Source organism: Cryptomeria japonica, chromosome 2, assembly GCF_030272615.1.
Source record: "Cryptomeria japonica chromosome 2, Sugi_1.0, whole genome shotgun sequence".
NCBI lineage: Eukaryota > Viridiplantae > Streptophyta > Pinopsida > Cupressales > Cupressaceae > Cryptomeria > Cryptomeria japonica.
In genome coordinates, this window is record NC_081406.1 from 36,749,499 (window position 1) to 36,893,677 (window position 144,179).

Genomic DNA, 144,179 nt, shown 5'->3' on the forward strand with positions numbered 1-144,179 from the left:
TCCATCAAAGTATAGGGTCCATTGTTTGGTAGAGATAGTAAGAACGTCTCTATCTAGAAATTCGATCTCCATAGGTTGTTTTCTAGGTAGAGGTGCTTCAGCCAGTTGATCTGCAATTGCTTGTCCTTTGATAGCTCATCGTTCTGGTAGTGGATATCAAACTCACTGAGAATCATGACCCATTTAGCTAATCTGCCTGTAAGAGCTACCTTGCTGAGTAAATATTTGAGAGGATCAATTTTTGCAACTAGCTTAATTGTGTGAGCTAGCATGTAGTGCCAGAACTTTTGAGAGGCAAATACCACTATTAGACATGCCTTCTCAATGAATGTATAGTTGAGTTCATATCCATTCAATGTCCTACTGATGTAGTATATAGCTCATTCCTTGGTCTATTGATCTTCTTGTGCTAACAATGCCCCTAGTGATATATATGTTGTTGAAATATAGAGAATGAGTGGCTTCCCTGCTATTGGTGGTACTAGAACTGGTGGGTTCATTAAATGCTGCTTGATTTGATAAAATGATTCTACACATTTGGCTTCCCATCTGAATGGTACATTTTTATGTAGCAAATGATTGAATGAGAGACTTTTATCTGCTAACTGAGTGATGAATTGCCTGATTGATTGGAGCTGTCCTTGTAGAGACTTGAGTTGACTGATGTTCTTTGGTGGTTGCATCTCCATAATGGCTCATACCTTTGTTGGATCCACTTCAATACCCTTAGCTAAAACTATGTAGCCTAGTAATTTGCCTAACGTAACCCCGAAGACACACTTCTTAGGGTTGAGCTTGACTTGGAATTTCTCCAGTCTGTCAAAAATCTTTTCTAAGATGTTTAAATGATCTGCTCTGGTGAATGATTTAGCTAGTAAATCATCCACATAGTCTTCCATAAAGGTGTGCATAATGTCATGAAAGATTGTTGTCATAGCTTGTTGATAAGTTGCTCCTGCATTCTTTAAGAAAAAAGGTATGACATTCCAACAGTATGTTCCCCAGGGACAGGTAAATGGTGTTCTATCTTGATCCTTTGAGGCTATCTTGATTTGATTATAGCCTGAAAAACCATCCATTAGTGATAGCATTGCATGGCCTGCTGTGAGGTCTACAATTATGTTGATACTAGGTAAAAGAAAGTTATCCTTGGGACAAGCTTTGTTGATATCTCTAAAATCAGTGCATATTGTGATACTGCCATCTAGTTCGATATTGGTACAATGTTGGAAATCCATTCAGCATAGTCGATAGGTCGAATGAACCCGACATCTAATAGTTTCTTCAATTCAGCTTTAACCATGAGTGCCATATGTGGATTCATTTTTTGTAGTTTTTGTTTACTGGCTTAGCTCCTAGAGTGATGGATAGGTGATGCATGATCAATTGTGGATCAATCCCAGGCATATCTACATATGTCCAAGCGAAGTTGATTTTCTTTTCTTTAAAAAACCTGATAAACTTTGATTTTTCTTCCTTTGTCAAAGATTCTGCAAGGTGTATATTTTTGGCTGCTTCTGTAGTACCAATGTTGATTGATTGAGTGAGCTCAATCAATATGGGTGATTGCTTGTGATAATGCTCTAGAAGAGTGTCAAGTCTCCCATCCTTAGGTGCCTTAAAAAGGTTTTCACCCTCAGATGCATCCTTTATTTTTACTTTTTTGTGATCTATTGCTGCCATTGACTAGTTTTCAGCAGTAGATCCTTTATTTCATTCATTTTTGCGACTGAGAGACTTGGCACTCCCCTGATTGCAGATGTCATTACTTTGTTCATTGGCAGATTCTGTCTCCGGCTTAATGGTACATAAGTAATGGATAATAGATTCGTCATTTGGGAAAATTGGTATATCATGAGTTTCAGGTTCGTCCCAATCTATGAGGTCAGGAAAGACAAGTGGTAAGGAGTCATTTGGTGGATCAAGTTCTGCCGCTGTAAGTGTCAGGACAGAGGTATCATCGTGTTTGGCCAAGGTGTTAAAGAAGTTAAGGCTTTCATCAAGGTCTTCGATGGTATCATTTTCTGTATAGACTTGCTCATAATGTCGCTGCTCGTTTTCTTTGGCGTCGTAGATATTTTGTGGACCAAATTCAAGTGGTCTAGATTTTGTGCCATGTTCTTCTTGAGAGATGGGTGTATTTCTGTCATTTGCACAAATATCTTCAGTAACATTAGAAGAGCTGCCCCATTCATATTCATTGGAATCAGTCTTAGAGGTATTATCCCAGATTCTAGCAGTGTTGTGAACTGGTATGTTATAGGGTGAGAACAAGTCTTTGATAATTGAGACAAGTTTGATAGTTTTCTCTGATTCTGTGTCAGATCCTGCTTCCACTCTTTGCATTTGTTCATATATTGTCTCTCCTTGGGGAGGAATGATGTTATCAGGAGGTGATTCTTCTTTGTTGGATATTGGTTCTTGAATATGATGTACTTCTGTAGTAGATGTTTCTTTCTTTTTCTTGATAGGTTACCTTTGATATTGCTTTTGCTCTTGATTTTCATGTTCCTTATGTATTGTCTCAGCTGACTCAAATAGTGCCTCCTTCTAGGAGTCTTCTTTGTATTTCTTCTTTTCTTTCCACTGAGGTTTTTGATATTTGCATGGTGCCCTCTTTGGTAGTAGAGTGAGTTCAAAGCCCAATCTCTTTTTGTCTTTATTGAATTGTGAAGGAGGGTCCAATGGTTCTGTGACACCTTCCTAACATTTACCAATAGGTCCTTTGCCATTGTATCCCATTTGTAGCATGATTAAGTAGCCTTTTCCATATAGGTGTGTGGATATAGCTACCTCCATAGTAGTTGCTTTGTCTTCTTCTTCATCTTTGTTCAACCAACTAAGGATGTCCTTTTCCTCCGATTCATGTGCTAGAGTGCCTAGTTGAATAAATTTGCCATCAAACTTGGTGATGGGCTGGGTTGCTTGACGTGTTGATGATGTAGGTAATCCATGAGATTTAGGTGATGTTGGTAAGTTGGTCAAACACATGGGTTCCAAAGAGTACTCTCCCATGCCTTGCTCTTTGATTTTCATTTTTTTCTTGAAATCCATAGACAGTGATGTAGACTTTTCTTGTTGAGAATCTGGTGTTGAGTAACTTCGTTTTTCTCTATTATGTGGAACCAAGTTGTCTTGGGCTGCCCCCATAGCATTACAATGTTGAAAAGGATTATGATCTGCTGATATGGAAATCTCCTGTCCATTGTAGGAGAACTTAACACACTGATGATAAGTAGAAGGTACTGCTTGCATTTCATGTATCCAAGGTCGATCCAATAAGATATTGTATGTGAGGTCTATGTCCAAGACTTGGCACATTGTGTCCTTTTGTATTGGTCCCACTTGTATTGGCAACATTACTATCCCTTTAGATGATCTTTCTTCATAATCATATGCTTTGATAGTGATCTTTGCGTGGATAAATAGATTACTCAGAGAAGCCTAATGCATGGATAAGTTTTAAGGTACCAATATTGAGTCCAGTTCCCCCATCTATTAATACTCTTTTGACTCGATGCTTGTAGACTAAGACTTCAATGTGGAGTGGAGTATTGTGTGGATGGCTCAATGAGATATTATCATGCTTATAAAAAGTGAGGTTATGAGGCCTTGTCATATGAGCTACCATGGCTTGGAATTTGTCAGCATCCATATCTTGAGGTACATTTGTTTTTACCAACGCTTGTTCCAATATGTCTTTGTGTTTTGGGAAAAGTTTCAGCAACTCTAGTATAGATATTTGAGTAGGAGTTTTGCGTAGTTGACTGACTAGATCATATTGAATTTTGGGTATGGTGTTTGTTGCTGACATAAGCCCTTTCAAGACATATTTTTGAGCTCTAGTTTTTACGTTGATATATTCATGTTCACGCCTATCTCTAATTGTGATGACGTTTACTTGATTGTCTTCAACTAATATATGATTTATGGTGTTATTGTATATGTGATTGATACGAGCTCAACATGTATCATTCGAGGTTGAAGCTCCATCCTTGTTGTAGTTTGGGAGAGGATTTTTAAAGGCTCCATGGTCACCATTTGTCTTGAGACCATCGTCTGTTAAATCACCTCTATCAATCATGTCTTGAACAATGTTTTTCAGTCTCATGCAATCATTGGTTTGATGACCTTTGTTATGATGAAAATCACAAAAGTGTGAGCCATTCCACTAGCGTGGTTTGATTTGGGGTTCAAAGTTGTTGATTGCTGGTAAGGAGATAATTTTGTTTGCTAGGAGTTCTCTGAATGCCGACTCTAATGATTGCCCCAGTGGTGTGTAAATGCATTTTGGAAAGTTGTTTGCATTACCTCATGATTTTGGATTAGGTCCTCGATTGGTGTTATTGTTTTGGGTATTGTTGGTGTTGTTTGTGTTGAGTTGATCTTGATTGGTATTTGGTGCATAAGTGTTAGTGCCTTGGTTAGCACCTTTGGGATTCTTTGTAGCTTGAGGATTACCTGATAATGTGAGCATGGGCTGCTTTGATTTTGGATCATTTGATTCATTGCCTCCTTCATTTCCATTGTTTTTGTTTCTAGTCCAGAATCTAGATTTGTCTAAGTTGTTGTTGTTTTGGTTGTTGTAATTGGATGAACTTGTTCCTTCTTTAGATAATTTTAACGTTCCTTTCTTGAAACATGCCTCTTCTACTTGGATGCCATTCTCAATCAACTTGGAAAAAGATGGTATGCATTGGAGTTTGAGTCTGTAACTCATCTCACTGTTCAAGTTCTTGATGAAAATTTCCATCTTTTCCTTTTCGGGCACATCTCGAGGATATCTAGAAACCATACGGTGCCAACATTGAAGGAATACCATGAATGTTTCATTGTTTTTATGCTTGGTATTACAAACATCTAGCATAGTGATAACATGTTGAATCTTATACGAATATTGAGTTATGAATTTGTTGACTAGTTCATTGAAAGATCTGACGGGAGGTGTGATTTTGGATAACCATTTCATTGTTTTCCCTCCCAAGCTTCTTGGGAACAACCTCATCAAATAGGTGTCATCATGGGCAAATTCAAGACTCACTGTACAAAATTCTCAAACATGATCACGAGGATCACTTTTCCCATCATATTTGTCAAATTTGGGAACGTCTGAGTTTGGAGGAAAAGCTACCATGTTTAACAGTCTGTCAAAAGGATAAGGACAAATTTCAGTTAAGGAGTACCATACTATTGTCCCTTATTGCATGTCTTGCATTTGTCTTTGTAACATTTGCATTTGTTGAGTGAGAGCAATCAAAGGTGCGTCATTTTGCTGAGGGAAGAGTTCTTCCCTTGCATTAGTTCTAGGTTGAAATGGTGTGTGGAATGGTATGTTTTTCTTTGGGATGTTTTGCTCAGGGATATTTTTCTTAGGGATATTTTGCTCAGGGATATCTTGCTTGGGGTCACGTGTTTCTTCCTCTCTTTATTGTTCTTGATATTCATAATGTCGAGATCATTTTCTAAAAATGTCCATGTCCAAATCTTCAGGAAGTTTAACTCCTTTGCTTGTAAGCATGAGTAGATATTTTTCTTTGTCATTTTCCATGAGCCTTTCCACAAGCCTTTGAAATGAAGCACTTTCTTGACACTCTTGAAGGATTTCCTCAATAATTTTAGTGTCCTCTAGATGCGGACCCTCGAAAGGATTTGATAATCTCCAATTCATGCTGGATTCTGGTTGCATGTCACTTTTTTTGTTTCGTTCAGAGCGAGTTACAATGGGCATCTAGTAGAAGCTTTCTATGACAAAAGGAATGAACTCTTCTTCAATGTTTTTCTTAGGGGTTGGTGGTTCAAATTGGGGTATGTTATAAGTGATGCACTCTTTAGGAAAGAAGGCCGGATTGATCTTCCCTCCTTGATTTATGCATTGACTGAATGCTGATTTTTGACAAAATGCCCTACTCCTCAAGGGTTCCTTGTCCAATTCATTTTTTTTGTTTTGAAGATATAAGCATATATGATGAAGGAATGTGTGTTGAGATTTGAAGAGTTGGTGATTGATGTATAAAAAATTATTTTGTTTGACAAGTTTCGAAGAACTCGGTTGTTGTTTCTTCAACTTAGTGTTATGATAAATATTCTTTCGTCTTAGAATATGAGGATTAGTCATGCACAAGCGATCAATGGTTTCCATTGATTTGTTTTGGATTTAGTTTAGCTTGTTTTGGAAACTCAAGTTTTACTTTATCAAAATGAAGGTTTAGATGCCCCCTCATGACAATGTGTGTCAAATGATATGGAATACGAGCTTTCCTGATATGGAAACTCGATTTGACAACTTGGAGTTTTAAAACAAGTGTGTTTTGGGATAAAAATCCGCTTGATTGAAGGACTTGTTTGATACTTGTGATGATGTTTCCTAATTTTGATAGGAGAGATATGTTTATCCTACAACTAGTTTCAAATTTTGGACAATTTTGTTGGATAGAAATTTTGCTTTAGAAATAGCTTTTGATACTCTGTTTTTGGTTTTCTACTCAATGAAGTTCAGGCTGATGAAAGAAAGCTTACGAAATTGTTTTCAAAATTTTCAAAATTGACCTCTATTTTTCCCCTTGTTTTTTTGGTTTTGGCTATGCGCTAAAATAGAGACGTAATGCGCTATAAAAATTTTGCAGTGCGCTAGCGAAAAGACTCCACGTGCTATGCTGCCCCCTGATACGCGCTAACTGGTTTATTTTGATTTTTCCTTGGTTCAAAAGGTTATGTGCCAATATGGGCCACCTATGCACTAACTGTTAAACCCTACGTGCTAAGGTTTGGTTTCCACGTGCTAAGCTGATGCTTCAATGTGCTAAACTATTTTCAAAATGCGCTACTTGAAATTGCTAGTTTTGGTTTCTGATGAAGCGCTAATGGTTACACCTTATGCGCTAATTTGAAGGTTTAATGCGCTAAAAGATGGTTTCCACATGCTAAGAAGTTCCTCTTACGCACTAAACTGCCTTGATAGTTTTGACTTGGTCGTTTTCTACAATTTTTGGAATTTTGCTTTGAGTTTTTAGTGCTGATAGATGATTTTCTGAAGTAAAAAATGAAAGCACGGCATAAAAGAGACAACTATTTTTCTTAATCTAAATAATAAGTGTATGTTCTGCGAGGATGTGTTCAAATCCCCAATGTTTTGACAGGTTTAGATACAACATGCACTTCAGTCAGACTCTTTATTCAAGGGTCATAGGAAATATCATAGCCCACTAGTCTCGATACTTCATTAGCTCAAACAACCATGTCACCCCCTAGGGGGCGCCCATTTTTTTTCCTTTTGCCAGAAATTAACTCAAAGTGAATTGCTTCACAATTGATTAGTTATCTTGGGAGATATATGGTGAGTGATCTTGGGGGTGGATTCTTCCCCACCCTTGCACTATGATATTGCAAATGTCTGGATACTGACTCGGCTCAAAGTTTCTATGCTAAGGTTCATAATCAGGCTTCTCGTTCGGCTGTCAATGATAAACTCCTTCAGGAGGCTTCCCAACCTTTAGAACAAAGGCTTTATGTATCTCAAGGATACTGGGGGAAGGCTAATCGCTGTGCGCAACCGTTGAAAAGGACTTTCATCACTTTTCACTTTTGATTATAGTGGGTTGGAACACTTGGCTTCAAAGCCATTTCCCACTTAGGTCATTCCCTTCACACTAGCCAAAAATGGCTTTAAGAGTTTTTCAACCCCTCAGGAAGGCATGTCTGTTAAGGATTTATTGCTTGAAGTAAAGAAAGCTTTAAGAGTGGTTTGGCTTTTTGATCACCCAATTAAGGGGAGAGCATATACCTTCCACTTTTGAGACAAAGCACACAAGTTCTTTTTAGCCTTTTAAAGCAATAATTTTCTAACTCTATATGGAGATGTTGCTCCAAGAAAACATGGTGTTCCTTTTAAACTTTCATAGCAATGATTTTCTAATCTATTTAAAAGGGAACTTGGTCAACAAAATAAATGTGATGCTTTGTCAACAAAAGAAATCGATTTAAAAGGGGAAGATCTTCCCTCTTTAGTTGCAAATGACCTTTGGACTTTGTGTGATTCTTTACCTTGAAAAAATTTAAAATGGATCCTTTTATGCACCCAAGGATGGTGAAGTTCTTTTTAAGCCATTTGTTTGCAAAACTTGAAAAATTGATTTGTTCTTTTTAAGATCCAATTTAAAAAATTCTCTCCTAGAAAAGCAAGAAAAAATTGTTTTGTTTTGTGGTTCTTTTTAAAGCCCAAACCAAGTGAGTTCAATTTTATCTAACAAAAAATCAAAAAGCTTTATATTTTGACTAACTTAACTAAGTTAGTAAAAATTTAAACTATTTGATCCTGGAAATAAAATTAAGCTCCCTTCTGCAAGAAACTTGTTAAAAACCCTACAAGATACCAAGTAAAATTGTTAGAAAAAAATCTATGGGTTTGGTGGACTTCAACAAGTCTAATTTCACATTCGGTTACAATTTTTAATTTTGCCTCTGTCTGTGATGTGCTGCAGAACAGACTGTACGCGCTACGAGATAGTCAAGATGTGCTATCGGATAGACCTGATGCACTGAACTATTTTCTAAATGCGCTATTCTGTTATTCTCTCATGCCAAGACCTACAAGAAAATGTTAGTGAGGATGATGCACTAAGGTATGGTCTGCACGTGCTGGGGAATGAGTCCCGCATGCCAAACAGTGAGCCAGATGCGCTGAAAGATCAACCAGATGCACTAAGGGATGTTCCCTATGCATTGATTCTTGTTTTCTGTGTACTTGCAAAAGTGTTTATTTTTAAAAGCTGATTTGATTAATGGGGTAGGGCCCCATGGTGGGCACCATAAATGTGTGCATGAAAAGTGGGTCAATGAAACGTAAAAAGCAAAAATGCAGTCTCACAGAGGCTTGTTCACACACCCACAGGACTTCTTGGTGTAAGTTATAGAGTCATCAAGAATGACTCAACTTACCAAGGTTGGTTCCATGGTTCTCTATCTCACAAGGTCCCTTAAGCCAATGTGTTTGCTCTTAGATCACTAAGAAAAGTGGCTTAGGGATGACGAATGCAAGAATGAGGGATGCTTATGATTGATTTAATTATGAAAGGCATCCTATCTATGCATGATTCTACAAATGCAAAAAACTAGATTATAAGATGACAAGATGAGTAACAATACTATGCTAACATGATACTAGTTAATGATTTAAACTAATGATAAAGGAAATAGTCTAAAGTGCTTATTAGATTAATTCCTATTACAAAAAGAAGCTAGATGTATTGATAAATTTGAGCATAAATGAGATACTAAAAGCTTGTATCAGTCCTAAAATGGAGGAATGGGAGCTCTATTTATAGTGAAAATAGGGCAATGGATGGTCAAGATTGAAGGAGTTAATCAAGGGTCGGGATTGAAAGTTATCAATCCATTATACAATTTTCTCCAATGAAATGGTGACAATTGTCAACATAAGACTTGTTGAGAGGAGATGAAAGAAGCATTAAATGTTTGAGAAGACATGAAGGTTACCTTAGGAGGTAAGGGTTAAGGTTAGGTTAGGGTTATCCAATGGATAAAGCTTTTATCCAAGGGGTAAACTCTTGTGCAAAGGTTAAAGAGATAACCATGGTCAAAGCAATGAATGCTTGATGAGACCCCTGGGTTAGATGGAGGTTGAGTTAGTCAAAAAGTCTCTAACCATGCCACTAAGGGTTAGTTAACCATTAATGGTTTGAAGACTTTGGGGAAAAATTTGTAAGATTCCTTCCAAATTTGGGGGTATTCAATAAGTTAGCTTGTTGAATGGATAAAGGCTTTAATGCCTTTTGAAGACTTTACTCCAAATTTGAGAAGTGACCTCCTCAAATTTAGGGAAAAGGGATAATGAATGGGTTTGGGTTAATTGATTAGGATTAGATGGATTCTAGAAGAAATTAGGAATAGGGTTTAGGATGCAAGTGGGAGATGTAGGAAAATGCAAGTGGGTGAGGGAAAATAGAATTAAAATAAATTGCTTTATTTCAATTTAGTTGCAATTTGGGAAATTGAATAAATTAGATTTATTCAATTTGGGATAAACTATTAATTAAATGTAAATTTAATTAAAAGTAAGAAGAAGGGATTTAATTAAATAAAATGATTTATTTAATTAAATGATGCAAAGGGCTTTAGTGAATTTAACTAAATAAATTGAATAATTTATTTAATTAAATAGAAGAATGTGGGCGATTTAGTTAAATTAAATTTAACTAAATAGAGGAATGGGAATAAAATGAACATTAAATATTAATTTAGGAATACAATCATTTTTATACATCTACAAGTCCAAATCAAAATCAAAAGCTATTGGACTCTGCAAAAATCAAAGTCAAGGATAAAAATACTATGAATAAAAAAGAACAAGAGTTGATCTCCCCTAATATCAAAATAACTGGGGGCAAAAGTTCTATAATTTTTAATTAAAAAGAATACTTGTTGATCCTAAGTCTCCATCATGTCATGATACTTTCACTTCTTTTTGCAATCATAAGCCTTCATCACTTATCCACTTGTTCCGCACATCATCCCCTTTTGGCGATACATCATGGACCTTTAATGGAGCTTCCTTGAGGGACTTTGTTGTCAGAGATGCCCAAACTCCTTTAGGTGACACGCATATGGGTAAACGTAGTCCACACATTAGTAATTCTATCTTAGTTCCTTTATCAAGGAAGATAGTCACTCGAGCTACATATAATTTAGTGAAGGAACAATACAGTTACAATCATAAGATAAAGCCTCACACATTTGAGGTGGGTGACTTAGTTCTCAAAGAAAATCCTAAAAATCAGCTTTCCACCCCAAATGGAGAACCTTTGGAAGATCTTATCAATAGCATGGACCTTCATAGGTTTTACACATAGCTCTTCGGAATATCCTTATTCAAAAATACAAAAAAAAAATCATAAAATATCAAAAATATAAAAAAAAAATCATAAGATATAAAAAAATCACTACTTGGTAAAAACCTGGCAAACAGGTGCCTTGTGACACAAAAAAAATTGAAAAATAAAAAAAGTAAAGAGAAATAAATTCGTCCAATGATTGAAACCACTTCGGTGGCACCCTGGACAAGTACCATGGTGAAAACTGAGTTATCAGCGCCATGTGTAGAGACATTTCTCCTCCCTCCTTCAAGATTCAATCTCATCCTTTCACTTTTGCACACACTCACAACCTATCCATCTGTAATAAACTTACCCACTCCCATCATGGCTTGTTATTGATCTACCTAAGATTGGTTAGCCATTCATAAGAGTCCTTCTGTTTCACCCCTTTCCATCCATAATAAATCAACTCCTATCTGTGGATAAGGAAAATCCTAAGTCTAATGATGGGTGTGGAACTAAGAACATCACACGTTCTGACGAGTACAATTTCTTCTAGTTTTCTTCAGTCTATCCATGCACAATCCACAATAAAGAAACACTTGCATCACAGATCCATAATAAAGTTTCATCTTCTCTACAATAAAGTATCAGTTTCCTAGATTCAATCAATTTCAGATGAGATGTAAACATCAATAATGGGGTTCAACAAATCAACTCTTTCAATAGACTCAGACAACATTATGGTTTAGTGGTATATATCATTTTTTCTGAAAGTAAACATTGTGACCATAATCAAATAGACTTATACAAGTGACAAGAGACACTAAACTTGAGGAATATAGTGGATGTTGGTGTCGAGTCTTGGTTTTCTTTTGATTTTATCTTTTGGTGACATGTCTTTTAATTTTTTCGTGATGTCTCTAACTAGAGATTATATCTCAAGGATGTCTTTGACTAGAAAAGAAAGGATGGGATATGTTCACCTTTTGTTTTGTTGTCTGTGGATTGTCTCTTAGTAATGCTATGCCTTGTCCAAGGATATGAGGACACTATGAGTCTATTGTGAACTGGGACATTCCTTGTTTGCAACTATCTAATCTCCATGCAAATGGGTACAATGACTTTCTGAGTCAAACCTATACCTTGATTGTCATAGCCTATTTTCCATAATAAAGCTCAATGATGATAAAGCACAAGAAGCTCTTTCACTTCCACATCTGCAATTTTCCATCCCCCTTTCTTGATTGACCTCCATCGTCCTTCCTTGAGTCCATGTAGCCCGCTATCACATGACTAAGTATAATAACACACCAAAAATATCTGCATTTCATGTAGTTTGCACTTGCATCATTACATGATAGCATTTCTCATTTCATACATACATATAGATATCACAATCGTGTCACATCTTTCATATATCATTGGCTATTATCTACATCTGCATATAAACCCAGAAAAAAGAATAAAAATATATTGCATTTCATCATGTACATATTTGCATTCATAACATAAGATCAACATCATAATTATCATAATATCATCATAAGAATCATAAAATCATCATAAAGCATATAGAAGCATCACATAGGAATGCATGCATATAGCTACTGCAAGAATGAGTCCTCACACACACACACACACAGATATATATATATATATATTAAAAATAATAAAGTGTCATGATACAATTATGTCAAAATCATATGGCTACAAAATCACCCAAAGGTGTCTACATCATCATACAAAAAATGATACAACCTGTATTATCTCGTCTGTCCCCTCTCACATACCCCATGGGACCATCTTTTCACCAAAGTAGTTAACAATATTGTGTTTTCCAAAATATCAAGCATATACATAATGTATCTCAATCCCATCACCTTTATTGTGGTAAGATCCTTAGCAATCAAATCTGTTCATATCTGTTGTGTCACAAGGAATCGCTCTCTAGACTCAATCTAGGGTAAGTACTCCTGCATCCAATCAAATCAATCATGTCAATCCTAGTGGTACTCATGTTCATCACATAGTATTTGTGGTCTTATTATATCCTATCCTAGTGGTACCTATCTCCATCACATGGTGCTTCTCATTAGGCTCTATCCTAGTACTTATGTTTATCACATGGCACTGCATCCTAGTGTATATGTTTATCACATTACACTATATCCTATCTTGCTAGAGCACTCGCCAGATTTTATCAATTTGATGACTTATCCTACACTCAACTTAGCAAACCTACCTATTATAGGGCACCTATTGAGTGAATCCTCTCAACAACATATCTAATTGGCAACGTATGTTTATCACAAAATTGTCAATTCTAGCCTTGTTTCCAGTTTGTCTTCCCTAGGATACCTGTTTGAGTGAATCCTCTCAACAACTTATCCAATTGATAGAGTATGTTCATCACAGAACTATCAAATTTGGCCTCTTAAGACACAATTGTTGATTCCTCATGAGTCAGTCTTTTTCCCGCATGACCTTGTCACCCTATCTTGTCAGTCCTTTCTAGCCTTTCTTTCTCATTGAGAGATTGTTTGCAAACCTTTCAAACAAAATTCATCCAATCTCTCAAGGGGGCATATCATTCCCGTCATGAGACAACTTTGTATCAGCTTATCTTATCTTCTTTGAAACAACGCGACAAGCTGCATTGTCTCAAAGAGGGGCAAAATGTAGACACCTAAAATTGTCCTGTCTAATTAAATAAACATTTTTATTTATTTAATTATTTTATTCCAAGTCTTCTATTAATTAAATAAATCTTTATTTATTTAATTAATTCATTTATCCTCTTCTAAGCCTTTCCTCATTTAAATAAATACTTTTATTTATTTAAATTGTCCTTCCCCTAAATTAAATAAATAATTTATTTATTTAATTGATCCCATTTCATCTATTAATTAAATGAATCTTTATTTATTTAATTAATTCATTAGCCTTTTATACCCATGACACATGTCATTCATCTCTTGATTCCTACAATACCTACCCCCTTTATCATTTTATTATTTCCTCTACCTACCCTTCAATCCTAGATGACCATTTATCTTTATACCTCTTAATATTATCCCTTCATTTTCTAAAGTGTCTCCTATATAAGAGGATACTCTTCTTCATTATCAACCCTAATCTAACCAATCTCATGCAATCAAGCCTTTTTTTGATCAAGCTATCAACCACATTTCTGTTCTTTGTTGAGCTCTTATGCACACATAAAATCTGAGAGCAAATATATCAAGAAAGATCAATGGAGATAGGAAGAATGGAAATTCAATCCCTAGTGGACATGTGATCGTATAATCTTTTTGATTTTGTTGACTTGCATTGTCTTAGGTAATATTCATATGTTATGGTGGATCTTTGTTGTTGTTAGGCTAGGGTTTTGTGGTTGAATTCATTTAGTCTTTCAATATTGTTGTTTCCATTATCCACTTTTCACCATACACAATCTATTTTTGTAATCTTTCTATGTTTTATTGTTTCTTTTGTTGTGTTACTCTTGCTACATAAGCCGGTCTATTTTGAGGATTCACCACTTATGGTTGCATTAAAGACACTGAGTCTCTTGACAACTTTTTGTATCTTGCCTTGAAATAGTGTGTTTCAGTCTTGCAATTCATTTGTATCTTGCCCTAATGTTGCATGTACATTAGTTCTGCATGTCCTCTCAGTAGCAGAGGGTTTTGAAGGCAACATTATAACTGATTATATTTATATTGTGAGTTTGATTCCCACCATGGTTTTTCCTTGATTGGGATTTTCATGTAAATCTAGTGTGCATGTGTTTATTGTGATTCATGCTTTGATGATTCATTTCTGTTGATATTATATACTTGTGGTTTAAAGTTTGAATATCAGTACTTATGTATTTTAAAGGTCTAGACTGATTCACCCCCACTCTCTCAGTCTTGTGCTCTACTGAACAACCACTACATCCTTTACACTCTTCTCAAACATACTTATTCCTTCCTATAGCCAAGTGTGTGCATCTGCATACTTATTAAGTAACTCCTATAATCTCTTGTCTTCTATCTTCTTTTCAACATCTTTAAAAATTGTTGCTTCCAAGTTAGAATCATGATCTTTTAATCTATTATGTAGCACTTATAGTTGCTTTGCATCACTCAGAGTCTCATCCAGCACAACTTCTATAATTTTTTTATGGATAAACTCCATTGTATCATTGATCGACTCTATACTCTACATTTTTTGTTTGAAGAACTTTTTGCAGACAAAGTGGTGAAGTATATCACCCAAGTGTAACATGTGTAGGGAGAACAATAGGTTAAGGTACATATGACATTGTGCCATAGGTACCTAAAGTACCTCAGTGGTGATTACTAGTTCAAATTATAATTTTAACTTCAACAACTCTAATGTAGAGCATCAAAATATTCTCCACTAGACATTACTTCTTTCTTCCTCCATCTTCTCCTCTTATTATTCTTCTCAAGACTCTTATTTTCTTGTGTTTTCTCTAGAATATTTTCTACAATTATTTCAATATTCTTACTAGTCTCCATTTGATCATCTGAACTAATTCCCATATCTCCATTGCCACTTAATTGTTCATTAGTTTTCTTTGTTGTATCAACTTCATTGCTATCAACACCAAGTGTACTCCCCTCTAGAGACCAGTTTTTGTGTTTGTCTTCTCCACAAGAGAAGACAAAGTCTTATTTATGTCTTTTGTAGCCACAACTACTATATCCTCAGTCTACTTGAAAATCCTGTAATAGTCATCTATATCTTCTCTCATTATGATATACACTCTTTCTTTTGTTCTAAACTTTGTATTAAGAGCCTACACAATCTTGGTTTTATCTTCTTTCGATAAAGGGCTATACACCATATCTAGAGATCATGTCCTCATGTTGGATTATTTCATTAGTGAATCCTTCCTTATTCTTGTTAAGGCTTCTAAAAACTCCATGAGTAACTTATCTAAATGAATACTTCAAGTTCTTGGTCTTCCCCAAGTTACTAGCAATTGTAGTCTCAAAAGATCACATAAATCAAGCTTCTCACTTTGAATCACCATTTGATAGGAAGCGTATATTGTGGTGGCGATGTTGGGACCCACTTGGTTTTGAATGTATATCTTATATACCACTCCCTTGGTCACATGCCAGACACCCAGATCAATGATGTCCTCCATAGTCATAGCCTTCTTATTAGACACCAAACTGATCAGTTGAACGATCATTCATCACCATCTTCAACACAAGGATAATGCAAGAGGATCACAATATAGTTAAAAGACTTATGGTATCCTTTGAAATATTGTGCAGCCAGTCCAAATGAATCACATCATCATGAATGCAACTCAAGATAATTCTTATCCATGCATGCTCGTAACTGAAATTGGGGATTTCCTTCCATATGTTCTGACCCATCTCCAAAATATGCTTATACTACTATTTGAATGTCATCAAGCTATCTTCTACAAGTTTCTCACACAAATCATTAAATTTTACATGACTAACCTTTGTTAAGAAAGCATGGATGTAATCCCTAACATCCTCTATATATACTACATCAAAAAACACCTTCAACAAAGTACCTTATATTTTTTTGTTTCCACAAATGGATAGGGTTTGAATTGTAGTCACGGTTTCAAAGACATGTTGACAAAAATTGGTGTAGCCATATTGATCAAATAAGCTAAAGTAAAAACAACAAACTCTGCAAAATACTTCTATCACATAGTCACTAGGGTTTGCACTAAAAATTTGTTTTGCACACAATAGCTCTCAAATTTGCAAGATCACAAGTGATAAAAATAAATTCAAAAATCCAATTTATCTGTTATTTTCATCTACTTAGGGTTTTTTTCCTTAAAATGCATTTTACTGTCATACCAAAAATTTGATACTCTATTTTGCCAAAAATCACAAACACCCCCATGGATTACCGCAACCATCCAGAAAGCTCTGGAAATACCTTCACAATGTCTTCCATGTTGAAAAAAATCTAACATCCAAATTTCAAGGGGGTTCATAAGATCTTCAACCAATTCTCCCCCTCAAATAATGCACTTAACCTAGTTTCCAAAGGAAGCATCTACACCATCAATGAGTATAGACCCACCCAGAAACTTTCCTTGTACGATCTCATCAAATTTCTTCACTCATGTCCTCTTCATATTCTCCTTTATATCATTGATATCAATCTTCTTTTCCAAAGAAAAGGTGTTCTCATTCTTTTCTCTATAGAACCTAGCAATGTGTCCTGAATTTTTGCAATTGTAACAAGTAGGACCTTGTTGTTGACCATTTCCATTCCTTTTGACATTAGATATGCACTCAAAAACCTTTTGCCTATATCTTTTGCATGCATAAAAATATCAATTGAAAGACTTAACATGTTTTCTATAGTTTGTTTTCACATGTTCGTTCCATACCATCCTACTTTTGCACTTATTTTCCTTATGTCCAAATTTATTGCAAAGTGTATAATTGACTATTAAATGGTTGAGATCTTATCTGACTTCTACATTCACTAGCTATATAACCAAACTTATTGCATAAAAAATAGTTACAATTAAAGGATGATGAATACCTGGTTTGATTAGGAGGGGGCTTCCTAAAATTCTTCTTGTTCCAGAGGAATTAAACCTCTTTGATCTTCATTAGTCTTCTTCAATTGATCCTTGACCTTTTAATTAACTTTTCCATCTTTTCTGAGAGTCTTATAATATTGACCTTTTCTAAAACCAAGACTTCCTTTGTCCTTAGATGGTTTCTAAGTACTTAACTTCTCATTAAGCATATCAATGTCACTTTGAGCTTTAAGTTCTTATCAATTTGTTATTTTTGTTCTTTTAATTATTTCCTCAACATAACCACATCTTCTTCAAGATTAATGGACTCTTTTGATTTTTTCGTATAGCTTTGTTTCAAAATCATCAATGGTTTTTCTTCCTTTGTCAACTTTCCTTTTCATATGGAAAACATGTTCTTTTAACTTGTTGATTTTTTTCTAATAATCATCCAGATCAGATAGAGATAGCCTTAATTCTCCTTTAAGATCTACAATTACATCAATATCCTAATCATGTGATTGCATAGCATCCAAATATTCATATTCAAACATTGTGTTCAAATCTTAGATCTACCTCATTTGTTACACTATTTCTTCAGGAACCTCGTTTGATACTGATTTTTGAACTTTCAGATGTTAAGAGGGGGGGAGTAAATCAACATATATTAGAATTAGCACACTTTAATAATTCATTTACCATTAATTCTAATTACCACATGTGTAGAAGAAAATGAATTGGAAAAATAAAAGAGTAATCAAACATGAACACCAAGATTTAACGTGGAAAATCCAATGAGGGAAAACCCACGATGAGAACTATCCCACTATATGAAAACATGTTACAAAGTTTTAGGCTCAATTCCAAGGAAGTTCATTTCTCTTGAGTTGGACTTTCAATACTAAGGCACACAAACTCAGGGCATGATATAAGGGACTTGAAAACACTAAATGTCACTTCTTTAGGACAAGAAACAATAGATCTGATTACAAAGAGCAATAATTTTAGAACTATGTAGAAGTGCATCCTTTGAAATTTTGGTTACAATTACTATTGTTACACATCTGAAACTAACTTCATCACTACTTAACTGCACTTGTGAACCTTTTCACTTACAAGGTACACTATACACAACTTTGAAATTCACTCATACAACACATATAATCCTCTAAATAGATTTCATCTTTATATACCATTCACAACCAAAGAAACATCAATTAAGTTGGCCTAATTGGATGTAATGTGTAAGATATAAACTGTCAACCCCAAAAAAATATCCAAAGCAATGCAAAAAAATAGTGAAATGTGTGAAGTATCACACCATGTCAATACAACTTTCTATCCATCCTAGATCAATGCCTACAACTCTGCACACTATCACGCATAGAAAAATTGCACAGTTTGGCTCCAAAAGATAGAACTGTTAAAGAAAAAATCTTACAGATGCACAAAATAGTATCACCTAACACTAACATAGCTAAATCATTGAGTCACATTTCCAAAACAACTAAAGGTGGAGGAATGTAACACATTCTTGAAAACTGTCACATTGTCATTGTACAAGCTAATACTCAGGCGATCACAAATTCAATTGTAGATCAAAGGAGAATATAGAAACTAGTATATATCATGTATTTCATTGACCAACATCTTACTACAACTGCAAGAAATGATGAAGCAATGCGCCACAATGTGAACCATAAAACTATAGGTCTATTTTGACAAATTGTTCATTGAGACAATCACATTTAGCCAACTTCAACTATAGACCATAAAATAAACTTCCAAAGTTCCAAAAAAGTCACAAGACAACTAGATATACCATCTAAAGAAATCATAATTAATCTCGACACATCTACATGAAATCATAACCAATCTTTCGATACTTCATTACTCCAAAATATAATTGATCAACCTCCTGGACCAGGTTATAATCAATGACAACAAGTTTGACATCAATTACAACACAAACTAATATTTGCAACAATTGTTTTTTAACTCTCTTGGACTTACATCTCTTAAATATATTCCATATGCATAGGTAGTAATAGATAACTTTATGATTTACTCATTTATGTTGTTCCTATTAGTTCTAGAAACACATTACATAACTATTCCCCCACCTTTATTCTATTCTAGAAAATGGTAGTTCCATAAAATCTCATTTATACATTATTCAATGGGTTTGTATTTCTTTCCCTCTTTTATATTCCAACCATTTAAATTAGTTTGATATGATTCTACATCACATTATTTTGTTTCTTGTATGATATTTTCCTCTCACTAATATTGATTTATTTATCATAGTCTTGTAGGTGTTTAACTAGTTATGATTGAAAGGCACTCATTATACTGAGAGGGGGGTGAATCGATATATGAAAATTGTTAGGATTAGGTGCCATCAACCTTGTAAATCCTTGAAAAAATTGTTTTCCCAATGCCATTTGTAAGTTACCCATAAGAGGTTAAACCATTTAACCAATATTGGTGAAAGAGAACATGTAAAGACAATTTTACTTTTATTGTTTATCATCTACAAAAAAGAAAAAATAGATAGATGTACATTTTACAATCTCTTATTTTGAGGTTATTGGAAACTTTTCAAGAGTTGTTCGAGAATATATGATACTTATGAGAACCATTATTGATTCTGTGATAAGCATTTATGACAGAAAATCCTATATTGGTCTAGGGCTACCCAATTAGCTAGATGACTTATGACAACTGTAAGAAGCATCTATAAGAGTCTATTCTTAGAGATAGGTGTTTTTTGGTGATACAATAGTGGTATTCATCTTGCGGATTTCTAGAAATTGGGGGCTTGAGCTAGAGTTATTCATTTAGTCTTATTTAATTTGTAGGGTAGTGAAGTGCTACTAGATTTTATAGAGCTTTATAGATAAGTGTATTGTTGTTGTATTATTCAGTGGAGTAGTAATATACTTACCTCTCTTTTTGTAGTGGATGTTTTCTTGAAAGGAGTTCTCCATGTAAATCTAGTGTTTCATTTGCAATGGTTTTCTTGTTTTTATTTTGATTTTGCAATCACATTATTGGAGGGTTAAATTTAAGTTTTAAATTTGAAATAATATTTAGTGTAAGTTCATATTGCAATCTTTATTCGCCTTGTTTTAGAACATGATTTGGTATGATAGATAACTATTCTATTCAAGGAGGGATGCCTTTATCTATAAGTGTTGAATTTTTTTTGCTGCAATAGATGATTTTATTTGTGTAGGTTTTTTGCATATTTGAGAAAGGTTGTATACCATGGCCTCCACCTCTCATCAAGATATTGAGAAGTTCAATGAAACTAGTTACGAGATGTAGAATTTGAAAGTTTAAAATCTCCTTGAAGAGAGGGATCAGTGGTTGCTAGTTTCAAAAGATAAGAAACTAGAGGATTCTACATTGTTAGAGGATGAGTGGAAAAAGTTATTCAAGAAGACATGAGGAATCATTCAGTTATGTCTCGTTGACTCAGTCCTCCTGAATGTCTCTACAAAAGGCACCACATACAAACTATGGAGGAAAATAGCTGAAATTTGTCAAACCAGGAGTTTGTCTTACAAGGTATATCTAAAAAGACATTTGTATTCTTTGAAAATGAGGGATGGTGATTTTATTATTTAAAATGTGAATACTTATAATTTTATTGCATCCATAGATGTTAGTATTGAAGATGAAGATAAATGCATTTTACTACTTACTTTGCACCTAATTCTTGCCTAAAGAATCTAATTGTTACCATAAGTATCAGTGGTACAAACCTAAAGATGGACATCATTCCTATAGTTATTTTAGATGAGATGAGGAGAAAGGCCATGAATGTTGGCTCCCAAGATGCATTGCAAATTTGAGGAAGACCCAAGAAAAAAGGTCCTAGAGGGGATAAAAAGAAGGATAGGTTAAAAAGTCATTCTAAGACCCATAGAAAGAGTAGATTTAAGTGTTGGAATTGTGGAAAAAGAGGACATGTGAAGGAGTGTAGAAATAAGAAGAAGAGAATTTGATGCTCACATAGATAGTTCCTCCAATGATGGTGATTTCAATGATTTTTTATTTCTAACTAGATACTAGTGATGATGCTTAGCTTGTTGATTTTGGTGCTTCCTACCACATGGCTCCTCACAAGGAGTGTTTTTCTGAATATAAAGTATATAATGGAGGAGAATTTTTTCTTGATGATAACACCTCAATGAAGATAGTTGGAAAATTTAAGGTAAGGGATGATTTTTTCCATTTAGGTATGTGCACCAAGATGTAGTACCATAAAGGGGTCTTAAGATGTCACTTTGTTTTTGAAATCAACAAAGTCTGAACTTCGATGATGAATTGAACATAGTTACACTCCAAATTTGAAGATGCACTAAGAACAAGAGTCGAAGTGCTCCAAGCCTACTTTCTAAAATATTAATTTAAAAAAAAATGGTGGAGATTAAGGGTTTGAAAAAGGGGGGCCACAGAAAGTGGTCTTGTTTTTATGCAAAAATAATAACAGTGTCTATTGTGTCCCTCATAAAATGTTAATTTTTTATATAGAATTTTAAAAATCACTTTAATTAGAAATTAGCTAACACCTTTTATTTTATCCCAAATTTTTAATGACTATATAATTTTTACTAATTTTTGAAGTCGAAACATCTTGGAAAACACAAATTTGAGCATGCTCCCCCCTAAAATCATTGAAAACTATTAAAAAATTAAAACTTCCTTTTTGAATCTATGTAGAATGGAGTGTAGTTTCTAAATTTTTTTTTTTTCAAAATTCAATTAACATGTAAAAAATTATACCCAAAATAGCACATGTTGTTTTTGATAAAAAATAAACACACTAACAAAAGAAATTAAAGATGAAAGTCTTAACAAAATCAAAATGTGAAACAAATTATATGGTTGGATAGCTAAGAGAGAGATTAATGATATTATGGTGTTTTTTTGTATTGAATTTTAACACATACAAACTTGATGGATAGAACAACCCAAAATATGTAAAAAATTTCAATTTTTTAATAAAAACACACCTTAGGCCCGAAATGCTCATCCAAACCTTTGGGTTGGGTTCCGAAGGAAAATCCAACCCATAAGTTTGGTGTTTCCCAATGAACACAATTTGGCATGCACCAAATATGGTGCTTTCCCTTTTTGATGCTCATGTTGGTATTTTGGTATGGTTTTGTCATTGATGTCAACACCTACTAAAACACTAGCACTTTGGAGATCTAGCAGATCTAGCAGCATTCACCAACAAGCAAGTAACTATTGCACAGTTACTGGTATTTGATACACCAACAAGATATAATGATCACCGACACTTGGAATGACATGGAAAACACTTGGTAATGTCAAAGACATCGTCTGGACATCTTGTCCTCAAGTTTTGTTCATTGGTATATTCATAGTTGCATATTTGTTGTTACCGGCAAATAGGTCTAGGGTTACACCGACAGGTTTATCTTTTTTAAATCAACATGACATGCTATGGAGATGATTAATTATTGTTGTAAATGCATTAAGCTAACATGTTCAATTGGTTATTGCATCGGATATTATATTGTTTGTAAAATGTTTTTTATTGTAATATCTTGTAGAGCCGACCTACTAAAATTGGTCTTAGGTTATGGTATAAATGTAAGGTCTTATTTGTAAGATCAAATATGGAATGTGAAAAAGGATTGTGTGAAGGTATATGCGAGATTAAGTAGAGCTATACATGCAGACATCATCTGAAGATTGAAGGAGGGTTTTTGTGGAAGCATATCAACATTACACCGGTACTGAATCTAGCATATGAAGATGCTATTTTGTGCAGTACATTCTTATTGGATTTAACCATCCAACTCTAGTCATTGTGACTCCCATTTTGTGATTGAACAATGAGCTCTAGGCTCTTGGCCTTCCTGCATGTGCACATCCCTTTTATATACACTTACTATCTACAATAGTATCATCTGATTGTGGGTAAGGTTTCCCACCATGGTTTTTCCCCTTACAGGGTTTCCACGTACAAATATTGGTGTTATGTGTTGTGGATGACTTTGTGTTTATGTTTCATGCACTAATCCTTACCGATATAGCAATTAACTATTATAACTGTCTACCAGCATACTTAATTGGTTTACCAGTATTAAGCATTAAGTTAGTTAAATTATTTTTGGTTTAAATTTATTTGACAACTGATTCACCCCTCCCCTCTCAGTTGTCTCCAGGACCTAACAATTGGTATCAGAGCCTAGTCCTCTTTTGCAGAAGTTTAATAGCTTGAGGAGATACAATGTCGACTAATTATTTCAGGAAGGACAGTCCTAAACTTTATGGAACCAACTATGGCATATGGAAGATCAGAATGGAGACACATCTAAATTGCATTGGAAAAGACATCTGGGAAGTTACAAAGAATGGTTATATTGCTATTGTACCAAGTCAGCCCAATCCAACTAACTTGACAAAAGATGAGGAAAATGATTGCAAAGCAAGAGAAGCACTTTTGAGCGCATTATCAGATCAACAAATCATGGGACTATCAGATAGGTCCACTGCTAAAGCTATTTGGGATCATTTGGAAACACTGAATGAAGGAGATTCCACAGTCAAAATTGCAAAACTTGAAATCTTCTGAGTCAGGTATGAACATCTGAAAATGGAAGAAGATGAAAGGATTTCTGCTTTTATGGAAAGAGTAAATGAAATTGTTTTGGGTATTAAATGTTGTGGAGGAACCTTAAGTGAGGATGAAATTATTTCAAAAGTTTTAAGAGGATTGCCACCGGCATATAAAAGGAAAGTCACTTCTATAAATGAGTTAAGAACAATGCCTAATACATCAGTTACTAGGGATACATTGATTGGGAAACTTTCAGCTTTTGAAATTGAAGAATTTGGTCCTGTTGCTACTATAAAGATAGATTTGGCCTTTAAAGCATCAACATCATCTGCTCCATCATTTGGCAAATCTGATTGGAAAGCCTTTTATGCAAGAGAACTTGAAGAAAGTAGGAAAGAAAATGAAGAACTTGAAGAACTTGAAGCACTATTTGCAAGGAAAATGCCTAAAGGTCAAGTTGGAAGTAAGTATGAAGGTAAAGAACCCTTTAAATGTTTTAACTGCAATAAGATTGGTCATATGGCTTCAAGATGCCCTGATAGACATGCTAGACTAAGAGAAGAAGCTAGAAGAACATACAAGCCTAACCCTGAATATCAGAGATACAAATTTAAGAAGAATAAAGACAAATCTTGTTACATTGCTGATGAAGGTGTGACTAATGATTCTGATGAGGATCCGACAGACAATGGATGGGTTTTTGTTGCTATAACAGAAGATCAACTGGCACCTACTACTCAACTAGTAGTATAGGCCCTGGAAACTAAAGTTGAAGTAAAGGATGAATGGATCATTGATTCAGGATGCTCACATCATATGATAGGAGACAAAGGTAAATTCTTGAACTTTCAAGAATACAATGGAGGCTTAGTGAGATTTGGAGATGACAAAGCTTGTTCAATCAAAGGTAAGGGTTCAATATCTCTTGATGGTAAGCATAACACTGACAATGTCTACTATGTTGAAGGATTAAAGCATAATCTTTTGAGTGTTGGTCAATTAGTTGAGAAAGGATTTTAGTTACAATTTAAAAATGGAAAATGCAAAATCATGAACAAAACTAGTTTGGAAATGGCAACCATTAATCAAACTAGAGGTAATATCTTTCATTTGAATAACAATGAAAAGACATGCTTAATTGCACATATAGATGAAAGTTGGTTATGGCATAAGAGACTCTGTCATGTAAACTTTGATTGCATGGTAAAGATCAGTACTACTAAGGTAGTTAGAGATTTACCTAAAATTGTCAAACCTCAAAATACAGTATGTAAGGAATGTCAATTTGGAAAACAAGTTAGAGCTAGTTTCAAAAGTATTCCAGAAAAATCAAATAATGCTCTTGATTTGATTCACACTAATTTATGTGGTCCTTCTAGAACTAAAAGCTTACAAGGTGATAGATATTTCATGCTAATCATTGATGACTATTCTAGAATGTGTTGGGTTACTTTTCTTAGAGAAAAATTAGAAGAACTTGGAAAGTTCAAACTGTTCAAAGCATTGGTTGAAAATGAAACTAGTAAGAAAATCAAATGTTTAAGATCAGATCAAGGAGGTGAATTTACATCTAAGGAATTTAATACATTCTATGAAGTGAATGGAATCAGAAGACAACTATCAGCACCTCAGACACGACAACAAAATGGAGTTGTTGAAAGGAAAAATAGAACTATCTTGGATGCAGTAAGAAGTATGTTATCAGAAGCAACCCTACCACATGTGTATTGGAGAGAAGTAGTCAGCACAACGGTGTATACATTTAACAAAGTTCACATCAAAGGTGAAACCGGTAAGACCCCTCATGAACTATGGTTTGGTAATACTCCTACTCTTAAGTATTTCAGAATTTTGGAAGTAAATGTTATATCAGAAGAGATGAGTATATTGGCAAATTTGATCCTAGAAGTGATGAAGGAATATTTCTTGGCTATTCATCTAAGAGCAAAGAATATAGATGTTTTAACAAGAGATTGTAGAAAATTGTTGAGAGTACAAATGTAAAGATTGACGAACAATTCAGAGGAACTTCAAGGTATATAGACTCTGAACTGGCAATAGAAATTTTGACAAATGAACCTACTCTAAATCCACTGGTATAGAATGAAGATCTACTTACCTCGGTATCATCTGAGGATTCAACAATAATTGAGGAACAACAACAAACTAAGACACCCCAGTATGTAAGACTAAATCATTCAGAAGATCAGATAATTGGAAACAAGTTTAAAGGAGTTATGACAAGAGGAAGATTGGCAAATGAAGAGGTATGTCTTATTTCTCAAATTGAACCATCATCTATTAATGAGGCATGTGAAGATAAATTTTGGACTAAAGCTATGGAAAGAGAATTAGAACAAATTGAGGAAAACAACACTTGGACATTAGTTCCCCGACCTAAAGATAAAAATGTAATTGGAACCAAATGGGTATTTAGAAACAAACTGAATGAAGATGGTAAGTGTATGTCAAAAATGTGGTATCAACCTGCAAGAGGAGAAAACAATTCAAACACACACATGAAACATTGCATTAGAGATTAGAAATCCAAACAAAGCAAGTTAAAAAGAATCTAAAATCTTTAATATCGTTCCATGCTCCTCTATCTCCAAGGATCTTCAAGATTCAAGGTGGCTCTCAGCTTGGAAGAGCACTTGATTCTTTAAGATGACAACCTTAAGAACGAGATTAAAATGATTCTAAGATCTAAATGGAATGCAACCAAGATCCTAGTGATGATTTAGATATGAAACTAGATGATGATAGGATGCAAGATATTGATATGAAGCTTGAACTAGTATGAAAATGATACTAAGATGAAGCTAACATGATATATCTAAGATTGGAATGCTATCAAAATGATCTAACATGCTATTCTATCAAAGAGAGATAATATGCTTAATATTATGAGACTATAAGTTGGATGCACAAAGACTTGATTTTTTTGAAGAAGGAATGGGCTCTATTTATAGGGAAAACAGGGCAATGGATGGTCAAGATTGGATAATCTTAACAAGGGCCAAGATTGAAAGTTGGGAATCCATGTTTGTAATTGGCACCAATGAAATGGTGACAAGTGTCAACATAGGGTTGGGTTGAGAGAAGGGGTTGGAGGCATCAAATGCCTGAGAAGACCTTATGGTTATCTAGAGATAAGGGTTAAGCTTAAGTTAGGCTTACCCAATGGATTAAGAGTTAATCCAAGGATAAACCTTTGTGCAAATGATTAAGAGATAATCATGGTCAAAGCATTAAAGGCTTGATGAGACCCTTGGGTTGGATGAAGGTTAAGTTAGGCAAAAAGTCTCTAACCATGTAAGAGGGTTGAATTAACCATTAATGGTTTGGGAGACTTTGGAGAATTAAGTGGTTGAAGACTTGAAGCCTTTAATGGTTATCAAAGACTTTAAGGGTTTGAGAAGTGACTTCCCTTTGTTTAGGGATGTGACAAAGTTTAGGAGATGGGTTAGGCTAATTAGAAGCGATTAGAAGAGTCTAGAAGGGATTAGAAATAGGTTTAAGAAGGCAAGTGGGAGATGTAGGAAAATGCAAGTGGGTGAGGGAAAATAGAATTAATTAAAATAAATTGCTTTATTTTAATTTGGTTGCAACTTGCATTTGTAGGATTTTGCAAGTGGGGGGATTTATAAATAAATTTAGATTTATTTAAATGCAAATGAGATTTTAATTAAATGTAGATTTAATTAAAATGGTAAAGGGGATAAATTGATATCTTTAATTAAATGTAAATTTAATTAAAATGGCTAGAGGGAGGGTATTTAGTTAAATGGCTTAGATAGAAAAAGGGTATATTAATTAAATCTTAATTTAATTAATAGGAAGAATTAAGAATAATTAAATGAATAAAATTCACTTAATACATTGTGCAACTTTTAGGTGTCTACATTTTGCCCCTCTTTGAGTTAACGTGTGATCACATGTTGATTCAAAGAAAATCTATTGGATATGATGTCAAAATTTGATCGATATGATGTTGTTGATATGAAAAATCGATATGAAACTGATATGAAATTGATGTTGAGATTTGATATGATAATGCCCCCTCGGGAGATCGTTCGTGCACACAAGGCATGAATGATCTCTCAAAAGAAGAAGAATGTTGTTTGAAAGATAGAAGAGTAGATAGTGATGGCATGCATGGGTTTGATAAGATTGATTAGATTGATTGGATTGAGATTAAGATTGATCAGATTAAGATCAAGTCTGGTTTTAGGTATGACACCTCCTATATAAGACATGGATGATTGAGCATCTAGTTTCAGGAATGATACTGCCTGTATAAGATATGGATGATCGAGCGTCTAGTTTCAGGAATGATACCGCCTGTATAAGATATGGATGATTGAGCATCTGGTTTTAGGAATGATACCGCCTGTATAAGACATGAATGATCAAGTGTCTGGTTTCAGGAATGATATATCCTGTATAAGGCCGATGAAAATGCCTGGTTTCAGGAACGATATATCCTGTATAAGAGATGATCAAAACATCTGGTTTCAGGAATGAGATATCCTGTATAAGAGCTAATCAAAACATCTAGTTTCAGGAATGATATATCCTATATAAGAGCTGATCAAAACATCTGGTTTCAGGAACGATATATCCTGTATAAGAGCTGATCAAAACATCTATTTTCAGGAAAGATACATCCTGTATAAGACATGATAGAAGATAGTTTGGAAGAATGATAGAAGATAGTTTAGAAGAATGATAGAAGATAGGTTGGAAGAATGATGAAGACAGTTTGGAAGAATGATAGAAGATAGTTTGGAAGAATGATGAAGATAGTTTAGAAGAATGATGAAGATAGTTTAGAAGAATGATAGAAGATATGAAAGTGAAGAAAGATTCCATGATGGTGCGATAGATATGCATGTGGGGGATGCAATGATGAATGATGAATGATATGGATTATGTTTCGATCTGAGATTTTATGAGGATGATTTGATGCTTAGATAATAATGCTCTTGATTTTGATTATGTTGTGAATGTATGATTGATGATAAGAAAAATGTGATGATGTATTGCTTTGATTTATGAGATGTGAGATGTATCTTGAAAATGAGATGTATGATAATGATAATGATGTGAAAATAAATGAAAGATTAAAATGATATGCAACTTAATGCAAGATTAAGATGATAATGATGTGCAACTAATGCAAAGCTTAATATGCATTCTCGTTCTCAATGTTGCCATCTATTGTGTTCAAAGTGCCAGTGCTTCCTTTGTTTTCATCATCGAGCCTTGATTTGTTGAAAGTTGATACAAGCATCATGATATAATTGAACCATAATGACCTGAGTATAGCTTACATGGATTTTGATATTGCAAGATGACACAAGCATCGAGGTATAATTGAACCAAGATGACCTGAGTGTTGCTTGCGTAAACAGACAAGAGTTAACCTTTGTCTCATACAAATCCGAAATGTCCTCAGCGATATGCCACCTGATTGCTTCGTAGGACAAATTTGCATGATAAAAGACTTCACTCATAGATAGAAGACAAATAAAACATCACATTCCTTCCTTGCTTCTCTAGTCGTAAGACATCCTTGAGTCACCTAGGAGATATGATAAGCAAAAATTAACAACCATAAGTAAGCATGCATGCTATTTGGAATGTATTCTTGTCAATTAAAACATCTTGCAAATAGATCTTTGTTTAGTTGAAATCAATTCAAGTCTGTGATGTTTAGCCTTCTTGCATTGTCATTTGGCATTTGTTGGTTGTTTTGATCCTTGTTGTCTTGCTACGTTTTTGGTCTGATGTTGAAAATCTTGAAGGCAAAATGCCCCAAGCAAGGTCAAGATTTTGCCCCTTGCTGTTGATACTACTTTGATATGGATATGTACACTGATCACCTAGCCATGGTGGGATATTATTTGGATAATTGTTTCAGATAAACCAAGGACATTGACTATGCTAAGTATTGTAAAGCGGAAAATCGCGAGCGAACCCTAAGTGTTCCCCCCCCACCACTCTGAGGAGAGGGGAAGGAGGTCACTAGGGTTGATGGTTTTCACTTAGGGGAGACTTTACATTCAAAAGAGGGGTTGAAACCCACAAGATCCAATCCCACACAATGCAAGATTGGATTCTAAATGAGTTTCAAGGGTTAAGACAACAAGGCTACCCTCTTTTGTAAAGAATATGGATAGAAGGATTAAGCTAGGAATGCATGAAAAGTGAGAAAGATTCACTTATAAACTGATATAGGGATATAGGATGAAGCTGCGGACCTGGAATTAGCAGTAAAATGTCGAGACGGCACTATCCTGCAAATTTGAGCGAAAATTGACGAGACAATGGCGCCCGGCGTGCACACGGTCCTCCGAAAAATCCACGAAACGAAGGGGGATTTGTTCATCTCTGCACAAGGATTCCAGATCTTCAATTTCAGCCGCGTACCTGCAACCTACACACAGAAAAGAGAAGATGATTGGGGGGTTAGGGATTAGGGGTTTTCCCTTAGGTCAAACCCCAGTTTTGGAATTAACCAAGAAATGAGAAATGCTATAAATGTAAATGATTGTAATGTAAAACAAGTACTAGTACCTTGTTGTAAGAATTTTTATATTCTTACATGCGAAGGTGTAGATGTTGTTGTATGTTGTATGTTGTATGTGATCTCCTCTTCAATGGTTGAATCCTTGTCTTGAATGCAACACCTAGCCTTGAATGGAGACTTAGAATGATCAATTGCTTGAAGGAGTGCTTGAATGCTTGAATGCTTCAATGTTTGAGTATCGCTTCCACCTTTTTTTTCCATCTTACCAAAATGGGAGAGGAAATGTAGTTTATATACTTGTCAATTAGGGTTGATAGACTGATTTTTCCGACCTTAGGCCGACCTAGGAAGGTTATTTTCCAAATTGCAAACATAAAGACCTGAAGCCCCAAAAGAGACTAGGCCCAAAATAGGGCAAGGGACCAGGGCGCTGGGCGCCATGGTCCCACCTCCAGGGACAGTGGGGTGCAAGGAGGATTAGGCCAGGGTGCTGGAAAATGCAGTTTTTGATGTCATGAACAAGTTTCGGGGTCTCCATTCAGGTTCCGTGTTGCGTCGCCATCGTGAAGACCCAAATGCAGTCAAAATTGCAAGTGTCACAATTTTAGGATGCTACATTTAGCCCCCACTTTAGCGGGAGTATAAGCGTACGCTCATACTTCCGGTAAAGTACAAGGAAGCAACATTGAAAGACTTTCACCATGTCAAGGAGGAAAGATACACCAAACCCCCAGTGGACTAAGGATCTTACGACTTTGATTGACAAAGTAAAAGGGAAGATCACAAGGGAGAACCATGACTGTCAGTAGTAAGGTTCCCTCACTATGAGTCATGCAAGAGAAATACCGAAAATTTTCAAGGAAAAGCTAAGTTCGCCAAGAAATTTTCAAGTATCCTGAAGGGATAGATGGGGTGTATGCCCCCCTACATTAAAGAGATCGCACAAGCCTCAACAGGGGTGATTGCTTTAAGGTAGTGATACACATAAGAAATCAGAAGGGAAAGGAGCACATTATCACAAAGATTTAGCCCCCAAGTGTGAGATAAACCCAAGGATAATAGACACAAAACACAAAGCATGAGGTGACTTCGCTTTCCTTGGGGTCAGTATGCTGTATGATAATTCATGTATATCATATGTATGTATGCATAATTGTTCTTCATTCCCCAATCAAGGAAGGTCACCTAGAAGAAGGGAACACATGTGTCTTTTGAGTCAACATGAGAGAGACCAAAAGAGATCTCAATGCTTTGCATCGTCCTCAAGTAGACAACACTAAGGACAACAAATAGATGAATGAGAATAACACATAGAAGAAGTAACAAAAGAAAGAGAGGAGGAGAGAATCTGCTATGCTAATGAAACTAGTCTAGCATGTCATCTACCCCCCGATCTTGCTGATCAATGTTTCAGGAAGGTAGGGAACACGCTAGAGGAGGAACATCCAACACAGCAGATGGAGCTATCACAAGGTCCAAACAAGGGCTATGTTCATGTTCCAAGCCACGTTGTTCTTGTCTAGGAGCTAGGATAAGTGCTTTAGAAAATTCGTTAGATAAATGGTTATCAATATAAACATATTCATATTCACTATCAGAAGCAAGAGAAGTAACATTTTCATCTATATCATCATCAAGATTTATAACAATAGGATGTTTAACTCGCACAGGATCAAGACCATCATGCATCTTATGTTTAGGAGATTTTGGAGAAAATGGAATAATGCCTATTGAAGTTGTTTTTGGGGATTGCAAAGTTTGAGAAGCAGCTGCCTGAGCTCTAAGACGACGCTTTCATTGACGTTCACGTGCAAAATGATTTCATCTAGTCTTAGTAGGAAGTGGAGAAGATTGAGGAGGAGGAATGTTCTCATCCTTATCCCTTGGGTGTTTAGGTTGTGGTCTCTTAGGCTGGATAATAGGAGAAGAGGAAGGTCTCTTTTCTCTATAAAAGGAAGGAGGAGGAACTGCTCCATATAAAGGAGGAATATTTGGTTTAGGAAGGAGACCAAGTCCATCATGACGAGGAGGTATAGGCCTACTTTTAGAAATTTTATTAGACATAGATATAGTCACATCCATAGGAATGGGTTGGGAATCTTCTTGAGGAAAGACATTAGTGTTATCTTTCAAAGGGAGAACTTCCTTCTCAAGAATGATAGGACTATCAAGTTTGGGTGTTCTAGGTTCATTTAGAGATAGGATCATATCTGTTTTCCACTTTTGATAAGATTTGAAAAGATGATCACTTCGCGGTGGAAGAGATTGGAATTGTTTAGGCCAAAAATAATCAATAGGAACACTAGAAGTTCTTTCAGCTGGTTTAAAGAGACTATGATTGATAGTAACAACTTCACCATTATGGGTAAATTTCAAACACTTATGAATAGGAGAAGCAATAGCTTTCATGGAAGATAGCCAAGGATAGCCAAGCTTCACACGAAATTGTTCGGATGAAGGAATAATAGCAAAGTTCACATCAAGGGATTTGTTATGGACCTCAATAGGTAATGTAATAGAACCAATTGCAGTAGAAGAAAATGCATCAAATAATTTCACAACCACATCTATTTTGTCATAGATCACTTGATTCAATTGCAAAGTAAAAAGAAATTCTTCAGTAATAACATTAACCATGCACGAAGGATCAATAAGCACTCCATGGCAAGGTGTATTCTTGACTTTTGCAACTATGTATAAAGGACCATCAGGTGCCCTAATAGTTTCACTAGAATCAAATGTGATGGAAGGTTCTTTAGGGTTTTCTTGCTGCTCTACAAAGTTAATCACATTCAGAGTCATAGACACAAGACCATCAGATGAGAAAGAGGAATCATTAGTCTCAATCACATTAGAGGTATGAGAAGGTAATGGATCAGTAAAAATCTTAAGGTTTTGGTTAGGAGGAGCTACAGATGTATTGCCTTTATCATTCACTCCAGAAACAGAGATAGTATTATTATCAATCAAATCTTGAATTTTACCCTTTAAAGCAAAACATTTTTCAGTATCATGCCCAGGTTGACAATGAAATTGACAAAAATATTTGTTATCAAAATAGGGTGAATTAATCTTTGCAGGATCTATTTGCCTTATAGGAGGAAGAGTAAGCACATTTTGTTCCAATAACTTATTCATAATACTATGCAATGATTCATTCAAAGGAGTAAACTTTCTTTCTTTCTTGAAAAATTTAGAAATAGGAGGCACACCTGATGCTGCATTCACATTATTGTTGATGATGTTTTCATTGAATTTAATAGACTCTCTGTTTGGTTTAAACTTCCCAAATGGTTGTTGACTACTATCACCCTTATCACTCGGAGCCATAGGATTTGCTTGTTCCATTTGACTCACAGTCAGTTGATAATTGTGAAGAGTTGCACACAACTGTTGGAAAGAAGTAAACTCAGAAAATAGAAGTTTTTCTCGAATATCTTTTTGTAAATTAGAAATAAAGATTCTTTGAATATCATTTTCAGGCACTGGAAAAGAAATTTGAGCATACAAATGCTTATATCTACTAATGAAATCAGTTACTTTTTCTTTAACACCTTGTTTACAATGCATTAAATCAATCAAAGTAACTTTAGGACTTATATTGTTTTGAAATTGTTGAATGAAAGCATTTGCAAGTTGTTCGAAAGAAGTAATAGAATAGGAAGGCAACGAGCAATACCATTGTAGGGCTTTATCTCTTAATGTTCTAGTAAATTGTTTTGCAAGCAATCTTTGGTCATAAGCAAAATCGGTACATATTGTTTGAAAAGTCTTAACATGTGTTAGAGGATCACCTTTACCATTATAAAGCTCCAAATGCAGGATTTCAACATGCTTAGGAGGGATAGCTCGAACAATGTCAAGAGAAAGTGGGCTCGCAACATCAAATGTGGGCACACTAAACTTAGATTGATTCATAGAGGCAATTTGTTGCTGTAAAGAAGAGACAGTTTGTGCAAGATTGTTAATGGTCGCTTCAGTTGAAGAGTTCATATTAGACGTGTTAGATTGAGATGGAGGTATTATGTTATTGAAAGAATGTAGAGAGTAAGGTGGCGGAACACTATGATAGTTAGTCATAGGAGATGATTGGAAAAGAGGAGCACTACAAGGAGGAATGGAATGGTTGAATGAATTGCCCCCTTGCATCATGTTCATTTGTGGAGATGTAATAGGAACACTCATTGAAGGAATGAATGAAGAAGTCGGATTAAATGAAGGAATAGGGTTAATTGAAGAAGAAGGATTGCCCCCATGACTGGTGATCATAGGTGGAATGTCTTGTATTGAAGTAGTCATTATTTTTGATGTAAAGGTAGGTATGCTAGCAATAGAAGTTGTCAGAGGAATAGAATGATTGACTTGAGTAGGAGGTTGTGTATAACCTAAAGTTTCGGCACAACTCTTCATAGGCATCACATTCAAATCCACAATGTGTGGAATACCACGCAAAATATCAATTCCATTCTTATCACTTTGAAGCATATGTTTTAGACCCTCAATTAAAGGAAGAGCTTGACTATCGGGGTATTCTTGAGACATCCATTGTCGAAAATCATCAAATTGGTTATCCAATTTCGAGAGTTGTTCTTCAGAAACCTCATGGAGAGCTTCTTCATCATTAAGAGGATTAAAGGAATTACCCATGTCCTCATTAAAAAGGCTATTCAAATTAGGTTCCATCTCCTCAGTAATTAAACCTTGGAAAGACTTAATTCTAAGGCTTCGTCTAACGGGAATAGTGTAAGTAGGGCTTATTGTTGTAAAACTCATGCATTAGAGAGAGAGAAGATTTTGAATTTAGAGGTAGCAAATTTCAATAAAATCAGCCAATCTCCTAGATTTAAGCTGTTAAATGTAATCACGACAATCTCCCAAAATTTCAGAAAAAATGTCAAGGACCGTGGCGCTTGGAGTGCACATGGTCCTCGCAACTTTTTTCAAAATTTGCAGGGATGAAAGTTATGATGACTTTAAAGCTAATTTGAAAAAATTGAGTGATTTTACGATCGGTAGACAGGCCAAATTAAAGTTGCAATCTCAAAATTGAACCCTACCCAGATTGTTGAAAAATGTAAAATTTGAATTTTGAAAAAGAGAGGGAAACTGAAATTTTGAATTTTATGATTTTAGAAGGAATACCAAAAGCAATGCAAGCTTTGAAATTTGAAAATTGACTCAATTTCACGCAAAATTCAATTTTGAAAGTGGAAATCAAAGTTGTTGTAATTAAACACTTAATTGCAAAAAATTTGAATAAAGCACTGAAATTTTGAATGAATGCCAACAAACTTTTCAAATTTAGGATAGTAAGAAGCACAATTTTGACACAAAATTTCAATTTCAACAATTTTTGAATGATTAGAAGCCTTAATCCAAGCAATCACTAGACCAACTTTGACTTTAATTTTGAAAGTGTTAGAATTGATGAAATCAGCCAAAATTCTGGATTTTAGCAGAAAAATACAGTAAGATCTAACTCTCGAAATTTTGAAAAAAATGTCAGGGACGATGGCGCTCGGGGTGCACACGGTCCTCGCAACTTTTTTCCAAATTTTTAGGGATGAAAGATATTATGATTTTGTTGCGGAATCCAAAGTTACAGCTGATTTGGAGATGTTTTGATCAGTGAAATTGTTGGTCAAAGGTTGAATCAAGAGGGTTTTAAAAATTAGGGTTTTGACACTTAACCACTTAATTTTTAGAATTAAAGCACAAATATGAATTGATAATTTGCAATAGAACGGTAGATCTGAAACAAGCATTAACAATTAAATATTTCACAAGCGCAATTACTGAAAATAAAATTTAGGGTTTTTATGCAATTAACCTCTAAACTTTGCAAAAGATCAAACATGGAAATGTAATTAAGGAAGCAAATTTTCAGAGCTAACCATGAATAATCAGAAAGGATGTTCATGTCAGGTTCACCAAAATGTAAAGCGAAAAATCGTGAGCGAACCCTAAGTGTTCCCCCCCCACCACTCCGAGGAGAGGGGAAGGAGGTCACTAGGGTTGACGGTTTTCACTTAGGGGAGACTTTACATTCAAAAGAGGGGTTGAAACCCACAAGATCCAATCCCACACAATGCAAGATTGGATTCTAAATGAGTTTCAAGGGTTAAGACAGCAAGGCTACCCTCTTTTGTAAAGAATATGGATAGAAGGATTAAGCTAGGAATGCATGAAAAGTGAGAAAGATTCACTTATAAACTGAGATAGGGATATAGGATGAAGTTGCGGACCTGGAATTAGCAGTAAAATGTCAAGATGATCCTGTCCTGCAAATTTGAGTGAAATTTGATAGGACGATGGCGCCCGGCGTGCACACAGTCCTCCGAAAAATTCGCAAAACGAAGGGGGATCTGTTCGTCTCTGCACAAGGATTCTAGATCTTCAATTTCAGCCGCGTACCTGCAACCTACACATAGAAAAGCGAAGACGATTGGGGGGTTAGGGATTAGGGGTTTGCCCTTAGGTCAAACCCCAATTTTGGAATTAACCAAGAAATGAGAAATGTTGTAAATGTAAATGATTGTAATGTAAAACAAGTACTAGTACCTTGTTGTAAGAATGTTTGTATTCTTACATGCGAAGGTGTAGATGTTGTTGTATGTTGTATGTTATATGTTGTATGTTGTATGTGATCTCCTCTTCAATGGTTGAATCCTTGTCTTGAATGCAACACCTAGCCTTGAATGGAGACTTAGAATGATCAATTGCTTGAAGGAATGCTTGAATGCTTGAATGCTTGAATGTTTGAGTATCGCTTCTGCCTTTTTTTTCCATCTTACCAAAATGGGAGAGGAAATGTAGTTTATATACTTGTCAATTAGGGTTGATAGACTAATTTTTCTGACCTTAGGCCGACCTAGGAAGGTTATTTTCCAAATTGCAAACATAAAGACCCGAAGCCCCAAAAGAGACCGGGCCCAAAATAGGGCCAGGGACCAGGGCACTGGGCGCCATGGTCCCACCTCCAGGGACAGCGGGGTGCAAGGAGGATTAGGCCAGGGTGCTGGAAAATGCAGTTTTTGATGTCATGAAAAAGTTTCGGGGTCTCCATTCAGGTTCCGTGTTGCGTCGCCATCGTGAAGACCCAAATGCAGTCGAAATTGCAAGTGTCACAATTTTAGGACGCTACAAGTATGTCCAGGATTGATAAGCATTTGTGAATTTTTGGTGATGTCTTAGATGGGTGGATATGATATGTACAATATGATTTGTGAAACATGTATTTCCATCGATTGATAAAGATAAGGCTAACTAGAATAAAATCTAGCAGTCATACTGATTGATGTCATTGTTATAATTTGGTCGATGATTGATAAGAATGTCTGGTTTCAAAGAGTGAGTACCCCGTATAAGACTGATCTGTCTGGTTTCGAGTGTACCTATCCTTGTATAAGACATGTTGATGTTGATGTTGATAGATGGATTGATTATCAAGACTTGATGATTGATAGGGATGTCTGGTTTCAAAGAGTGAGTACCCCGTATAAGACCGATCTGTCTGGTTTTGAGTGTACCTATCCCTGTATAAGACATGTTTGATGCTGATGTTGATTTCAAGTAATGCATTGATTAACAAGACATGTGATAAGTTTGATTGCAGACTTTGAGAGTTTTCTTGTTGTTGATCTAATTTGATGGATGGTCCATGTGTTCATGCTTTGATTTTTTTTTTATTTTGTTGATTTTTAGTTTTTGGATATTTTGATTTTTTTAAGTTTTTGGATATTTTGATTTTTTTTTTTTTTTGATTTTTTGGATATTTTGATTTTTTTTTTTTGAGTTTTTGGATATTTTGATTTTTTTGAATTTTTGGATTAGAAGAAAGATGTATTTGGTTGCCCTAATGTATATCAAGACAAGGAATGGATGAATGGATGACTGAACCATTGAGGTGGAAATAGATTTGTTGTCCATAGTTTGGATCAAGATCAAGGATGAAAAAGGGGATATGGATAGAGATAGGATATAGATAGCACTGGATGATGGAAGCAATGAATAGATAGGATAGATAGATATGAATTAGAGTGAAGCAAGATTGTAGAAAGAATTGGATGATAGAAGAAATGAATAGATAGGATAAGGGGTATGGATTAGAGGACATGGGAGATATGGTAGGAAGAATAGAGTGGATGAACTTTGCCCCCAAGCATAGAGGTTTCCATTGCCAGCCAGGCATCCATAGCCCCGATGGAGTTACTTGCATGTTCCCATAGCCAATCATTTTGATATTGGATTTCATTGCATTTTGCTTTTCTTGATATTCATTTTCTTGCTCATGCTTTTGATATTTCTTTTTTTTTTTTTTCTTGCATTGGCTTGTAAGTGATGAAACTTACATGGGTCTGATAATTACAGTGGCGCTGAAGCAAGATTTTAGATTTTTCACTAGCCATGTCTTCAATTTAAGAGATCACAATGATTTAGAGCAATCAATTAAGTGTATGAGATATAGTAATCAAAAGATGTTGGTACCAAGATATGATAAGTGGTTCTTTTCTGGATTGAGTGTGTATCCCAACCAAAAGAAAATGTTAAAGAGGAACAACCTCAAATTCTGAAGCATTTCATGAATAGATATCTAGGAAAAGGACTGAACATGAGATTCGAGCATGGGCAAGTATGTGACAAAATGACACAAACTCCTAGTTCACAGATGAAGGATTTATGCAAAGGATTGAATGATAGGGATGGAAAGAGGTGTTAGATAATAGATAGAATGTTTGAAGATTTGTGCAAGGATAGATAGAAATGTAGACAAAATGACACAAATTCCTATTTCACAGATGAAGGATTTATGCAAAGGATTGAATGATAGGGATGGAAAGAGGTGTTGGATAATAGATAGAATGTTTGAAGATTTGTGCAAGGATAGATAGAAATGTTTTCAGGATGAGTGTTGGTACTTGAGAAGTGATGAAGAGATGGAGGAAAATTGAATTTTGGGATAGAAGGACCCAAAATAGATAAAGGAAATGATAGAAGAATAGTTTTGGAAAGATGTTTAGATAGAGGGTTGAAAGAATTTCAAAGATGTGCTCCTCATTGATCTTTCTTATGGATCATTTGAGGTGATGGATTAGTGATGGAGGGAAGTAAGGACCCAAGATGGATGAAAGGGATGGAGAGTTTGATTGTGGAATGAAAGGACCTAAGATAGATTTAGAAGAAGAAGAGTTTGACTTTGGAATGAAAGGACCTAAGATAGATTTGGAGGATGAAGAGATTGTCTTTGGAATGAAAAGACCTAAGATAGATTTGGAGGCTGAAGAGATTCCTTGATCTTGATCTTGACTTGGAGTAGGATCATTTGAGTTTGTGCTTTTCTCTTGATTTTGAATTAGAATAGTGGAGGATATGGAAGGAATATCATGATTTTGCTTAAGAGATGGATGTTGAATGGGACTTTGCTCTTGAGATGAAAGAGGGTCATCGTGGATGGAATACCAAAATTTTAGGGGATCATCATAAGATTCTTGATAGGTGGGATCTTGATAAAAAATGGGATTAGATTGGAGAGCCATGATATCTTGATCTTGATTTATGTTAGGACTCATTTCCTTTGACTGGGTTTCTTTTTTTTTTTTGGTTTGATGATGAATGGTCATATAAATGATCAAAGTTGATGTAGAGAAATTTACTCCTTTTGGTAAGGGTCTTAGGACTAGGTTGTCTCTTCTTTAACTTAGTTTTGTGATGAAGACTTGTTCGTCTCAAAATATGAGGGGTAGTCATACACAAATGATCAATGGTTTCCTTTGATGTTTGGATTGAGATACTTCATTTGAAAACTTAAGTCTACTTTTATCAAATGAAGGTTTAGATGCCCCCTCACGACAAAGTGTGTCAAATGATATGGATAAAGTCTCCCGATATAGAAACTTGATTTGACAACTTAAGGTTTAAACTCGGTATGTTGTTTGATAGAATCCTTTAGATGATGGACCTTTTGATCAAGGTGATGATAATACCTAATTTTGATAGGATAAAGTCTTATCCCAAGCTAGTTTTGGATTTGACAACTTTTGTTCTAAGACTGACTTGTTTGATTTGGAAATGATTTCTCTGGTGTTTTGATTTGATTTCTTGTGATCATGTTTGATATTAGACCTGAAAGGATACTCAAGAAGTTTGAAAACTTTTTCTAGAAAGGCTTGTTTTGCTCTCTGGTTTTCTGAGTTTTTACCATGCGCTAAGCCAGAGACTAAATGCACTAAAGAAAATTCTCAACATGATAGAGAAAAGACTCTACACGCTACACTGCCTTGATATATTTTGACTTGGTTGTTTTTCTACTATTTTTGGAATTTTTAACACTTGTGATTTTGATGGATGATTTCTTTTTGGATACTCAAGCTTACTAAGTTGAATAGATAAAATCTTGATTACTTGGTTTGGTATTCCCCTAATCTTGTTGGATGAAAGTCTTTCCTAAAGATAGTTGAAATGTTGATAACCATCTCAAAAGATGTTTTGTTGGATATGGAAATCTTCTCCACTTTATGATTTTTCCTTGCTTGAACTGACTTTTGAGTTTGATTGTTGGATACTTTGCAAGATATTTTAACATTTGTGACAAGAATATATAGCACACATGAAGACAATGATCATCCTAATGCTAAACATTGAGTGTATATTCTTTTGAGGATGTGTTCAAATCCTTGATGTTATCACTAGTTTGATTTACAACAAAAGACACATTAGATAGACTCTTTATTCAAAGGTCATTGACAATATCATAGCCCACTAGTCTCAATACTTCGTTAGCTCAAACAGCCTTGTCACCCCCTAGAGGGCGCCCGTTTTTTTGCCTTTTACTAGAAATTAACTCAAAGTGAATTGCTTCACAATTGAGTAGTTATCTTGGGAGATATATGGTGAGTAATCTTGGGGGTGGATTCTTCCCCACCCTTGCACTATGATATTGCCAATGTTTGGCAACTGACTTAGCTCAAAGTTTCTAATGCTAAGGTTCGTAATCAGGCTTCTTGTTCGGCCGTTAGTGATAAACTCCCTCATGAGGCTTCCCAACCTTTAGAACAAAGTCTTTACGTATCTCAAGGATACTGGGGGAAGGCTAATCGCTGCACGCAACCATTGAAAAGGACTTTCATCACTTTTCACTTTTGATTATAGTGGGTTGGAATACTTGGCGTCAAAGTCGTTCCCCACTTAGGTCATTCCCTTCACACCGGCCAAAGAATGGCTTTAAGAGTTTTTCAACCCCTCAAGAAGGCAGGCCTACTAAAGGATGTAAATGCTTGAAGTACAGAAAGCTTAAGAGTGGTTTGGCTTTTTGGTCACCTAGTTATGGGGAGAGCATATACCTTCCACTCTCGAGACAAGGCAATCAAGTTGTTGTTTTTAGCCTTCAAGACAATGATTTGCTAACTTCTATTTGGAGATGTTGCTCCAACAAGCATGATGTTCTTTTTAACCCTTTATAGCAAAGTGTGTATTTCCAAAACTTTTGAAAAATAAGCCTGGTCAACAAAGTAAATCGTGATTTTGGTCAACAAAATTAAAGTCGATAGGGGAAAGTTTTCCCTCTTTGCTTTGTACAAAATGAAGATGAGGTTTTTTTACTTTGCAAAATGAAGTGAATCCTTTTAAATACCAAAGGATGGTAAGGTTCTTTTTAAAACTTTTGCCAAAGTAAAGATTGTTTGTTCTTTTTACAGCTTCCAAAATGAAGTGTTTTTCCTCTAATCTTGCAAGAAAGCAAATATGAAGTTTGTTGTTCTTTTTACCTTGCAATAAAGAAAAGATGAAGTTTTATTTTAAAAAACCAAAAAGGAAGGCATGAAGTTCATTTTATGCATCCAAATGAAATGATGAGGTTTATTTTAACTTTTGCCAAAAGGAGAGTGAGTTCTTTTTGACCAACTTTTGTTGAAAGAAAGTAAAAAAAAGAAACTTAAAGCCTCTAAACTTGCTCCTTCCCCTGCACAAAAAATATTAGAACCTACACACAGCCAGTGATCAAATGTTAGTGTGGGCTTACACAAGCCTAAATTCTGATCTTGGTTACAAATTTTACAATCCTGATTCTAAAATGCCCTGAAATTTGATTAAGTCTGAAATTTGGAAGATCTTCCAAAAACTAGATTTTGCATTACAACTCCTAGAGGTCTGAAACCCCTCTCAAACATCCTTACAATATATATAGAATATAACTTAAAGTATAAGAAAGAGAAAAGAGAAGAGGACATGTCACTTATACTTAAATGTTATATTCCATATATATTATGTCTCCCACAAGCCTAATTTTTTACTCTGTCATAAATTTTTGGCTCTGCCAACTCTATGCACTAAACTATTTCACAGATGTGCTAAGAAATGATATCTATGCACTATTATGTGCCCCCAATGCGCTAAGTTGTTTTCCTGATGTGCTATTCTATTTTTCTCCCATGTTGAGACCTATAGGAAACTATTAGGAATATGATGCGCTAAGGAAAAGACTTTACGCGCCATAGAATAGACTGCACACGCTAAATAGTGAGCCGGATGTGCTATCCAATAGACCCAATGCGCCGAACTATTTTTCAGATGCGCTACTCTGTTTTTCTCCCACATTGATACCTACAGGAAAAGATTAGTGGAAGTCATGCGCTAAAGAAAGGACTTCACGTGCTAGAGTATAGACCACATGTGCTAAACAGTAAGCGGAATGTGCTAGACTATTAACCGGATGCGCTAGGGAATGTTTCCCACGCGCTGATTCATGTTTCTTGCGGACCTGCAAAAGTGGTTAAATTCAAAAACCGATTTGATATATGGGGTCTAGCCCCATGGTGGGCGCCAGAAATGTATGTCAAAAATGTGGTATCAACCTGCAAGAGGAGAAAATAATTCAAATACACACATGAAACATTGCATTAGAGGTTAGAAATCCAAACAAAGCAAGTTAAAAAGAATCTAAACTCTTTAATATCATTCCATCCTCCTCTATCTCCAAGGATCTTCAAGATTCAAGGTGGCTCTCAGCTTGGAAGAGCACTTGATTCTTTAAGATGACAACCTTAAGAACGAGATTAAAATGATTTTAAGATCTAAATGGAATGCAACCAAGATCCTAGTGATGATTTAGATATGAAACTAGATGATGATAGGATGCAAGATATTGATATGAACCTTGAACTAGTATGAAAATGATACTAAGATGAAGCTAACATGATATATCTAAGATTGGAATGCTATCAAAATGATCTAACATGCTATTCTATCAAAGAGAGATAATATGCTTAATATTATGAGACTATAAGTTGGATGCACAAAGACTTGATTTTTTTGAAGAAGGAATGGGCTCTATTTATAGGGAAAACAGGGCAATGGATGGTCAAGATTGGATAATCTTAACAAGGGCCAAGATTGAAAGTTGGGAATCCATGTTTGTAATTGGCACCAATGAAATGGTGACAAGTGTCAACATAGGGTTGGGTTGAGAGAAGGGGTTGGAGGCATCAAATGCCTGAGAAGACCTTATGGTTATCTAGAGATAAGGGTTAAGCTTAAGTTAGGCTTACCCAATGGATTAAGAGTTAATCCAAGGATAAACCTTTGTGCAAATGATTAAGAGATAATCATGGTCAAAGCATTAAAGGCTTGATGAGACCCTTGGGTTGGATGAAGGTTAAGTTAGGCAAAAAGTCTCTAACCATGTAAGAGGGTTGAATTAACCATTAATGGTTTGGGAGACTTTGGAGAATTAAGTGGTTGAAGACTTGAAGCCTTTAATGGTTATCAAAGACTTTAAGGGTTTGAGAAGTGACTTCCCTTTGTTTAGGGATGTGACAAAGTTTAGGAGATGGGTTAGGCTAATTAGAAGCGATTAGAAGAGTCTAGAAGGGATTAGAAATAGGTTTAAGAAGGCAAGTGGGAGATGTAGGAAAATGCAAGTGGGTGAGGGAAAATAGAATTAATTAAAATAAATTGCTTTATTTTAATTTGGTTGCAACTTGCATTTGTAGGATTTTGCAAGTGGGGGGATTTATAAATAAATTTAGATTTATTTAAATGCAAATGAGATTTTAATTAAATGTAGATTTAATTAAAATGGTAAAGGGGATAAATTGATATCTTTAATTAAATGTAAATTTAATTAAAATGGCTAGAGGGAGGGTATTTAGTTAAATGGCTTAGATAGAAAAAGGGTATATTAATTAAATCTTAATTTAATTAATAGGAAGAATTAAGAACAATTAAATGAATAAAATTCACTTAATTCATTGTGCAACTTTTAGGTGTCTACAGTAAGTTTTTCAGAAATAAAGCAAGACATGTGTGTAATGGATATTATCAGAAAGAAGGAGTTGACTACAATGAAACCTTTGCACCGGTAGCTAGAATTGAGGTAGTCAGATTATTTTTGGCTTTTGCAACACACAAGAACTACAAAGTTTATCAAATGGATATTAAATATGCATTTTTGAATGGAGATCTTGAAGAGGAAGTATACATTGAACAACCTGAAGGATTTTCTTTGACAGATGACAATGATATGGTTTGCAGGTTAAGAAAAGCTCTGTATGGACTAAAATGAGCTCCAAGAGCTTGGTATGCAAGATTGGATAAATATCTTTTAAAGATTGGTTTTACTAAAGGAAATGCAGACAACAATTTATATTATAAAGTAACTAATGATGACATCTTGATTATAGAAGTATTTGTTGATGATATAATCTTTGGAGGAGAAGATGGATTATGTAAGGAATTTTCTATTAAAATGCAGCAAGAATTTGAAATGTCTATGATTGGAGAAATTAAATTCTTCGTAGGATTGTAGATTTCATAGACTGATAAAGGTATATTCTTGAGTCAATCCAAATACTTAAAAGAGTTACTAAAGAAATTTGGAATGGAGAACTCTAAACCGGTAAGCACATCTATGACAACAAATGAGAAATTATCGCAAAGGGATGAATCTACACCCGTTAATCCAACTAGATACAAATCTATGATAGGAGGTTTACTATATTTGACACAAACTAGACCTGATATTATGAATGCAGAATGTATTGTTTCAAGATTTCAATGTAATCCTAGAGAAAATCATGAATCAACAGTAAAAAGGATTTTCTGGTACTTACAAGGCACTATAAATCTTGGATTATGGTATCCTAGAGATGAAAACTTTGAATTATGTGCATACATAGATGCAAATTGAGCAGGAGATGTGGATGATAGAAAAAGAACCACCGACGGAGCATTCTTTCTTAGAAACAGATTAGTTTCTTGGTTGAGTAAGAAATAAAGTTGTACATCTTTATCAACAACAGAATCAGAATATGTTGCAGCAACAACTAACTGTACACAGGTACTATAGCTTAAGCAAATGTTGAAAGACATAAAGGTAAAATGCAAGGAACCTATTACTATCTATTGTGATAACACTGCAACAATTGATATATTTAAGAATCTGGTATTACATTCTAAAACCAAACATGTTTCTATCAAACTAAATTTTCTAAGGGAAAAAGTTGAAGCAAAGGAGATAAAACTAGTTTATGTGAATACTAAAGAGCAAATTGTAGATATTTTCACTAAACCTTTGCCTAAGGAGACTTTTGAATATCTTAGAGATCAGCTTGGAGTCATACCACCACCGGTAGAGACTTAGACAGTTGATGATTGTCATCAACTGATAGAATTAACAGAGAAATCTTTTATTCTGGTCTTTGATGAGGAAGCTACTTCTCAGGGGGAGTAGTTGGTATATTAAATTGATTGGTATTTTGTATATGAACTTGGTTTTATTGTAACTTTGGGATTTGATGTCAAAGGGGGAGAGATATATATGGAAACACACATTATCTTTATTATCTTTTGGGGAGAGATTGGTATGTAAAAACTTTGGAAAACACATGTTGCTCCCAGGGGGAGAGATTGTTGTTTAGAAGAGATTATTACTTTCTAGTTATAATCTTTTTGGAGATTGTTGATTTTTGGTACTTGGCATTTCTGTTTTGGCACTATGATGGTTTTTCCATCTTGTGTTGCCATCAATGCCAAAGGGGGAGATTGTTGGTATTTTGGTATGGTTTTGTCATTGATGTCAACACCTACTAGAACACTAGCACTTTGGAGATCCAACAACATTCACTGACAAGCAAGTAACTATTGCACAGTTACTGGTATCTGATACACCGGCAAGATATAATGATCACCAACACTTGGAATGGCATGGAAAACACTTGGTAATGTCAAAGACATCATCTGGACATCTTGTCCTGGAGTTTTGTTCATTGGTATATTCATAGTTTCATATTTGTTGTTATCGGTAAATAGGTCTAGGGTTACACCGACAGGTTTATCTTTTCCAGATCAACATGGCACGCTATGGAGATGATTAATTATTGTTGTAAATGCATTAAGATGACATGTTCAATCAGTTATTGCATCAGATATTATATTGTTTGTAAAATGTTTTTATTGTAATATCTTGTAGAACCGACCTACTAAAATTGGTCTTAGGTTATGCTATAAATATAAGATCTTATTTGTAAGATCAAATATGGAATGCAAAAAAGGATTGTGTGAAGGTATATGCAAGATTAAGTAGAGCTATACACACAGACAACATCTGAAGATTGAAGGAGGGTTTTTGTGGAAGCATATCAGCATTACATCGGTACTGAATCCAGCATATGAAGATGTTATTTTGTGCAGTACATTCTTATTGGATTTAACCATCCAACTATAGTCAGTGTGACTCCTACTTTGTGATTGAGCAATGATCTCTAGGTTGTTGGCCTTTCTACATGTGCAGACCCCATTTATGTACACTTACTATCTGCAGTAGTATCATCTGATTTTGGGTAAGGTTTCCCACCGTGGTTTTTCCCCTTACAGGGTTTCCATGTACAAATATTGGTGTTATATGTTGTGGATGAATTTGTGTTTATGTTTCACGCACTAATCCTTACTGGTATAGAAATTAACTATTATAACTGTTTACCAACATACTTAACTAGTTTACTAGTACTAAGCATTAAGTTGGTTAAATTTTTTTTGGTTTAAATTTATTTGACAATTGATTCACCCCCCCCCCCCCAACTCTCAGTTGTCTCCGGGACCTAATAGCTCACCAAATGCAAATAATGGACTTTTCACAATTTGGTGCTAGCCAAATATGAAAAGTCAATTATTTGAATTTCGTGAGCACCAAATATGGCACTAGCCAAATTTGGTGCATTGAAACATTGTCTCTCATTCTCAATTTCTTTCCCACTTTAATTGAATGTTTGGAACTTAATTCAAACTCAACATTTCTCTCCCAACCTCTCTACCTCGTGTTTCCTCCTTAGCCCCATCTCTACCCCTACATCCTTCTCACATTGTTTCTCTCAATCACTACCTTTTCCTCTCACCCTCTCTCTCCCCATATGTAGGTATCTCCCTCCCTCTTTACCTCACCACCTATCCCTCCATGTCTCATTAGTTGTCTCTCTCTCCTTCTCTATCTAGCTCATCTCTATCTCTACCTCCTATGTCTCTCACCCCTCACTCCCTAGGCTCTAAGTATCTCACTTCTATATCTCTCTCCCTATTTCTTTCCCTCCCTCTCCACTTCTCTCCCTACTTATTTTCTCTTATTTCTCACTTTGTGAACTCTATCTCCCTCACAAATCTATCCTTACCCTCTCTAGGTGTCTCAATCACTCACTATCAACCTCTTCCCCCCTCCCTTCTTAGCCCTCTATTTCTCTTTGTTCTTTTCTCTCTCATTTTATCTCTCACTCCCCTCTCTCAATTATTGCATCTCCCTCTTTCCCTCTCCATCTCTATAGATCTTCATCCATGGCTTATTACCCACCTCTCTCTATCCATCTCACTTTGAGCTCTTTCCCTAGTTATGTCTCTCACCTCACTCTCCCCCTCTAGGTATCTCATCTCTCTAAATCTATTTATCTAGTTATCTCCTTCTTTGTCCACCTCTATCTATATCCCTTCTTACTCATCTCTCTCCATGAACTATATATCATCTTCTCTCTCTCTCACCACCTTTGTCTACCCTACTTCTTTAGGTCCCTCACTCTTCCTCTCTTATTCTCTCCATCCCCTCTACCCCTCTCTCTTCATTCTTCTATCCATCCTCTTATTTATCCCTCCCCTCTCTAGTTCTCACAGTTTGTTTATTCCACTATCCCTCTCTATCTCCCCCTCCATCTTTAACCTCACATATTCCCCTCTCTCAGCTCTCTTGGTCTCTCTCTCACTTTCATCCCCATTCCCTCCCCTTTCTAGGTCTCTCCCTCCCTTTCTTCCCATCTCTCTCTCTATCTCCTCCACACCCCTTAAACCCCCATCACATCTCTCTCTCCCCTCAAGGTCTCTCACCTCTCTTCCCCTCTATGTCCTCTTTCCCTAGGTCTCTCACTCCCTCCATGTTTACATCTCCATTCATCTCTTCTTACTCCTTTAGATCTCTTTTTATTATTTTGTCTCTTATATTAACCTGCTTTCCCTTGTCTAGTTTTACTCCATCCTTTACAACACCCTCCCTTATCCCTCCCTCCTTACCCACATATCTACCTCTCCCTTAATCCACCCTCTCTCTCTCTCTCTCTTTTATTCTATCCCTCCTCTTCTTTTTCCCTCCTCTCTAGGTCTCTCACCCCCTTTATTCCCCTATCCCTCTCTATCTCACCCTCCATCCAAGTACCTCATCTCTTTCCCTCTTTCACCTTACTCATCCCTCTAGGTCTCTTCCTCACTTTCTTCCTCTCTCCCTCTTTTCTATAGGTCTCTCCTTCCCTTTCTTCCCCTCTCCCTCTCTATCTCCCCCATGCTCCTTAAACCCCCATCTTACCTCTCTCTCCCCTCTAGATCTCTTACATCTCTTCTCCTCTATGTCCTCTCTCCCTAGGTCTCTCACTTCCTCCATGTTTATCTCTCCCTCCATCTCTTATTACTCCTTTATATATCTTTTTGTTCTTTTATATATGTAGCGTCCTAAAATTGCGACACTTGCAATTTCGACTGCATTTCGGTCTTCACGATGGCGACGCAACACGGAACCTGAATGGAGGCCCCGAAACTTGTCCACGACACCAAAAACTGCATTTTTCAAGCACCCTGGCCTGAACCTCCTTTGCACCCTGCTGTCCCGAGAGGTGGGACCAGAGCGCCCAGCGCCGTGGTCCCCCAGGACCATGGCGCCCAGTGCCCTGGTCCCTGGCCCTATTTTGGGCCCGGTCTCCTATGGGACTTCGGGTCTTTTTGTTTGCAAATTTGGAAATTAACATTTCCTGGTCAGCCTAAGGTCGGGAAAAATCAGTCTATCAGCCCTAATTGACAAGTATATAAACTACATTTTCCTCTCCCATTTGGGTAGATGAAAAAAGAAGGAGGACATATGTGAAAAAGGCGTGGAAACAATACTCAAGCATTCAAGTATTCAAGCATTCAAGCATTCAAACATTCCTTCAAGCAATTGATCATTCTAAGTCTCCATTCAAGGCTAAGTGTTGCATTCAAGACAAGGATTCAACCATTGAAGAGGAGATCACATACTACAACATACAACATACAACAAACAACAACATCTATACCTTCGCACATAAGGATACAAACATCCTTACAACAAGGTATTAGTACTTGTTTTACATTACAATCATTTACATTTACAGCAATTTCTCATTTCTTGGTTAATTCCAAAACCGGGGTTTGACCTAAAGGCAAACCCCTAATCCCTAACCCCCCAATCGTCTTCACTTTTCTGTGTGTAGGTTGTAGGTACGCGGCTGAAATTGAAGATCTGGAATCCTTGTGTAGAGACGAACAGATCCCCCTTCGTTTCGCGGATTTTTCGGAGGACCGTGTGCACGCTGGGCGCCATCGTCCCGTCAACTTTTGCTCAAATTTGCAGGACAGTGCCGTATCGACATTTTACTGCTAATTCCAGGTCTGCAGCTTCATCCTATATCCCTATCTCAGTTTATAAGTGAATCTTTCTCACTTTCTATGCATTCCTAGCCTAATCATTCTATCTACATTCTTTACAAAAGAGGGTAGCCTTGCTGTCTTAACCCTTGAAATGCATTTAGCATCCAATCTTGCATTGTGTGGGATTGGATCTTGTGGGTTTCAACCCCTCTTTTGAATGTAAAGTCTCCTTAAGTGGAAACCATCAACCCTAGCAACCTCCCTTCTCTCTCCTCAGAGTTGGAAGAGGGGAGAGCAACTAGGGTTCGATCGATTTTTCCGCTTTACATTTTGGTGAACCTGACATGAACATCCTTTCTAATTTTTGAAACCCTCTTGATTCAACCTTTGTCCGACAATTTCACTGATCAAAACATCTCCAAATCAGCTGTAACTTTGGATTCCGCAATAAAATCACAATATCTTTCATCCCTGAAAATTTGGAAAAAAGTTGCGAGGACCGTGTGCACTCCGAGCGCCATCGTCCCCGACATTTTTTTTGAAATTTCGAGAGCAAGATCTTACTGTATTTTCTTGCTAAAATCCAGAATTTTGGCTGATTTTATCAAATCTAACACTTTCAAAATTACAGTCAAAGTTGGCCTTGTGATTGCTTGGTCTAGGGCTTCTAATCATTCAAAAATTGTTGAAATTGAAATTTTGTGTCAAAATTGTGTTCTTACTGTCCTAAATCTAAAAATTGTGTTAGTATTCATTAAAAATTTCAGTGCTTTATTCAAATTTTTGCAATTTGTGACTTTTGAAATTAAGTGCTTAATTACAACAACTTTGATTTCCGCTTTCAAAATCGAATTTTGCGTGAAATTGAGTCAATTTTTAAATTTCAAAACTTGCATTGCTTTTGGTATTCCCTCTAAAATCATAAAATTCAAAATTTCAGTTTCCCTCTCTTTTTCCAAAATTCAAATTTTGCATTTTTCGACAATCTTGGTAGTGTTCAATTTTGAAATTGCAACTTTAATTTGGCCTATCTACAGATCGTAAAATCACTCAATTTTTTCAGATTAGCTCTAAAATCATCATAACTTTCATCCCTGCAAATTTTGAAAAAAGTTGCTAGGACCGTGTGCACTCCGAGCGCCACGGTCCCTGACATTTTTTCTGAAATTTCGGGAGATTGTCTTGATTGTATTTAACAGCTTAAATCTAGAAGATTGGCTGATTTTACTGAAATTTGCTACCTCTAAATTCAAAATTTTCTCTCCCTCTCTAGTGCATGAGTTTTACAACAATAAGCCCTACTTACACTATTCCCGTTAGACGAAGCCGTAGAATTAAGTCTTTCCGAGGTTGAATTACTGAGGAGATGGAACCTAATTTGAATAGCCTTTTTAACGAGGAAATGGGTAATTCCTCTAATCCTCCTAATGATGAAGAAGCTCTCCCTGAGGTTTCTGTAGAACAACTTGCGAAATTGGATAACCAATTTGATGATTTTTGGCAATGGATGTCTCAAGAGTACCCCGATAGTCAAGCTCTTCCTTTAATTGAGGGTCTAAAACATATGCTTCAAAGTGATAAGAATGGAATTGATATTTTGTGTGGTATTGCACACATTGTGGATTCTAATGTGATGCCTATAAAGAGTTGTGCCGAAACTTTAGGTTATACACAACCTCCCACTCAAGTCAATCATTCTATTCCTTTGACAACTTCTATTGCTAGCATACCTACCTTTACATCAAACATAATGGCTACTTCTATACAAGACATTCCTCCTATGATCACCAGTCATGGGGGCAATCCTTCTTCTTCAATTAACCCTATTCCTTCATTTAATCCGACTTCTTCATTCATTCCTTCAATGAGTGTCCCTATTACATCTCCACAAATGAACATGACGCAAGGGGGCAATTCATTTAACCATTCCATTCCTCCTTGTAGTGTTCCTCCTCTCCAATCATCTCCTATGACTAATTATCATAGTGTCCCACCAACTTACTCTCTACCTTCTTTCAATAACATAACACCTCCATCTCAATCTAACACCTCTAATATGAATTCTTCGACTGAAGCGACCATTAACAATCTTGCACAAACTGTCTCTTCTTTACAGCAACAAATTGCCTCTATGAATCAATCTAAGTTTAGTGTGCCCACATTTGATGTTGCGAGCCCACTTTCTCTTGACATTGTTCGAGCTATCCCTCCTAAACATGTTGAAATCCCACATTTGGGGCTTTATAATGGTAAAGGAGATCCTATAACACATGTTAAGACTTTTCAAACAATATGTACTGATTTTGCTTATGACCAAAGGTTGCTTGCAAAACTGTTTACTAGAATGTTAAGGGACAAAGCCCTACAATGGTATTGCTCATTGCCTTCTTATTCTATTACTTCTTTCGAACAACTTGCAAATGCTTTCATTCAACAATTTCAAAACAATATAAGTCCTAAAGTTACTTTGATTGATTTAATGCATTGTAAACAAGGTGTTAAAGAAAAAGTGACTGATTTCATTGGTAGATATAAGCATTTGTATGCTCAAATTTCTTTTCCAGTACCTGACAATGATATTCAAAGAATCTTTATTTCTAATTTACAAAAAGATATTCGAGGCAAACTTCTGTTTTCTGAGTTTACTTCTTTCCAACAGTTGTGTGCAACTCTTCACAATTATCAACTGACTGTGAGTCAAATGGAACAATCACATCCTATGGCTCCGAGTGATAAGGGTGATAGTAGTCAACAACCATTTGGGAAGTTTAAACCGAACAAAGATTCCATCAAATTCAATGAAAACATCATCAACAACAATGTGAATGCAGCATCAGGTGTGCCTCCTATTTCTAAGTTTTTCAGGAAAGAAAGAAAGTATACTCCTTTGAATGAATCATTGCATAGTATTATGAATAAGTTATTGGAACAAAATGTGCTTACTCTTCCTCCTATAAGGCAAATTGATCCTGCAAAGATTACTTCACCTTATTTTGATAACAAATCTTTTTGTCAATTTCATCGTCAGCCTGGGCATGATACTGAAAAATGTTTTTCTTTAAAGGGTAAAATTCAAGATTTGATTGATAATAATACTATCTCTGTTTCCGGAGTGAATGATAAAGGCAATACATCTGTAGCTCCTCCTAACCAAAATCTTCAGATTTTTACTGATCCATTACCTTCTCATACCTCTAATGCGATTGAGACTAATGATTCCTCTCTCTCATCAGATGGTCTTGTGTCTATGACTCCGAATGTGATTAACTTTGTAGAGCAGCAAGAAAACCCTAGAGAACCTTCCATCACATTTGATTCTAGTGAAACTATCAGGGCACCTCATGGTCCTTTATACATAGTTGCAAAAGTCAAGAATACACCTTGCCGTGGAGTGCTTATTGATCCTTCGTGCATGGTTAATGTTATTACCGAAGAATTTCTTTTTACTTTGCAATTGAATCAAGTGATCTATGACAAAACAGATGTGGTTGTGAAATTATTTGATGCATTTTCTTCTCCTGCAATTGGTTCTATTACATTACCTATTGAAGTTCATAACAAATCCCTTGATGTGAGCTTTGCTATTATTCCTTCGTCCGAACAATTTCGTGTGAAGCTTGGCTATCCTTGGCTATCTTCCATGAAAGCTATTGCTTCTCCTATTCATAAGTGTTTGAAATTTCCCCATAATGGTAAAGTTGTTACTGTCAATCATAGTCTCTTTAAACCAGCTGAAAGAACTTCTAGCGTTCCTATTGATTATTTTTGGCCTAAACAATTCCAATCTCTTCCTCCGCGAAGTGATCATCTTTTCAAATCTTATAAAAAATGGAAAACAGATATGATCCTATCTTTAAGTGAACCTAGAACACCTAAACTTGACATTCCTATCGTTCTTGAGAAGGAAGTTCTTCCTTTGAAAGATAAAACTAATGTCTTTCCTCAAGAAGATTCCCAACCCATCCCTATGGATGTGACTATGTCTATGCCTAATAAACCTTCTAAAAGTAGACCTATACCTCCTCGTCATGATGGACTTGGTCTTCTTCCTAAACCAAAAATTCCTCCTTTATATGGAGCAGTTCCTCCTCCTTCCTTCTATAGAGAGAAGAGACCTTCTTCTTCTCCTATTATCCAGCCTAAGAGACCACAACCTAAACACTCAAGTGATAAGGATGAGAACATTCCTCCTCCTCAATCTTCTCCACTTCCTACTAAGACTAGATGAAATCGTTCTGCACGTGAACGCCGATGAAAGCGTCGTCTTAGGGCTCAAGCAGCTGCTTCTCAAACTTTGCAATCTCCAAAAACACCTTCGACAAGCATTATTCCATTTTCTCGAAAATCTCCTAAACATAAGATGCATGATGGTCTTGATCCTGTGCGAGTTAAAGACCCTATTTTTATAAATCTTGATGATGCTATAGATGAAAATGTTATTCATGATGAACATGTTACTCCTCTTGCTTCTGATAGTGAATATGAACTTGTTGATACTGATAACCATTTATCTAACAAATTTTCTAAAGCACTTATCCTAGCTCCTAGACAAGAACAACGTGGCTTGGAACATGAACATAGCCCTTGTTTGGATCTTGTGATAGCTCCATCTACTGTGTTGAATGTTCCTCCTCTAGCATGTTCCCTGCCTTCCCGAAACATTGATCAGCAAGATCGGGGGGTAGATGACGTGCTAGACTAGTTTCATTAGCATAGAAGATTCTCTCCTCCTCTCTTTTGTTACTTCTTCTATATGTTATTCTCATTCTTCTATTTTTTGTCCTTAGTGTTGTCTACTTGAGGACGATGCAAAGCATTGAGATCTCTTTTGTTCTCTCTCATGTTGACTCAAAAGACACATGTGTTCCCTTCTTCTAGGTGACCTTCCTTGATTGGGGAATGAAGAACAATTATGCATACATACATATGATATACATGAATTATCATATAGCATACTGACCCCGAGGAAAGCGAAGTCACCTTGTGCTTTGTGTTTTGTGTCTATTATCCTTGGGTTTATCTCACACTTGGGGGCTAAATCTTTGTGATAACGTGCTCCTTTCCTTTCTCATTTCTTATGTGTATCACTACGTTAAAACAATCACCCCCGTTGAGGTGTGTGCGATCGCTTTAACGTAGGGGGGCATACACCCCGTCTATCCCTTCAGGATACTTGAAAATTTCTTGGCGAACGTAGCTTTGCCTAGAAAATTTTTGGTATTTCTTTTGCATGACTCATAGTGAGGGAACCTTACTACTGACAATCATGGTTCTCCCTTGTGATCTTCCCTTTTACTTTGTCAATTGAAGTCATAAGATCCTTAGTCCACTGGGGGCTTGGTGTATCTTGCCTCCTTGACATGGTGAAAGTCTTTCAATGTTGTTTCCTTGTACTTTACCGGAAGTATGAGCATACATACTCCCGCTAAAGTGGGGGCTAAATGTAGCGTCCTAAAATTGCGACAGTTGCAATTTCGACTGCATTTCGGTCTTCACGATGGCGACGCAACACGGAACCTGAATGGAGACCCCGAAACTTGTCCACGACACCAAAAACTACATTTTTCAAGCACCCTAGCCTGAACCTCCTTTGCACCCTACTGTCCCGGGAGGTGGGACCAGAGCGCCCAACGCCCTGGTCCTTGGCCCTATTTTGGGCCCCGTCTCCTATGGGACTTCGGGTCTTTTTGTTTGCAAATTTGGAAATTAACATTTCCTGGTCGGCCTAAGGTCGGGAAAAATCAGTCTATCAGCCCTAATTGACAAGTATATAAACTACATTTTCCTCTCCCATTTGGGTAGATGAAAAAAGAAGGAGGACATATGTGAAAAAGGCGTGGAAACGATACTCAAGCATTCAAGTATTCAAGCATTCAAGCATTCAAACATTCCTTCAAGCAATTGATCATTCTAAGTCTCCATTCAAGGCTAAGTGTTGCATTCAAGACAAGGATTCAACCATTGAAGAGGAGATCACATACTACAACATACAACATACAACAAACAACAACATCTATACCTTCGCACATAAGGATACAAACATCCTTACAACAAGGTATTATTACTTGTTTTACATTACAATCATTTACATTTACAATAATTTCTCATTTCTTGGTTAATTCCAAAACCGTGGTTTGACCTAAAGGAAAACCCCTAATCCCTAACCCCCCAATCATCTTTGCTTTTCTGTGTGTAGGTTGCAGGTACGCGGCTGAAATTGAAGATCTGGAATCCTTGTGCAGAGACGAACAGATCCCCCTTCGTTTGGCGGATTTTTCGGAGGACCATGTGCATGCCGGGCGCCATCGTCCCGTCAACTTTTGCTCAAATTTGCAGGACAGCACCGTATCGACATTTTACTGCTAATTCCAGGTCCACAGCTTCATCCTATATCCCTATCTTAGTTTATAAGCGAATCTTTCTCACTTTCTATGCATTCCTAGCCTAATCATTCTATCTACATTCTTTACAAAAGAGGGTAGCCTTTCTGTCTTAACCCTTGAAATGCATTTAGCATCCAATCTTGCATTGTGTGGGATTGGATCTTGTGGGTTTCAACCCCTCTTTTGAATGTAAAGTCTCCTTAAGTGAAAACCATCAACCCTAGCAACCTCCCTTCTCTCTCCTCGGAGTTGGAAGAGGGGAGAGCAACTAGGGTTCAATCGATTTTTCCGCTTTACAATATATATTTTTCTTTTATATCCCATCTTTACCCTCCTTCCCTTCTCTAGTTCTCTTCTTCCCATTCTTTACAACACCTTCTCTCCCCTTCCCTCCTTAACCCCATATATACCTCTCCTTGAATCCCACCCCCCCACCTCTCTCCCTCTCTCTCTCTCTCTCTCTCTCTATTCTTCTTTCTCCCTCCCCTCTCTAGGTGTCTCACCCCCACTATTCCCCTATCCATCTCTATCTCACCCTCCATCCTTACCCTATCTCTTTCCCTCTCTCACCCTGCTCATGTCTCTAGGTATCTCCCTCACTTTCTTTCTCACTTCCTCCCCTCTCTAGGTCTCTCCATCTCTTTCTTTCCCTCTTTATGACACCCTCTCTTTCTCTACCTCTTTCCCCTCTCCCTTTCTATCTCACATCCCTCCTTAAATCTCTCTCTCTCTCTCTCTCTCTCTCTCTCTCTCTCTCTCTCTCTCTCTCTCTCTCCATGTGTACCTTCCCTAAATCCCCTCTATTCATCCGTTCCTCTCTATCTCCTCCTTCATCCTTACCCTCATTTGTTTCCTTCTCCACCTCTCCTTGTTACTTAGTTCTCTCACTCCATCTCTATCTACCTCTCCTTTAATCCTCTCTCTCTTTATCTCTCTATCTCTCTCTCTATCTCTCTCTCTCTCTCTCTCTATTCTTATATCCCTCCTCTTATTTCTCCCTCCCCTTTCTAGGTCTCTCACTCCCTTTATTCATCTAGGTCTCCTTTTGTTCTTTTGTCTCTTTATATGGTTTAGGTCTAGGGTACATTGTTTATATGGTAGAGGGCATAGGGTATATAGTTTAGCTTTATGGTTGAGGAATAAGGTATAGGGTTGAGGGTTTAGCATTTGGGATTATAGGGTCTAGGGTATTGGTATAGGGTTGAGGGCTTAGCATATGGATTTATAGGGTCTAGGGTCTTGGTATAGGGTCGAGGGTTTAACATATGGGGTTATAGGACCTATGGTATTGGTATAGGATGAACACTACCCTTGGAGGGAGGGAGGGTATCAACAAGGAGAGGATTTTAGATACTAGAAATGAGTAAATACCAATGATTCTCGAGTTTGAATAATTGGAGATGCATCTTGGCCATGGTATAAAAAGGTTTATATCCCCCACTGATGTTGATCCTAAGTCAATTGTCATGCTTGAACCATCAAGTAGTCGATTATCCTACGTTTGAGTCTATTATTTTGTTGTGATTGATATTCTATGTTTCCCTCTCTCTTTATTGGCAGTGGTTTAGAAAGGACACACAAACACATATATGTATGTATATATACATACATACATATATATACATATATATACATACATGCATATATATATATACATATATACATATATACACACATATATATACATATATACATATATATACATATATATACACACATATATATGCGCACACACACACACATACATATACATATACATATACATATACATATATACATAGATAAATACACACATACACACACATACATACACATACATATATATACATACATATACATATATATGTATGTATGTATGTATGTACGTGTGTGTGTGCATGTTTACAAAAACACACACACACACACATACATACATACATATATATGTATGTATGTATATATACATTGTTGGTACACAGATTTATCTTTCCTTATTTGTTTAATCTTAAAGCATTGTGGGTCATAAAAAGGTAGACGAAATTTTACCAAATAGTTGGAAAATCATTATATTGATTAACCTCTGAATTAAGGTACAACACCCTCTAGTAAATATTCATTCAACTCCAAATTACATACAATCAATAGAATGCTTTTCAACAGAAAGCACTTAAAGGAAATTGCATACACCAGTCAATACAAAATGAATGCAAGCACTAATCCATATATAAATTTTTATATATAGCCGATAGACTTTATACGAACACTAAAACAAAATGAAAAGCTTATAAAGATGAAATTTGTCAATAGTTTTCTGCATACATAGAAAGTATAACAGCCCCTTTTTCAAAATAGATTTACACAGAAATTAAACTTCAAATATCAAATACATAGATTTGAAACCGAAGATAGCTATTAACAAGATTTTGCATTCATCGATGGTCATCCACTTTCTACATAAACAAAATGTTTTTAGCCAATCTTAAAGATAGTCTTTTCAAAAACTTAGTGAATCTGATCAAAGTCATTACAAAACATATTTATAGGTCCCCAGACCCAATAGTTCCTTTTTACCAAAGTAAAATTAACTTGTAAGAGTTAAAAGAAAACAACCCTAACTGTATAACCGAAACTAAGGAAAATAACTAGACTCACTGGCAAACAACTACCAGTAGTGCTAGTCACGTCATCTGCTCAGTTCCAATGTGATCGCTTGGATTGGTGTCTTGGACGGACACAATCACTGCCTTCACTGCGCTCCACTCTCGATGCACTTTTGAAAACTCCTGGATTACTATTATGTGTGGCAAACTAATATGAATTACTCTCTACTTCCAGAGCTCCTTCTTTCTCCTCACCATATGCACTTTATCTCTATGGGAATCCAGGTGATCGAGACAAATAGTGAGCATCGATTCCACCTTAGAGATCCTCATAAAGTCCTCCACAGACAAGGATTTCTCCATCTTGATTTGTCTGATGTGGCTGCTAAACTAGTTAATCATCTCTGTGGTGTCTTCCAGGGTTTCTCTATCTTCTTTAAGTAATTGGACATCCACGCAATGTAAGTCCTTCTGCATGGTCACCCTTAAGGCTGTTAATTCACCATGTAGATTGGCCGACTCATTATAACCCTATTCAATAATTTGATTGCACCACTCAATACTCTCCTTACAAATAAACATTACATCCTCATTTAATCTCAACACTTGATTCTCAACAAGAAAGTTCATTAGACCATAACACTGAATATCACGCATCTATTTTGAAATCACAACCCACTTAGATTTCTCCTTCTGCCATGAGACCAAGCCGGAGTCCAATGCTTTGGTGACCTCATTGGCTTCTTTGAAAATCTGAACCAAATCCGTTATGTAATTAGTTGTCTGATGCATGATTGAGGTGATCCATTCTGAGAAAACCTCGGCAATCATCCTGTTTCGTCAAACTTCATCGAAGAATTTTTGATTGCTAGGTGATTTTGGACTAAATGGTCCTAAATGTTGGGACAATGGTAATGGGCTATTCTGCAAAGCATGAATATATTGGGCCATTTGTGTTAAACTTTGTTTCAACTCAGCCTTGTCTTTCTTGTCCTTTCAAGTATGGGAGATAATTCATTTAGTTGAAGTTTCCAGATGCTTCACATCTATGGCTCTAGTTTTGACCCCCAAATCAATTCATTCAATAGCGTACTCTACTTCTGAAGCCATGACAACATCTTTGTTAGACTCAGGTCTAGCAATGTCTGCAGTCCAATGCTTCGTGCTCTCATTGAATTCAACCATAGCCTCTACTTTTAACTTTTTGAGCTTTGTGGACCTTCCCAGACATTAACTCACAGCATCCTCCATTGATACTGAAATCGGATCCACATTCCTTTTTCTTGGTGATTGATTCACTTAACCATTTTGGTGCTAGAGTCAGTTCATTTGAAGGCATGGGTGGAAATCCTGCTGAGGATGGTGGTGTGGCATGGTCTACATGAGACTATATTTCAAGTGTCCCTGGGTCCTGGAAAATAGTATCCATGTCAATTGAAACCTTTTCTACTTTGGAAACAGGAAATGTCATCTTGCACAGTGTTTCTTCTACATCCAAATCCAAAATGAGATGAGAAGCCAGTGGCTGGAAACTCTTCTTGGACCTTGACCTGGTCAATGAACCAGCAATAGAAAGCTCAACCCTGATGTCAAGTTTCTCTTCTTTAATCCTTGCCTATCCTTTTCCTGCATCAGAAATGAGAATGTTAGTCAAAACAGAATTTTTACTTGTGATAATCCTCTTTCCACTTTTGCTTCTTGAACTGGTTGCTCGTGTCGGATGAAATCAACAACTCCTAAGCTTATTTTCCATCTTGCACATTACATTGAAGGTGCATGTCTGAATACTATCCCCCATCTTCTTGCTCCAATCCACTTTTGGAAGAGGTTCATCATGAACCCACTTCATAAACTCTGAATCAAGTATGTCTTTATCATCGGTGGTGACACTCGAGGTATCCATGGGCAATTTCATGTCATGAATTTGTTTCAAAGTTAATTTGGACCAACTCCTTCTCTGTACTTCAAATTCATCCTGGCAACTCTCCCAATAATCCTCCAACTGAGGAACATGCTGATCAGGTACCATCTTCTTCACATACTGAGCAAAAAAACCTTTACTATCAAAGCTATCCCTTTTCACAAAGGTCTTCAAATGAAACCGTTTAAATTCCAGTTCAAGATTTAGTGCATCAGAGACTGACCTACATCTATAATGGCCTAAATCAATGGGAAAAATCCCACTTGTGTTGGAGTCCTCACCATAATCTTTTGCCAAATAAGCAAGCTGTCTAGAAACTTTGATCAAAATGCAGGAGTCTGAAATGTACCTGGGTAGTCTAAAGGGTTCACCTTTAAATCCTCCAACCCTTAGGTAACTAAAGTGGCTAAACTATATAAAGAAACTACCATATATGTTAACAAGCTCAACTGCTTCCATAGACATTCTTCTATGCAAATTACCCTGTAATTCAAAGGTCAACCTTCCAACGAAAACATCAGTCCAATGAAAATAATCATCAACATGCCCTTTCAAAGTTGGACTAGGATGATACTCATAAATTCTCATGCCTTGAACCCATTTTACATGAGACAACCCAGACCATTCTCTCACCTAGGCAAGTATATATAACAGATAGGATGACATATAAAAATTAGGCATTCCCAGATAATTACTCAAACCTTCATGTAACCTTTCTGCAATGACAGTTCCCTAGTCAATGAACCGACTTTTATCCAGAGTGACCTGGATGAAGAAATACATCTAGTCCTCCCAGTAAAAAGAGTGGGAATTACACTTTAGCCTGCTCAACAGTATTACCAAGTCTCGGATTGCAGGAACCAAATGTTCATGGTTTAGAGGTCTTGGCAGCCTCAAGCCCCATTTTTGGAATTTTAGGAGGCAGTTCCATGTGATAATAGATCTATAATACTGCTTTTTCTCAGAGAAAACTCCATAGGATTTACCAATGGTCCAATCTTCATAGGGTTCCCGATGTGGAATTCCCATGGCTGCCATTACCGTATGTCTATCAATGGACAACAAGACTTCACCATCATTTTTCCTTATGCATCTATTACCCTTGTCATAATGATTCATATATTCTAAGAATAACTAAGGCCAAGGAGCAATTGTGGGAAAGGCAGCTGCTTCTAATAATCCGCTCTGTGCTACATCTCTCATCATGGGGTCTGCGGCTGAAGTCCTTACTCTTTCTAGAAAAATATCTAAATCCAACTGAACTAATGCTACATCACTTAACTCTGGTAAAGAGCTTACAAGGGAAGATGAGCTCATCAATTTGGGCAAAATAGTTCTTATGTTTAGTTCGTGGTTTTCCCCAATTAATTTCAGGCAAAGAAGGAAAGTGGAAAGAGAAACAAGTAGCTAACAAAGTACCCAGATCTTTTAAAACAAACTGCAATAATTTAGAAAGTTATCGAATATACCTTCCTCTGTACTCTGTAAACCCCTATCACAACTTATTTCTCCTACTTTGAGAACTCCTTCTCAAAATCTTCTCAAGAAAATAATAATCCCAACGAGACAACTACTCAGTTTTCAAGCTGAGAAAATCTTACCCATCATTACTAAAAGCTGCCTTCATTACTCCTTGTTCGTGTGACCTTATGTTGGAATGATTGCATTGAAGTATGCCTTAAATGTAAAGTCACTTCACTTCTAACATAGTGGATCCTCACACATACTCGCCATAAATGGCAGATTTCAAATCATTGAAGAAAAAATATTCCTCCCCTCGACGACCATTTATCATTTTCTAAAAGTCCGTGTCATCACCATGTGGCAAGTCACATGTCTTTCAAGAAACCTATACATAAAACTCTAACCCATGCGAAACCATCGTAACACAACAAAAACATGACAAATCTTGAACTTTGAACCTTGAACCAAAAAGGTTCACGGTTCAGAGAATGCAAAATGCCGACAAGGACTAGCAAGACTGAAAAATCACATGGGAGGAAAAACATTCAAAACAACGACCGTTGAACTTTGAACCTTGAACCAAAAAGGTTCAAGTTCAACGCAATGAAACTTAACAATGACCGAATTACATGGGCAAAATTTTAAACAAATTTCTTGACCTATGAATTAGATAAGAATTACTTCAAACAAGGATGCATATGGAATGGAAATTTTATATGGGCCCAACAGTGGCTTTGCATGGGGACTGGGACTTGTAAAGTACCTAGAAATGAATCACAAGATCTTTGGTTTCGCAGCATAACTGACCAAGGTTCAACTCACAACAAAAATGGACATGCCTAGACTAGCACAACACCAAAAGAAAGTATGTACAAACTGGTAGGGGATGCCTGTTTACAATTGATATAATTTTAAGTCCTGCCCATTATAGGATAGGGGAAGTTCAAAACCATCCTGGTAAGCAAGTTTAAGAGAATTGGGCCCCTTTACTTCGTGAATCACATAAGGCCTCTTCCACAACGATTCAAATTTGTCATGAGCACCTTTTGGTTCCCTCCTTTTATCCCATAACAACACCAGGTCCCCTTTCATGAATTTTGTGGCCCTTGCTCTTTGATCAAAAATATTTTTAACCCTCATTTGATGTTCTATAATCTTGTCAACCAGCTTCTCTCTTTCTTCTTCGATCTTGGTTAAGTACATGACTCATTTTTCAAGAGAGCTCTGAAAAAATGCATCTTCTATCACCGTCTGAAGTTTAGAAGCCGCTGATTCTAAAGGAAGAGAGAGTTGTGCATCGATACCATATACCAGCTCAAATGGTGACATTCCTATGGCTTGTTTTGGTGAAGTTCGATCCACCCATAGTGCTTCATGTAGCTTCTTATGCCAATCCCTGAAGTTTTCACCGACGAACTTTCTCATTATGTTGATCAAGTTCTTGTTACTTGATTCTGCCTGACCGTTATCCTGCGGATAATAATCAAAAGCGTGTGCCAAAGAAATTCCATGATCATAGAAAAATAAGATCACCTCGGATGAAGAGAAATTTGATGCATTATCTGTGACTATTTTCTGAGGGACTCCAAATCTGACAAGAATATTCTCCTTAAGGAATGTACACACAATTTCTGAGGTAGTTTTCTTTAGGGGGATAGCCTCCATCCACTTAGTGAAATAATCCATTAGTGTTAATATGTGAGTGTGCCTTGCACTAGAAATGGGGTTCAAAGGACCAATAAAACTAGTCCCCACTACTTAAATGGTTCTTCAATTACTAGGGGCCTCAAAGGTAAGGCGGCCAATTGGGGTTTACCTGAAAACAACTTGCATTTCTCACACCTCGACACCTAGGCATATGCATCTCGGAACATCCCTAGCTAATAGTAACAGTTTCTTAGGATTTTGTATGCAGTAACCATAGAGGAAAAGTGACCCTTGCATGCTTCATTATGGAAGGTTTTCAATAGAGCTTCTTGGTGTGGTTTATCCACACATCAGAGGAAAGTGCCATCTAAACCTTTCTTGTACAATATGTTATTAGAGATAATGTACTTTGCAGATTTCAACCTCAAATTCCTTTTTTCCCTAGGAGAAAGATGATCTGGATAGTCCCCATACATAAGATAATACGCCACATTGGTGAACTAAGAATCCTGATGATCAACGAACAGGGTTAAAGGTAAACTGTCCTCCTTTTTGGACTCATTCTCTACCATCAATCTATAGAGGCCTTGTCCTCTGACCAATTTAGTAGGCTTGATATCTAAATTGAATTCTTGTATCTTTGAGACCCAAGATGCTCTATTGTTGATGCCAACATTTTGTTGAGTTAAAACAACCTTTATTGTAGAATTGAGAACAAAAACAATCGCATGTGAGTGAAGTATATAATACCTGAACTGCTTCACGACTTTTACCACCACCTAAGCCTACTTCTCTATCTCTGAATACTTCAACTCATGTTTCTTCAGGGGAATACTCATAAAGGAAATTGGCACCTCCTCATTATCTTCACCTTTTTGTACCAAAATCCCAGACATAGTATATTTTGAAGCATAACAATAAATAATAAAGTCCTTATTAAAGTCTGGGTTTACTAGGGTAGGCGCATGTGCAATTGCATTCTTAATCTCTTCAAAAGATTTTCTGCCAGCCTCATTCCACTTAAAGGCTACCTTTTCACTTATCATATTCACAATGTATTTGGTAGTTTTAGCAAAATCAGGAATAAAACATCTTAAGAAGTTCACTTGTTGAAAGAAGGACCTCACTCCATTTCTATTTGAGGGGAGACTAAGTCGTTGTATTGCCTTTACCCTCTGTGGATCAGCTTTTACTCCCTCCTACGAAATGATATGTCCCGAAAATTTTCCTTCTGTGACATCAAAAATAGACTTTTTAAGGGTTTAAGGAAACCCCATGCTCTCTACATCTCACTAGAACCTTCCTCAAATCTCGCACATGATGCTTCCTTCTTGTGGAGAAAATAGTTAAATCATCTAAATATACCACAATAATCTTATCCCTCAAATGTCCAAAGGAAAGATCCATCACCCTTTGAAAAGTTGCTCCTGCGTTAATCAACCTGAAAGGCATCCTATTATATGCAAAGGTACCCCATGGAGTTATTAAGGTTGTCTTGTGTTGATCCTACTTTGTGACACTAATCTGATTATACCTAGAAAAACTGTCCAACATAGACATCATCTCCGACCCGAAAATAGTTTGTAAAATATGATCCATCGCAAGTAGGGGATAATTATATTTCAGACTTTCTTGATTTAAGTTTCTAAAATCAACACAGATTCGTATCTCACCGTTTTTATTCCAAACAGGAACTATTTTCACAATCCAGGTAGAATGATGTAGAGGATAAATAATTCGGGCCTTCAACATCTTGTCAACCTCATGAAATATTGCTTTTGCTACCTTTGGATTAAAATTTCTTAACTTTTGCTAGAATGGATTAACACCTAGTTTCAAAGGAATTTGATGTTGAAACTTGCCATCCGTGAAGTTCTTCAAATCATCATAACTCCATGCAAAGACATCTTTAAACTCAACCAACAAATCAATGAAGTTCCTTCTTTCCACTTCAAAACAACATTTTCCCAAATTAACATATTTAGGATCCTCATTGGTACCAATGTTAATTTTCTCATACTCCCCAAAGATTTGAACTACAAGAGCTTCCTTATCTCTTTTCTTAACATATCCATCTTTCCTATCGAAAATACGTTCAAGGGAACTGAAACCCTTTGGAATTTTATTCCCTTTTAACTACAACATCTCATCATGTACTTTTTCTAGTGTGTTAGGAGAAAATTATTTACAACTTGTCTTTGACCCCTCATAAAACAAGGATGTAAAAATATCAGCACATTGCATAAAGTTCTGAATCTATTTATCATTTTCAAACACCTACTAGGATTCAGAATTATCTGGTACACTAGGTCTATAAACTAGTTCAACCCTGTAAGTGTCGATTGTGAAATCCGAGTGTGGAACCAATAAGGCTGCAGATACCGCCAAAGAATCTGCCTTCGAATTAAACTCCCTAAGAATAGCTTCAATTGAAAAATAATCGAAAGCTTCAATCTCATCCCAAAAATGATTCCTATAGTGTCTCAATCTCTCATTTTTTACCACAAATAAGCCCCTCACCTGCTTAACAATAAGTTCAGCATCACCTCTCACCTTCAGCATTTTGATTTGCAACTTCTTTGCTTTAGCTAGTCCTAATAGCAAGGCCTCATATTCAGCCGTATTATTCATGTTTTGGAATTCCAACTTGAAAGAATAAGGAATGACCTTTCCACGGGGAGGTATCAAAATGACCCCAGCCCCTGATCCAGAAGATGAACAACTCCCATCAAATTCCATGGACTAGAGTTCATTAGACCCACCTGCATCTAGTAACATACTCTTGTTCTAAGGTTCAACTAATATCATATAATTGCCAAAGCCACAATCTTGATACAATATTTGAGCTTTCAAATCATCTGAGGGAAAGATTGTGTACTTAGCCTTCATTTCAGGGTGCAAAAGGACTCTCTATTTTCCAACTGTGATAACCGCTTGAGACCAATCCATCCTAATTTCTCCTCCCATGTCTTTACAAAAAGTGCAACTCGACAACATACCATAGCTAGCAAGAATGTCAGCCACTAGGATTGTCAACTTGATTCTTTTGGCAGGATGTGCTACTAAGGCAACCTGCGCATCTTTAATTTGCCCTAATAAAGGAACCTGCTTGGAATCCATGGAGTAACATTTGCCAAAGGTATTTGTTAGGGTTAAACCTAAATCTTTTGCTATAGCTGAAGGCATGACATTATCGGATGATCCTGAATCAATTATGCAATTACTCAATTTATGCCCGTTAATATATAGGGAGACATAGAAAGATTCTAGTTTATTTTCAAGGTTAGGTTCAAGTAGATCATCTTGTAGGGGAGCAGTCCCTGATGAGACCACATGAGTTACTAGAGCAGGACTGACATTAGCATGTGCTGGGGAATCAATACTCATGGGCATCTGGGTTTCACTTGCTAAGGAATGGGAATCACCCCTTTTGACAAATTCAACCAATCTATCTAGTTCTTTTGGGTTTAATTTCAAATATTCACCTGGAGAAATTTGAACACAAGATGTCTTGCAAAACTCAATGATATCAAAAGAGTTAGTGAAAGAATCAAAACTTGAAGGACCTGGAACCATTTTTGACATACCTCCATGACGAGTCAAGATTTCATTTCCCTTCTTAGTACTATGCATGGTTATAACATCTTGAGATTTTAAATTCTATTAAGTTCTTGTAAGAATTGCGTATGAGGAATCTTCCAAAGAGACCAACATGTTTCCTCCCCTTTCTGAGTCAGAGACATATTCCATATAATTAATTTCAGAGTCGCTAGGCACACTTTGGGAACCTCCTTCATCTGCTTCTAAGATTGTTTCTCCTTTACTGATCATTTGTGAAAAATGAACCATCTCTGGACATGAAGAACCATCATGTTTAGCAGTTAAATGAAACACACAATAATTTACCTTGAGAGGTGGTGCTTCAATAGCAAGTCTTTGCTGAACAGGGGGTAATTGTAATTGTCTTCCTCCACCTCCTCCCTATTGATTAGGATATCTCCTAGGAACATCTTGATATGGTTGGGAATAAGAAGTACTTGCTTTAGGAGTCTACCTCTTTAGGGCAATTACATCATTCATTAACTGTTGAATAACATGATCTGAGGAAGTAGTGGGTTGGGCACTAGATGTTTGTATTTCACGTTTCCATTTGCTCCTAGTGATCAAGTCATCCTCTAAATCAACTGCGAGGGTTTTAGCGGCATTCAAATTTGCAACCCTTTGCCTATGAATCAAGAAACTTATTTCAGAGGGCATAGAGTTAATAAAAAAACATTTGAGATTATCATCTGAAAGTTTATGGTTGACTAGAATCTTGTGTAGAATCTTATCAAATCTCACTATGGAGTCCCTCATGGATTCAGGAAGTTCCTTTTTCAACTGGGATAACTGAGCTAGGAGGGAGTGTTCATCTTCAGCTACCTTAAATCTAGCTTCAAATCTTGTCTTCAAATCCTGCCAAGTCGTTATCACACTATTCGGTAAATGGTAAAACCAATCAGCTACCACTCCAGTCAATGTCTGGATGAACAACCTGATAGCCACATCTTCATGTTGAACCACTATTACTCCATAGGCTATGCTGAAAGCATTCAAATTCTCATCTACAATGATCATCCCATCCCATCTAAATTTGGGCAAATGATCTCTAGTAGCTTTTGGCAAAGGATTAAGGTTTAAACCTAGGTTCAGCGGGCCTACAACTGCCCCCCACAGGTTGTTGGCCATCATTGGAAGAATAATATTAAGAGGAGTAGGATTAAATAAAATTGGTAAGGAAACACCATGTAGGACAATTGCTTGACAAACTGGAGATGTAGATGATGACGACAAAGGAGATGGAGGTCTACTCCTTGCCCTTCATTGGGGTGAGATGGTGGATTGGAAATTTAAATTCTATAATTATTCAAAGATGGGATCGAAAACCCCCCCTCCTTTGGGATCTAGTAGATGGCCTGGAGTCCAGTGTGGAACAATCAGGGCAACAAATGTTTGCGAATCTGGAATTGATTATCAGGGAAGCGGATAAAGAAAACCCTAGGAACCACTACTCTTTCAATGACTAACATAGGCTGATCCGATTGTCTTTCTATTTCATGCCTTCGAGATACAGTATCCAGCTCCGAGGTAATGTTACTTTGTTCCTCTTGTACCTAGTTTATATTTGGTTGCAACACAGGCAAAAACCCTTCAAGAGGTAATACCATTTATGAAGAACTGAGTACACTATAATGACAATCTAGTTTTAAAAGCAATTATTCTCTTCGCTCCCTAGCAGAGTCGCCAAAAATCTGTTGGTACACAGATTTGTCTTTCCTTATTTGTTTAATCTTAAAGCACTACGGGTCATAAAAAGGCAGACAAAATTTTTCCAAACAGTTGGAAAATCATTATATTGATTAACCTCTGAATTAAGGTACAACTCCCTCTAGTAAATATTTGTTCGACTCCAAATTACATACAATCAATAGAATGCTTTTCACTAGGAAGCACTTAAAGGAAATTGCATACACCAGCCAATACAAAATGAATGCAAGCACTGATCCATATATAACTTTTTATATAAAGTCGATAGACTTTATACGAACACTAAAACAAAATGAAAAGCTTATAAAGATGAAATTTGTCAATAGTTTTCTGCACACATAGAAAGTATAACAACCCCTTCTTAGAAATAGATTTACACAAAAATCAAACTTCAAATATCAAACACATAGATTTGAAATTGAAGATAGCTATTAACAAGATTTTGCATTCATCAATGGTCATCCACTTTCTACATACACAAAATGTTTTTAGCCAATCTTAAAGATAGTCTTTTCAAAAACTTAGTGAATCCGATCAAAGTCATTACAAAACATATTTATAGGTCCCCAGACCCAATAGTTCCTTTTTACCAAAGTAAAATTAACTCATAAGAGTTAAAAGAAAACAACCCTAACTGTATAACCAAAACTAAGGAAAATAACTAGACTCGCTGACAAACAACTGCCAGCAGTGCTAGTCATGCCGTCTACTCAGTTCTGGTGTGATTGCTTGGATTGGTGTGTTGGATGGACACCATCACCACCTTCACCAAACTCCACTCTCGATGCACTTTTGAAAACTCTTGGATTATAGTTACGTGTGGCAAACTGATATGAATTAATCTCTTCTTCCAGAGCTCCTTCTTTCTCTCCACCATCTGCACTTTATCTCTGTGGGAATCCAGGTGATCGAGACAAATAGTGAGCATCGATTCCACCTTAGAGATCATCGTAAAGTCCTACACGGACAAGGATTTCTCCATCTTGATTTGTCTAGTGTGGTTGCTAAGCTGGTTAATCATCTTCATGGTGTCTTCTAGGGTTTTGCTATCTTCTTTAAGTAATTGGACATCCACACAATGTAAGTCCTTCTGCATGGTCGCCCTTAAGGCCGTTAATTCGCCATGCAGACTGGTTGACTCATTATAACCCTGTTCAATAATTTTATTGCACCACTCAATACTCTCCTTACAAATAAACATTACATCCTCATTTAATCTCGACACTTGATTCTCAGCAAGAAAGTTCGTTAGACCATAACACTGAATATCATGCATCTGTTTTGAAATCACAACCCACTTGATTTCTCCTTCTGCCATGAGACCAAGTCAGATTCCAATGATTTGGTGACCTCATTGGCTTCTTTGAAAATCTGGACCAAATCCGTTATGTAATTAGTTGCCTGATGCATGATCGAGGTGAGCCATTCTGAGAAAAACTTGGCAATCATCCTGTTTCATTGAACTTCATCAAATTTTTTTTGATTGCTAGGTGATTTTGGACTAAATGGTCCTGAATGTTGGGACAATGGTAATGGGCTATTTTGCAAAGCATGAATATACTGGGCCATTTTTGTTAAACTTTGTTTCAACTCAGCCTTGTCTTTCTAGTCCTTCCAAGTACAGGAGATAATTCATTTAGTTGAAGTTTCCAGATGCTTCACATCTACGACTCTGGTTTCGACCCCCAAATCAATTCATTCAATAATGTAGTCTGCTTCTGAAGCCATGGCAGCATCTTTGTTGGACTCGGGTCTAGCAATGCCTATAGTCCAATGCTTCGTGCTCTCATCGAACTCAATCATAGCCTATGTTTTTAACTTTTTTAGCTTTATGGACCTTTCCAGACATTTACTCACAGCGTCCTCCATTGATATTGAAATCAGAACCACATTCCATTTCCTGGTGATTGAATCACTTAACCATTTCGGTGCTAGAGTCAATTCTTTTGAAGGCATGGGTGGAAATCCTACTGAGGATGATGGTGTGGCATGGTCTACATGAGACTGGATTTCGAGTGTCCCTGGGTCCTGGAAAATAGTATCCATGTCAATTGAAACCTTGTCTACTTCAGAAATAGGGGATGCCATCTTGCACAGTGTTTCTTCTATGTCCAAATCCAGACTGAGCTGAGAAGCCGACGGCTGGAAACTCTTCTTAGAACTTGACCTGGTCACTCGGCCAGCAACAGAAAGCTCAACCCTGATGTCAAGTTTCTCTTCTTTAATCCTTCCCCATCCTTTTCCTGCATCAGAAATGAGAATGTTAGTCAAAACAGAAGTTTTACTTGTGATACTCCTCTTTCCACTTTTGCTTCTTGAACTGGTTGCTCGTGTCGGATGAAATCGACAACTCCTAAGCCACATTTTTGTCCTGTGCATTACACTAAAGGTGCGTGTCTGAATACTATCCCCCATCTTCTTGCTCCAATCCACTTCTGGGAGAGGTTCATCATGGACCCACTTCATAAACTCTGAATCAAGTATGTCTTCATCATCGGTGGTGACACTCGAGGTATCCATGGGCAATTTCATGTCATGAATTTGTTTCAAAGTTAATCTAGACCAACTCCTTCTCCATACTTCAAATTCATCCTGGAAACCCTCCCAATAATCCTCCAACTGAGGAACATGCTGATCAGGTACCATCTTCTTCACATACTGAGCAAAAAAACCTTTACTATCAAAGCTATCCCTTTTCACAAAGGTCTTGAAATGAAATTGTTTAAATTCCAGTTCAAGATTTAGTGCATTAGAGACTGACCTACAGATAGAATGGCCTAAATCAATGGGAAAAATCTCACTTGTGTCGAAGTCCTCACCATAATCTTTGGCGACATAAGCAAGATGTCTAGAAACTTTGATCAAAATGTAGGAGTCTGAAACATACCTGGGTAGTCTAAAGGGTTTATCTTTAAATCCTCCAATCCTTAGGTAACTGAAGTGGTTGAATTGTATAAAGAAACTACCATATATGTTAACAAGCTCAACTGCTTCCGTAGACATTCTTCTATGCAAATTACCCTGTAATTCAAAGGTCAACCTTCCAATGAAAATATCAGTCCAACGAAAATAATCATCAACATGCCCTTTCAAAGTTAGACTAGGATGATACTCATAAATTCTCATGCCTTGAACCCATTTTACATGAGACAACCTAGGCCATTCTCTCACACAGGTAAGTATATATAATAGATAGGATGACATATAAAAATTAGTCATTCCCAAATAATTACTCAAACCTTCATGTAACCTTTCTGGAATGACAATTCCCTAGTCAATGAACCAACTTTTATCCAAAGTGACCTGGATGAAGAAATACATCTAGTCCTCCCAGTAAAAAGAGTGAGAATTAGCCTTTATCCTGCTTAATAGTATTACCAAGTCTTGGATTGCAAGAATTAAATGTTCACGGGTTAGAGGTCTCGATAGCCTCGAGCCTCCTTTTTGGAATTTTAGGAGCCAGTTCTGTATGATAACAGTTCTATAATGCTACTTTTTCTTAGAGAAAACTCCATAGGATTTACCAATGGCCCAATCTTCATTGGGTTCCCGGTGTGGAATTCCCATGGCTACCATTACTGTCTATCTATCAATGGACAACAAGACTTCACCATCATTTTTCTTTATGCATCTATTACCCTTGTCATAATGATTCATACATTCTAAGACTAACTCAGGGCAAGGAGAAACTTTGGGAAAGGCAACTGCTTCTAATAATCCGCTCTGTGCTACATCTCTCATCATGGGGTCTACGGGTGAATTCCTTACTCTTTCTAGAAAAAACATCTAAATCCAACTGAACTAACACTGTATCACTTAACTCTCGTAAATAGCTTACAAGGGAAGACGAGCTCATCAATTTGGGCAAAATAGGTCTCATGTTTAGTTCGTGGTTTTCCAGAATTAATTTCAAGCAAAGAAGGAAAGTGGAAATAGAAACAAGCAGCTATCAGAGTACCCAAATGTTTTAAAACAAACTGCAGTAATTTAGAAAGTTATCAAACATACCTTCCTCTATACTCTATAAACCCCTTTCGCAGCTTATTTCTCCTGCTTCGAGAACTCCTTCTCAAAATCTTGTCAAGAAAATAATAATCGCAACGAGACAACTACTTAGTTTTAAAGCCAAGAAAATCTTACCCATCATTACTAAAAGCTGCCTTCATTAATCCTTGTTCGTGTGACCTTACGTTGGAATGATTGCATTGAAGCATGCCTTAAATGTAAAGTCACTTCACTTCTGACATAGTGGATCCTCACACATACTCGCCATAAATGGCAGATTTCAAATCATTGAAGAAAGAATATTCCTCCCTTTGGTGGCCGTCTATCATGTTCTAAAAGTCCGCGCCATCACCACATGGCAAGTCACATGTCTTTCAAGAAACCTATACATAAAACTCTAACCCTTGCGAAAGCATCGCAACACAACACAAACATGACAAATCTTGAACTTTGAACCTTGAACCAAAAAGGTTCAAGTTCACAGTTCAGAGAATGCAAAATGTCGACAAGGACTGGCAAGTTTGAAAATCGCGTGGGAAGAAAAACATTCAAAACAATGGTTGTTGAACTTTGAACCTTAAACCAAAAAGGTTCAAGTTCAAGGTTCAAGTTCAACGTAGTGAAACTTAACAATGACTGAATTACATGGGCAAAATTTTAAACAAATTTCTTGACCAATAAATTAGATAAGCATTACTTCAAACAAGGACGCATATGGAATGAAAATTTAATATGGGCCCAACATATATATATAGATGTATATGTGTGTGTGTGTGTGTGTGTGTGTGTATGTATGTATGTATACATACACACACACACACATATATGTATATATACATATATTTGTATATATACATGTGTGTATATATACACATGTATATATGTATATATGCATACTTGTATATATATATATATACATACATACATGTATGTGTGTATATGTATATATGTATGTATATATGTATATATACATATATATGTATATATCCATATATGTATACACACACATATGTGTGTGTGTGTACATATATATGGATATAATGTTGGCGAGAGACACTCCACAGGTCATTCGGTTTTGTCATTGATGGCAACTGAAGTTATTTATTCCATTTGTAGTGTGTGATCTGATCCTACTAGAAGTTAGAATGAAGATTTGGTTAAGTCCGACGAGATAGAGCAGTACATTCGACAAAGTGTAGTATTTTGGTTGGCATTTCTTTTCTATTGAATATTTAGTGTTGTGGAGCTAGAGGAAGATAATTAGATGTTTGGAGTACCTTATTCCAAAATCTTATCCTCTAATGATGATTGTCATGTGAATTAGGATATTCGGTGTATAGGTTTTTTAGGTTGAACAATGTGCTATGGATAACTTGGATAGTTGATTGTTGTGCAGAAATGATGGAGTAATATTGGTGATTGTTTTTTTTTATTGAGGATGTTTAGCCGACATTTGGGAAGCATGTGGACAATTATTTTTGGTCTGCATATGCATTGGAGTTTGGATTGAGCCGACTATTTATGCACGTTTCATTATTTATATTGCATTCTTGAAGCCAGCATGTAGAAGACCTAATTTCATGTTGCAAATATATAAAACCAATGGATATGGTCATTTTGGATATTGGTGTGTGTGTGGAAAGCATTTGTGACCGATTGTGTACAATTTCACGTGTGCGAGTAAAGGATTTGTGCTCTGAAATATTGCAGAACAATTGAACAGAGCAGTGTATGATTAAGTATTTTGTGCTTAACCGGAACTATACTTTGGCATTTGTAGATGATGTTTGTTAGTTCAGACATTCTAATTATCTTTTGTAAAAGATATTGTAAGATAGTGAGTCTATTGGCATTTTGCATAGAGATTGCATTAATGATATGTTATCATTGATGTCAATTGAACCAGTAAATGGTCTTCATGTTATTGCTGATATTGTTGTTTTTTATATTGGCTAGTAACCGATAAGAAGAGAGTTGTAGAAGATGTTGTAATCAGTATGTAAAGTTTGTGAGTTGAACTGGTGAATAGATGTAAAGGGTCAAACCTCTCTATGTAATGTAACCGGTAAACCCTATCAGTTGTTAAACCCTACCCGATCAATTTTTTTGGTTTATTATCTGATGAGCGGTAATGATGGAGACATTGTATGAAGATAAATTCAAATTGGTTTGGCACATTTGCTTATTGTCTAGGGAAGCAACAAAGTGGATTGCATTTAATAGACAATGTGTGATGAGTTACAAAGTCCAATGGAGTGGTTGGAATTGTCTTGAAGAATCTGAAGACATTGTCATGATTTCTAATGGTCAAGATTGAATTGAATTGTTTGTAATCTCAATGATGAGAATTAGGTTTTTGTTGTGTTACCGACCTAATTGATTTGTATTTAAGGTTGATGAAGTTGTTTGGAAAAGTTTTTGGTAAGATTGGTAGAAAACCTGTTGAGTGTGTGGTTGGCCAACCAGTGAATGGATCTGCACTTTGAGTGAAGGCAGATTGAAGCTTAGAAGGATCTGATCAAGCAAATGTAGTGCTACTCAGACAAATCAAGAAAACCTGTTGTTTTCTAACAATTACAGCAGAAGTAAAATCCCTTAACTAGGTAAGCTCTAACAAGCTTGGTTACTCATTAAATCCTCTAACAAGGTGGTCCATTAGCTTGGATTCTTAAATCCTCTAGCGAGGTTACTCCTAACAGGGTGTTGTGCTTCTAACAAGGCATATTTGTAAATCCCTTAACCGGGTGATTCCTAACCAGAATTAGTTCTTAACAGGACTTATTGTAAAGCTCTAATAGGATTTGGCTCCTAACAGGGTGAACTTTGAAAGAGTTTAGATAGCTATCCTTGTGAGTCCCATCTCACTGTGGTTTTTACCTATTTGGGTTTTCCACGTATAAACATTTGTGTCAAGTAGTGAATGCTTTTGTGGCTATGATCTTATTTGTTGATTTGGTTAACTTTTGATAAGGCATGTTAAGTAGAAGCATTAAGAGATGAATAGGTTGAGTTAAGATTAAGTATTGTTGATGTTTACAAGATTGAAGGTGTTTACTATTAAAAGTTGTCATAACAGTTAAACCAGTTAATGTCAAGTAATCCTAAGAATATTGATCTTGACTAAGATATGTTTACTTTGTTTGACTGAGTTTGAGCTTGGGAACTTTGTATCAATTTTTCAATATACTAATTCACCCCCTCTCTTAGTATTCTACCGGATACTTATTCTTTCATCATACCATCAATTGTTATCAGAGCTATCTAGGTCCTCTTAATCTAAAAGCCTAACATCTTGGGGAAAAGATCTTGTAGATCATGATGAAGAAAGAAGGTTAGAAGTTTAACAAAGATAACTATAGAATATGGAGTGAAAAAATGAATATTTTCATTAAAATTCTTGGTAGTCAGTATTGGGGTCATATAGAACATAAGTATACTACACCTACTAGACCCCTAACTAATGATCAGAAGAAAGAACAACAACAAAATCACCAGGCATTAGAAGCTATTATCAGTTCCTTGTCTGATGTTGAATATGTAGATGTTCATGGTCTTCAAACTGCATATGAAGTATGGAAGAAACTTGAAGATATCTATAGCAGTGATGAGCATGTCAATATTGCTAAAGAAAAGAGTTTAAGAGGCAAGTTTGATGACATGAGAATGTCTGAAGGTGAGAACATCTAGTAGTATGGTCAAAGGATCAAAGAGATAGTTGGAGAGATAAAGAGTGTAGGAGGGAAAGTGGAAGATGCCACAGTAATCAGTAAGGTATTGAGAACCCTGCTACCGGTCTATGCTATCCGAGTTGAAACTATTTAGGAGCTAAAATCCATTGACAAGACAAAGGTAACTCTTGACTCTATTATTGGCAAACTTACTACTTTTGAACTAAATGGCTATGATGGTAGTGTATAGAAATCAGGATTTGCATTCAGAGCTTTTGTCTCTAACCCATTTGTGAGAAGAAGTAGAGACACCAGCAATAGCTATGAATCTAGATACAATAGAGATGTTGATGATGAAGACAACTTAGTGGAACTTGAAGCATTGTTGGTAAAATGACTACCTAGAGGCACTGGTAAATATAGAGGTAAGCTACCTTTAAAATATTTTGCATGCAACAAGATTGGTCATATAGAAACAAACTTCCCTAATGGTGAAAATGATTACAAGAGAGACAAATTTAAGAAGTACAAGGGTAAAGGCAAGAGAGATTGTCTTGTAGCTATTGACAGTGGTATTATTGATGATGAACCTGATGATGATGTTAGTGAAGATATTATGTTTGTAGCAATTAAGGAAGAAGCATCAGATCAGAAGGCACTAGTATCTAGAATGGATAACTTTGATGGTTGGATCATTGATAGTGGTTGTTCACATCACATGATTGGTGATCAAAGCAAATTTATTTCCCTGAAGGAATTTGATGGTGGTATTGTTAGATTTGGAAATGACTCACCTTGTATGGTAAAAGGTAAGGGAGTTATTTCTCTTAATGGGAAGAGCAGTGTTGATGATGTCTATTGGCTTGAAGGCCTAAAGAACAATTTTCTAAGTGTGGCACAACTTAATGACAAAGGTTATCCACTGGAGTTTAGAAATGGTATATGCAAAATCTTTGACAACAAAGGTGAACTAATTGCAACCGGGAAATAGACCAGGGGTAATCTATTTCATCTCAATCCTAAAGTTAGCAACTGTTTGATTGCAAAAATAGATGATAGCTGGCTTTGGCATAGGAGATTTTTTAATATAAATTTTTGACAATATTATTAAAGTAAGCAAGTCCAAGATAGTAAGAGGTCTACCTCAGCTAGACAAACCAGTTAATGCTCTTTGTAAAGAATGTCAACTAGGAAAGATGACTTCTTCAACTTTCAAGAGAAAGTCCTTCTTAGTAGAACACTTGTAAGATTTGGTTCATACAAACCTATGTGGACCAATAAGAACAAGAAGCATTCAAGGTGATAGATACTTCATGATCTTCACTGATGATTGTTTCAGGATGATGTGGGTAAAATTCTTGAAGGATAAGAATGAAGCTTTTGGAAAATTCAAGGAATTCAAAGCCTTAGCTGAGAAAGAGAGTGGAAAAAAGATAAAATGTCTAAGAACAGATCAAGGTGGTGAATTCACTTCTACAGAGTTCACTAAATATTGTGATGATAATGGTATTAAGTGGTAACTTTCTACACCAAGGACACCACAGTAGAATGGTATAATAGAGAGAAACAACTGGTCAGTGGTTGAAGCTACTAGAACTATGTTGATACAAGGAGGTGTATCAAAAATGTTTTAGAAAGAAGCTGTAAGTACAACTATCTACACAATGAACTGAGTTTTGGTAAAAAGAGGTAAGGACAAGACCCCATATGAGTACTAGTATGGGAGATCACCTGATGTTAGCTATTTTAAAAATATTTGTAGCAACTGTTTTATTAAAAGAGGTGACTACATGAGCAAGTTTGAAGCTAAGAGTGATGAAGGCATATTTCTTGGCTATTCCACCAAGTGTAAGGCCTATAAATGCTTGAACAACCGGACACAAAAATTTGTTGAGAGTGTTGATGTTCGTGTAGATGAATGTCCTAAAATTTTAGAAGGAACCAATTCTGAGAAGAAGGATGAAGATCCTTGCATTTTACTTTTAGAACCTAAAACTGTTAAATCAAAAACCGGTAAAGGAAATCCTGATGTACTTGTTCAACCAGAACAAATAAATTCAGAGGAAGATGACAATGAAGAAGCTAAACCTGAAGAGAATGATCATGTTACTCCTAGGTATGTGAGACTAAATCATAGTCCTAAACAACTAATTGGGGATAAGGATGCCAGAGTACTAACTAGAAGGAGAATAAGAGAGAACTCTTGCATGATATCCACCTTTGAACCCAGAAATACTAAGGAGGCATTTGATGATGATCATTGGGTGAAATCTATGGAGGGGGAGTTGGAACAAATTGAAAGGAACAACACTTGGACCCTAGTACCCCGACCGATAAACAAGAATGTTATAGGTACTAAATGGGTATTGAGAAATAAGTTAAATGAAGATGGTGTTGTAGTTTTCAATAAGGCAAGATTAGTATGCAAAGGTTATGCGCAAGAAGAAGGAGAAGACTATGGAGAAATTTTTGCACCAGTAGCAAGACTGGAAGGTGTCAGAACACTACTTGCATTTGTAGCTCATAATAAGTTCAAACTATACCAGATGGATGTCAAGTCTGCATTCTTGAATGGGATACTAGAAGAAGTGGTTTATCTAGAGCATCTTGATGGTTATGCATTGATAGATAAGGAAGACATGGTATGCAAATTTCATAAAGCTTTGTATGGATTAAAGCAGACACCCAAAGCATGGTATGAATGACTTCATACTCATCTAATGAAGATAGGCTTTGCTAGAACCAATGATGACAACAACATTTATCTCAAGTCTGAAGGAGATGATATACTGGTTAGTGGAGTATTTTTAGATGACATTATATTTGGAGGAAATGATGACATGAGTAATTGTTTTGGAGATGAAATGAAGAATGAATTTGAGATGTCATTAGTAGGGAAAATAAAAAATTTCATAGGCTTACAGATACATCAGATGAAGAATGGTATTTTCATTACTCAATCCAAGTATGTGAAGGAAGTTTTGGATACTTTTGGTATGAGTGATTGTAAACCAGTTGGAACCCCAATGGTTATAGGTTGTAAATTGTCCAAGGAAGATGCATCTAAGTCTATAGATGAAAAGGAATTGAGGTCAATGATTGGAAAACTACACTATGTTATTCACAGTCGACTGGATATTGCCCATGTAGTTGGTATTGTGGCTAGATTTTAGAAGAATCTAAAGAAGGCACATCTGATGGCAACTAAGAGAATCTTTAGATATCTGAAAGGTACTATTTATTATGGATTATGGTATCCATATGGTAGATATTTTGACTTGTAGGCATACATAGATACTGACTAGGTAGGAAATATTGATGACCAGAAGAGTACTATCAGTGGAGCATTCTTTCTAGGAGGAAGGGTAGTCTCATGGAGTAGTAAAAAATAGAGTTGCACTTCACAATCTACTGCTGAAGCTGAATATGTAGCAGCTTATATGAATTGCACACAAGCTATGTGGATGAGGCATATTTTGGAAGGTTTGAAGATGAAAATCTCAGAACCTATAAAGATTTTTTATGATAATACAAGTGAAATAAACATTTCTAAAAATCTTGTTTTGCATGCAAGGACTAAGCACATTGAATTGAAAAATCACTTCTTGAGGGAAAAATTTCAAAGTAAAGATGTTATCTTGGAGCATGTTTCTACCAAGGTGTAGCTTGCAGATATCTTTACCAAACCTTTGCCTAAGACCACTTTTGAGTATCTTAGAAGTCAATTGGGAGTTGTCCCTCTTCATGAAGTTAGTTGAACATGATGCCGATTGCATCTGTCCCTGAATTACTTGTAGAATCTTATATGGATAGATGAAGGAGTGGATGTATTCCACAAGGAGAGAATCGAGTTGCAGAATGATGTTGATGCATAGTGAGAGTAGAATTACATATTTTACTTTCACTTTGGCGTTGTTGTCAAAGGGGGAGAATAATTATGTGATTGGGGAGAAGAATTATGTGATTGAGGAGAAGAATTATGTGTTTGATAAGGTGAATACATGGTAATGTAAACCAAGATTCCTATTCACTAGTGGTAGGTGGAAGACACACAAAGACACATAGAGCAAGGTGAATACTTGGTAATGTAAACTAGGATTCCTATTCACCAATCTCAATAGCAATTAGAGGCGTTGATATTTATATTGCCATCAATGCCAAAGGGGGAGATTGTTGGCATTTTGAGTTTTTTTGAATTTTGCATAAAGATTTTATTAATGATATGTTGTCATTGATGTCAATTGAACCAGTAAATGGTATTCATGTTATTGTTGATATTGGCTAGTAACCGGTAAGAAGAGAGTTGTAGAAGATGTTGTAACCGGTATGTAAAGTTTTTGAGTTGAACCGATGAACTAGTGTAAAGGGTCAAACCTCTTTATGTAATATAACTGGTAAACCCTATCAATTGTTAAACCATAACTGATCAAGTTTGTTGGTTTATTATTTGATGAATGGTAATGATGGAGACATGTGTGATCATTGTATGAGGATAAATTCAAATTGGTTTGGTGCATTTGCTTATTGTCCAGGGAAGCAGCAAAGTGGATTGCATTTAATGCACAATGTGTGATGAGTTACAAAGTCCAATGGAGTAGTGATCATGGAGGAGTTGGAATTGTCTTGAAGAATTGAAGAGATTGTCATGATTTCTAATGGTCAAGATTGAACCGACTTGTTTGTAATCTCAATAATGAGAATTAGGTTTTTGTTGTGTTACCGACCTAATTGATTTGTATTTAAGGTTGATGAAGTTGTTTGTAAAAGTTGTTGGCAAGATTGGTAGAAAACCTATTGAGTGTGTGGTTGCCTAACTAGTGAATGGATCTAGACTTTGAGTGAAGGTAGACTGTGATAACTCAATGATGAACAGATAGTACTAACCTGGTACTGAGAGGGGGGTGAATCAGTACAGACAAAAATATAGTCCTAAACTGGTTTGACAACAAACAATTCAAATGACTAGCAAACAGTGACACCAGTTTGAAACAGAGTGCAACCGGTAAAGCTAAGAATGACTGAGACAAGCATTAACCAGTTACTCACTTAGCTTTTCACTCAACTCAAGAATACACTACCATTTCACCCTTATGCATAAATAGGTAATCTATCATCAAATCATAATAACAGCTAGTTCAACATGTTTTATTGATAGGCATAAAACACAGAACCATCATATGCTTGACAGACAATAGGAAAGCATCACAAGATAAAAGTATCACATATGACACACATATTTTTTCATGTGGAAACCCAACTAGGAAAAACCACGGTGGGGATGAATACCCACAAGTTGTTTTTGAACTCTTTAGAAGTCCACTCCGTTAGGAGCCTTGTCCAGTTAGAGACATTACAATAGGTTCTACTAGGAACCGATCCTGTTAGGGATCACCCGGTTAAGGGATGGCTAGAATACCCAGTTAGGGGTTAAACCCTATTAAAGGTTACCTTGTTAGAGGATTTCAAGAACTCAATAGCTAAAGAATCTCAAGCTCAATAGCTTTGAACTACCCTATTAAAGGGTTTACAACAAGCGGGTTAAGGCTACCCTGTTAAGGGATTTTCCAACTGTTGAGGTGGTTAGAGATCAATAGGTATTACAATGATCTAGTAACAATACTCAATGCCAATGTTGATCCGCTTGAGCTCCTCTTCACCTTTTGTACTTACACTCTGTAGGTATCACTTCTCTCCTTTGGGTTTGGCAAGATTTGCGCATCCCTTCTCTTGGATACACACACAACTTTTGCCAACAACCTCAGAAAGAGACACAACATCGACCTTATAGGAAAATAGATAGGTCGGTAGCATAAACCCTAAACCCTAAACTTGTTAGGTTAAGGAATTTGAATGGTTCAATCCTAACCATTGAGCACACTACATTAAATGCAGCAGTTCTTGATCCAACTCAAGACATTCTCCATCGTCCATTTCCACTGATTTTATGGCAGCTGATAACCCATCACACATTATCACTATTTTACAGACTTCTCACATTCTTGAGGTAGATAGGAACAATCTCCTTCATGCAAGATCCTTCACGCGCACAAGGCTTATGTGGCAACATGATCTGTTCTTTGTTATCATGCTAACTCATCACACAAAGTCACCAGTTGAGCCACACAAGCTTGAAGTACTTAAACTAGAAACCTTGAAGTTGAGACTACCAACTGGTAGTCATACAATACTTCCATGAGTCAGTTCACATAACTATATGCCGGTTCATCATGAACAAACACACCGCTTCACTTTGGCACAAATGTTGGTTCATAGTGTTCTACCAGTTCTCTCATATGTCAGTTCTCACTTCTTCAGCATATTGACATCAATGACAACATACAATGTCATTATGTCCTCATATCATTTCGCATAATGCCAACAATCTCCCCCTTTGGCATTGATGGCAATAAACAAAGATATCTTCTTCGCTTCACATCTTCTCCCCCTTTGACAACAATGCCAAAGTGGAAGCACAAGCTTCCCTGTTCCATTATGCTACTCCCCCTGAGGAGTAGCATCCTTCAACACATCAATCCTGAAGAAAAATTTGACTATGCAATACCTGACTGATGTGGAGCATATACCTTTAGTTCACCTCCTGAAGGGGCAACACCCCTAATTCACCTCTTAAGTACATAAATGTAGCCTTTGGGAGAGGCTTGGTGAATATGTATGCTAACTGCTCCTGACTGGAAACATGTTCTAGTGCAATCTCTTTGTTTTGAACATTTTCCCTCAAGAAATGATACTTAAGCTCAAATTGCTTGGTTCTAGAATGTAAAACTGGATTCTTGGAGATATTAATTGCAGTAGTATTGTCACAAAATATATTGACCGGTTCAGATATAGGAACTTTGAAGCCATTTAATACATGCTTCATACAAATTGTCTGAGTGCAATTCATGAAAGTTGCAACATACTCTGCTTCCACTGTAGACTGAGAGATACAACTTTGCTTCTTACTCATCCATGAGACCAGTCTACCATCGAGAAAGAATGCACCACCTGTTGTGCTTTTCCAGTCATCTATATTGCCTGCCCAATTAGCATCTGTGTATACTTTCAAGTTGAAATCCTTGCTATAAGGATACCATAATCCATAGTCAACAGTTCCCTTTAGATACCTAAGAATCCGCTTGACTGCAACCAAGTGATATTCTCTTAGGCTTTTCTGGAATCTTGCACTAATGCTAGTTGCATGTGCAATATCCGGTCTACTATGCACTACATAATGCAACTTACCAATCATTGATCAGTATTCCTTCTCATCAACCAATTCTGAGTCATCTTCTTTAGATAGTTTACAACCAGTCACCATCGGAGTACCAACCGGTTTGCTATCTTCCATGCCAAAGGTCTTCAACACCTCTTTGACATACTTGGACTGAGTGATAAATATTCCATCCTTCATCTGCTGGATCTGCAGTCCAATGAAGAATTTAATCTCCCCTATGAGTGACATTTCAAATTCTTTCTTCATCTCATTTGCAAACTCATGACTCATCTTGTCATCTCCACCAAAGATAATGTCATCAAAAAATACCTTACAGATCAGGATCTGATCTCCTTCAGACTTCAAGTAGATATTACTATCTTCACTTGTTCTCTCAAATCCAATCTTCACAAGATGGGAATGCAGACATTCATACCATGCTCTAGGTGCCTGCTTTAGTCCATATAAGGCTTTATGTAGCCTACATACCATGTTACTATCTTTAGATAGGGAAAACCCATCTGGTTGCTCAATATACACCTCCTCTTCAAGTACACCATTTAGGAATGCATATTTTACATTCATTTGATATACTTTGAAACCTTTAAAAGATGCATATGCAAGAAGCATACATACTCCTTCCAATCTAGCTATGGGAGCAAAGGTTTCACCATAGTCTTCTCCTTCTTCTTGAGCATATCCTTTGCACACTAATCTGGCTTTGTTCCTAATTACCATGCCATCCTCATTCAGCTTATTTCTGAAAACCCATTTAGTACCAATGACATTTTTGTGCTCTGATCTGGGTACCAAACACCATGTACCATTTTTCTCTATCTAGTCAAGTTCCTCTTCCATTGCCTTGATCCAGTCTTCATCCTTATGTGCCTCTTTGAATGATTGAGGCTCAAATTCAGAGATCATACATGAGTTTTCTCTGACCTTTCCTCTTGTAAGGATTCCTGCATCCTTATCTCCTATGTTCTGCTTAGGATCATGATTCAGCTTGACATACCGAGGAATGGTCTTGATAGATTCCTCTTGCTTTTCTTCTTCATCCTCATCTCCATTAGTATCAGCATCTACATATGTCAGTGTAGGAACATTGTTACTGGTACTCAGTTGGCTATCAACCGATTCCCAAAAGGTTGCAATCGGTTCGTTTACCACTTGCTCACTACTAGTTTCCTTAGTTTTCTTAGAGGTTTCATCAACTCTTACATTGATGCTTTCCATAATTCTCTAAGTCCTATTGTTGAAACACTTGAGAGCTTTGCTCTTGGTGGAATAACCTAGGAATATTCCCTCATCACATTTCGCATCAAATTTTCTCTAGTGTTCACTCCTCTTGATGTAACATTTGCTACCAAACACTCTAAAGTAGCTAACCATAGGTGTCTTACCAGTCCAATATTCATAAGGAGTTTTATCCTTACCTTTCTTGATGAGTACCCGGTTCATTGCGTAGACTGCAGTGCTCACTGCTTCTCTCCAAAAGGTGTGAGCTACCTTTCCTTGAATCAACATGGTTCTAGCTACTTCAACCACAGTCTGGTTATTCCTCTATGCTAGGCCATTTTTTTGTGGAGTATGGGGGGTAGACAATTGCCTCTTGATGCCATGTTCTTCACAGTACTTGTTGAATTCATCAGAACTGAATTCCCCTCCTTGATCAGTTCTAAGGCATATGATCCTTTTACCGCTTTACTTCTCCACTAATGTTTTGAAAGCTTTGAACTTTACAAAGGCTTCAGAATTGTCTTTCAAGAAAGTGACCCACATCATTCTTGAGCAGTCATCAGTGAGAATCATGAAGTAACTATCACCCTGCACACTTCTAGTTTTCATAGTGTGTAGGGGAAAAAAGAGAGACTAGGTTAACATGCCCTAATCCTACCTTTTGTCACACATTATGGAATACGAAAGAGCCTAGAGATATCGCACAATTGGCTACTTCTTTTGGTGAAAGAGAGAGCCACGAGATATCTATTAGGATTTCTATTCCCTTGTTGAAATTGAAAGCTAGAATGATACAAGTTCAAACCCTAATCCCAAAATGCAAGTATGAACTAATAACAAGATTGCAGAATTGAGATTAAACAATGAACAGCTGTAAATACAAGGATGAAATAAGAATGCAGATATGTACCCGGAGTCAAAATCAGAATGAAAATGTTCGGGACGGGAGCGCGGGCGCCACTGTCCTGAAAACTGCACCGAAAACCACTGTTCTGTACCCTGAAACACTGTCGGGAGGTTGTCAGAAAGCTGTCTGTCCGGAGGACCAGGGCACCCAGCGCCTCTGTCCCAGGGACCAGAGTGCCCAGCACCCCTGTCCTGGTAGGACCAGGGCACCCAGCACCCCTATCCCAGTCTTCTGCTCTGCAACTTGACACAGAGTGCTGTCTCGACCTTCTCTCTCCGGATCTGTATCCCGCGGCGTCATCTGAATCCTGAAACCTGCAATGATATCTGAAAAAGGGGGGATGGGCGGCTATATAGGGTTTTGCCTTAGTCAAACCCCCGCTTCGGTGATTTCCACCTCCACGAATAGCCAAGTTGTTTTGTAAAATGTATTGTGTGTGCAGACCTAGTGTGTGTGCAAGGTCCTAAAATGCAAGAAAGCAAACTAGAGCCACCTAGAAAGTAAACCCTAATTGCTTGCAAATGATAATGTAAATGCTCTAAATCAAGATGCAATGTGATCTAAAGCATGAATAAATGACGTATTGAAGCTTATGCAAAGACATGAAAACAACATGAAATCATACCCAACCCTCAAGGGAGGAGTACAAGCCAATCTTCAGTCGGTAATCTCCTATTGTTCTTCAATGTCTTCCAAGCCCTAAGTGGATGAATGAATTTGATAGATGCTTGATAGAATGATGTTGAATGTTGTTGAAGTCCTCAAATATCTGCTCTTTCGCTGCATATGAAGTTCCTAAAAACAAAAATCGGATCCCTTCAAATGAAGAAAGAGAGCTCTTATGTAGAAAACCCTAGATCGTAAATTCGTATTTTGGCCGACCTAGAGATTGAATATCCTGCCAATTTCTTGGGGTTAAGCTTTATTTTATGATTGGATCGTGCTCCTAAAATTTTGGGAAAAATGTCCAGGACCATGTGCACTCCGGGCGCCACGGCCCTGACAACTTTTCACCAAATTTTCAGGGCCGTCGGATATGACGATTTTAGAGAGAATCCCGAAGTTACAGGTGATTTTGAGATGTTTTGACCCCGAAACCAAGCCCCCAAGTTTGAAATAGGACTTAATTAGGGTTTTTGATTGAGTGATGTATTGGAAGAATAAAATGCGAAGGGCGCACTTTAGTGAAAGGGCCCAAATTTATGATGTAGAGAATGATGAAATAGGGCCTTAGACCTAATTAATTTGATTAATTAAGTGCTAAAGGAGAAATGCAATGCAGAATGTAAAATGCACTAAGGCGGGTGCTAAACTAGGTGTGAAATTGTACCACCCTAGCGAGTGCGTACAATTTACGACGCTACATTTAGCCCCCACTTTAGCGGTCATATGAGTACTACGTGCATATGCAAGCTAAAGTACAGAAAAGTAAACATTATTTGAAAAAGGATATATCCATAAGTTGTCGAACAAAGCCCCCAGCGGTATCTGTAGTACACAGTTAGGAACCGCACCCTACAAAACACATGTTAGATCACAAAATCACCTAATGCTTACTAGGGAAAGTGATGAAATCTGTGAGTAGCTATATGCCCCCCCTATTTCGACTTGCTTATTAGGGAGGTGAAACAGGGTAGCATGTTTACTTGCGACAAATTGTGTAATAGAGTATTGATGAGGGGTGTTCTCTAAATAGGCTTCATCAGAGCACTTTTTGGAACATCCCGAGAGTAGGAGAAGGAAAATACAATTCCAACGCAACAAACGGCTCAAAAATTGCATCTCCCAAACCCAAGTTATGATAAAATGAATGAGAGAGGAAAAATTAGGGTTTCAAAAAGTAAGAATAAACAAACGAGAGTATATACTTCGAAAGTGACACTTGTATTCGTCACTTTGTCAATTTCAGAATACTATTCAGTGCAGCAGAGCCCACATAGCCATCATCATGCCTTCACGACGACTGGAGCGTCCCACGAGGATCGGGATCCTGCGCCAGGCCGTGATCGACGATGAGCCACTGGACGAGGTGAGTTGACTGAACATTTGACTTTTGATTTTTCGCATGTTTGACTTTTTGTGATCGTATGCGGGCCTTGAGGCTGACCGGGGCCCACCCAGGGTGCCATGGTCCCTGTGGGGCACCCTAGTCCCCCCAGGGTGCCATGGTCCCTGACAGGGGCGCCATGGTCCCTTCAAGGCGCCATGGTCCCCAATCAGGGCCTGGCGAGGGGTTACAAGGCTAGCATACAATGTGCGACAATTTGCATTTGTGATTTCGATGATCGAGTACTGATTACGGTCATGTTTTCATGTTGTAGGGTCTCCCGTACATGAGAGAGCATACAACGGGACATATTCTTCGCACTTTGCGAGATCAGATTCCGTGGCTGACTCAGTCAGAGAGAGACACACTATCGATTGTGGGATTGTGGTCTGTGATTCTCATGTCGGCCATTCGATTTCATCCTACGATGCTGATGGCCTTGATGGAGCGATGGGATCCTGACACATGCACCTTTCACCTTCTAGTAGGAGAGCTGACGGTCACACTCGAGGATGTGTACCGTATACTTAGTCTTCCTATCAGAGGAGCGGCAATTACATACGCGACCGATCGGTCAGTGGAGGATCATCAGAGAGAGCAGATGTATTGCATAGGGAGAGTCATGCCAAGCGAGACAAGAGGTTGCATCATGGTCAGCTGGCTCTTACATCCTACAGGGGAGGTACCACTTCTGAGACGCCTTATGATAGCCGTCATAGCATTAGCCGTCTGCCCTAATGGGCGAGGGACACACATGCATGGGGGTCTCACATGGTGTATCAGAGCAATGGAGAGACACAGGAGAGTGTATGCCTGGGGTCGGAGTATGCTTGCACATCTCTATCACGACCTTGAGGAGTACATATTCGGACAGGGTTGTAGCTTGATGACATGCACACTTCTGCAGGTGTGGATTTTAGAGCACTTCACATGCACCAGGCCCGTCGGCTTTCTGCTGAGTACAGCGAGCGAGCGACCTAGGGTGTTCGCTTATCCACTTACCAGCGAGTGGAGATTTGGAGACTTGTTTTATTGGAGAGTGATTTTTGACAGACTGACAGCCGAGGTGACAGTGTGGAGACCTTACCTACGGATGCACAGATGGGATGGTATGGAGAGACAGTTAGCATGTCTATAGAGGAACCGCCTACTGCGAGGACGATATGCACATATCATAGTCCCTTTCTACTTTGACTGAGTACAGAGGCAGTTCGGACTAGAGCAGTGTGTTCCAGCCGATGTGCCCATCTATACACGACACTCACGGGTCCTTCCCAGACCTAGAGCAGTAGCGAGACCGACGGTAGATCCTGATCCACCTACAGGCGATCAGCCCAGTGCCGAGGAGGAGGAGGAGGAGGATATAGATAGAGAGGAGGATGAGGAGGATGTAGGTGATGATGCGGATGAGGACGAGGATGAGGATGACGAGGAGGACGACGAGGAGGAGGATAGAGATGATGAGGAGGAGTCGGATGCAGCTCCCCACCATTCAGGAGACGATACCATAGCACTACTGGCACGAGGGAGATCTAGGTATAGTAGGTTTATATTGATTGATTGATGCTTTGATGATATAAAATGGTACTAACAAAAATCTGTTCTACTACCACAGCTAATGTGCAGGAATGGCGTTCCCTGATTCAGCAGGCAATGACAGATATTTCCATGATAGCACAGATTCCCAGTTCCTCATAGATTACCTATAGGCCTCAGGGGAACGCAGGTCGGCATGAGGATTTGTTTTTCCCATTCCAATTATAGGTAGATATATGGAGGGAGAGAGAGAGAGTCCTATCAGAGGACCTCCAGCAGGCGTGGCAGAGAGAGAGTCCTATCAGAGGACCTCCAGCAGGCACGATGAGATCTAGCAGCGGCTTAGACTGAGGCTACCACCTATCATGTGATCCTTATGGATAGGGATTGTAGGAGTTCCTCTCGGAGTCACTCATGATCTGTATCGCGCTACACACCCATGGGTCCACCTTCACGGCCAGATCAGGAGGGAGCATCCAGTCGACACTCTCCAGCCACTAGCCCTAGGGATAGGAGATGATTTTATGATGTAGGAGAGAGGTCACATTTTGGATATATAGTGACCTATGTTTGTATACGATCCACACATATATATATGTATATATACATGCTTCTCTTTTATCTCAAATGTATTATCTTTAATGCTTAAAACAATGTATATTTTGTTTTGATTAAATCTAATACATTTGGTAAATGTACATGTATGTTCAGAATTTAATTGCCATGTGATTGATTTCTCAATGCTCCATGATTAAATTGATACATGTGTGACTTAATTAAAATATTTAATCAAGTACTACATTGATGATAAGGAAGAAATATGTATTAAGTATAAGAATCATATAACTAATGTGATTTAATTTTGTACTTAAACACAACATGATACAATTCTACTTAACACATAATGACACTGTATAATATGCTAGCATAACGGAAATGCAAATCTTTTACAATTTACATAAATGAATTCAAGACAAACTATAAAGTAAGAAGACACGCTTGTCAGGAACGAAGCAATATAGATTAAACAATATAATATTAATTCTATTTTGCTTTAATCAAGAAGCACTAACATATTATTCAATGTTGAAGAATTGAAAAGAAGATAGATAAGAAATGAAGAATTAAGCATAATATCTACGCAAGTGCATAGCATTGATAGGTTCTTTAAGAGGCGTACTGTCTACATCTGCTATTTTGTAAGCACCTGATCCATAATCCTCAATAACGATATATGGTCCAAGCCAATTAGGACTAAATTTTCCCTTTTCGGCAGGCAAGGCATTCACATTGCGCTGATTCTCATAGAGGACTAAGTCACCTACTGAGAAGGAACGTTGAATGACCTTATCATTATAGCTTCGTTGTAGGGTTTTGTGATACGCTTGAATATGCTCAAGAGCGTTTATACGTTGTTCATCAAGCATCTCAAGCTGTTGAAGTCGTTGTTCTCTATAAGAGTCATCATCTACTATACCTTTGAGAGAAACCCTAAGCGATGGAATCTCTAATTCTAAGGGCATAATAGCATCAGCACCATAAACAAGATTATAAGGAGTAGTTCCCATAGCAATTCGTACACTTGTTCGGTAGGCCCAAAGAGCATAGATTAGCTGGTTACTCCAATCCTTACCATGCTTATTCACGGTTTTACGAAGAATTTGTTCAATTATCTTATTGGATGATTTGGCTTGACCATTTGACTGAGGATAATATGGTGTAGAAAATTGATGTTTGATATGATACTTCTCGAGGAATTTCTTCATGTTCTTGTTCTTAAACGATGTCCCATTATCTGAGATAATAGTGGAAGGTATCCCAAATCGAGAAATAATGTTTTCTAGAAGAAATTGACAAATCACTTCAGCAGTAGTAGAGTGAAGGGGAATAGCTTCTACCCACTTCGTAAAGTAATCTGTTGCGATTATAATGAAGGTGTGTCCTTGAGATGAAGGAGGGGAGATTTTTCCAATAAGATCCAAACCCCATGCGGAGAAAGGCCAAGAAGCTACTTGAGAACGAAGTTCTTGGGCAGGAGCATGAATCAGATTATTGTGTTGTTGACATTGATGACATTTCTTAACAAATGAAAAGGAATCCTTCTGCATAGTTTGCCAATATTATCCCATACTAAGCAATCTATGAACCAAGGATTTGCCCCCAAAATGCCCCCCACAGGCACCTGAATGTGCCTCTTCAAGAGCAACAGGGATTTCCAACTTATTAAGACAACGAAGGAGAAGACCATCATAACCCCTTCGATAAAGGACATTAGAAAGGATGATATATCTGGCAGACAGCTTGCAGATTCTAGCCCTAGTGTTCCTATTAGCGAAGTCAGGAAAGGTACCATCGGTCAAATATCTTACGATATGCGAGAACCATTCATCTGAATCTACAAAGTCACAACATGTTATCAAGCTAGAATCATCTTCAATAGCTGGAGAAATAAGGTTGTGAATAACAAAATTAAGATCGACCATAGGGTCCTCTAAAGATACTAGAGAAGCCACACATGCCATTGCGTCTGCATGTCGATTATCTTTTCGAGGAACGGGTTCCATGGTATAAGAATCAAAATTTTGTAATAAAGAGATAGCAAGGTCTTTATATTGTGATAATTTGTCTTGTTTTGCTTGATACATTCCTGTTACTTGTCTTATAATTAATTGCGAGTCTCCATAGATATGTATGTGTTTTATATTCAGAGCTAAGGCTGCTTTTATTCCTGCTATAAGAGCCTCATACTCAGCAATGTTATTGGTACACAGGAAATTTAGACGATATGATAAGGGAATAGGTTTCTTTGTAGGAGAAACCAGAACAACACCTACCCCCGATCCCGTACGACACTTAGAGCCATCAAAGTATAACTCCCAAGTTTCATCTTTCTCTATAGAAAGAATGAAGTCATCAGGAAAAGAATCAGGGTTAGGGAAGGAGAAAGGCGAAGGGGCCTCAACTAAGTGATCGGTCAACGCTTGTCCTTTAATTGCTCTTTGTGAAACAAATTTAAGGTCAAATTCAGTTAACATCATAACCCACTTAGCTAGACGTCCTGATAAATCAGTTTTAGAGAAAAGATGCTTCAAAGGATCAAACTTTACCATGACGTGGACTTTTGAATTTAAAAGATAATGTCTCAATTTCTGAGTCGCAAACACCACGGCCAAGCATTGTCTTTCTATCACAGAATGTCGGGTCTCATAATCGAGTAAGGTATGACTTATGTAATAAACCGGACATTCCTTACCATCTTTATCATGTTGGGCCAACAATGCTGCAAGAGCATGAGGGGAAGTAGCTGTATACAGAAGGAAGGGTTTAGAAGGTTCGGCGGGTTGAAGAATAGGAGGACTAGCCAAATACACTTTTAAATCTTCAAAGGCTTGCTGACAATCTTCATTCCATTGAAAAGTGATATCCTTTTTAAGAAGTTGAGTAAAAGGAAAGGTACGATCCGCAAGTTGAGACACGAACCTATGAATAGCTTGAATCTTTCCTTGTAAGCTTTTAAGTTGAGAAACATTTCGAGGAGGTGGCATGTTAACAATAGCATCTATTTTTTTAGTGTCCACCTCAATCCCACGATGCGAAACTATGAATTCTAACAGTTTTCCACTATCCACACCAAAAACACATTTTCGGGGATTCAAGCGCATGTGATATTTACGAATTCTTTCAAAGATTTGTCGGAGGATTTTAACATGATCCATGCGAAGAAAGGATTTAGCTAAAATATCATCAACATAATCCTCTAAAATCTTATGCATATAATCATGAAAGATAAGGGTCATCGCTTGTTGATAAGTTGCACCGGCATTTTTAAGTCCAAAAGGCATCATTATCCAACAAAACGTACCCCAGGGAGTGGTGAAAGCGGTTTTGAATTGATCTTGAGGGTTTATAAAAATTTGATTATAGCCTAAAAAACCATCCATGAAGGATAACAAGGCATGTCCTGCCGTAGAATCAACTATCATGTCAATGTTTGGAAGAGGGAAATCATCTTTTAAAGAAGCCTTATTTAGATCCCGAAAGTCAGTACACATTCTTATTTTGTTGTCTGGTTTAGCCACAACGACAATATTTGAAATCCATGGGGAGTAGTCAATAGGGCGGATAAATCCAGCCTCCAATAATTTTTCAATCTCAGCCTTAACAAGCAGAGCCACCTTAGGATTCATTTTTTGAATCTTTTGTTTCACGGGCTTAGCATCAGGAACTAAGACAATATTATGAGTAACAATCTTAGGATCTATACCAGGCATGTCAAAATATGTCCAAGCAAAGATCTCAGGAAATTCATGCAATAGTTCTTCATATTGTTTCTGTTCCTCTTCATCCAAACATTTTTCGATTTTAATAACTTTCTCTTTGTTGCAAGGGTCCATCTTAACATCAGTGGTGTCACTTATGAGAAGATTACTTTGTTGAGGAGTATCCTTTAACTGAGGGAATTCTTTCACAATCTCATCGTTATCAATTTCTTTTCCAAAATAGGCTTTAGTGTTCAAACAATAAGGGAGTCCCCTATTGTGATGATAATGAGGAAGAGTGTCATAGGCTCCCAAGAACTCAGCTAAAGCATCGTCAGTAGGAAAGATATCCAAAGCACAGTCACCCAAAGGATCCTCATCAATATACTCAGGGTGCTATATTGATAAAGATGTAGAGATAGCATTAACACTAATGCATGGTCTTTTAGAAGGTTTAGTACGTCTGCAGGGATTATAGCCAAGTCCAAAGGCATAATGTTGAAAATTAGTCTCTAAAGGAACTCTTATCCCTTGTTCATTAGCACCACAACCTTTTCCATGATACCCATGCTTAGCAAAAATGCGAAAACCACGTCCATAACGATCAGCCATTTCAGGAAGAGAAGGTGGTTTTTCATAAGACAAAGAATCAAACTCTTCATAATTATAGATATGAGGAGAAGAAGTTTGAGAAGCGGCCACAAAATTATTACTCATAGATTCAGGTAAGGTTGATTGATTTTTAGTTTCTTCTTTCTTTTCAACTTTGTGATTTTCAGCTTCTTCCTTCTTTTCAACTTTAAGTTCTCTAGAAGGAACCTTATATTCACCTACAAAGGTAGGGTTAAAATCAAGAGATCCCCAATCATCTTCTGCGAGAACCTTCTCAGGATCAAAATCCTATTTATGTGTAGTTTCAAATCGAGAAGGATCTTCCTCAGGAGTTCCAGGCTCATCCAAAGGATTTTGATCATCGGAGAGAGAAGACTCATCAATAGGTTTCTTGTTTAAAGAGTCATCACTAGACAAGGATGGCTTAGAAGAATCTCCTTTGGAATTAGATGTTTGTAGACAAGCTTGAAAATTAGTATCACCTATCAAAGTATATGTCTTATTGTTATAAACGAATTTAACTTGTCTATGCAACGTAGAGGGGACAGCTTGCATGCTGTGAATCCAAGGCCTCCCTAATAACAAGTTGTATGTTAAATTTCCTGGCATAACATGGATAGGAGTAGGCAAAGTAACAGGTCCCACTGTGAGAGGTAAGGTGATGATACCTAATGAAGTCTTAGCCACATTGTCAAAGCCACGAATGGGACGAGAGTCAGGCTCAATAAGAGATGTATCCACATTCATCTTATGTAATAGATTAATGCTACACACATTAAGGCCAGAGCCATTATCTACTAGTGTTCGTCTTATAGCAATGTCTTTCATGACAACCACAATCATCAAGGGATCATATTGTTGTTGAATTTCACTAGTAGGCAACTCATCTTGGGTAAACACAATTTGAGCTTTAGGATTCATCATAGAGTTAACAAAAGATGCTATATTACTAGATGTATTCGGTGGAGGAACATTCAAATCTTTCAAGGCATCTTGTAACATTCCATGATGAGCGGAAGAAGTTTGAATCAAATCCCAAAGGGATATCTTAGCAGGGGTAGCTTTAAGTTGTTCTATGAGATCATATTCCTTACCCATAACTTGCGAAATACGGGGAGCTTGAGGAAGAATTGGTTGAGGATTAGGAAGACAGACTGGAATAACAGGAGGAGGATTAGGTTTCCTATTATTTCTGGTGTGATAGGTATGGGCAACCGCATGATAACTCTCTCTAGTTATTTGCTTAGCATAATTGTAAGGACTTATAGGTTTTCTTCCTTGTACAGTGATGATTGGTTTATTCGGGGTGCGAAAGGAATCATGATCATACCTCCCTTGGACAGTAAGGAGAGGTGATTTAGGAACTTGAAAGGTGGGAGAAGGATAAGCACCTTGGACTTCAAAGAGAGGCTTGTTATATTCATTCAGATTTATCATGTTAACCAATTTAGAGGTCTTGTTTTTGTTTATAGGTTTCGACAAAGCCACAAAGTCATCAAGAGCATCATCCAACAAAGCATGATCATATTGGTTAAAAGGTTGTTTTTTGATTCAAAAGGAGACATCTCCTCATAGAGGGGATTATTGAAAACAACCATGTTACGAGATTCAGGGGAAGAGTGGATAGGAATGTATCCTTGAGAGGAATCATTCGACTTATCTTTCTCATCACACCTAAATGGCATAGTAACAAGGTTTATGAGTTTTTGGTAAAATGAAGGTTTGGAATTCTTAGGGTTTAAAAACTCATCTAAAGATTCATCTAATTCATCTTGGCTATACTCATAATAATCATCAAAAGCATGAACATTTTGCAAATAAAAATCTGACATTTTGAAAAGATTGCATAAAATTTAAACACACAATGCAAAGAAACACACTCTTTTTTTTTTTTCTTTTTCTCTTTTAATGAAAATGAAATGAAAGACACACTAACTCTAGATCTAGATCTAACAAATGCAATGCAAGAGGAAGTAATGATAGATTCACGTCGGGTTCACCAAAATGTGTAGGGGAAAAAGCGAGACTAGGTTAACATGCCCTAATCCTACCTTTTGTCACACATTACGGAATACGAAAGAGCCTAGAGATATCGCACAATTGGCTACTTCTTTTGGTGAAAGAGAGAGCCATGGGATATCTATTAGGATTTCTATTCCCTTGTTGAAATTGAAAGCTAGAATGATACAAGTTCAAACCCTAATCCCAAAATGCAAGTATGAACTAATAACAAGATTGCAGAATTGAGATTAAACAATGAACAGCTGTAAATACAAGGATGAAATAAGAATGTAGATATGTACCCGGAGTCAAAATTAGACTGAAAATGTTCGGGACGGGAGCGCAAGCACCACTGTCCTGAAAACTGCACCGGAAACCACTGTTCTGTACCCTGAAACACTGTCGGGAGGTTGTCGAAAAGCTGTCTGTCCAGAGGACCAGGGCGCCCAGCGCCTCTGTCCCAGGGACTAGAGCACCCAGCGCCCCTGTCCTGGTAGGACCAGGGCACCCAGCACCCCTATCCTAGTCTTCTACTCTGCAACTTGACACAGAGTGTTGTCTCGACCTTCTCTCTCCGGATCTGTATCCCGCAGCGTCGTCTGAATCTTGAAACCTGCAATGATATCTGAAAAAGGGGGGATGGGCGGCTATATAGGGTTTTGCCTTAGTCAAACCCCCGCTTCGGTGATTTCCACCTCCACGAATAGCCAAGTTTTTTTGTAAAATGTATTGTGTGTGCAGACCTAGTGTGTGTGCAAGGTCCTAAAATGCAAGAAAGAAAACTAGAGCCACCTAGAAAGTAAACCCTAATTGCTTGCAAATGATAATGTAAATGCTCTAAATCAAGATGCAATGTGATCTAAAGCATGAATAAATGACGTATTGAAGCTTATGCAAAGACATGAAAACAACATGAAATCATACCCAACCCTCAAGGGAGGAGTACAAGCCAATCTTCAGTCGGTAATCTCCTATTGTTCTTCAATGTCTTCCAAGCCCTAAGTGGATGAATGAATTTGATAGATGCTTGATATAATGATGTTGAATGTTGTTGAAGTCCTCAAAGATCTACTCTTTTGCTGCATATGAAGTTCCTAAAAACAAAAATCGGATCCCTTCAAATGAAGAAAGAGAGCTCTTATGTAGGAAACCCTAGATCGTAAATTCATATTTTGGCCGACCTAGAGATTGAATATCCTGCCAATTTCTTGGGGTTAAGCTTTATTTTATGATTGGATCGTGCTCCTAAAATTTCGGGAAAAATGTCCGGGACCATGTGCACTCCGGGCGCCACAGTCCTGACAACTTTTCACCAAATTTTCAGGGCCGTCGGATATGATGATTTTAGAGAGAATCCCGAAGTTACAGGTGATTTCGAGATGTTTTGACCCCGAAACCAAGCCCCCAAGTTCGAAATAGGACTTAATTAGGGTTTTTGATTGAGTGATGTATTGGAGGAATAAAATGCGAAGGGCGCACTTTAGTGAAAGGGCCCAACTTTATGATGTAGAGAATGATGAAATAGGGCCTTAGACCTAATTAATTTGATTAATTAAGTGCTAAAGGAGAAATGCAATGCAGAATGTAAAATGCACTAAGGCGGGTGCTAAACTAGGTGTGAAATTGTACCACCCTAGCGAGTGCGTACAATTTACGACGCTACACATAGGACCACACAAATCAGTATGCACAAGGTCAAGCAAGTTGTTAGTAGTGAAAGATTTACCTTTAAAGGTTGAGGAAGACATTTTCTCCAATTGACACTCTCTACACAAGGTATTATCCAATTTTCTTAGCACTGACAACCCTCTAACTGCTTTGATCTTACTAGCCATCACAATGTTATCAAATTTTACATGGCAGAGTCTCTTATTCCATATCCAACAATCATCAAATTTAGCCATAAGACATGTACTTATATTTGCATTCAACTGAAATAGGTTACCTTTGGTCTGCATGCCAATGGTCACCAATTCACCATTCTTTCCTTTGATTCTGCAAACTCCATTCTTGAATTCCAGAGTGAGGCCACTATCATTTAGTTGGGCAACACTCAGAAGGTTGTGTCTAAGACCATCAACCCAATACACATTATCAACACTACTCTTTCCATTTAGAGAGATGGACCCTCTGCCTTTGACCATGCATGGTGCATCATTGCCAAAGTGAACCACACCACCATCATACTCCTTCAAGGATAGAAACTTGCTCCGGTCACCAATCATATGGTGAGAACAACCACTATCAATGATCCACTCATTGGAATTATCAAACCGGGAGACAAGAGCCTTCTTGTCCAACACATCTTCCTTGACAGCAATAAACACAATATATTCATTTTCTTCATCCTCTGATTCTTCATCTATGACACCTTCATCAACTACCACAAAATAGTTTCTCCAGTTTCCTCCTTTGAATTTCTTGAACCTTTCCGATTTGTCCTTGTTGTCGCCATTAGGATAGTTTATAGCAATATGTCTTATCCAGTTACAAGAAAAGCATTTCAAAGGTAGCTTACCTTTGTATTTGACAATTCCATTAGGAAGTTTCCTAGAAAGGAGAGCTTCAAATGCCATTAGAATCTCCTCATCATTCATTTCTATGCCCTGTCTTGGTTCACCACTAGTGCTAGCTTCTTTTCCTTTTCTGGATGGTACTATAGAAGCTTTTAAAGTTGATTCAGTCTTTTGAACACTGCCATCAAAACTATTTACCTCATAGGCTGTCAACTTTGCAATGATGGATTCTAGGGATACCTTAGTCTTGTCTATTGATCTTAGCTCTTGAAGAGCAGCAACCCTTATTGCATAGACTAACAATAGGGATCTCAAGACTTTTCTTACCATAGTGGAATATTCTATTTTACCACCTGCACTCTTGATATCTCCAGCAACTATTTTGATTCTTATTCCATACTATTGAATGGTCTCACCTTCAACCATCCGCATATCTTCAAACTTCCCTCTAAGGCTTTCTTCCTTAGCCTATTTTACATTCTCATCACCACCATAGATATTTTCAAGAGTATCCCATACCTCTTTGGGATTTACCTTATCTCGAACATCAACAAACTCAATGTCAGATAAACTACTAATTAGGGCTTCCATGACTTTCCCATTCTCCTGCATATCTCTCTTTTGGTCATCGGTAAGGCTACCGGTAGGAGAAACATAGGCAGTCTCAACATAGCTCTAGTGTTGAGCACCCATGCTTCTGATGTCTATCTTCATTCTGTCTTTCCATATACTGAAATTTTCTCTGTTAAACTTTGGACCTTCCCTCTTCACCATTAGACTAGGATCTTTACCTCAAGTGGTTAAGCTTATAGCACAGAGGACCTAGAGGATGCTCTGATACCAATTGATAACTCAATGATGAACGGATAGTACTAACCCAGTACTGAGAGGGGGGGGTGAATCGGTACAGACAAAAATATAGTCCTAAATCGATTTGATAGCAGACACTTCAAATGATTGGCAAACAGTGACACCGGTTTGAAACAGAGTGCAACCAGGAAAGCTAAGAATGACTAAGACAAGCATTAATCAATTACTCACTTAGTTTTTCACTCAACTCAAGACTACACTCCCATTTCACCCTTATGCATAAATAGGTAATCTATCATCAAATCATAATAACAATTAGTTCAACATGTTTTATTGACAAGCATAAAACATAGAACCATCATATGCTTGACAGACAATAGGAAAGCATCACAAGATAAAAGCATCACACATGACACACATATTTTTTCACGTGGAAACCCAACTGGGAAAAACCATGGTGGGGATGAATACCCACAAGCTATTTTTTGAACTCTTTAGAAGTCTGCTCTATTAGGAGCCTTGTCCAATTAGAGACATTACAATAGGTTCTGCTAAGAACCGATCCTGTTAGGGATCACCCGGTTAAGGGTTAAACCTTGTTAAAGATTACCTTGTTAGAGGATTTCAAGAACTCAATAGCTAGAGGATTTCAAACTCAATAGCTTTGAACTACCCTGTTAAAGGATTTATAGCAAGTCGGTTAAGGCTACCCTATTAAGGGATTTTCCAACTGTTGAGGTGGTTAGAGATCAACAGGTATTACAATGATTTGGTAATAGCACTCAATGCCAATGCAGATCTTCTCGAGCTCCTCTTCACCATCTACACTTACACTCTACAGGTATCACTTCTCTCCTTTAGGTCTGGCAAGAATCACGTATCCCTTCTCTTGGATACACACACACAACTTTTGCCAACAACCTTAGAAAGAGACACAACATTGACCTTATAGGAAAACAGATAGGTTGGTAGCATAAACCCTAAACCCTAAACCTGTTAGGTTAAGGAATTCAAATGGTTCAATCCTAACCGTTGAGCACACTACATTAAATGTAGTAGTTCTTTATCCAATCTCAAGATATTCTCCATCATCCATTTCCACCGATTTTATGGCGGCTGATAACCCGTCACACGTTATCACCATTTTACAGAATTCTCACATTCCCAAGGTAGATAGGAACAATCCCCTTCATGCAAGATCCTTCATGTGCACAAGGCTTATGTGGCAACATGATCTATTCTTTGTTACCATGCTAACTCATCACACAAAGTCACTGGTTGAGCCACACAGGCTTGAAGTACTTAAACTGGAAACCCTGAAGTTGAGACTACCAACCGGTAGTCATACAGTACTTCCATGAGTTGGTTCACATAACTATATGCTGGTTCATCATGAACAAACACACCGCTTCACTTTGGCATGAATACCGGTTCACAGTGTTCTACTGGTTCTCTCATATGCCGGTTCTAACTTCTTCAGCATATTGACATCAATGACAACATACAATGTTATTATGTCCTCATACCAATTCACATAATGCCAATAGATTGAAGCTTAGAAGGATATGATCAAGCAAATGTAGTGCTACTCAAATAGATCAAGAAAACCTATTTTTTTCTAACAATTACAATAGAAATAAAATCCCTTAACCAGGAAAGTTCTAACAAGCTTGGTTGCTCATTAAATCCTCTAACAAGGTGGTCGATTAGCTTGGATTCTTAAATCCTCTAGTGAGGTTACTCCTAATAGGGCATTGTGCTTCTAACAAGGCATATTTGTAAATCCCTTAACTGGGTGATTCCTAACCAGAATTAGTTCTTAACAGGACTTATTATAAAGCTCTAATAGGCTTTGGATCCTAATAGGGTGAACTTTGAAAGAGTTCAGATATCTATCCTTGTGAGTCCCATCTCACCGTGGTTTTTACCTATTTGGGTTTTCTATGTATAAACATTTGTATCAAGTGGTGAATGCTTTTGTGGCTGTGATCTTATTTGTTGATTTGGTTAACTTCTGATAAGGCATGTTAAGTTGAAGCATTGAGAGATGAATATGTTGAGTTAATATTAAGCATTGTTGATGTTTACAAGATTGAAGGTGTTTACTGTTAAAAGTTGTCATAACAGTTAAACCGATTAATGTAAAGTATTCCTAAGAATATTGATCTTGACTGAGATATGTTTACTTTGTTTGACTGATTTTGAGCTTGGGAAGTTTGTATCAATTTTTCAATATACTAATTCAGTGCCCCATCTCAGTACTCTACCGGATTCTTATTCTTTCATCATACCATCAAAGTCTTATCAGGGTTGTAGCCCTTCATATTTTGAGTTGTAAGCTCTAGACAGTGTGCTTGACTGCATGTGCATTCCCTTGCAATTTTTTTTATTTGAGTGCACTCATTTTGTGGGTCTCATCCCCACCGTGGTTTTTGTTGGCATTTGGCATAACTAATGCGGATGAGATAATGCTGGTGATGTAGTTGAAGGATGATGACTAAACTGGTAGAGGATAGAAGACTGAGATTTTGTGGTTAGATGACATGATCAGTTATTTGTGTTGTTATTGATGGCAACTTATGTGAAATTATGTTTGATGATGATCATTGATGTTTCCTAATGTCTTGTTTTGTCATCTAAGTGATTTGGTTTACCAGAGACAAGGTTTACCGGTAGTGAACTAAAGTCTATGAAATAGGACTTTAACCGATAAAGAAGAGTTGTTTTGATTGGATGTGTCAATCGGCGATGATTGGTGATTTGTGGTTTGGATGGTGAACTTGTATCATGGAAAGGTGTATATGAACAGAAGTAAAACTTGTGGAGATTACCGAAAGATGTGTTTCAAATTTATGATGAAGTTTTTCCAAGGTTTTAGTAAGGTTTAAGACCGGTGAAGAAATCATCAAACCGGTAATGATTTTGTTATGACGATGATCGATGATGAGTCTACATGAAGGTGGTAATGCGGCACAACCCGCGTGAAAATATTTGAATGTTGTTTTGGCATGATTCAAGGAAGATTTTCTTGGGAATCAGAGAAATGCTTAGTAGAGTGTTTTGAGGGTTTGACTTTGGTACATATCAGATTTTTGTGATGGGTCATGATCAAACAATGGTTGATATTGCATTGTAATTTTTTGTAATGATCTTTATAACAATCTTTGATGATCTCTTATGATTTGAATTTTAAATTCATGATGAAATTTGGGTTTTGTGGCTGACCTAGTTGAGATGGCTATTTAGGATGATAGAGTTGATGTTTAATGTGTCGATGGTCTTAGAGAATGTGTTGAGCCATCCAAGTGAAGTGTGAGATCTGCTTGAGAGTTGTAGAGTGTTGTGTATAACTTTATCTGATCAAGCAAGCAGAGAAGTGCAAGTAACAGATCATTTTCTTACTATTGTTCCCTAACTGTTGTAGCAGGTTAAATCCTTTAACCAGGTAGGTCCTAACATGCCTTAAACATTTAAGTCCCCTAATAGGGTAGCTCTCAAAAGAGTGTTAAATCATCTCATGAGTTTGATCCTACTAGATCATCAAGCTCCTAACCGGGATACAAGGTAAATCCCCTAATCAGGTGACTCTTAATAAGGTCTTCTCCTAACCGGGCATATTGTAAGCTCCTAATAGGGCATACTTGAAAAGAGTACAAATACTTGTGGGTACAAACTCCCACCATGGTTTTTCCCATTTGGTTTTCCATGTCAAAAACTTATGGTCTTCATGTGTGGAATATTTTTTATGTGATGTTCTTGTTTATGTTTCATTTCATGCATTATTTCTGAGACACTGATTATGATGTTTTATCAAAAGTTTATCAGAGGCTACTAGTACTGATAAGGAGTTGTTTGAGAAAGTATTTGATCTGATTGATAAGGTTAATGAGTTAGTAAATGATCAATTTTATATGATTTCTTTGGTGGTGATAGTATTGATTGATATGGTAAATGATTTGATTAATGTGTTAAGCAAATCTGATAAAGAGGTCATTAGATCTAATTAAAGAAGTTGAGATATTTGTTAAATGGTTTCAGATCTGCGATAAGTTTTTTTTTGAGTTAAAGTTTCAATTGGTCTTAATACTGATTCACCCCCCTCTCTGTATTAACTAGATCCTGATATGATTAACAATTGGTATTAGAGCCTAACTTCCTTAAGGCTTAACTGCCTGGAAGGGATCTCTAATCCTAAGGCAAATATGGGGGAAGGAATGAGTTATAGAGAAATGGCTAAGGAACTTGTAGAAACCAAGGAAGAGCTAGAAACCGTAAGACGCAATTATAAGACATCACTAGCTAAAAGGAAGGGACTGACTAAACAATTGTTGGAGATTAATGAAAGCAACTCTTCTAATGAAGCAAATATCTAGCATTGGTTGATAAAGTGGAGAAACTGAATGGCGATAAATTTAACCTAAGGAGAGAACTTGAAGCCCTTACAATCCGTATGAGTCAAGAAATTTAAGCTAGGAGGGCAGATGAAGACAAGATCAAAGAGAAAGATCATGATATCTTTAAGATAAATCAGGCAAAAGGCACTCTTTATGAACACTAGCATGAGGAGAAAAAAAGAAAGAAGAAATCAAAGAAGATCTTGATATGGAAATGTCTCTTAGAGAAACTCTTATGAAGCAAAATGAAGATCTTACTAAAGAGCTTACAAAATTAAACAAGAGTTCTACCATGCTGGATGAACAGATCGAATCTCAGAGGATGAAAGATGATATATTTGGGTTAGGATACAATAATTTGGAGAAGGGTGAACCTTTCGGTACCAAGAGAAACATGCATGAAGGTAAAACAACTCCTAAGGCTCAGAAGCCTACTGGTAAGAAATCTTACAAACCTGTTTGTTTTAATTGTCATAAACTAGGACATACTACTAATGTTTGTAGAAGCAGATCTGATGCTAATACTAGTTATAGACCTAATACTAGATATGTGTCTAGAAAATTTGAAGGTTACTGTTATACATGCAACATGTATGGGCATAGATATATTGAATCTAGGTATGGAGCTAATTATCCAACACCTCATATGAACCCAAGAACTAATGGTGATTGGAGAAGGAATTTCATTGACCAAAGAAGCACTAATTGGAAAAGACCCCATGTTAACCGGTCTAGTCCTTATGAGATGGAGAAAAGAATTAATGTGATTTGTGCAATCTACAACAAATTTGGACATGTGGCAATGAACTATCAAAGAAGGACATGTAGAGGAAATGCAAGATCATGGAAAGCATCTAGAATGGCATGTTATCATTGTAACAAACTGGGACACATTGCTAAGTTTTGCAGAACATAGAAGAACCAACCAGTGAATCATCCTCCAAACTAAAAAGGAAAGCAAAAAGTTGATATTGAAGAAACCAAAGCTGAGATGAATAGAACTTGGAAGAAGAAGAGTGATGAAAAACCAGCTAAGGAATCAATTTCTTCACCCAGTGTGGAGAACCCATCACTGAAAAACTAAGTTGTTTCTACAACTTGGGATGAGCTTATTGTCAAATCTTGAGATGAACCCTAGATGAAGTATTGTAATTTAAATCTGCATATTCTGATGCATTTTGATGTTTATAAGTCTTTTTGAATCATAAACAATAAATATCATTGAGTTTTTACAACCAGTAATATGCTTAAGAGTATTTAAGGAATTTTAAGGTTTTGTTGGTTAAAACATTTAATGCAGTAGTTTGAAAGAAAATAAAAGGAACGTTTTGAATTTCATTTGACACATTGTGATCTTGAGAGCATTTGGCAAGTGAGCAGAGTAGAGGAAATTTTGTGATTGTAGCATTCAACATGTCTAGCAGAGATCTGAGGTGATCAAGAATGCATTGTGAATCGATGAACAATGTTGAAGGTTTTGACGGTGTGTAACTCTAGTTCAGAAGCAGGAAAGATATTTATCAATGAATCTTACTCTTTTCTTTAAAGTTTTACAAAGTGTAATCTGCATATTCTGATGCATTTTGATGTTTATAATTCTTTTTGAATCATAACCGATAAATATCATTGAGTTTTTGTAACTAGTAATATGCTTAAGAGTATTTAAGGCATTTTAAGGTTTTGTTGGTTAAAGCATTTAATGCAGTAGTTTGAAAGAAAATAAAAGGAACATTTTGAATTTCATTCGACACATTGCGATCTTGAGAGCATTTGGCAAGTGAGAAGAGCAGAGGAAAGATTGTGATTGCAGCATTCAGCATGTCTAGCAGAGATCTGAGGTGATCAGAAGTGCATTGTGAATCGATGAATGGTGTTGAAGGTTTTGATGGTGTGTAACCCTAGTTCAAAAGCAAGAAAGGTATTTATCAATGAATCTTACTCTTTTCTTTGAAGTTTTGCAAAGTGTAGTATGAATACTTTGCATCTAGTTGATGTGACCGAGAGGCCACAATCGGATTTTAAATGACATCCTTACAAATTAGAGGAAACAGATCTTGTTGGTGCCCTATCTAGTGTACCACATGGAGTTTTGCATGTCGAGGATGTTAGATCTTTTTATCACTGCAAACTAGAGGACATGGATGTATCAGTCATTCATGAAAAATGAAGAATTGACAAATGTAGAATTAGGTGCTCAACCGGTAAGTGATGACAGTGAGGAAGAAAATAAAGAACCTGATGTAGAAGATGCAGAACTGACATATGAAATACCTAGATATGTTAGATTGCATCATTCACAAGAGTAGATAATTGGTGATAAGAATGTAGGTGTGCAAACCAAGAGAAAGATCCGAGAGAACTCATGTTTGATATCTACAATTGAACCCAAAATAGTTAAGGAAGCATTAAAGGATGATGATTGGGTGATTGCAATAATGAGGAATTAGATCAAATTGATAAGAATAAGACATGATCACTTGTTCCTAGACTAGAGGATGAGAATGCAATTGGAACAAAATGGGTCTTCAGGAATAAATTGGATGAAGAAGGAAGAATTGTAAGAAACAAGGTAAGGTTAGCTTGCAAAGGGTATGCTCGAGATGAAGGTGAGGATTATGGTGAAACATTTGCACCTGTTGTTAGATTAGAAGGTGTAAGGATGTTGTTGGCATTTGCTACATATAAGATATTCAAAGTCTACCAAATGGATGTCAAGTCAGCCTTTCTAAATGGGATTCTAGAAGAAGTATACATTGAATAGTTGGATGGATTTTCCTTGACTGATGATAAAGACATGGTGTGTAAATTTCACAAAGCTCTATATGGTCTAAAGAAGGAACCAAGGACATGGTATGAGATATTACATACACATTTGATAAAAAATTGGATTCCAACGTACTAGTGAGGACAACAACATTTATTTGAAGACTAATGGAGACAAGATTCTGATAGCAGAAGTGTTTTTTGATGACATAATTTTTGGTGGAAATGATGACATGTGTATGGTCTTTGTTGATATAATGAAAAAGGAATTTGAAATGTCTCTAATCGGTGAAACTAAGTTCTTTATTGGCTTACAGGTCCAACAACTGGATGGTGGTATTTTTATTTGTCAGACCAAGTATATCAAAGAGGTGTTGAATACTTTCAGCATGGAAGACTGCAAACCGATAGGAACATCGATGGTGACTAGCTACAAGTTTTCAAATGAAGATGATTCCCCTATTGTTAGTGAAAAAGAGTATAGATCTATGATTGGCAAGCTACACTATGTTGTCCATAGCAAACTAGATATTGCTCATGTTGTTGGATTAGTGGCTAGATTTTAAAAAGAGCCTAAGGAGAGTCACATGGTGGTTGTGAAGAGAATTTTTTAGTATCTCAAAGGCACAATAGATTATGGTTTATGGTATCCCTATAAGGGTGAATTTATTTTGGATATCTTTACTGATGCTAATTGGGCAGGTAATGTGGATGATCGAAAAAGAACAATTGGTGAACCCTTTCTACTTGGAGGAAGATTAGTGGCATGGATGAGAAAGAAACAAACTTGTGTTTCTCAATCTACAGCTCAAGCAAATTATGTAGCTGCATCCATGAATTGCCCGCAGGCAATATGGATGAGACATGTGCTAGAAGGATTCAAGATAGACATGTCAGAATCAGTGACTATCTATTGTGATAATACAAGTGCAATAAAAATTTCTAAGAATCCTGTACTTCATTCCAGAACGAAACACATTGAATTGAAGTATCACTTCCTAAGAGAAAGAGTTCAAGAAAAGGAGGTGAAGATGGAATATGTGAAGAGTAAAGATCAGTTAGCTGATATCTTTACTAAGCCCTTACCAGAGGCTACCTTTGAGTTTCTTAGAGGTAAACTAGGGGCTAGGCCCCTACACCGAAAGAACTAGAATGATGGAGATCCATAAATCCTATGGATTTCATGTTTATTTTTCACTAAGGATTAATGAAGGTGCAGGATACTACTTTGGGGGAGAAATTTTGATGTAAAGTTCTTATTTAATGCTCTATTATAATTTTTATGGTTTGAGTAGCAGAGATGATGGAAGAGGCAGCAACAGAATTGAAGGCAAGTGATGCATTTACATCTTTGGCATTATTGTCAAAGGGGGAGAAGAAATTAATAGAAATCAGATATGGCAGACATGTGAGAAGTTGAAGATTAGATTGAGTGAAGCATTGGTTAAGGGGGAGATGACAAAAGGAGGAGAACCGACAGATGATGTGATATCAACAGGCAAGCTGTAGATGATGATGATACTCTGATTGTATATCTGACTGGTGTTTCCATAAATGCCAAAAGGGGAGATTGTTGGCATTTGGAATAACTGATGCAAATGAGATGATGCAGATGATACATTTGAATAATGATGACTGAATCGGTAGAGGATAGAAGACTGAGACTTTGTGGTTAGATGGCCTGATCATTTATTTGTGTTGTCATTGATGGCAATTGATGTGAAATGATGTTTGATGATGATAATTGATATTTCTTGATGTCTTGTTTTGTCATCTACATGATTTGGTTTATCAGAGATAGGGTTTACTAGTAGTGAACTAAAGTTTTTGAAATAGGACTTTAACCGGTAAATCAGAGTTGTTTTGATTGGATCAGTCGATCAGAGATGATTGGTGATTTGTGGTTTTGATGGTGAACTTGTATCATGGAAAGGTGTATATGAATGGAATCAGAACTTGTGGAGATTACTGAAAGATGTGTTTCAAATTTCTGATGAACTTTTGCCAAGGTTTTAGTAGGGTTTAAGACCGATGAAGAAATCATCAAACTGGTAATGATTTTGTTATGACAATGATCGACAACGAGTCTACATGAAGGTGGTAATGTGGTACAACCCATGTGAAAATATTTGAATGTTGTTTTGGCACGATTCAAGAAATATTTTCTTGGGAATAATGAAATGCTTAGTAGAGTGTTTTGAGGGTTTGACTTTGGTACAGATCGGATTTTTTGTGATGGGTTACGATCAACCAACAATTGATATTGCATTGTAATTTGTTGTAATGATCTGTATAATGATTTGTGATGATCTCTTATGATTTGAATTATAAATTCATGATGTAATTAGGGTTTTGTAGCCGACCTAGGTGAGATGGCTATTTAGGATGACACAGTTGATGTTTATTGTGTCGGTTGTCTTAGAGGATGTGTTGAGCCATCCAACTAAAGTGTGAGATTTGCCTATGAGTTGCAAAGTATTGTGTATAACTGGATCTGATGAAGCAAGCAGAGAATTGCAAGAAACAGATCATTTTCTTACTGTTGTTCCCTAACAGTTGCAGTAGGTTAAATCCCTTAACCGGGTAGGTCCTAACAAGCCTTAAACATTTAAGTCCCCTAATAGTGAAGCTCTCAAAAGAGTGTTAAATACTCTCACTAGGTTGATCCTAACAAATCATCAAGCTCCTAACCGGGCTGCAAGGCAAATATCCTAATAGGGTGACTTCTAACAGGGTCTACTCCTAACCGGGTGCATTGTAAGCTCCTAATAGGGCACACTTCAAAAGAGTACAAATACTTGTGGGTACGAACTCCCACCATGGTTTTTCCCATTTGGGTTTCCACGTCAAAAACTTATGGTATTCATTTGTGAAATTTTTTTCATGTGATGTTCTTGTTTATGTTTCATTTCATACATTATTTTTGAGACACCAGTTATGATGTTTTATCAGAAGTTTATCAGAGGTTGCCGATACTGATAAGGAGTTGTTTGAGAAAGTATTTGATCTGATTGATAAGGTGAATGAGTTGGTAAATGATGAAGTTTATATGATTTCTTTTGTGTTGAAAGTATTGATTGACATGGTAAATGATTTGATTAATGTGTTAAGCAAATCTGATAAAGAGTTTATTAGATTTGATTAAAGAAGTTGAGATATTTGTTAAATGGTTTCAGATTTGAGATAAGTTTGTTTTTGAGTTAAATTTTCAATTGGTCTTAATAATGATTGACCCCCTCTTTTAGTATTAACCGAATCCTCATAGGATTAAGAGTTTTTCCATTGACTAGGTTTTCCACATATAAAATCTTTGTGTTATGGAGTTGTTGTTGATTGATTTGTGTTTCTGCATCTTTCTTTTTTTCATTTGCATTAATTGGTTGAAAGAACAAGTTAATAAAGTTAAATATTGTAGAACACTGATTGACCCCCCACTCTTAGTGTTCCTTGATTCCAACAATTGGTATTAGAGCCTAGCCCCTGAGAAGAAGTTTAACAGCTTGAGGAGGATCTAGGAAGGCAATTCAATGGATTCTAGTAGTCTTCATCATCAACTTATTGTGGCACTTGAGGATCTTGATCAATCCAAAGATGAAGTATGGGAGTTGAAAGGAAATTTGAAGGATGCTTAGAATTTCATTCAGTCTCTGAAAGATTAGTTGAACAAGTCTATGGAAAAGAGAAAGGAACTTGTTGACAAGCTAAAGGAGAAACAAATCCAAAGCAATAGATGACCAAGGCTTGAAAGAGAAGACAAAAGAATGTGAAAAACTTGCTAGAGATAATGTGGTCCAGAAGAATGGGATGGAATCTATAGTGATGAGGTTGACAAAGGAGATTGAAGGAAGAAAGAAGAATAAAGAGAGTCTTAATCAATCCTTGAAAGATAGATTAGATGAATGATACATACTTAATTGTAAGAATGATTAGTTGAAGCTTGAACTGCTACAATCCAAGAAAAATGAGAAAGGGCTTGTGTAGTATCATAAAATTGTGATCCTAGCAATTTTTGACCACAATAGGGTCCTCACACATACAAAATCGAATCCCCTAGCCTGATTAGAGACTGGAGACTACTCAACCCTTTAAATTTTCTTCTCCCTTGGCCTTCTCACCACCCTGTCCGCACTCTTCCCTAGAGAAAGGGGTAGGATAGGGGCGTGGAGCCCCTATCACCCCTAGGATAGGGTGCTTTTCCTCCTAGGATAGGGGTGTGGTACCCATGTCCCTGCCCTATTTTTGGGTAGGACCCTTTTCTGAGCTTGCATTGTAGGTTGTACAGTGAGCGGGAAAACTTCCTCGATGTTGGCCTATGACGAAAATTAATTTCATTAACCCTAATTGATATGTTTTTAAGTTGCATTTTCCCTCTCATTTGCATAAGTTGAATAAGGTGAAAATTTGTGATCAAGTGTTCAAGAGCATTCAAGAATTCAAGCATCCCTTTTAAGCATTGAGCATCTCAAGTCTCCCTTCAAGGCTAGGTGTTGCATTCAATTCAAGGATTCAACCATTGAAGAGGATATTGATTCCAACATTCAATTCCACACAAACATTTCTATCAACATTTCTATCAAAACCTCCCTTGAGGTGATTTACATTTTAGTCTTTCATTTACATTTACTTGCAAGTACTTTCTTTCACTACTTGGTTAATTCCAAAACTGGGGTTTGACCTGAAGGCAAACCCCCGATTCCAACCCCTTTTCATCTCTTTTCTATGTGTAGGTTGTAGGTGCATAGCTGCACTTTCAAATCTAGACTCCATTTGTAGAGGTAGAAAAACCCTTTTCATTTCATAAATTTTTTGGAGGACTGTGTACATTCTCACCATGGTTCAGGCAACTTTTCCTCAAATTCGCAAGGCGACTTTGTCTCGACATATTACTGCTAGATCCAAGTGCACAGCTTCATCCCATACTTCAATCTAAATTTATAATCAGTTCTTTGTCACTTTTATACTTAGTCTCTAAACATTCAATCAATTCATTTCCATTTCAAATAGAAGAGGGGATTAACTTATCATTCCCATTTCATTCAGAATTCTATCTTCTTCTTTGGAGGTTGAATCTAGTGAATTTTCCTCCCCTGTTCCAATGAAATTCGTAAAAAGTGTTTGAAGGGAAATCCTTAGTAAAACTCTCATCTCTCTTTGGAGGGAAAGGGTAGTTTTCTGCTTGATCTACCATTCACACATTTTTCACCCACCAATACATTTTGCTGACATTACAGCTTGAAAGGAAAATTATCATTCTTAGGGATGAAATTGCTACTGCAAATGAGTACAAGAAGAAGTTCAAGATTAGCTTAGCTAATCTTGATGTGCTACTACAAAGTTAGAAGAGTGAAGATGACAAGCAAGGACTTGGATTTGAGAAAGGTGAAAGCTTCAGATCTGGTCCAAGCAATCCTAAGTCTCAATATCAGAAGAAAAAATCTAAAAGGTCTCTGGTAAGGAAACCTAATGCTCAGAAGTTCAATAGTAATTATTTTGTTTGGAATAAATTTGGTCATATAGCTAGTCAATGCAAAAATAGAATGAATTGGAATGGTCCATCTTTCTCCAATCAATGTTTCAATTGCAATATGTATAGTCATAAATCAAGTGAATGTAGAAGTACAGTAAATAAATCTTTCAATAGAAGGAATGTTAGATGCTATGCATGTGGTATATTTGGCCATATTGCTAACCAGTGTAGATCAAGAGGAAATCAAGGGAATTGCAGGCCTAGACAAAGAAATGTTGTGTGCTACAATTACAACAAATCCGATCACATTGTTGTTGGCAATTGATACTCATTTGGTTTAGTTGTATTGTCATTGATGGCAACACACATCATTTTAGGTTGGACACTTAATCGATACTCACAGGTATTCATGATTTGGCAACTAGAATTCAAGTCATTTGGCAGACAAGGGAAACTGACAAACTAGGAACCAATATATGAGGCTGACATAGGAGATTGATCCAACATGTTTACAGGATAGCAATCATCGGCATCGGTCACAAAGTTCAATGTATTTATTTTTGTCTAGGCCGACTTGTAAATAAATTATAATATTTTTTCAAGACGACATAAGGCATTCATGTTTATGATTGGGAAGGGTATTTAAGTCAGTCTGGTTAGGTTATTTTGGATATATATACAGAGAGAAGGAATATATAGTGATAGTGATGTGATATTATGTGAGCAATGTTGATCGACTAAATGCGAATATAATATTTTGTAGTCGGTCTTGTTTATTGGTTTAGTGGTTTGGGATGTGAAGTAAGTTACTGGTAAAGGAGGACAATGAAAACCAGTATAGACAATGCTTGAACTAAAACTCATCCATCATAGTAGATGCATTCTCTGAGTTCAGAATTTTGTTTGTAAACTAGTATTTGGTGTTTGTAGTCAGTGAAGCTCCTTTTGTGATGAGCAGTGCGCTCTAGGGTATTGGCCTTCCTACATGTGCAGGCCCCTATTGTAATATTTTTCCATTTGGCTAGTGGATAGATTTTGTGGGTCACCAATCCCACCATGGTTTTTCCTCTTTGAGGTTTTCCATGTACAAATATTTGTGTTATGGTGTATGTTCTTATGGTTGCATTATTTCTACTTACTGTTATATTCTTTTATGGTTACCGATTACTGAATTACTTTGTTAATAAGATTAAAATTAATCTCACTGGTAGAACACTAATTCACCCCCCCCCCCCCTCTCAATGTTCTTGGATTCCAACAATTGGTATCAGAGCCTGGTGCCTTCGAGTAAGTGTAACAACTTAAGGAAGACCCTGAATACAGAATCTATGGAGATGAGTATGGAGAAACAAAATGAAGACTACGATGTTGAAAGGATGAAGAACTTGAAGTTGCACGATGAGTTGAACTATACAAAATAATTCATTCTTATCCTACAGGAGAGGCTCTCATCTACTCAAGCTAGAAGGAAGAAACTTTTACAAAATCAAGATGATGAAGAAAAGAATTCCCTTAAAGAACAAAGTCAGAAGTTGAGTCAGGATAATAGTGTCATGAAGAATGAAATGAAAGCCATAACTATGAGGATGTCTAAGGATGTTGTTGACCGGAAGAAGAATGTATAAAATCTTGGCAAATCTCTGAAAGATAGATCTGAGGAATGCATTAGGCTGGCACGTGAGAATGATATGTTGAGAACTGAGCTGGTGCAAACCCAAAATAATGAGCAAGAGTTTGAAAGATTGATAACAGTCCTAAGGGGAGATATGGATACTGCAAATGAATACAAAGACAAGTTTAAGGATAGTTCTATAAAGCTTGATGAGATATTAAAGGATCAAAGGTGCAAGGGAGATACTAGTCATCTTGGATTTGAGCATGGAGAAAGCTCTGGTACTGCAAATGAAGTTGAAGCAACTGATGAGAAGGAGAACCCAGTTGTCAACTGAAACCAAAAATCATCGGTAAGGAAACTCAATGCACATAAATTCAATGGTAGATGTTTTATTTGCAATAAATTTGGTCATATGGCAAGATATTGCAGAAATAGAGCAAATCGGGATAACAATGGAGTTCTCGGTCAGTGTTCAAATTGTAAGAATTATGGTCATAGGAAAGAAGATTGTAGAATGAATGTGAAATGTCATGCATGTAGAAAGTTTGGACATATGACTAATCAATGCAAGTCAAGGAATGATCAAGGATATAGTAAAGCAATTTAGAAAAATAATGTCACTTGCTATGCATGTAACAAAATAGGACATATTGCTAAATTTTGCAGAAGCAAGAACAATCCAATAGCAAATGATGAGAAAGGAAAATAAAAGGTTGATGATATCCAGAAGGAGCATGAGAAGAAATGGGTCAGAAAATATGAAGATCAACTGACAGAGACAAATAATCTAATTACTCAACCGATTGAGCAGAATGTTCCTACACCAGTAGGAAACTCATCTGATAACTAAGGCATTAGCCTTAGGGGGAGGCAAATTAATGATAGATCTTGCATTACCCCTAGTAGTAGTCTGAAAGCTTGTTTCAGATCTTGGAGAAGTCAATCTGAAGGTTTTCTGATACCGAGATTATGGATTTTGAATCCGGTATGATAGGCCGACACACATTTATGTCAATGTGAAATTAGGATTTTCATAGAATAAGAGGGAAATGTTGGTTAATTTCTAATCACATAACATTCAAAGAAAAGCAGAGCAAGTTTAAGGTGATTCAAGGCAACCAAGAGAATTTTCAAGTGAATTCCAGTACATTTAGAGAAGATTTTCAAGAGCTTTCACTGGTGAAGGTTGTGAGGTATTTTATCAGTTTCTATGCTAGCTTTTGTTTGTAATGGCTTCTGGATCAGCTCCCACTCTAGTAGGCTTGGCTACCCCTGTTGTTGTTGACATCAAGGATCATCCATGCCTAGTTTTCAAGTAATACCCTTAGATTGTGAAGGTTGATGATTCAGTTGGTGCATTTTCTAGGGTTCTAGATGAAGTTATGTATATTGAAGATGTTCGTGCATATATCCACTGCACTTTGGAGGATCTAGGTTCTGCTGAAATCAAAACAATGTATATGACAAATCTAATAGACAGGAAGGGATCGTTGAAACCAAAATTCCAAATTTTGAAGGATCAGGGTTTCACAAACATTTTGGAGATTCCATAATTTGAAGATGAAATGATTTGGTATGTGCTGAGAAGTGTCCACGGGGAATTCATGTGGCTAGAACAACCTTATAAAATCACTAAGGAGGTTATTTGCACAATCACCGGTTTGCCCCAAACTGGTCAGACTCCTGGAAAGAAGAAAATATCTAACAATGAGGTGGAAAAGTTAACTGGTGTAACTTTTGACAACCAGTCAATGAGGATAAGCACTATCAGAGACAAAGTTTTTCAATTTGCAAGTATGATCATCGGTTACAAGGTAACCCAATCAAACCAATTGAACTCTATTTCTAGTTCATGCATTTTTATGCTCATAAGATGGTCAAGGAAAATGATAGGTATGATCTCTATCAATGGATGTGTGATGAGCTAATTTTAAACCTAGGGAAGATTAAGGGTAAGAAGAAAGGTGTTTTCTGGTATGGCAACCTTGTTGTTTGCTTGATGCTTTTCTTTCTGAATGAGTTACCGATATCTGGTAAAACACAATGGGAATTTGACATGCTGATAGGGAAATAAATAAAAAATACTATAAGAGGTTTGGGACAGGACAAGGAGAGAGACTCCATTTTATGGGGTTATGTCAAATCATTTTAGAAGACAATGAAGAAAAGAGAAAGAGTACCTAAACATATTGTTGATAAAAATACTCTACAAAAATTTGGTTTATGGTGAAGAAGGATGAAACATTGATGGAGGAAGTGCAACCACAAAAGGTCTGGATCACTGAGATGGGCTATGAGGTTGATGCTGAGATCTTGGAATTTTATGCCAAGACTCTTATTGATGCCCCAGTTGATGAAGTTGAGAAAACCTTTGGGATAGGAAAGAAAAAGGAGTCTGAAGTTCAGATAGGTTTTAGCAAGAAGAGAAGGGAAGGAAAAATCAAGAAGGTTGGGGAAGCTGTGGAGAAAATGTCCTCTGAAATCAAATAGATCATTGGACTAGAAGAAGGGTCATCTCCTATAGCAATTGAAACTCCACTGGCAGCAACCACCGACAAGGGTATATTGAAGAGGAAGAAACTGAAAACTTATATTGCCCCTATTGAATCTAGTTCTGATACTGATGTTGTTCCCTCAAATATTTCTAAGACACATCAGGATACAGAGGAAGAGGCCCAAGGAAGGAAAGAAACATAAAGTAAAGGTCACCCCTTTGTCAAACCCAAACAAAATTATGAAGGAGAGGAAACCCACAAAGAAGAGGAAATTGGTTAAAGAGTCTACTTCTACTCCTGACAAGAAGAAGAAAATTATGAAGGAGAGGAAACCCACAGAGAAGAGGAAACCAGTTAAAGAGTCTACTTCTACTCCCAGCAAGAAGAAGAAATCAGATATAGATAGCCAACATTACTATGTACATATGGATGATAAAGAACAAATGGAGATTGAGGAAGTAGTTTTGTTATACTTAGACATATATTAAAAAACATTACTTGAGATTGAAAAACAAATACCGGGAGATTTGTACAATAAGCTAGATGCTAGGAGATTGTCTGCAGTCGAAGAGAATAAACATATAAAGATGTAGGAGTTATTGACTACTTGTGGTGCAATAACTGATGAGGAGATGCGGAAGTATTTGGAATATGCAAATAAAACAATTTTCTGGAGCAAACACTGGCATGTGAGTCTCATGGTAGGAAGAGTAAATAAAATAGTTAAGGAGACCCATGAGGCATGGGTAAAATTCTTTGTAGATAAACACGATTTCTTTACTCCACTGATACTCTCTCCTAAGTCTGGTATTCAAGACATCTTAGTTGATGGTAAAGGGAAAGGTATATTAGGTTTGGATTCACTAGTTTTGGAATAAAAAATAATAGAGGACATTCCTCTGGCAGTATCACCTGCACATACTATAGAGAAACTGATAGATAATATTGAAGTTGTGCATGATAAGAAGGATAGACCAGAAGAGAACATTCTGGATGTAGACGTTATTGATGTGGATATAGACAATAAACAGGTTGAGGATATTGAACCTTCAACAACAAATGTACATATAGAAGAGGTTAAGGTTGATCAAGTTGTTGCACCAAGTGGTGAAGCCACCGGTGCCAGTCAGCAGGTTGAAGAGTCTAGTCATTCATTGTTGGCACTTCTCTCATCCAGTCAAGTTGATTTTGGATAGAGGAATATTGAGCAACTGAGTAGTTTTTAATTGATGTATTTTGTAGATCAGAAGTTAAGGAAGGAAGGAACAAAAGACAAGAAAGTCATTGAGCAAGCCATTCTAGTTCTGCAGCAGCTAGTTCTAGGATACACTAGTCTGGTAGCTAGCCCTTTCGGTAAGCTTAAGAGTTTGACTGAACACATTGCAAAAGAGTTTCAAACTCTTCAACAAATATCAAACTAATAGTTAATAAAGAGGTACAATGCAGCTAGGAAGGTCACCTATGATAATATGATCACATCAGACAAGGTCAAAATGACAAAACAACTAATAAAGATCGATGAGGCTCCTAATCTGTGTAGTTGTATGTATAGGTCTTGTACTAACACCAATGAACTTACAACTAACCTGGAGGTAAAAATAAAAGTGGCAAAGGCCTGGTTGGAACATATGGATAACAATTTTGATGGTACTCAGTCATTGACCAATGCTATTGATGGTCAAATTTTGGTTACAGAATCTGAGATATAAGCCTTGGAGAAAGATATGGACAGATTAAATTGGCATGCAAGGGAATTGAGAGGATTGGTTAGTCCTCGATTGAACACTTTGTTACTTCATAAGCGGGAATGTATAGAGTTGATGAATAAACCCACACCAACAGACCTAACTAAAGAAGAACTTCATGCATACATTCTTAATGGGTTTGTATCTATTTTGGGAACATTGAAAACTGGTTGGGATACTTAGGATTTTTGAAGGGTGCTTCCTTGGATATATTCAAGTACATCTAGATCCAGTAAACACATTTTGATTTCATTCTTTCATTCATTTGCCCAAGCCTTTGTCATTGATGTCAAAGGGGGAGTGGTTGTTGTGGAAAATGTTAAGGGACATAAGAAGTAATGTATAGCTCAGGGGGAGTAGGGCTAGTTTTGGTCATCAGTTTTGGGAGGAACCGGGACAACACTTCAACGATCCATTTTTTCACATGAGTGTTGTCATCAATGCAAAAGGGGGAGATTGTTGGCAATTGACACTCATCCAATTTACTTGTGTTATTATTGATGGCAACACACATCATTTTGGGTTGGACACTTAACCGGTACTCACCAGTATTCATGATTCGGCAACCAACATTCAAGTCATCTGGCAGACAAGGGAAACTGGCAAACTAGGAACCGGTATATGAGGCCGACATAGGAGATTGATTTGATAGGTTTACATAGAAGCAATCAATGGCATCGGTCATGAAGTTTAATGTATTTATTTTTGTCTAGGCCAACATTTAAATAACTTGTACTACCTTTGTAAGCCGGCATAAGGAAATCATGTTTATGATTGGGAAGGGTATTTAAGTCAATCCGGTTAGGTTATTTTGGATGTATATACAGAGAGAAGGAATATATAGTGATGTGATATTATGTGAGCAATGTTGATTGACTAAATCTAAATATAATTTTCTATAGTCGGTCTTGGGTATTGGTGATGTGAAGTAAGTTACAGGTAAGGGAGGACACAGTGAAAACTAGTATAGACAGTGCTTGAACCAGAACTCATCCAACATAGTAGATGCATTCTCTGAGTTCAGAATTTTGTTTGTAAACTAGTATTTGGTGTTTGTAGTTAGTGAGGCTCCTTTTGTGATGAGAAGTGCACTATAGGTTGTTGTCCTTCCTTCATGTGCAGGCCCCTATTGTAATATTTATTCATTTGGCTAGTGGATAGATATTGTGGGTCACCAATCCCACCATGGTTTTTCCTATTTGAGGTTTTCCACATATAAATCATTATGTTATGGTGTATATTCTTGTGGTTGCATCATTTCTACTTACTGTTATTTTCTTTTATGGTTACCGGTTATTGAATTACTTTGTTAATAAGGTTTAAATTGATCTCACTGGTAGAACATTGATTCACTCCCCTCCCTCTTAGTGTTCTTGGATTCCAACAATTGCAATATTTTGTAGAAGCAAGAATGTGAATAGGAAGGGTTCGGCAAATGAGCAAAAAAGTGCAAAAAGATGATAAGAGAAAAAGAAAAATGATTATGGAAAAGATTAGAGATCAGATGAAGAAGACATGGGTGAAGAAGAGTGATTCAGATGCTGGAAATGGGTTTGCACCTAATTCTGATGTTGTAAATTCCTCTGGGAATTAGATTGAGGACTCTGGCTTAAGGGGAGTTTTCATGCAACTCATTTTCTCACCTGCAAGCAGTGATGCCAAAAGATCGGTAGATTGTCAGTAGTTGTACTCTGATAGTGTAGATCTTTTGGAAGGATTTCCAAAAGAGTGAGAAAATTTTAAGATCCACAAAAAAATTCTTGAGAGACCGTTTGTGTATGCGGGGTATCCGAAAGAATTAGGACAAAGTGAATTTATTACTCCAAAACTTTAGATATGTATATTATAAAAAGTGACTTAACTCTTTCGTTTGTCACTTTGCATTCGAAGAGAAGAGGTCTGAAGCCCTCTACAAGAAGATTTTCAAGGAAGATCAAAAAGTGAAATAAATTTCTTGAGAAAAAACCTAATCCGACGGTTGGGGCATTTATCGGTAAAACTTTTCAAGTTTGAAATTTCTAAAATGTCTACTTCTAGTATGGCGAATCCACTACTTGTAGATATTACTGAGAGAGCTTGGTCAGATTTCAAGAAACACCCATTTATTTATGTCAAAGATTATTTGAAAAGTGCATTTTTATCGGTCCCATATGATGTTTTGCATATTGAGGATATTAGGGTTTCTACTCATTCAACATTGAGGAGTTGGGAAGCTTGCATTTGTTGAATCTCTACAATAAGCAATTGATTGATGGGAATGGCAAGCTGAAATCTGAATTCAAGGTGTTGGAGGAAAAGAGTTTTCTACAATTTGTCAGATTCCCACCGTTTGATGAACTCAAGTGGGTCTAGTGTTTTCTTAGTTGAATGCATGATAAGTTTATGTGGTTGAACAAGCCTTTGAAAATCACCAAGAGTTTCATTAGTGAAGTAACTGGTCTATGATTGTTCGGTGATCTACCCACTTTAAAATCTGTGAAGAACCACACTATTACAAATACAACTGGATCAATGATATTCTTGAGTATGACATCAGATTTGCTTCCATGGTGATTGGGTATAAGATTTATAGCTCCAACAAAGAAAATTTTGTATCCAACACTAACATAGATGAAGCCTATGAGATGATTCGGGAGAACAAGAAGTATGATCTATATGAATTGCTCCAGAGTGAGTTAATGAAGAATATTGTGAAGATCAAACATGACAAGAATCATACTTTCAAACATGGTACTTTAATTTTGTGCTTATTCTTTTTCTTCATGAATGAAGTTTCAGGAATAGGTCAAGTCCAATGGGCATATGATAGACTGGTAGCTATCCAAATTAGAGATCTTCTATACAACATTGGAGATAGAAAAACCTAGAAAACCACTCTCTAGGGTTATTTCAAAAAAAATCAGAGTGCAATAAATGATAGGGAGAGGATCCTTAAGTCTATAATTGAGAAGTATCGGGACACAATTTATTTCATGGTGGATATTGAATAATTCTTGATGGAAGCAGTTGAGCCAAGAACTGTTTGGATCATGCCCATGGGGTATGAGGTGGATGAGGAAATTCTTGAGCTATATGCACAACATTTGTTAAGAAAGCCCATGGACTCCTCTGAGGAGAAATTTGAGACTTATGCTGAGAAATTTGAGACTTATGCTGAGAAGAGCTTGAAATTGCACAAGCAATTCAAGAAGCCAAAAATACAGAAGAAAGTGAGAAAGGAGGTAGAAGCATATGTAGAGAGAATTGGGATCACTAAGGAGGATATCCGAGAAGCAAGAAAAAGGAACATACTACCTAGAAAGGAGACTGTTAAGGAGAAGAAGGTTAAATCAAAAGTCTTTACTCCTAAGCCTATACTGACAAGGATCTATGTACCCTCCTTTGGTACTTAGAATCCTACAAACTCAGTGAAATCTAAAGCCAAATCATCTAGTGGTGAAGGGAAGAGGAAGAAAGGAAAGGTAACAAGAGTCTATGTTGTTGTCCCTGATAATGAGGAGACAAAATCTGATGAGGCAGTAAAGGAAATAAAGTAAAAGGCCACTAAAGCTAAAAAATTCCCTAAGGACAAGCCCTCTGGTGAAGGCCAAGCCAACAAGAAGGTGAAGATAGATCCAAACAAGCCTAGGATGACACTTAAAGAGGTAGAGAAAGCTGTCATAACTCAAGGTAATCTCAAACCATTTTTTGAGTTCTATGACAAGTTTGATGAAGCTAGTCAAAGGACTTTGGAAGAAGCCACTGTAATATACCTAAATAAATTCAATAAGGTTCTTATAGAAATTGTGTTAGAAGTTCCCAAGAGTCTCTATGATGTTTTGGAAAGTAGAAAGGATAGTGCCAATACAAAAGAGGAAAGATTGGGAGAATATGTGTTAGTACAACTATGCCCTATTATAGCTATGAAAGAAGTTGAAAGAATTATTAAGGAAGCTAAGAGTGATTTTAGGAGAAAAAACAGAATCAACAAGTTACTGATTGGAAAATTAGAAGAAGTCATGAAAGACACTGAGAAAATCTTGAGGAAAGTATTACTGCAAAACCAATATGAGGTTATTCTAGAAAAAGGTCAAGGTGATGTTGCTAAGTCATCTGCTTTGGAAGATCTAGTGGTGCAATCCCATGATGCATAGGTTGAAGTAGATGTTCCTTCCATTCTGGAAGAAGGAGAGAAAAAGATAGATGATGAGTTGGTACATGTGGATGCAATTGAGGAATCTCATAATACTCCGGTTGACACTATTGAGACATCTTAGAAGGACGCAATCCCAGTTAAGGATGATATAGAAAAGATAACAGAAGTGCATAAGGTTGAGGTTAAGGAATAAATTTTTTTGAAAGAAAGAGACACTATAGGGATAGTGAAAGTTAAGAAAATTATTGATGATCCAGAATTTATCCAAGGTCCCATCAACCTTGCCTCTCTATCTCTTATCTAGAAGCTGCAATTAGCCTCATTTGCACAAGCCAAGGTGGTGAGTGAAGACTAGCTGAAGTAATGCATTGAAGACAGTGAATTGCTTACCCTTACTTCCAGTGTTCTTGAGAAGATAATGCCCTCTTATGTCAAGGACAATTTTGATACACCCTCTGACCAACTAGAAAGTTTAATCAATTTGGTGAGTACTCATTTTGAGTCATTAGAGAAGTCAATTGAAGCCAAGGTCTGCAATGAAATTAATGCCAAGAGGCTCAGGACATTAAAGAGAATGATTATAGATGATAGAAATGTGGTAGATGCCTATGTCAAGAGAATTCATGATGCAGTATCTGAAGGTGGAAATATTTACAAATCTTGTCTATCATTATCAAAGTTCACTGAGGATATTGAGAAGAAGTCTAAGGAGCTTGAAAAACAATTAGTCAATATATCTCAGTCACTTGATCCCTTGTTAGTCTCTATGGCCAGTCAGGAAGACCAAGTAATATCTTTACTTGACAAAATCAAGATCTTAAGCCATGATAAGGAGAATATTGTTGGTAGAGTTGGTGAACTTTGGAGTCACATCACTCCTAAGTTGGACACAAAGCTTAGTGCATTGAAGGATTCTTGAGATTCTATAGCCACAGGTGATCCCTCTGATCTCAATTTGTTAGAGATGCAAGCATACCTCTTTAGTTGTCTCATATCAATTCTAGAGTGTCTCAAGAAGGGTTGAGACAACTATTTGAGCTCTTTGAAAAACATTTTTGTAGATATTTTCAAGCTTATGTAAGTTAGTCAGGTCTTTGTGTACATATGCCACTGTATATAAAATTTTGTGTACATTTTTTTTAGCATGTGAATCCCTACCTTTAGAATTGATGTCAAAGGGGGAGTGTAGGGTAGTGAAAAATGTTGTATTCATCTCAGGGGGAGTTTTGGAGTTATTGAATTTTTAAGTTTTATAGTGTACACATGTTGGTACTGATTCCAACACTTAGTCGTTTTTCACTAAGTGTTGCCATCAATGCCAAAGGGGGAGATTGTTGGAAAGAGACACTACACAGGTCATCTAGTGTTGTCATTCATGGCAACTGAAGTTAGTTATTCTATCCGCAGTGTGTAATTTGATCTTATCAGAAGTCAGAATGAAGATTTGGTTAAGTTCGATGAGATAGAGTAGTACATCCAATAGAGTGTAGTATTTTGGTTGTCATTTCTTTTCTATTGAATATTTAGTGTTGTGGACCTAGAGGAAGATTGTTAGATGTCTATAGTACCTTACTCTATAATCTTAGCCTTCGGTGATGATTGTCGTGTGAATTAGAATATCCAATGTACAGGTTTTTGGGTTGAACAATGTGGTATGGATGACTTGGATAGTTGATCGTTGTGCAGAATTGATGGAGTAATTTTGGTGATTGTTTTTGTGATCGAGGATGTTTAGCCAATATTTGGGAAGCATGTGGACAATTCTTTCTGGTCCACATATGAAGTGGAGTTCAGATTGAGCCAACTATGTATGCATGTTTCATTATTTGTATTGCGTTCTTGAAGCTGACACATGTAGAAGACCTAATTTCGTGTTGTGGATATATAAGACAGATGAATATGATCATTTTGGATATTAGTGTGTATGTGGAAATAATTTTTGATTGATTGTGCATAGTTTCACGTGCATGAGTGAATGATTTGTGCTCTAGAATATTGTAGAATAGTGGAATAGAGTAGTGTGAGATTAAGTATTTTGTGCTTAACCAGAACTGTACTTTGGAATTTGTAGATGTTGTTTTTCAGTTTAGACATTCTAATTATCTTTTGTAAAAGATATTGTAAGACAATGAGTCTTCTCAGGGTTGTAGCCCTTCATATTTTGATCTATAAGCTCTAGGCATTGTGCCTGAATGCATGTGCATTCTCTTGCAATCTTTTTATTTGAGTGCACTCATTTTTGGGTCTCATCCCCACCGTGGTTTTTCCCTTGACTAGGTCTTACATGTATAAAATCTTGGTGTTATGGAGTTGTTGTTGATTTCTTTGTGTCTCTGCATCTTTCTTTTGTTCATTTACATTAAGTGGTTGAAAGAACAAACTAATGAAGTTAAATATTGCAGAACACTGATTCACCCCCCCTCAGTGTTCCTTGATTCCAACATATATGTATATACACATGTATACATGTATATGAATGTGTATATACACACACACAGACACATTTATGTATATATGCATAAATATATGTATATATGTATGTCTATATGCATATATATGTATATATACATACAATATACATGTATATATACATATAGATATATACATACATATATATGTACATACATACATGCATACATACATATATACATATACATATACATATACATATACATATATGTTTGTATGTGTATACACACACACAGATATATGTATGTATGTATGTATATTATACATACATACATACATACATACATACATACAAACATACATACATACATATATCTTTGTGTGTGTATACACATACAAACATATATGTATATGTATATGTATATGTATATATGTATGTATGCATGTATGTATGTACATATATACATATGTATTATGTATATATATATGGAACCCAATGAAGAAGGGTTGTGGATATGTATGTCTTGTACATCTATGTATATATGTATATGTATATGTATGTATATGTATATGTATATGTATATATATATACATATGTATATATATATGTATATATGTGCTATGAATATCGTATTTGGTGGATAGTTATCGATTTGGAAAAAGGCCGAGGTGGTTGACTCAAGGTGTGGAGTTGGAGTGGTTTCCTCTTTGTGATTACCAGGAAAGAGCACCACTCTGTTATGTTTTGAATGTTGTTTTGTGGCATGTTTTATCATTAATGATTGTTGATTTTGAAAGATACATTTGGTTAGGATTTGTTGATGTTCAATTATGCAATTGGTATTATGTTTGTTCATGTATTATAATTATATTGAAGAGTGGATCAGTATGTAGGTTTCCTTCAACATACTAACTCATAGTATGGCTAGAGGAAACTCTGCAACTCCATCCTAGCCATGAGACAGACCAATATGCTTCTCTTGTGGATAATTTGTTTATGTTTGCTGAGTTTGAACCCTCTGTTTTGGGATTGAGGAATGTATAATTACTGAGATGCATTTTATTCTCATAACTATTATAGATCAATTATACTAAGTTCTTATAATATGTTGTGTCATTTTTCTTTTGCATAGGACCAAACTATGTGATTTTTGGATAAGTTTGTTCTTTAGCTTGAATTTTGGTATGTAAAATGTTTTGTTCAAACTATTACCTGTTAATAGTCCATGCTTGATTTCTTAAGTTATTTTCATACCTAGGGGAGTAAGTAAACTCTCTCTCTCTCTCTCTCTCTCTCTCTCTCTCTCTCTCTCTCTCTCTCTCTCTCTCTCTCTCTCTCTCTCTCTCTCTCAAGTTGTATATATAATACTTATCTGGTAGTGTGTTTTTTGGTTAGTTGGACCTATGTGTGATGAAATAATGCATGATTTCTTTGCAAGTTGAGTAAGGTTGGTGAACATGGATAACACTCAACGTGCTATTTATAAAACCTTGGCTAAAGCAGTGTAGGAGTATGCATGTGTTCATCCATTCATAAGAGTCAGATTGCACTACTAGTCAAAGAGTTGTACAAGTTAGGAGGTACCTTTAGTGTATGACCGGCTAGTAAGTACATATATTCTAAACACCAGGCTCTGTGGGTCACTAACATTGTTCCATCTTTATCTTCTTTCCTCATGAAGGGTCAAAAATTTCCAGTAGGAAGTGACATGGGGTACTTTGGTCTGTGGTTGGGCAGAAAAGCCCTTGATGATGCTCTCCCTCCCCCTTTTTGTCATGTATAAGTTTGGCTTCAAAAAGATAAAACTTTGTAATCTCTCTCTCTCTCTCTCTCTCTCTCTCTCTCTCTCTACTTTATGTTGTGTAAATGAGAAAAGTTAGTTTTAATGTTTCCTTTCGATGATTGGTTAGTTACTTTCATTTATATTAGAATTAAAATTAGTATTTAATTTATTAGTTTAGAAAAGTTTAATTCATTTCTATTTTAGAATTGCTAGTTGTTATAGTGAGGGTCTAGTGTCTGTGTTTCTCTCTCTGTATTTACTTTTCTTCTCTCTTCTCTTTTTCTCTTATCCCTCTCCATATTTTTTCACAATTTATCAAAGGTTGTAAAATCTCAATGAAAGCTAGAACGAAATTTGGGGCTAGTCAAATAGGCTACATTAAAAATGGTAAAAGGGGACTTTTGACTTGTGATTTAGGTCCACATTCTTTGTTTTTGTTTGGTTTATGCACATCATCCGACAAAAAAAGGCTTTTTCATGGTGTGGACATTTCACACAAGCTTATTTTACATATTGCATGACATCTCCACCACCTTTTTATTTGTTTGACAACATAGAAGAGGAAGATTTAAAGTTTTTAGATAAAATTTGATTATCTAAGTTAATATTTTGATGTTTATCTAGAATTCAAATACTTATTAAGTGTTTTTTAATGTAAATTTTACAATATAGATATGTTCTTTTCATAATTTATACTAATCCTATTATATTTGTATTGGATTCAATATTGAATTTGAAGGAATTTGCATAAAAAAGATTAATTTTGAGTAATTTAAAGTAAAAAACAAAAGAACATGAAATAATTTACAATTTGTAATCTATTTTAACATATGCATTTTATCATTTTCACCTTGTCACTTAGTTCAATTACAATCATTTTTAAATTGATTTTGTTCATTTTGTATAAGTAATATCTAAGTTGATTCAAGGTTACCAATTTCAACAATAATGAAATGGACAATCAACCATGTACTTAAATTGAATCATCCTTGCTTAAATTGTCAATGTGATAAGTGCATGGCAATAAGGATTCAAAATTGAATCAACCTTCACTATTAAATTGAACCAACCTTACTTAAATTGAGTCAACCTTACTTCATTAGGATTGCCCTAGCTTCATTAGGACATTCATAGATTCATTAGGACTACTCCTTCTTATGCCTCTTGAGCTCTCTTTATGAACTAATTTCATTCTCTGTTGTTTAGGTTGAAAGCACTGGAATACTGAGAGGAAGGGGGGGGGGGGGGGGGGGGTCAATCAGTATTCCTAGAGATTAAAAATTTTCTTCACAATTATAACCTTCCACTGAAATATCAAACAAACTTGACTGCTATAAAGCAGTTAATGTAGAAAAAACATGAAGAACACAATCACAAGATAAACACTGGATTTTATATTTGGAAAACCTAAATGGGAAAAACCATAGAGTGTTAACTCTCAGGATAATATAACTAGTTATATTTGTGTTTATAAAGAGAGGAGGCTCACTACTAGGTGGGTCACTGATAGATTACAAAAATGACTCACTATCAGATGGCTAACTGCCGGAATGCTCACTGCAAGTAAAAGGGTTGAACTGAAAGGGATAAAATCTCCAAATGCATGGGATTAGTTCTAAGGTTAATCTTATATTACAAATCTCAAACTCTATATTAGATGCAGTTAGATATCATTGTACAACTATCCTGCAACAAGTCTAGTATAGGACTACTGCACCACTGCAACATTGTCTACTTTTGTTGTTCGCAACACGTACTTCACACATTTCTATCTTCACTGCCAACTTTTTCACATCACACACCTTCACACACTTAGTCTTGTTCTTCTCTTTCTCCTTACTTATGCTACTACATATGTATATGTATATATACCAGAGGGCACAAATACAAAATAGTGTATCGGCCAAGCCCATGATGTTATTAATATGCTCATATCGACCTCTGTAAGACTTCTACATGCTTCCTTTAAATACTCTGATTTCCAATGCATACATCGAGATTACTGGAATGGGCTAGGGTTATCCGAACCCAAGAATACTGACCCATTATCACAAAATCAAGCTCAATATCTCCAAAATGTAGACTCCACATGTACCAAGAAAAATCACAACACAAAACTCAAAGAAATAAATTTGACAATTACCAAAGAAGATAACATCAAGACACATAAATGATACCAGGATCAATGAGAACTCCTAACAATAGGATACCATAGTCAATGAGAACTCCAAGAGATCTCAAAACTCATCATCCAAAGTTGTCCATAACATATTGCCTTTATCACGTTGCATAATGACTTTTGATCAAAACAACAATAATGTACTGACTGCATACAATCCTTGCATACTACACTCACAACATCCATAACATTTGGGCTAATATCTGGACCACATACACTATCCAATCTAAACTAGATAGCAAGTTTGACATCAATGACAACATTATTCACACAAGTCTAACAATCTCCAACAATCTCCCCCTTTGTCATTGATGATAAAATATATTTAAGACATAAATGTGCACAACTCGCCCTTACTCATGCAACTCCTTAGATCCATATTCCTTTCTCCCCCTTTTGACATCAAGAATAAAGGATGCCTTTGATGAAAAAATAAAGAAATAACATATATACACACCCAAAAATGTCAAAACTTAAATATCACACCAAAAATTTTGGCTTCTCTTCTTCAGAAATATAAACTTGTATTTTTCTTTCTGATTTGGAAGAAGAACTTCCCAAGAATGTATAACCAGTTTAATACTTACTAAAAGACTTTTCCCTCAACCAACAGATCAACTGAATTCAAAAACTATCTAGAGCAGATGCATTCTTCTCATACTTGACTGCATTCTCAAGCAAAGCTAAAAAAATACTCTAACTTAGGTTCAACAATCTTCTTAACTTTCCAAAACATGCTCACAAAGTCCTCTTTCTTCCTTTGCAACAATAAGAGCTTAGCTTGAAGAGAACGGACTCTTTTCCTCTACTAACTATCCTTATCACTCAGAAAATCAAAAGACTTTCCTAGATTTGTCAATTCATCTTCAATAGCATCAATCTTACTTTTGTGCTTCACTACAACTGTTGACAAAGAGATACAATACCTATAGATTCTACTAGAACTATAGATACAGTCTCTCAATTCCTCAATACATATTGATAAGTAATTTTGTACATCAATACATTCATTTAGCAGATTCTACATTTCTAGAAATTCTTCCTTAATAGACTTCTCAAACATTCTTTCTTTTCGAACGTCATTCAAAGATTCTGAAAGCATATTACTGATATCTTCAGGGCTCATGTTGTTCAGGATCAAGTGCTTCATTAGAATGCTCTCAATTATATTTGACTCGATTGAAGTCAGCCATTTCACACCAATATTCTTGATTCCATCCATGTTGTCAACTAATTTTAGCAAATTAGACTCATCATCTGAATCTCCAGCTTCCTACTCTGTAACTTCCAAATCTTCTTTAGCTATAGGGGATTCCAGAACATCAATTACCACAAAATATTCTACCTTGCTTCTCTTTGGCTTTGAATTTACTGACATGAACAGGTTGTTTCCTTTTCTTCTTTTCAAAGGATGAATCTCCAAAACCAGAAGAGAAAGATATAGAAACCAGACCAACACTCCACATGTCCACTAATGATTTCAAATAGACATTGCAAACTTCCTCTTTGTTAGCCAAACTATTCAAATATCTGAATATCTCTCTTGCAATTAGAACACCAGACTCCCATACAACATTATCTATTGTTGTTCAGGTTGAAAGTACTAGAATACTGAGAGGTGGAGTGAATTAGTATTCCCAAAGATTAAAAAATTTTCTTCACAATTATAACCTTCCACTTAAATATCTAACAAACTTGACTGATATAAAGAAGTTAATGTAGAATAAACATGAAGAACACAATCACAAGATAAACACCAGATTTTATACATGGAAAACCCAGATGGGAAAAACCACAGAGAGTGTTAAATCTCAAGAGAGTATAACTAGTTATATTTGTGTTTACAAAGAGGGGTGGCTCACTCTCAAACTGCTCACTGGAGATACAACAAAGAGATGGCTAACTGCCAAAATGCTCAATGCAAGTAAAAGGGTTGAACTAAAGGGTATCGGATCAATTCTAAGGTTAATCTTAGATTGTGAATCTCAAACTCTATAGTAGATCCAACTAGAGATCTCTGTACAACTATCCTGCAATAGGTTCGGTAAAGGACTACTACAACATTGTCTACTTTTGTTGTTCACAACATGTACTTCACACATTGCTATCTTTGCTGCCAACTTTTGCACATCACACACCTTCACACACTTTGTCTTGTTCTTCTCTTTGTCCTTTCTTATGATACTACATATGTATATGTATATATACCATAGGGCACAAATACAAAATAGTGTGTTGGCCAATCCCAACATGTTATTAATATGCTCATATCAACCTCTGCAATACTTCTACATGCTTCCTTTACATGCTCTGATTACTAATGCATACACTGAGATTATCAGAATAGGGCAAGGTCATCTAGACCCAACATTACCAACCCATTATCAAAAAATCAAGCTCAATATCTCCAAAATGTAGACTCCATGCATAGCAAGAAAAACCACAACACAAAAATCAAAGAGATACTTTTGACAATTACCGAAGTAGCTAACATCGGGACACATAACTGATATCAAGATTAATGAGAACTCTAGGAAACCTCAAAACTCATCATCTAGAGTTTTTCATAACATATTAACTTTATCAAACTTCATAATGACTTCTAAACAGAACAACAATACTATACTGACTGCATACAATCCTTGCATACTACACTCACAACATCCATAAGATCCATACTAATATTCGGACCACATACACTATCTTGTCCAAACTGGATAGCAGGTTTGACATCAATGACAACATTATTCACACAAGTCTAACAATCTCCAACATTCTCTTGTATGTGCATGTACCTATAGAAATGATCATCATGTTAAGAAAACAATCAAAGAATGTAACACTAGAAGAGTGTGAAGCTAAGAATGCAAAGCAAAGAGAAGGAATGAGACAAATTTACGAAGGAAGGAAATTGAACACTATATAAGAAGAAATTCCAATTGAAGAGGAACAAGAAACATCCACCCAATCTAAAAGAGTGGAAAAATTGGCTACACAAAGGCAACAAATCCAAAACCTTTGTGCAATGAGACAATCGAATCCTGAGGTTGAGAGAATGTCATCTACCACATTTAAAGTTGAAGGAACACCATCTCTTACATCTCAAGTTGAAGGCGCATCATCTACAACATCTTAGGTTGAATACACACCATTTACAACATCTCACGTTGAATTAATGCCATTAGAATCTACAATATATCATGTTGAATGAATTCCATTGGCATCTACAACATCTCACATTGAATACACTCCCTCTACGACATCTCACATTGTAAGTACATCATGATTGACATCAAATGTTGGAGTTAAAGCATCTTGTACACCTCAATTTCAAGGTATGTCATCATTTTCATCTCCAATTGAAGGTATCCCATCTATCCCTAATGTTGTTGACATTATTAATGTTGAGGCAACTCAAACTTTGAGAACACCTCTAAGAGTTTTGCTTAGAAATCCTAAGTATTTCATTGATATTGATGCTAATTTTTTGAAACCAATGGTTGATAAGATTCCAAAGTGTACTTGTCAAAGACATGATAATCGGATATGGTGATTATTTTTTGATAATTTAAATGAGACTGAAATATGTCAGCTATGTTTTGAAATGATGAGAAATCTGAAATTTAGGCCCATAATGAAGATTCTTGGGCTGAGAATGCAATGTCCACCAAAATACCCTAGAGAAAACTAACTATCTAACAAGAAATAAAGATAATTTTTTTAAAAATACTCTAATGCATCATATGAAATTCAAATAAACACATAACATTTATTCTAGCATCATCCCATTAATACATACATGATCTAGACATAATCATAATCAATTCTAAACATGAACATAAGAATATAAGTACACAAGTGGAAATAAACATAATCACATATATTACTTTCCCTAGGGTATCTCAACAACATCACTTAACTTAACATCAAGAATATAAAAACATTATATAACTCAATCTTATCATTCACTTACAATTATCCTACAATTCATTTCTCTTAAAATTGATGAATCATTCCTTAGTTAGCCTTTATGAATACATTTACTACCCCATTAATTTCTAGCTAGGGTTCATTTTAATACTTTGAATCCAAGTATTCCTAATCATTTGATCCCAACCAATGAACATCCATAATAATTCCATATAACAATTCTATACATACTCTTTCTCATTTCAAGTAGAAGTATCCATACAAGGCTACAACTTAATTCTCATTCTGGGGAAAATGGTACACATATTTCTAATCCAATCAACATCTTTCATTTAACCATGATTCTTAAATCCTAAGAAGATGAATAATGAATATCCAAGATTCATCAAATTTCCAACAAGAATCACAAGATCATCTCCTACAATTAGATCCATAATTAAAACCGATTACATCGATATCAAATTACATATGAATACAATATCCTCTTACATCAAGGTACATAATTTCTAAATTTCCAAAGTACATAACATCTGCTCCAAGAAAACAAGTACAAGTTGAAGAGATAAGAATCCATATCTGCACACTTGACATACAACAAAGAGGAACATCCCAATGGAAGAAGGTATAAAACCACCCAACAATGTGGAACCATAAGTAGCCACCCCCCATTCTATGGAGAATGAGACAAGATCCCACACACACTCTAAAACTAGGTTGACACTTGGTGTAGGAGCACCTAGGCCAATTGACAGGGGCACCATGGCAATGGTGTAAATGTGGTTTTATGTTTTTGTGTTTTGAGTCTTTTGTAATGAAATGAGGTATTTTATGAAAATTTCAAGTGTTTTTGAATCATTTTATGGTCATATGTCAAATGTGGAAAAATTGTCAAAGGTTGACAAAAAGTTGTCATTGCAACTTTCTTATAAAACTATCATATTGAGCAAAATTGATTAGTTTGCAGTTAGTTAATGTTTAGTAGTAAGTTATGGATGTTGGAGGGTTTATCAAACCTATAAACATATTTTTTTCATCGGCCATTGGCTTGGTGGTTGGATGTATTGAAGAAAAATCGATAAAATTTGAATTTCCCTGCATTTTTATTGTTTTTCTAACATTGCAGTCTAATACTTTCAAATTTTCATAATGTAATTTATCATTTTTTGATAGAAAACCTATTGGATGTGATAGATAAGTGAAATAAATTCACTTTGGATTTTGTGTCATCAAATTTTGTTAAGATTTGAGGGAGTTGTGACCATTTTATTGACTGCAACTTTACAGATTTCTATGTAACAGTCATGTTGCAACAAATTGTATGTGTAGGTATGGCCTCCAAATGAAATAAATATCATATGGATGAATATAGGAATGAGTTATATTTATTTTGGAATTAGTTTGAGGCCATTTCATTAAGTATCAAGGGAGATATGAGCCAATTACTGAAAGTGGGTATGGAATTCTAGCAAACAAGGGTTTTGACACAAAAGTGGTGATAAATCCCCATTCCATTGTGGGAAAATTCTAAATCTTGGTGAAATTTTAGTTTTAAAAGTACTTTCAATTTTCCCATTGGTTTTAGAGTAGAAACTCAAGTTTGGAGGGAGAAAAATGATGCCCTAGGCAGACAGACTGAGTAATTTGTCTATTTTAATAGTGCAGTATTGGGGGTTTTATAAATCAAAGTGAAAATTGTTACAAACTAGGGTTTTCATTGCACTAAAAGATCAACTTGTCAATGCATGATACAACCATTAGACTTGTAGAATCCGTATGAGGATGTTAAACCATGTCACAAATCCCCTTGAGGGATGTTGGCCCATTACCAACAATCCCCCTCCCAACGTTACTCATCGTTGTTGGTATTTTGGTATGGTTTTGTCATTGATGTCAACACCTACTAAAACACTAGCACTTTGGAGATATAGTAGCATTCACCAACAAGAAAATAACTATTGCACAGTTACTAGTATATGGTACACCGACAAGATATAATGATCACCGACACTTGGTAATGTCGAAGACATCGTCTAGACATCTTGTCCTAGAGTTTTGTTCATTGGTATACTCACAGTTGCATATTTTCCATTACCGGCAAATAGGTCTAGGGTTACACCGACAGGTTTATCTTTTCCAGATCAACATGGTACGCTATGGAGATGATTAATTACTATTGTAAATGTATTAAGCCGACATGTTCAATCAGTTATTGCATCGGATACTATATTGTTTGTAAAATGTTTTTATTGTAATATCTTGTAGAGCTGACCTACTAAAATTGGTCTTAGGTTATGGTATAAATGTAAGATCTTATTTGTAAGATCAAGTATGGAATTCAAAAAAGGATTGTGTGAAGATATATGCGAGATTAAGCAGAGCTATACATGAAGACATCATTTGAAGGTGAAGTTAGGTTTTTGTGAAAGCATATCAGCATTACACCGGTACTGAATCTAGCATATGAAGATGCTATTTTGTGCAGTACATTCTTATTGGATTTAACCATCCAACTGTAGTCAGTGTGACTCCCATTTTGTGATTGAGCAGTGAGCTCTAGGCTATTGGCCTTTATGCATGTGCAGACCCCATTTATGTACACTTACTATCTGTAGTAGTATCATCTGATTGTGGGTAAGGTTTCCCATAGTAGTTTTTCCCCTTACATGGTTTGCACATACAAATATTGGTGTTATGTGTTGTGGATGACTTTGTATTTATGTTTCATGCACTAATCCTTATCGGTATAGCAATTAACTATTATAATTGTCTACTGACATACTTAACTGGTTTATCGATATTAAGCATTAAGTTGGTTAACTTGTTTTTGGTTTGAATTTATCTGACAACTAATTCACCCCCCCTCTTAGTTGTCTTTGGGACCTAACAATTGGTATCAGAGCTTAGTCATATTTTGCAGAAGTTTAACAACTTGAGGAGATCCAATGTCTACTAATTATTTCAGGAAGGACAGTCCTAAACTTGATGGAACCAACTATGGCATATGGGAGATTAGAATGAAGAAACATCTAAATTGCATTGGAAAAGACATCTAGGAAGTTACAAAGAATGGTTATACTGTTGTTGTACCAGGTCAGCCCAGTCCAGCTAACTTGACAAAAGATGAAGAATGATTGCAAAGAAAGAGAAGCACTTTTGAGTGCATTATTAGATCAACAAATCATGGGACTATCAGATAGGTCTACTGCTAAAGCTATTTGGGATCATTTGGAAACACTGAATGAAGGAGATTCCACAGTCAAGATTGCAAAACTTGAAAGCTTCTGAGTCAGGTATGAACATTTGAAAATGGAAGAAGATGAAAGGATTTTTACTTTTATGGAAAGAGTAAATGAAATTGTTTTGGGTATTAAATGTTGTGGAGGAACCTTAAGTGAGGATGAAATTGTTTCAAAAGTTTTAAGAGGATTGCCACAAACATATAAATGAAATTCATTGCTATAAATGAGTTAAGAACAATTCCTAATACATCAGTTACTAGGGATACATTGATTGGGAAACTTTCAACTTTTGAAATTGAAGAATTTGGTCCTATTGCTACTATAAAGACAAATTTGGCCTTTAAAGCATCAACATCATCTGCTTCATCATTTGACAAATCTGATTCGAAAGCCTTTTATGCAAGAGAACTTGAAGCAAGTAGGAAAGAAAATGAAGAACTTGAAGAACTTGAACCAATATTTGCAAGGAAAATGCCTAAAGGTCTAGTTGGAAGTAAGTATGAAGGTAAAGCACCCTTTAAATGTTTTAACTGCAATAAGATTGGTCATATGGCTTCAAGATGCCTTGATACACATGCTAGACTAAGAGAAGAAGCTAGAAGAACATACAAGCCTAACCCTAAATATCAGAGATACAGATTTAAGAAGAATAAAGACAAATCTTGTTACATTGCTGATGAAGGTGTGATTGATGATTCTGATGAAGATCCGGTAGACAATGGATGGGTTTTTATTGCTATAACAGAAGATCAACTAGTAGTATAGGCCTTGGCAGCTAAAGTTGAAGTAAAGGATGAATGGATCATTGATTCAGGATGCTCACATCATATGACAGGAGACAAAGGTAAATTATTGAACTTTCAAGAATACAATGGAGGTTTAGTGAGATTTGGAGATGACAAAGCTTCTTCAATCAAAGGTAAGGGTACAATATCTCTTGATGGTAAGGATAACATTGACAATGTCTACTATGTTGAAGGATTAAAGCATAATCTTTTAAGTGTTGGTCAATTAGTTGAGAAAAGATTTCAGTTACAATTTAAGAATGGAAAATGCAAAATCATGATTAGAACTGGTTTGGAAATTGCAACCGGTAATCAGACTAGAGGTAATATCTTTCATTTGAATAACAATGAAAAGACATGCTTAATTGCACATATAGATGAAAGTTGGTTATGGCATAAGAGACTCTGTCATGTAAACTTTGATTGCATGGTAAAGATCAGTACTATTAAGATAGTTAGAGATTTACCTAAAATTATCAAACCTCAGAATACAGTATGTAAGGAATGTCAATTTGGAAAACAAGTTAGAGCTAGTTTCAAAAGTATTCTAGAAAAATAAAATAATGCTCTTGATTTGATTCACACTGATTTATGTGGTCCAGCTAGAACTAAAAGCTTACAAGGTGATAGATATTTCATGTTAATCATTGATGACAATTCTAGAATGTGTTGGGTTACTTTTCTCAGAGAAAAATTAGAAGTACTTGGAATGTTCAAATTATTCAAAGCAATGGTAGAAAATGAAACCAGTAAGAAAATCAAATGTTTAAGATTAGATCAAGGAGGTGAATTTATATCTAAGGACTTTAATACATTCTGTGAAGTAAATGGAATCAAAAGACAACTATCAGCACCTTGGACACCACAACATAATGGAGTTGTTGAAAGGAAAAACAAAACTATCTTGGATGCAACAAGAAGTATGTTATCAGAAGCAAACCTACCACATGTGTATTAAAGAGAAGCAGTCAACACAATGGTCTATACATTTAACAAAGTTCACATCAAAGGTGAAACCGGTAAGACCCCTCATGAACTATGGTTTGGTAATACTCCTACTCTTAAGTATTTCAGAATATTTGGAAGTAAATGTTATATTAGAAGAGATGAGTATATTGGAAAATTTGATTCTAGAAGTGATGAAGGAATATTTCTTGGTTATTCATCTAAGAGCAAAGCATATAGATGTTTTAACAAGAGATTGTAGAAAATTGTTGAAAGTACAAATGTAAAGATTGATGAACAATTCAGAGTAACTTCAAGGTATATAGACTCTGAACCGGCAATAGAAATTTTGACAAATGAACCTACTCTAAATCCACTAGTACATAATGAAGATCCAGTTACCCCAGTACCAACTGAGGATTCCACAGTAATTGAGGAACGACAGCAAACAAAGACACCCCGGTATGTAAGACTGAATCATTCTGAAGATCAGATAATTGGAAACAAGTTTAAAGGAGTTATGACAAGAGGAAGATTGGAAAATGAAGAGGTATGTCTTATTTCTCAAATTGAACCATCATTTGTTAATGAGGCATGTGAAGATAAAGTTTGGATTAAAGCTATGGAAGAAGAATTAGAACAAATTGAGAAAAACAACACTTGGACATTAGTTCCCCGATCTAAAGATAAAAATGTAATTGGCACCAAATGGGTATTTAGAAAAAAACTTAATGAAGATGGTAAGGTTGTCAGAAATCAAGCAAGACTAGTATGTAAGGGATATTCTCAGAAAGAAGGAGTTGATTACAATGAAACCTTTGCACTGGTAGCTAGAATTGAGGCAGTCGGATTATTTTTGGCTTTTTCAGCACACAAGAACTATAAAGTTTATCAAATGGATATTAAATGTGCGTTTTTGAATGGAGATCTTGAAGATGAAGTATAAATTGAACAACCTGATGAATTTTCTTTGACAGATGACAATGATATGGTATGCAGGTTAAGGAAAGCTCTGTATGGACTAAAATAAGCTCCAAGAGCTTGGTATGCAAGATTGGATAAGTATCTTTTAAAGATTGGTTTTACTAAAGGAAATGCAGACAATAATTTATATTATAAAGTAACTAATGATGACATCTTGATTATAGAAGTATTTGTTGATGATATAATCTTTGGAGGGGAAGATGGATTATGTAAGGATTTTTCTATTAAAATGCAACAAGAATTTGAAATGTCTACAATTGGAGAAATAAAATTCTTTTTAGGATTACAGATTTCACATACTGATAAAGGTATATTCTTGAGTCAATCCAAATACTTAAAAGAGTTACTAAAGAAACTTGGGATGGAGAACTCTAAACTGGTAAGCACACCTATGACAACAAATGACAAATTATCACAAAGGGATGAATCTACACCTGGTAATCCAACTAGATAGAAATCTATGATAGGAGGTTTACTATATTTGACACAAACCAGACCTGATATTATGAATGTAGTATGTATTGTTTCTAGATTTAAAAGTAATCCTAGAGAAAATCATGAATCAACAGTAAAAAGGATTTTCCAGTACTTACAAGGCACTATAAATCTTGGATTATGGTATCCTAGAGATGAAAACTTTGAATTATGTGCATACAGAGATGCAAATTGGGCAGGAGATGTGGATGATAGAAAAAGTACCACCGGTGGACCATTCTTTCTTGGAAACAAATTAGTTTCTTGGTTGAGTAATCAATAGAGTTGTACATCTTTATCAACAGCAGAATCATAATATGTTGCAGCAGCAACTAACTGTACACAGGTACTATGGCTTAAGCAAATGTTGAAAGATATAAAGGTAAAATGCAAGGAGCCTATTACTATCTATTGTGATAACACTACAACAATTGATATATCTAAGAATCCGGTATTACATTCTAAAACCAAACATGTTTCTATCAAACTAAATTTTCTAAGGGAAAAAGTTGAAGCTAAGGAGATAAAACTGGTTTATGTGAATACTAAAGAGCAGATTGCAGATATTTTCACTAAACCTTTGCCTAAAGAGACTTTTGAATATCTTAGAGATCAGCTTGGAATCATACCACCACCGGTAGAGACTTAGATAGTTGATGACTGTCATCAACGGGTAGAATTTAGAGAGAAATCTTTTTTCCGATCTTTGATGAGGAAGCTACTTCTTGGGGGGAGTAGTTGGTATATTGAATTGATTGGTATTTTGTATATGAACTTAGTTTTATTATAACTTTGGCATTTGATGTCAAAGGGGGAGAGATATATATGGAAAAACACATTATCTTTTGGAGAGATTGGTATGAAAACTTTGGAAAACACATGTTGCTCCCAGGGGGAGAGATTGTTGTTTAGGAGAGATTATTACTTCCTTGTTATAATCTTTTTTGGAGATTGTTGGTTTTTGATACTTGGCATTTCTGTTTTGGTACTTTGATGGTTTTTCCATCTTGTGTTGCCATCAATGCCAAAGGGGGAGATTGTTGGTATTTTGGTATGGTTTTGTCATTGATGTCAACACCTACTAAAACACTAGCACTTTGGAGATCCAACAACATTCACCGTCAAGCAACTATTGCACAGTTATTGGTATATGGTACACTGACAAGATATAATGATCACCGACACTTGGAATGGCATGTAAAAAACTTGGTAATGTCAAAGACATCATCTGGACATCTTGTCCTGGACTTTTTTTCATTGGTATATTCACAGTTGCATATTTGCTGTTACTGACAAATAGGTCTAGGGTTACACCAGCAGGTTTATCTTTTCTAGATCAACATGGTATGCTATGGAGATGATTAATTATTGTTGTAAATGCATTAAGCCGACATGTTCAATCAATTATTGCATCGGATATTATATTGTTTGTAAAATGTTTTTATTGTAATATCTTGTAGAGCCGACCTACTAAAATTGGTCTTAGGTTATGGTATAAATGTAAGATCTTATTTGTAAGATCAAGTGTGGAATGCGAAAAAGGATTGTGTGAAGGTATATGAGAGATTAAGCAGAGCTATACATGAAGACATCATTTGAAGGTGAAGGTAGGTTTTTTTGAAAGCATATCAGCATTACACCAGTACTGAATCTAGCATATGAAGATGCTCTTTTGTGCAGTACATTCTTATTGGTTTTAACCATCCAACTGTAGTCAGTGTGACTCCCATTTTGTGATTGAGTGGTGAGGTCTAGGTTGTTGTCCTTTTTACATGTGCAGACCCCATTTATGTATACTTACTATCTACAGTAGTGTCATCTGATTGTGGGTAAGGTTTCCTGCCATGGTTTTTCCCCTTATAGGGTTTCCACGTACAAATATTGGTGTTATGTGTTGTGGATGACTTTGTATTTATGTTTCATGCACTAATCCTTACTGATATAGCAGTTAACTATTATAACTATCTACTGGCATACTTAACTGGTTTATCGGTATTAAGCATTAAGTTGGTTAAGTTGTTTTTGGTTTGAATTTATTTGACAACTGATTTACCCCCCCCTCTCAGTTGTCTCCGGGACCTAATAGTCGTAGCCTGCATGATTCGAACCTGTGACAAAGCTCTGATACCACTTGTTATAGGCTATGGTTTTCATTGCACCAAAATATCGACCTATCAATGCCCAATACAACCACTAGACATAGTATCCGCAAGAGGCTGTTAAACCATGTTGTGAATCCCCACGAGTTTTGTTGGCCCATTGCCAACAAAAATGGCCTCTCCAAATCATGAAACTAGTTGAAATAGATCATTTAAGACCTAAATAAATCCTTGAAATTCAGGTTAGAAGGTTGTAAGAGAATATTCAATAAGTTGCTTTGTGGAAGAGGCCTAATTAGGCCTAGGCTGAACAATAACAACCCTGTTTTGTATAAAGTGCCCCAAAACCAACCTCATGATAATTTTGCATATGTTTTGAGTCTCCTTAAAGGGTATTTAAAAACTTGTGTTTTTTGTGGATAATTGGTCTATGCCAGGAGCTATGACTAGAAAACTACCAATGAAAGGCTACTAGGAGTTGGGGATAGTCTATGTGGAAAGTACACAAGTTTGGAACTCTAGTAGTTTGGAGGGTTACCAAGAGTGTATGAATGTTGTGTCTGATTTCTCTAATATTTTTCCAAGGTTGGTTGAATCCTATGATACACTAAGCCATTGGTTGGAGTTGGTTGGCAATGAAGCCTAGGATTATTGTGAAGAGTAGCTTGGATTTTGTGAAGGATGGTAAGGAGTGTTATTTGGGAACCATTCCTTGATGAGTCTTTATTCATTTTCAAATGTTGAAATGCCAAAGAGTCTACTTTTAAATTAAACTTCATGATATGAGTACTTGTTTTGAGTTTGTGAAGAATTTTTGAGCCCATTGTTGTGAAATATGTCTACTTGGTATTGATATATTTTCATGTTGTTGAGTTTTGAACCCCGCCTCTACATCAACACCTAACAACCAAAGGATGAAAAAATATTCACAAATGAAATGCATCCACATGAAAAATAATCCAAAACTCATCACAAAGCTAAACCAAAAGCTCAAGACCTCCAAAGGCTCCTTAATCAAAATGAGGGATAATTAACTAGGACCTACATGTAGGGAAGGAGTGTCATTGCATGGTATCACCAAAAGATAACAAAGGGGAACCTAGGATCTTTGTTATAACATCCATGATACTCATGAAAAATTGCCTCAACCTTTAAGGAAATCAAGGGAGTTCGGTTTACCTAGATCTCCCCAAACCCATCCCGAGTCTGTACTAGTACTCTAGGGCCATGAGTTGGGCACCACAAAACCATTTCTTATCTTATTAAGGTGAATTACTACTACCCATACCTCCCAAGACCAATGAATTAGGTTATCACTTGTTTACACAATAAACTCCCAATGAGCTATCTTGGAGGTCTAGACCCTGGTACCTATTACAAGGAGTCCTGATAGTCTAATCCTCATGACCCTAGTCACTCATTTGGAAGCCAAATAACCATGGTTCTCAACCATAATATAATCAACAAATACATATATATCAAATGCCAATAATAATAGCCTCATAGGCAAGATGAAATCACATATCATCTAATAATCACAATATGAAAAGTATATCCAACATGAGCCCAATACAATAGCAAGGAATAACATCTTTCTTTGAGCCATAAATAACATAACACATTCAATTCTAATCCAAAAAAAATCTTGGAACATCTTAGGAAACTTAGAAGAACTAAAACACAACCTTTAGATTGAAAAAATCCAAAACAAAAAGCCAAAAATGACCCATAAATCAAATACAAGAGTCTAATGCATCCATAGACTAACTCAACACATTTGTAATGAAGAACAATGCTTTTGTTAATCATAACAACACATTTGATAAACAGACTAGCACATCTGCTAACCAGTCTCATGCACCAGAGCACCAAAATAATGCATATACAAAATACTACAGCACATTTGAAATAGGAAACAACACATTCAAAATATAAGATATCACATACATAATGCAAAATGGCATATATGTGGAATCGTTTGGTGCATCTGCCTTCCAAATTAGCGCATATGCCCCAAACAAAAGCACATTTATCAAATGGTCTAGTGCATATAAAACAGAGGATTGAAAACACTTAGAAATGAAACATAATTAATCAACTAAGTCCAAACATGCTTCAAAATAAAGTCACGACTCTAATCACCATCTTATAGGGCAATAATCAACCCAATACAAAGCACAAGGTAAATTAAAAGATCAATGAA